General features: G+C 41.3%; 3 protein-coding genes and 1 long non-coding RNA gene across 6 annotated transcripts; 1 reads left to right on the top strand and 3 right to left on the bottom strand.

Annotated features, from left to right (window-relative positions):
- Nucleotides 1-3627: 3627 nt before the first annotated feature.
- On the bottom strand, nucleotides 3628-10837 carry LOC137304128 (stromal cell-derived factor 1-like). 2 transcript variants are annotated; one of them, XM_067972608.1, is made up of 4 exons: nucleotides 10703-10837; nucleotides 8895-9012; nucleotides 7590-7664; nucleotides 3628-5488 (listed from the first exon to the last, which is right to left on the bottom strand). In XM_067972608.1, exons 1-4 carry the CDS (start codon nucleotides 10767-10769, stop codon nucleotides 5473-5475), a joined length of 276 nt encoding a protein of 91 aa, XP_067828709.1. In that variant the 5' UTR covers nucleotides 10770-10837; the 3' UTR covers nucleotides 3628-5472. The 2 variants fall into 2 exon arrangements, with proteins under 2 accessions (XP_067828709.1, XP_067828708.1); XM_067972607.1 differs by having other exon boundaries at nucleotides 7598-7664.
- Nucleotides 10838-36515: 25678 nt separating this feature from the next.
- Nucleotides 36516-58688, bottom strand: LOC137304125 (stromal cell-derived factor 1-like). Its single transcript, XM_067972606.1, has 4 exons — nucleotides 58230-58688; nucleotides 49790-49907; nucleotides 40728-40805; nucleotides 36516-39206 (listed from the first exon to the last, which is right to left on the bottom strand). The coding sequence occupies exons 1-4, from the start codon at nucleotides 58294-58296 to the stop codon at nucleotides 39191-39193; spliced, it is 279 nt and encodes a 92-aa protein (XP_067828707.1). The 5' UTR covers nucleotides 58297-58688; the 3' UTR covers nucleotides 36516-39190.
- A 7445-nt stretch (nucleotides 58689-66133) lies between these two features.
- LOC137304126 (uncharacterized) lies at nucleotides 66134-109275 on the bottom strand. Of its 2 annotated transcripts, XR_010958518.1 has the most exons (5): nucleotides 109031-109275; nucleotides 101941-102006; nucleotides 100950-101041; nucleotides 68434-68591; nucleotides 66134-66709 (listed from the first exon to the last, which is right to left on the bottom strand). It is a non-coding gene; the product is annotated as an uncharacterized lncRNA (long non-coding RNA). The 2 variants fall into 2 exon arrangements; XR_010958517.1 differs by lacking the exons at nucleotides 66134-66709; nucleotides 68434-68591 and having other exon boundaries at nucleotides 100777-101041.
- Nucleotides 109276-112668: 3393 nt separating this feature from the next.
- Nucleotides 112669-134047, top strand: tmem72 (transmembrane protein 72). The gene is made up of 6 exons (XM_067972605.1): nucleotides 112669-112858; nucleotides 112955-113057; nucleotides 125843-125909; nucleotides 126013-126084; nucleotides 127733-127881; nucleotides 132076-134047. The coding sequence occupies exons 2-6, from the start codon at nucleotides 112988-112990 to the stop codon at nucleotides 132507-132509; spliced, it is 792 nt and encodes a 263-aa protein (XP_067828706.1). The 5' UTR covers nucleotides 112669-112858; nucleotides 112955-112987; the 3' UTR covers nucleotides 132510-134047.
- Nucleotides 134048-144179: the final 10132 nt, after the last annotated feature.

Below are 144179 nucleotides of genomic sequence, written 5' to 3'. Positions count from 1 at the left end.
GGGGGGCATAACCTGCTCCTCCTGGTCCACGAGAACTGCTGTAAAATCATCTTGAGCCAGCAGCTCCTGCCTCCCTTTTACAGCCGGGCTTCCCGAGCCCTGGGGAAGCCGGAGGGCAACTATTAAATTTAAATCAGGCACCCAAACGCACTTTGGGAGCCTGATTTAAATATGTTAATGAAGCATCCCGCCTCTCGAGGGCGGGATACTCGAAGGACATGAAATCCGCGCCGTAAAAATGGTAGGAGGCTGGTTGAGGAGGCGGGTCAGGAAGGTGTTCCCCGTTTTAAAATTTTCAACCTCCCCCGACCTTCTCCCACCCATCGTTGGTGGGGGTGGGTGGGGGGGTTAATATTGAGGCCAATATTTCCGCATATTCATCTTTGAATTTACAAGCCCCTCCCCCCCTTACAAGCAGGGCCTTGTCCTCTGATTCTACTGTTCTGGACAAGGTGAAATATTTGTCATGGTCTACGTTATCTAGTCCCTTTAGAATCCTAAATATCATCTCTCAACCTTATCTTTTCCAGTGAGAACGTACCCAATTTACATAATGACAGAGTGAACATGCTTAGCATTGGCCCACTGAAGTCACTGACAGCAATTGTCACCAGTTTCGCTGATCAGTACCAAACTTGTTATTCCGCTCCCATTTTTCCCTCACCAGTCCTCTCCTGAGGGAGCTGCTCAGTTCCACAGATTACAGCAATGCTCCATTATCTCACCCAATGTGGGTTTTCCACGTGTGCGAACGTAGTCAATAAATCCCAGCAAGTTATATAGCACCAGTGGTGGTTATCACTGTTCTTCCCTGGAATCTTCTAATCCTGGACATCCAGTAATAGTCACAGGACAATATTCAAGAATAAAACCTTAAGAATAAAACCATCTTTGCTGCTAATTATGACAGGGTTCCTCAACACTAGCAACTTAAAAAAATAACATGAAAAATCAAGAATCAACACTGTCAAAACTGTGTGCTGCAAGAAAACAACATCAGCTGCAGTGCAAAGTTACCCAGCAAGTAAATAATGGCAGGGTGTGAGAGGAACTGTCAGAGCAGGCAGATCACTAGCCACCCAAAAATCCCCAATGATGATATCCTTTTAAGACAAGCTACTTGAGCATTTCTTGTTGGGAAATGGAGCAGGATTACCAAATTTCAACTATTTATTTACGATTGCTATGGGTGTCGATAGATGTGTTGTTTTCTACATGTATACCTGCCAGCTTTAATCAAGTTATCACTCAGAAATTATAAAGATCCTAATGACAATGTGTTGACTTGAAAGAACAAAGTGAATTCAGTACATTACTGCTCCTGCTTATATTTGACGCCCTGTAAACATACCTTTACCTTGACTTATATTTAAAGGGGCAGTGTCTTTATGAACAAATGTTTAGTAACCTTTTTTTGTCAAACAAATTAGAAAACCCATGAATTATTTTATCACCATGATATCATGCACAAGTGATGCAACATTGCCTTATCATGCACAATCCTTCTGACGAACAAAAACAAGATTGCAAGCACTTTTAAAACCGCAGCGCATCAAAATTAATTTTCTGTTTAATTTTGAAGATCTGCAGTGAGAGAAATTTACCTTAAAATCCAAATTAATCTCTTTTTGCAAATAATTTCTTTTTACAGGAGGATTGAAATCAGGAAACTGACCTGTTCTGTTGACGTTCATTTTTGACTGGGTTCATGGCAAACGTGCAGGAAGAAAGCTGGTCAGAGGCGTAGATATCCAAACATTGAGTAGCAGAACTATTTATAAGACAGGAATAGTTTAGATTTATTGTTTGCAGGTTGGATCTTTGTTAAAACTTAAAAAAACAGAATCAAATTATATATCATTGATATTAATTTTATTTATCAGGCTTTTAACATATCTTTAGCCTTTAATCAACCTGCATCAACGTGCCATATCTCACTAAGGGACCTGCTACCATACCTTTACCAATGGCACTATTGAGCTTCCCACTAGAAATTGTGCGTCTTGGCCAATATTTATCCCTTGACCAACATCACTTAAACAGATTAACTGTTCTTTATCTCATTGCTGTTTGTGGGACCTCGCTCTGAGCAAATTGGCTGCCGCATTTCCTACATTACAACAGTGATCGCACTTCAAAAGTGCTTCATTGGCTGTAAAGCACTTTGGAACATCCTGAGGCTGTGAAAGGCGCTATATAAATGCAAGTTCTTTTTTTTAACATGGTTGATATGGGTTGGCTCATGTCTGATGGGCACTATGCGAGGCCATCAACACCAGCTTTAAATTGGCTTATTTTGCATCTGTAAAACTGCTGTTTGACAGTTGGAAGTTTTTTTCTCTTGTGCTCTTTCCCTGCTCTATAAATACATCCTCATAACTTAGCACCTCTCCAACATCCAAATGTGGGATCACTGTGTAAGCTTTTTTACAAACTGAATCGAACAATTAAACTGGAGTAATTCCCTTCTCCAGCCTACTGTGAAGCAAGGTTTGATTTTCACCCTGGTGTGCTAGCCAGCTAATCGTTCCGTACAAATTTGTCAAAAGTTGGATTACTTTCATCGGGAGTGAGATTCTGAAATTTACATGTGTTTGGTTTCCAGATTCCGGGCTTTAACAATGATCTTTTGAGACGTAAGTTGGTTTTGGGACCTTTTTACCTGTTTGATCCCAACATGGCAATTTCCTCCCACAGCTCAGAGCTTTGATTGTTGATTACGATCAACAGTAAACCTCTAAAGAATTCAAAACGGAAGCAGAATATGAATATGGAATGCAATACAGCCATAGTTTGTTTATTATTACTGGTATTTGGCAGTGTAACGTTTTATTCTTTTTTTAAACTCTGGAGATTGGATCGCAGCCCAAAACAGTGACAAAGAGAGGGACAATCACACTGTTTCACACAGAGATCATAATGTTTTCTTCAGGGCGTCTTTCAAGCAGAACCATTTTAATCACAATAAAATAAATCTTTCATTGCAGTGACTGTTTCCATTGTTTGGTGCAAATTGGTTTATCACATTCCGTGTTTGGAGCAAGCAGGGAATATGTGCAACTGATTGATGTAACAAGACCACCAGATCTATAATATATTAAAAATCTTATGTCTGCACACACTCCCTTGTTCCATTATAAATTCCTATGTCCACATTTGTAATGGGAACAGCCTATGTAAACTTGCCATGCTGTAATTATGCCCTCCCACCAATGATGGGCACTGCAGTTCCTCAGTTTTGCATTTTGCAGCCTGTACTGCAGAAAAACTCCCCTGCTTCAACCAACTCGACCTCTTTGCTTCCCAAATTGTCGCTAGTTTTGCTGTTTAACTAGAAATAATGATTTTATAATAAGGTCAGAATGTAACCCTTTAAAATGAAGATTGAATGATGTCTGTGCATCCTGGTCCAGTTATCCCCGACCTTTAACCCCTCTTCACCTGAAGACCACACTTGATTCCCCATGTGCATGGGATAGCGACTAGTGCATTTTATAAAAGTGTAAAATTAATGACAAGGGTAGAATTGTCTGTACAAAGGTATCAGATTTAAAATAAATGGCAATCAACTGAGGCAATTAAAATTGAAATAGTAGCACAACATGACTACAAGGGATGACACAAAAATGTTTGTAAATTAAAAAAAAGTTTATTCTGCAAAAAAAAAGCCTCTTAAAACATTACAAAGAAACAGTACAAAACAGAGTAGTCAATAGTGTCTTTCAACTTGCAGAATGTGATAATTTCAATTACATTCAACTTTTTTTTTAAAAAAGCAGAGGCAATAACGTCTCATCTACAAATATACAGTGACATGACATATATCAGTCGACACACATCACATGTGCACGATGTTACTGGGACAAATATTTGATGGAATTGCTGCCTTTCCGAGGAAAAATGTTTTGCCGAATGTTTGTTCTTGAAGACAGCTCCTTGTTAAATTTTCACATTTCATGGGAAATTACAACGAAAGACACTTGGCAAAAAAAAAAGAGATCAGTCCTTCCTTACGACACTTCTCGTTTCAGAAAATCAAAGTTTAAAGTTGGATTTCTGTTAGTTTGAAATTGCTTTCAAAAACCATCTTGCTCATGAAAGAAGCAATAGTTAGTAAATTCCAATATGTACAACACAAGCTATTAAAAAGCTCACAATATACTCTGATGGCAGCTTCGAACATTATTAGCAATTCAAACAATAGTTTCCATCCGCCAGCCCTTATGCTTTACAAAGATATCTAATCAGTGGTGGGTCAGTATTCCTGTATAAAGGTCAGGGGGATGACAACATTTTTGTGATGGATAACAGGATCCTCTCAGTCCTTCAGCACCAAATAGCTTCCTCAGCCAAAAGGATGGGCTAGAAATCAAGCCCTGGCCTCCACTGTATAGACAGGCATTAAGAGTGTCAGGTTGACCCAGGGTAATTCTACCATTGATTGCTCTGGAGTAATAGAACTGACCCATGCTCTGGAGTGGGAAGTTCAAAGATCCCTGCATTCCCCACATGGCGAATTCCTAATCTGAGCCATACTGTCATTGAGAGACACCAAGAAAAGACCAGGCACTTCTCCAAAAGAGAGGGAAACTAGGAGGCCAATCACCATGGACCATCCCCATGCACCTGCAAGCAGATGACCTAAAAGTGACATTGGCCAAAAGCCTCCATGCGTCCTCTTGGACAACTGAGGTCTGTGGTACAACAGCGGAGGATAATGCTGAAATTAAATTAAAGGATTGCTCGCTTAACCTGACAGTATCAAAATGTTAAGTCCCGAGTCTAAATGTACTGGTCAGCTTCTGAATATACTGGTGTAGTGCTCACTCCTGCCACTAGATGCTGCCAGTGAGTCACATAATACTTCAAAGAGGTGGAATTGTTCCTTTAAAAAAAAAGAATTCCTGATAATCTTCATAACTTATGACCTGCAAAAGAAACTGCATCCTCAAAAATCAAACATTTGTGTTCCCATGATTTCATTATCAGGTCATTAATTGGAGAGATATAAATTAGGCATTCTCCCATTTTCCTTTAAAGGAGAATTTCACTCTGGTCACCAAAGATTTTCAAAAAGTTGCTGGGTGCTCATCTGTTGAAAAGTAACATTCTCCATGAGCTGCTTTCGTTCCATCACATTTTTTCTTGACAATTTCATCTAACCCCATGAGCTTGTCTTAGAGTCAGTCGGCAGAAAGTATACAGTAAAATATACTTGGAGGTATTCATTTTTTTTAAAAAAAAGATATCAACAGCACTGCTGACAAAAGTGTGTGTGCGCACACTACGGCTAGCTAGATTCAGCATGTAACGGACTGAGAGAATTAGGTGCGGTGGCTAGCAAAGCAATCGAGGCAGGCATGGCGAAGAAATGCTAATATAACACGTGCACAGAGCATCTTTAGTGTGAGCACGCACTCATGCGCAGTATCTGGACTGTGACAGCCAGCTGGCTTTACTCTTCCTTCTCGTTTACATCTTGGCTTTTCTGTAAAATAAACAGTGGCGTAGTCAGTCGAAAATAAAACTTTGGCGTTCCATTCAGAGTTGATGAACACTCTACATCAGTCTTAAATAACCCTTCAATAAAGCTCCCATTTGGGGGCCATATAAAAACAGGTCGCAGTCAAGGGTATGCTACAGCAAGAGTGTTCTGTGTACTTTCCTCATTAACTGGGGAGCCATGATGTGCATGTGTATTTTGTCAGTGTCTGGCATTTATCAAGAGAGTGTTGTAATTAGGGATAATTGTGTGTTAACTCCAGGTCCCATTAACTACACCATGTTGGTCAAGTGCTACAATCTTAGTTATCCCAATGGCTCAGAGGTGCATCTCTAAGCTGTAGACTAGGCAGGTTGCAGGTTCAAATCCTCAGTCTGTGTTCAGTTAGCTGATCTCAGCTGGGGGCCGTACTAGGGTTACTATAATTGGCAGCCATGCCCTTGGCTATGGAAGGGGAAAATAAATCATCCAAGGTTCCCACTCCTGATTGGTGTACAGCAACCCATACTGTAAGTGGGGGTGTGTGGATGCTGGGTGAAACCAAGATTGGGCCAAGAGGTTATGTCTTCTGCTGTCAAATGCAGCCTCAGAACTTAATGTCAAGGCTCGCAGGTGAATTGTGGAGAGATACTGGGGAATGGATGCTGCCTGTGGAACTGGACCCTAAAACGGGAGGGGATTCCTCCAGGATAGGAGGCAGAGGAAAATGGAGGTAATTGAAAAGTAGTTCTCAAATTACTAATTACTAAAGATTTGGCCTTGTTCACGTGAAAATACCAGACCCTGGATTGGATTTCACTATCAGTAACAGATGTTACCATCAGTGCTGTCGTGATTTGTAACCAGCCAATAGTAGCAAAAAAAAATGGCGGTGAAAAACGTCTGGGTTTGTCCCTCACTTTTACTGTTGGTGATAGAGGCTCATTCAGGATGGTCAGCAGAACTATCAATGCATGAATACACCATTTAAGTAGTACTCGCAGTAGCAGTGGAGGTAATGCTACCTAAACACAAGTCTTAACCCTGTCAGGATATGTTATTTATATTTTCTAGACTCACGGTTTATGCAGCCAAACTTCAAAAAGATTTTGTCTGCTTGAAACCAGCTGAAAAGGCCAATGACAGGAATATGATAGACTCCATCAGCAGTGGAATCTACGGTTATGCACCAAGTGGAATATCCCGCCTGAATATTTTTCTAAATGAAAGGAGGTCAAAAGCCAACTGGAGCAAATGTGTAGAGAAGACATTTGATTGCAATATTCGTGGAGGAGAGAAGCCAGCTGCATCTACAGTATTTTATACCGAATCTAGGTATTTTCTACAGAACATTATTACTAATTTAACAAAACATCCAGCAACTAAATTTAAAAGAACACCCCCAGCGTCCAATCACATTTATTTCAATGCATGTTGTCATAGGATCATTGAGCTTTCAGGAGGGAAGGAAAACATTCGGCCCATTGTGCCCGTGCTAGCTTCAGGTCCAAGTTCTCTGCTCATTTCCCTGTCCTTTTTCCATACCCTTTAATATTTTTCTTCAAGTATTTATGTAGTTCCATCTTAAAAGTGTTCAATGAACTCAGCCTCAATAGCCACTTGGGTAATACGCTCATATTCTAATAAGTCAGAAGGTTTTGGGTTCAAGTCCCACTTCAGAGACTTGAGCAGAAAATCTAGGCTGACACTCCAGTGCAGTACTGAGGGAGTGCTGCATGGTCGGAGGTGCTGTCTTTCAGATGAGATGTCACAGGTGCTCATAAACAATCCCATGGCAGCACTACGCAGAGGAGTTCTCCCCATTGTCCTGGCCAATATTTATACCTCAACCAACATCACTCAAACAGATTATTTGATCATTATCTCATTGCTGTTTGTGGGACCTTGCTGTGTGCAAATTGGCTGCCACGTTTCCTACATTACAACAGTGACTACACTTCAAAAGTACTTAGTTGGCTGTAAAATGCTTTGGGACGTCCTGAGGTCGTGAAAGGCACTATATAAATGCAAGTCTTTTTTTTTGCAGCTAATTTTAAACTGTAACTGTTTCTTAAGAACTTGCTTTATTTTATTAAAACATTCTTACCTATTTACCTTTTTATTCCAAAGGTATAAAAATTTGGAATGAAGACATATCTTCCGGCCAGTCTTCAACGTGGCTCTGTAACACAAAAAAACGTGCGGCATTTTAAAAAGAAATCCTACAATCACATGTGGAAGGGGTACAAGCATTTGCTTTCATTCCAGGACTGAACATTCTCTTCACATCTCCCAAAAGCAGCTAGCAATCATTAATAACTATTATTTTAAAGAAATCATCAAAATATTGATTGAAAGAATTTGGAGATACAAATCCGTAATAGAAAAAGGCAACTGGTTTATCATTTCATCTCAACTCTCTTGAAGTTTAAGTGCACAGTTAATTCCTATTCACTGCAAGTTTAATTCACTAAATAAACAACATGCCAACATTGGTAAGTTTATTTAACTTGACATGAACTAATGCTAGACCTGATGGGGAAAAATGACTTGTAAACTGCACCCTTTTCTTTAAATAGAGAAACCTAGAAAGCACAGTAATCAAGCTTCACACAGCCATTCCTTTACCGATAGTCTGACACCCCACTGCAGGTAAACTCTAAGCTTCCTTGCCATCACTGGAACCGAGTAAAAGTTTATAGAATGAATGTTCCTTTCACATATGCTCAAGTGGACTAGCCTGTACTCTACTGTAGTGCACATGTAGCCTTTTAATAAGGGGCCTGTACAAGTGCAAAATATATTTGTGGCAAGCAACATACAGAGACCAGACGTTCTGTGTATTTTAACAGAATTAAAACAATTACTTTAGGCAATAAACTTTAAACAATTAACATAGGCTCAAACAATCTGATCACTCTGAAAGCAAAACACGGAGTAGTAGTCTACAGAAAAATTAAATCTAGTTCATGATTTTCTGGATGATTTGAGCAGATTTTAAATTCTTAAACTAGATACACATTAGGCAGGGAAATCTGTAATGGGCGTTATGATAGTTTGAGACTACACATTTGGTTAGGTTTTTTTTGGTCTTGTGCCTTTTTTCACATATACAGTGTCTCATTTACTGTTTCCCTACTGTCTGTTAACCAACTATCGATTGTGGAAAAGGCCGCTTACGGTTAGCTTAAGGAATCGTTTTTATTAAAGGTTTCGCCATCTCTAAAACATTCTGAGCAAGTCGAGTGAGACAATCTAACAAGGCAAGCACCTCAAGCAACCTAGGAACAGTTACAAATGGTCAACGGTTTTATGGTGTTATATAACCTTCATTTATAAAATTAGTGGCATTTTCTGGCCAGTAGTGTGTAATGCACACCATGTTAATGTATTTGAAGTATAATGCACTCACATGAGTTGCAGAGGGCAGTTTGGGATGGGGATAAGCTGCAGCCCCTTGATGTTGCGAACATTGATTTGTGCAGCTCCCCCTTTGCACATGCACCTGTTGAGAACTGCAGTCGGTTTCCCTAAGGGGGAGAGAATAAAAAGGTGAGCCGTTAATTGAATTGCATAATAATCCCTCATTGCTCTGTGGTGGATGGCGTTAGCCTGGACCAGTACACTGAACTTTTCAACCTCTGGAGGATGTTAGTTTACACTCTATAGGCTAGCGTCTGAGCCTAGCTCTTTGGAAGCATTGAGTAGAGATGAAATTCCCTAAGACTTCCATTTGGATCCCAAGCCCTAGGAAAACACAATAAAGCAATTCAAGCACACTTCTATAAAAGTTATACAATTGTTTAAAGCTATAGACACAGAAGGGCTCAAAGTCAATTGGCATTTTCTGAAAATTATTATTTTGCACCAATAGGAGCTTGTGACTGACTTTTACCAATGACTATCAAAAAAAGATTTGAACTGGATGATTTTTAACTCATCCTCGGACAAGATTCCCAATGAAAGGTGTTTCACTAATAACTCATTTATAGTCAGATTTAATCTCATTCTGATTTGATCTAAATTTGTTTTCTCGTCTCTGTTTTCTTGGCACTTTCTCCCTGAAGCAATGCATGAATGGGATGGAATAGAAATTCCAGTAAAGAATTTTTATTTTGGAGACAAGTGAACATTTTATTTTGTTACAATGTCTTCATTTGCTGAATGTATTTATTCCTCTCTGGTGAAAGTCAAGTTCCCACAGTTTTATGTTATATATTTATTTTTCTAATATTTCACATGCATAAATTTCACTGATTCGCTGCTACTTTGACTCATGCACAGTGAGGCAGAAAGCCAGTTAATGGAATATACACGCACAAGCCAGATTAAAATCAATTTGAGCCAGTGCCAGGTTAGATGGAGCAGCATGAGGTGGACCAGCAACTGGAATGAAGTGAGTAAATTCTCACCACCTACACAATGCATTTTAATCCAGACCAGCTGGTAATTCAGAACTAACTCAGAACTAACTTCAGTCAACTGCAGACATTCAGCAGAACAGTTATGAGCAGTCCAGTTAGAAACTGTACAACACAGAACTGTCTTTGTTACTTGCTTTGTAGTTTGTTGATCCTATCATAAATATATGACAGCTGTCAATCACTTTTCTTTTTAATCAGAAAAAGCAAGCAAATATATTGGACACACCGTACAGATGATTTAAACTTTACTAAAGCAAGTTGTTGCATTTTTTAATAGATTATACTATTGACAGGCACTTCTTAAACCGCTGCAATTGTATAACTGGCAAAGTGTCAGGAATTAAATCAGAATCATTCAATATTTGTACATTTCGCAAGGAGAGCTTTTGACCCATTGTGTTCAGCCTACTGCTGCTCCACAGCAACTAATTTTCAATGATTGTACTGTATTAAAAAGTAGCCTGTTGCAACAGCAGAACTTTAGGAGAATATGGCAAGAGTCGTATTTACGAAGATTCCGTATAAATCTGATGATCAATTGTTCAACAAATGCACAAAGCGCGATCCCAAAGCATATTGTCTTGCCAAGTGTAAAGATAAGATAAATGTTTAGTCTGGAAAGCACTTTAATGTTAAAGGCTGGCCGCTCAGCTTTTCGGCCCGTTATACATTCTTCGCAATTCATTTCAAACCATACTTTATAGAAAGAAAGACACTTGCCACAAACACAATTCTTTTCATCACATGAAAAAGATTTGTTACTTTTATGTCGCTAAACAATGCAGCAGTCACTTACCCTGTGACAAATTGATGCACAGAATCCCGAGGAGCAGGACCAGCACTGCACACGTTTTCACACTCATGGCTAGTTGTTTTTGTGGAGTTCACACAGTACCAGAACCTCAGCCTGAATCTGTCTCAAAAGCAGCATGGCTTTGGCTACATTTATATTAAAAGAGACCACTCCTCTCTGACTCTGATTGGGCCAGGGGAAAATCGACTGGATGTAGTGATTGTTTCCTTTTTAATCCTTTGAGACCTTTCAGTTTCTAAAATATACATACCTTTCGTACAATAGTATCCAGCTGATGCTCTATCACTGTTTAATGTGGGCCATTATGAAGTGCGGAGAAAGAATAATAAAAATATAAATATTAACCATTTCTCAATTCATGGTAATCTTCAAATTAACAAAAGCATTTTCATTTTGGTTCTCTTACTGAGATCCTCTTAAGATTCGCAAAAAAATTAAGTATTTTGAAAAATATTGGAAGCCATAGAGTAAATCCAGTGTTAAAAAAAATATTAGAAACAATGATGGGGATCCCCTGAAAAGGTTCAGTAAATAAATGCACCATGTAGTTTGGCTTCGAACTATACTCATCAGGAAAGTCCCAGATTTGGACCCTAATCTGTGCTGATTCAGCATGTAACATCAGGATGCACATTTGGCTACAGTACAGTTGGGCTGGGGTGGGGATAAAATTGGTTCAGATTCCAGCAGCCTAGTACGAAGCTGGGCTAGGACTTCACTCGGGCTGCCGCAGATATCTGTCAGCCTGCTCAACATCCAGACTTTCATATGAAGAACGATCCCTTGGGTTCGATACTGAGGGTCTCCCACTGTCCATATACCATAACCCATGTGAGTCACTACCTTCAGCATAGAAGTAGTAAGGGGGAAGCTCACCAGATATTCTGATTATTAAAGGAATTTATTAGAATAAATCCTTAAGCTCACTTTCGTTTCATAAAAATCTAACTTAAATCCATTGTAGCACTTTCCTGGGAGAAAGTCTGCAGAAGTTTGAATAATCAGATGTGATATCTCATTCTCATTGTAATATTGTATATTAAATGTCTGTTGATAATAATCTTCCACAATTTCAATTTTTAAAAAAAATTATAGAAATCCTTATTAATTACTTTGACTATCCAAAAACTGCACAAATTATTGTGTCTATTAGGATTTATCATTCTACAGTATGATTAATAGTCTTTAAGTGAAAAAATACACTTTTAAAAGTTAAATTTGCTTATTGTATTCATTCATGCTGAGTAAAATATTTAGATTAAAATCCCATAGTTACACATCACATATAGCAATTGTGATATTCTTTTCTCATTTTACCTTAGGTTAAGGTTTATCAGTAACTGAGAAAAAAGTAAGATTTTATCATCAGAGTAGCGCAATTCATTAATTCTGGAATAATTAAAGGATTGAAGAATGGAATAGTTTTGTTATTTAATGTCTAGGATACAGTATATCATAAGTTATTTATGATTATATAGAATTAATTAGAATTCACATTGGCTGCCTAATGTGATTATAGTATCAGAATGGGTATATTCCACTCTTGAATGGGGGACTTGATTAATGTACATCCCAGAATAATACTTACATACTCAATCGCTATATTTAGTACCGGGTAACTGGAATAGAATACATATGATGCTGGTTTAAATTTGAAATGTGTTCATAAAATGTGGTGGACCTTACCAGCAATAACCATTAATTCAGGTGAAAAAGAAACACCTCTTCATCCTTCTTTTATAATTTTAAACTAAAGGAAAATTCCTTGAAGCATTTCAGGACAAAAATCTAAAATGCAATGAGTTTTTTTTTTGCTTTGAAAAATGTGCTTATTCAAAAAAAAACCTTGAACTAACAAGTCTCTGTGCATTCCTCTAGTCCATTCTATAACACTAATCTTTAGAAATGTATAGTTTTGTAAAGCCCATTTGGAAGTATTCTGTTTTTACAAGTGGAAAGATCTGTGGGTGTTCGCAGGGTTAATCAAAGTGACATCATCAGCCACGAAGGTGCCAGCATGTGGATTTTTTTGAACATTCTGAAGGTCTTAGGTAGACAATTGCCAAGCGCTGCACAGAATAAAATCTCCTGATTTCCCCTCTTATATTCTTATTACCACCTTCCTTTCTATTCTATTTCTGTTAAGCAGGAAAATGAAACAACGGAGACTCAATATATTTCCTTTTGTGTCCCTAGCATTTAAACAATGTTGATTTAAGTAACATATCCACAGTGCAGAAAGCCAAAAAAATACTCCTGTGAGTGTCACTATGCTCTGTGCATTTGACAAATCACAGATTGCCCACTGTATTATGAGCTAAGTTTTTGTAAAATAGTTTTATACCTAATTTCTTGCTATTGTCCCTTCCCTAGTACATTCTCTGCATAAATGCGACCCTCCTTAAAGAAAGAACTTGCATTTATATAGCGCCCTTTGTGTTTGCAGGATATCCAAAGCACTTTATAGCCTATGAGTTACTTTTGAAGTGTAGTCACCGTTGTAATGTAGAAAATGCAGCAGCCAATTTGCACACAGCGAGGTCCAGCAAACAGCAATGAAAAAAATGACCAGATAATCGTTTATTTTTTAGTGACATTGGTTGAGGTATAAATGTTGGCAAGGACATGGGGAGAATTCCCCTACCCTTCTTTAAATAATGACATGAGATCTTTTACACCCAAAAGAGGGCTGACGGGACCTGAGTTTAACATTTCAGCTGAAAGGCAATGCCTCCGACAGTACAGCACTCCCTCAGTACTGCATTGGAGTTTCAGCCTAGACTATGGGCTTGAGTGCATCTTGAGCACACAACCTTCTGACTTACAGGCAAAAACCAAGAACCAAGGTTAACACTTTACTCAGGAAGGCACAGCCTAATTCACAGACATTCAGATGGTCTCAGTCAAAGACACTGCAGGTTAATTAACTTTGGGCTGGTTGGGAAATGGACAACCTCCTCTACGAAAAATGTTCTATCTTTCCTACAAACAGCCACAAGATTGGGGAACATCTAGAAAGCACAGGAGTAATTACTCTCCTAAATATAAGGCAGCAAATAAATTATGTTAATTTCAATTCAATGAAAGCTGAAGTTTCAATGGCCCAATGTAATAGGACATCAGAATGGCTCTTGGAGTTGGGAATCCAATGCTTTTGATTTGTAGCTAAAAATGTGCTCATTTGGGCCAATCTTAATTCAGATTGTCTATAGAGTTGACCTGAATTGATATCCTGTTAGAATAGGCCATTGAAAGTGCAACTTTCATTGAATTCAAATTAGCATAATTTATTTACTTATAATTTAGGGTTGGTCCCAATTGACTGCCTTCTTGTATACATAATTTATATATATTTCTTAGACTTCTGCAGCACTATATATGAATAGATAAATGAGTCATGCTTGAGTTTTACTAAATGGACATTGTTTTCTCTTCTAACTTCACTCCCACATCTCTACTACTGCATGGATTGTTAAGATTGAAGATTTGAACATAAGAGCATAAGAAACAGGAGCAGGAGTAGGCCATACAGCCCCTCGAGCCTGCTCTGCGATTCAATGAGATCATGGCTGATCTTCTACCTCAACTCCACTTTCCCGCCTGATCCCCATCTCCCTTGATTCCCTTAGAGTCCAAAAATCTATCGATCTCAGCCTTGAATATACTCAACGACTGAGCATCCACAGCCCTCTGGGGTAGAGAATTCCAAAGATTCACAACCCTCTGAGTGAAGAAGTTCCTCCTCATCTCAGTCCTAAATGGCCGGCCCCTTTATCCTGAGACTATGCCCCCTAGTTCTAGACTCTCCGGCCAGGGGAAACAGCCTCTCAGCATCTACCCTGTCAAGCCCTCTCAGAATCTTATATCTTTCAATAAGATCACCTCTCATTCTTCTAAAATCCAGAGAGTACAGGCCGATTCCACTCAATCTCTCCTCATGGAACAACCCTCTCATCCCAGGAATCAATCTAGTGAACCTTCGCTGTACCATCTCTAAGGCAAGTATATCCTTCCTTAGGTAAGGAGACCAAAACTGTACACAGTACTCCAGGTGTGGTCTCACCAAAGCCCTGTACAATTGCAGCAAGACTTACTTACTCTTGTACTCCAACCTCCTTGCAATGAAGGCCAACATGCCATTTGCCTTCCTAATTGCTTGCTTTACCTGCACATTAACTTTGTGTTTCATGTACTAGGACACCCAAATCTCTCTGAACACCATTTAATAGTTTCTCACCATTTAAAAAATATTCTCATTTTCTATTCTTCCTACCAAAGTGAATAACCTCACAGTTCCCCACATTATACTCCATCTGCTACCTACTTGCCCACTCACTTAACCTGTCTATATCCCTTTGCAGGCTCTTTGTGTCCTCCTCACAGCTTACTTTCCCACCTAGCTTTGTATCATTAACAAAATTGGATACATTACACTCGGTTCCTTCATCTAAGTCATTAATACAGATTGTAAATAGCTGAGGCCCAAGTACTGATCCTTGCGGCACCTCACTAATTACAGCCTGCCAATCAGAAAATGACCTGTTTATTCCTACTCTCTGTTTACTGTCCATTAATCTATCCTCTATCCATGCTAATATATTACCCTCAACCCAATGAGACCTTATCTTGTGCATTAACCTTTTGTATGGCACTTTATTGAATGCGTTTTGAAAATCCAAATATACTGCATCCACTGGTTCCCCTTTATCTACCCTACCAGTTACATCCTCAAAAACCTCCAGTAGATTTGTCAAACGCGATTTCCTTTCATAAAACCACGTTGACTCTGCCTAATCATATTATGATTTTCTAAGTGCCCCATTACTATGTCCTTAATAATGGATTCCACCATTTTCCCAACTACTGATGTCAGGCTAACCGGCCTGTAGTTCCCTGTTTTCTCTCTCCCTCCTTTCTTGAATAGCGGGGTCACATTTGCTACCTTCCAATCCACTGGGACCATTCTAGAATCTAGGGAATTTTGGAAGATCACAACCAATGCATCCACTATCTCTGCAGCCACCTCTTTTAGAACCCTAGGATGTAGGCCATCAGGTCTAGGGGATTTGTTAGCTTTTATTCCCGTTAATTTCTCCGGTACTTTTTCTTTTTCTTTTGAAGAGTGACTACATCACTCCTAAACCAGTCACTAAAGAAAAGGCTAATGGACACCATTGGGGTTCTCTAAGGTTTGGCTCTTGCCAAGCTGTACTTTTGGACTTAGATAAAAGCCATGTGTCCCCGTGAGACCTGTGTGAATTTTTCTGTCACTCGGTTTGGAGACACTTATGCCTGAGGATGGGTTTTCACATGTGTCAGACGTTAAAAATTTTTAAATTTGAGCACTAGCTCAGACAAATGGCATAAAAATCCACATCCTCGGAAGGCTGCTAACTATTAGTGTCAAGTTGTATGTGGTCTTAAAGGACTTGACACTAACAGGACCTCAAATGAAATTAGTTTTGGCAGTATGGATTCCATTCCCAATAGATGTAATTCTACTGTACAAAATTGCCTATAATTTGCCATTAATTGGCACTATAACAAAGAATGATACAGGATGACTTGTGTGAAAAATGGATATAAAATACTATTGCAGTAGGATATTGTCGGGAATGCACAAAGAACTTTACCTTGCATATGGTCTGCACTAATCTAACCAGTAAATGTTTGCCAGTGACATTAGGTATAAAGTAGAAAATAGTACATTATCCAGCTTGAAAATATTATCCCTCAGCTTAACGAGCATGAAACTCTATTTTAAAACCAAAAAAGTCAGCATGCTTTCCGTCAATCTTTTCACTCTCTCTCTACTGACCGTGTTGACCGCTGGATAGAATTTGGTACCACGGGCGCTTGGCATTCTCTGTTACTGTACCCAAGTGACCGGTCTTCATAGGTGAACCTAGACAGCAAGTGTTGGTTGGTTATTCAGAAGAAGTGGTTGAATGGCAATCCAAACTGACTGATTTTCCCCTATCACTGCCCCAGCGAATTCAGTACAGATGGGGATCAAATGTGAGGCCTTCCTTTTGTTTGTGGCTCAGCTACTCATAGAATCATAGAAAGTTAAGGCACAGGAGGAGGTCATTCGGCCCATCGTGTCCGTGCCAGCCGAAAAAGAGCTATCCAACTTAATCCCACTTTCCAGCACTTGGTCCATAGCCCTGTAGGTTACGGCACTTCAAGTGCACATCCATCTACTTTTTAAACTCAAACCCTCAAACAACTAAGCCATTGTAAGACATATACTTAAGTGTGTCTGCTACATGTGAGATTAATGACTCAGTAGGACCGATTTTAACTACTGGCGGAGAATGGACGGGCGGAGCACGCCTGGCTGTTCTTGCCGGCAGGGGGCCTGAGCCATTTTGAGGCCCATTTACATTCCACTGGCAAGCTCTGGCCATCCATCTCAGAACCTTACACTGAGCAGCAGTGTAAATGGGGCCATAAGAGAGCCAACTACATTTTGGGCCGCAACTACCCTGTTTACACCGGGCGGAAGGAGTTAAAATCAGCCCTGGTAAGCACGAACTATATGTACATAGTTAAGCTTAGCAGCTGGAACTTCACATAGGCTATTATGAAATGGTTTTACATGTATGTACTAAGTGAGGGATCTAATGCTACTTCATGATCTCATGCATTACCAACAGCAAGATATTCTGGATCACTTCCACTCCTGCCTAAGTATTTTTGAACACTCTAATACTTTCTGCACATAATATAAACAAACGTCAGAAATATGGTTTTCTTCTGGTTATATCCATTTTAATGCTACCACAACAATGTCACCACACTTGGCCAGTATTAATTACATCACTTTTGACTGCATGGTTCGAGGGGTAGCACACTGCCCTTTTGTCTATGGGAACTGGCTTTGAATCCAGTGAGACTGCTGGGACGAAAAGGTCTCCAGCATCCTTCACTTTGACAAGCAAAGAATTTACCATAAAGCCTATAATGGTAATAACAACAAAGTTTGATGTAAAGAGAAAGAGGAAAAGGCCAGCTATGAAGATTGAAGTGGAGAAACCCTATCATCCAGCTGTAAGGATTGAGTGGCTTACCTACTTATCTTGCATTCAACTCAAAGGCAGCACTGCTAAAAGAAGTTGGAAGAATTTTAATAGCTTTATGTACCTCTTTGGCCTAGGAAATCTAACAGAGACTGTCAGGATCTATGGGAAGGGAGGAATGAAATTGACAAAAAGAAAAAGCAGAAAACGGAAGCCTGGTGCCATTAGAAGATAGATGTGCTTGGAGATCTTACACAGAACTCTAGCAAAAAGTGCAAGGAAATCCTAAAGGATAATTGAGCAAGGAACTGAATACTGCAAACACTGGGAAAGAAAGAAAGAAAGACTTGTATTTATATAGCGCCTTTCACGACCTCAGGGTGTCCCAAAGCGCTTTACAGCCAATGAAGTACATTTTTGAAGCATAGTCACTGTTGTAATGTAGGAAACACAGCAGTCAATTTGTGCACAGCAAGATCCCACAAACAGCAATGTGATAAATGACCAGATAATCTGTTTTTTTAGTGATGTTGGTTGAGGGATAAATATTGGCCAAGACATTACATAGGAAGCCTGACACAGACAATCAGGATCTATGGGAAGCTAAAGAACTAATTCAGATTAGCAACAATAAATGATTATTTTATATCACCATAAAAATCTCCAAAAGGTGCACAAAATCCTGCTTGTTCTACTTAATCAGATGACAAGCATGTCCAGGGGACTAAAGATAGGATTATGATTTCACAGATTAATTACTTCTAGGAACAGTAGTGTCCCCTCTGCCCTTTATTATTGTATTGGCATATTAAATGAAAAAGAGATGCAAGAGCCTTAACACAGCTTGAATGTGGAAAGCCTTCAGAACAAATCTGAAATATTGGAAAGCAATGAGTGTTATTGATGGATGGTGCCCAGGAACACTGAAGAGTAAAAGTTGTGAATATTCGTGGTCCAATATCAACATTTTTTCTTTTACTATCTAAAATGTGGTGAATTTTGCTGTAATTCAAGAGAAAAAAATCTGGCAAAACTCAGGACCTCCATCTTCAGGTCCAATACAAAAAAGAACGATAATATCCTTTGTTCTGTGGCATCACTTTAATCTTCAAGCACCGCCACATCCTTGAGAAAAAGAATTTGAAAAGAAAATTGCAAAGCTTTTGTGTATTATGAATATCAATGGTACCTTAAATCGAATTTAAGGTAGTACAAGGATTGCATATTAGGGTTCAGCTGATAAGCAAACTACTCAAGCTTCTCCCTCATGAGTTATGACCACGATGCCTGTCCATTGTCTTGCCATCTTCCAATGCATTTGGTGTATTCATTGCCATCTTTGCTTCTGTTACAATACAGAAGAAACTCTGCCCATTACATGCTTTCCTTTACACTTTGGTGCTTTTCTTTTTAGAACAGTTTTGTCAAACTGCTACAGTTCAGTTTACTGGTTTAAAAAAAACCCTCTTATTATTTAATGCAATTTTACTTAATTTCTTCATCTGGTGTTTTGATTTCATTACGTTCAACCTCAACTCTATTGGCCCGACATTGCCACAAGGCAATTGGTGCAATTGGTCCACATCTGTATTAACAAACGCAGTAACATGAACCTTAATGCAAGGCCTTCATTTACAAATAATCAGAAACTTTAGAGTCATTTCTTCAAATTCCAGATTTTTTGGATTTGCACAAAGTTTGTGCTCCAGAAATGTTGGCACAATTTCACTCCTACTTTCAGTGAGACAAAGCAAATCTGATTGTGCTGGCCTTTTTTGGAAAGGAGGTATCATTTCTCTTTATATGAGCCCCTATGGGGCTTTAATTCCAGCAATCAAACTCAACAAACATTACTTTAAACATATCACTGGCAGTAAAAGTCAGGATATTACAGAAGAGTCAAAGTGCAATAGTAATCTGCTTCCATCTTTGTTGGCTTTTAAATAAAGCCAAGTTCCTATAAGTGACTAGCAATTCACAACAATATCTTGATACATTTTTATCAGCACTAATCATCACTCCCTTGATGGTGTAGATGTCCTATTATGTGCAAGTTTAATTAGAACACAAGAGGAACACACAAATTTTGAGGATCTGGAACAGGTCATTAGGCCCAATAAGCTTTGAAAAAAGAAAGAACTTGCATTTATTTAGCACCTTTCATGACCTCATGATGTCCCAAAGCGCTTTACAGCCAATGAAATACTTTTTGGAGTGTAGTCACTGTTGTAATATAGGAGAGGCGGCAGCCAATTTGCACACAGCAAGATCCCACAAACAGCAACATGTTAATGACCAGCGAACCTTTTTTTTAAGTGAAGGATAAATATTGAAAGGTCAGGCCTGCCTACTGAGCAAGTCCCTCAATCTGTCTCCATAAACACAACAAAATACTCCTTGAAGGTATTTCTACCACCCACGTCACTGAATTTCCCTGGTAACATTCCACCTTTTGGGTTAAAAAGTTCCAAATGACTTCTCTTCTTCCTCTTAATTTCCTATAATTTGTATCCACGGGACACTTATGTATAACATTTGCACCCATTGCAGGTGACCCATTCCCATTGTATTTGATTGCATTACATCATGCAATTCAAACTCAGAAAGTAAGGTAGCTGCAAAAGTTTGGATCTTTGGCACTTTTTGGATTCACAATGTACAAAGAACAAGACAAAAAGTGTTATCACATTAAAACTATGATAAGTTCCTCATTTCAGTAAACTGTGCTGTGAACTTATTGCTGTATCTAGTGGTTACAAAACATAAGCAAAGTACTGAATTTTCTGAATCACCCAAGCCAACATTTAGTCTCATAACATATTGCAGAATTTATCTACTAATATCGTTTTCACCAACTTTGTCTAGTAATCTTGAACTTTGATCTCACCTTTCTTGCTGCAGTTTTTATTTGTTCACTCTAGTCCAAGGCTGAGTGATCTGCTGATGTTATTCTCTCTCTTCAACGAAAACCAATTCAGTTCTGTGAGTCCTTCCTTGTAATTTAGAGTTCTAAGTCCCAGAATAATCTGAGTCACTCTTCTCTGAACCCTCTCCAACACATCGATGTCTTTCTGAAGGTAGAGTGCCTGGAATTGAATACAACATTCCAAATGTGGCTCACAAGTGATCAAAATAAGGTCAAAGTAACTTACTTTGACTTATAGCCTAATATCCTCGAGACAGATTTTAATATTGATGAGTTTATTGACTACTGCTTCACAATGCCTTGAAACTTTCACTGATTCTTTCAAGTTAAGATAACATATGTAATAGCTATTGTTGCTATTCTCATTAATCCACATTTTGAAGGTCACACATAAAGACTATTGCTTCTTCTTCCTGCAGCATACTCTGAGCATTGTGTAATCATTTTCCTCCTTAGCAATAGTACATTGTAGCTTTTTACACTATATTAGTTGCTGCACAATAAATATCTGATTACTGATATCATTTCTACCCCAAGGGAACGCCAAGTGGAAGCTCATTATATGGTGCTAAAAGTTGCAATGTTAGAAGCATAATCTTTACAACATAGCAGTATAAAGGAAAGACATTTGGCAGAGGGATTTTTTCTGAGTTAACTATTGAACTTTATGTAAGTTGAGTTCCTGCTTAAAATGTGGTAAATATTTTGGTGCTATGTTTATGTCAAATGACCTTTCGGTAAGAAGATCATTGAATGTTGTTTCGCCATGGAATGAATCATAAAGTCATAGAATCTTACGGCACAAAAGGTGGCCATTCAGCCCATCATGCCTGTGCCGGCTCTTTGAAAGAACTGTCCAATTAGTCCCACTCCCCTGCTCTTTCCCCACAGCCCTGCAAATTTTACCTTTTCAATTATATATCCAATTCCCTTTTGAAAGGCAGTGCATTCCAAATCATTACAACTCGCTGCATAATAACTCGTCTCAGCCTGGTTCTTTTGCCTATTATCTTAAATCTGTGTCCTCTGGTTATCGATCCTCCTGCCAGTTCAAACAGTTTTTCCCTATCTACTCCATCAAAACCCTTCAGAATTTTGAACACCTCTATTAAATCTCCACTTAATCTTCTCTGCTCTAAGGAGAACAATCCCAGCTTCTCCAGTCTCTCCACATAACTGAAGTCCCTCATCTCTGGTACCATTCTAGTAAATCTCTTCTGCACCCACTCAAATTCCTTGAGTGCGGTGCCCAGAATTGAAACAACACTCCAGCTGAGGCTTAACCAGTGATTCCAAAGGTTTAGCATAACTTCCTTGCTTTTGTACTCTATGGGGGTAAAGTTTTTAGGATGAGCCACACGGTTAGTGGCTTTAAGTCTTCAGTACTGGCTGACAAGCTGATGTAAGATGAGTGTCATCAGCTTTCAGTCGGGCTGCTGATCAGAATTTGCTGTGGTCACCGACTGCCCCGTAGTCAGACTTGCAAGCATAAAAACATATGTGGTGATAGCTCAGTATTAACAGTGTTCAGTCAAACCCAAGCTGCTCAATATTTGAAACCATTGCTGTTTTACTCACCTCCAGGGATAAGGTAAGCTAAGCAATAGGAAATTAATGGAAATAATTCAAATTCACCACTCTAAAAAGTGGAAGTAAGCCACTTGCCTTTGTAAATGAGCCTGACTTGTAGCGCTCTTGGGAGTAAAGGGAAGGTGATCTAGGTAAAGGTACGGTGAGACTACTAACTGCAATGAATTATCAAATTAATGAAGCAATGACAGTTTAAGATGACATTGAAAAGCTTGGTGTATGACTTTGCTTCATTTAAAACCATCAAAGTCTTTAAGGTCTAAGCTGACACAAGAGATTGCTAGAAACGTACCAATGCTTTGAAACATCATTAAATTAAAAAAAGTGCATGACAGAGATAGGCCACTGTTGGTCGAAGATACTGGTGCTTCTTAACAAAAGGGCTGACATATGCAGTACCAACATTTTGAAAAGGTGCCATATTGTGGCGAATAAAGACAACACCACTTCTCCCGACACTTCAGATTACCGTAATGGTATGTACAAGTTTTATTTTTAAATTTCATGCGCAGTGTTCATTGTTCGCTGATCATGAAATAAATTAATTATTGACTTTCGACTTCTGACGAAGTCTGAGCTTAAAATGACTGGGAGTTGAAATTTCTCCGTGCACTATTCACCTCAAATTCCTTTGTGCACTATTTTAATAAAGCTGCTAATCTATTTAAGTTAACAGGTGAACAGCTGAAGTAACGCACTCAGGAATTTGATGTGAATGCATTAATCAATGCGCTAAAAGTAGTACACCAAAGAATTTAAATCCCTTGCAGTTCATTGACATCCCGGAGTCAATTAATAAAAATGTTTTCTTCATATCCTCACAGATTATTCTCCCACATTCGTATCTGTAGATTTGCTTCAAGACACTATCATTACGTCAGAAGGGACTAGCAGAGCAGTAAAGGATAACAAGATATCCATGAGGGACATCATCCGCAGCCTCCAAAGACATGGGGGTAAATTTTAACCCCACGAACGGGTGGATTGGGGGCGGGTGGGAAGGTAAAATTCTTAAAAATAAAACCTGGCCCCAAACCGCCTCTATCCCGTCCACTTCTGGTTTTAGAGGAGGCAGGCCGAGGTCTGGGCGACCAACCCGCTCTCAGGAGGCGGGTCGGTCAGTGAAATTTTTTAAGGAGGCTGTGGGCCTCCATTTTGACAGTTTTTTTATTTTTAACTCCTGGGGGCCGGGATTCCCAGGCCTTCTGCTTCATTCCACGTTATAGGAACTGAGAAGGCCCGGATCAGCAGGTAAGTGCCTTTATTGCACTGCTTGTGAGCCAGGAGGAGCAGGAGTGTTTCCTCCAGGCCCAACAAGCCCACCTGCCGCGATCCCACACACACGATTGGCCGACCACCGCTCCCCATGTCCAACCCCCCTCACGATCTCCGACCCCTTCACAATCTCCAATCTCCGACCCACCCCCACAATCTCCAAACCCCCCCCACGATCTCTGAACCCCGACCAACTCCCCCATGACACCCGACCCCCGATGACCAACCCCCCGATAACTAACCCCCCATGACCCCCAAACCTGACTCCGATGACTGACCCCTTCCCCGATGACACCCTACGATGACCGTTCTCCCATGTCTGACCCCCTGTTGACCTCTGATCCCCCCATGACTGACCCCCCTCGCAATGACCCCGACCTTGCAATAACCCCCGACCCCCCAATGAACCTCGATGCTGACCCCCGACGCCAACCCCCCACCCCACCCATGACCGATTCCACCCCTCCCCCCCATCTAAGAGTTACCCGCTGGCATACGCTCCCTGGCTGCTCTCCCAACCGACTGACAGTCAGCCTGTCAATCTGGCCGGCCTGTCGGACGGGAAACCTACAGAAAAAAAAATGAAAGATGCCCTTACGTCAAAATCGTAAGGACGTCCAGGAAACCTGTACTTCCAGATTTTCCGACAGGAATTCCACCCCCCCCACCCCACCTTCTTCCTGGCTCCCCGTTAAAATTCACCCCATGAGATCCGGTGGCTTTAGTCTATAGACGTAGTGCAGAACAGATTACTTAAAAATAACTTGAATAAAAGTAACAAGTTACCAAGAAAGTTCACTAAAGTAAATAATAAGAAAGAGTTCAGGAGGGAACTACATGGGTTGCTACAGAAAAAGGATTGAAGGATATGGTATGAGTTACGTAGGTGGGGTTGGGATCAAACCCAAAGGCGCAGGCTTGCTGGGCTGAAAGGAATTATTAGGAATATTAAAATACCAATGTAGCAGTCACTGGTGGTAACCATGCCCTTCTTTACAATGTTCCTTCCCAGTTTACATTAAGTGTGAATGAAAAAAGTGATTTTTATTTAGAAGTGGTGCTTTGTCCATGGAGAAAAGCCACCAAATAACATGTCTTTAGAGGCTGTGGATTGAGTCCTTCATAGGAATCTTGTTATCCTTTACAGCTTTACTATAATCAGTGATTATATATTGAGAAATCTAGGTGAAAGGCCCATAGTGCAGGATACTACCAAGACTGAGAAGAGTAGGACAGAAGCCAGGGTAAATTAAGAAATTGTGATTAGGTATTGCCAACATTGGTTGTAAAAAAAACTAAGAGGAAGGGAATACTGAGTACCAATAAGTGGTGTCATTGAAAGACTGGCATGGTTTAAGGTGACTGTATCCATCATTTGCGTGCTATTTTTTAGTGCAGACATTGTGCAAATTTCAGTGTTTAAAAATTGTACCCCCTTCTTGAGAAAAATACGGCAACGTTAGTTTCCTCTGATATAAAAACAGAAAATGCTGTAAATGCTCAGCAGGTCAGGCAGCATCTGCAGAGAGAGAAACAGGGTTAACGGTTCAGGTCGATGACCTTTCATCAGAACTGATTCCTTTGCACTTATTGAGAGCAGGGTAGCCAGATCAGTTCAGTAAAGGACCTTCGAGAGGAAAAGTAAGTGAGGTCTAACTTGTTTGATAGCCTTCAAGGGGAGGAATTTCCCAGATGTTTGCCCTAAGGTTTTTCTTCCCTGTTTATTTGCCTCTCCCAGGAGATTGCATGGCTGGTTTAATGGGGGTCATGGTTTGCATTAATTGCACCGCGAGAGTACGGAACCAGCTCAATGGGCCAGCTGGTCTTCTCCTGCCCTTTGATTGCGGAGGCTCACATTCTTACAGGAGACACGCCTCTCACTTTGTTTCACATCTGAAAAACACTCCGAGCAGCGTTCATCACTTCGCCACGAGTGCCAGCTTCTTTTTGGCAGCTATTCTTTCCATAAATTATCAGTTATGAATTAAACATCTGAATATAATCAATTTAACCTGGGAACCGGCTTCTTTAATTATTTCAAACTAAACAGGAAGCAATGTAGAAAATTGTTCATGGCAGCCATTCAATAAAGCATTAATACTGAGTTGGAAAACATAAGGAAGCAAAAATGTGCAAAACAATGAACAGAAATAGAATTTTTTTTTTAAACATAGATTCACTTTGGCCTCTAGTGATCCAGTGAGTTTTTTGTGTATTGTAGAATGAAAGTGTTTTTCGAATGTTTACGGTTTCTTTACAAAGGAACATAAGGATTATTAAATTCAGGCCAATGATATTTGTTTTTAATGGAATCTTAGAATTAAAACCCACTAAAAAATGTGGTCCCCTCAAGCAACTACTACCATTGTTATGCTATTTTTCAGAACTGCATGATTTAGGTGCATTGTGAGCATAGATGGTTTAAAATACTGTAAATGTCGCAAAACAATATCAATCATGGACCTCCCAAAACAAAGAGGCACAATTCCAGAATATCTTTATCCGAACGCACATTGATTTCTTTCCCTTAAGACCTCTAAATGCACAGCTGTTGCTCTAGGTTAGCAAACCTCCTTCTTATATATCACAATGGAATGAAAATCAGGCGGGTTCGTTAACAGGCGAATGATCTGCTGAGAAGATGGAAATCTACCACTACACCTCTACCTCCCCATACTCATCCAAAACTCTGCTGCCAATATCCAAGTCCTGCCCCTTACCCCTGCCCTTACTGACCTACGTTGGCTCCTGGTCCCTCAATGCCTCAAATTTAAAATCCCCATCCTTATATTTAAATCTCTCCATGGCTTTGTCCCTACCCATCTCTGTAATCTTGTCCAGCTCTACTACTGCCCCCTCCATCCCCCACCTCCAAACCCCCAAACTATATTCCTCTGACTCCAGCCTTTTGTGAATCCTCCCTTCTTTCACCCCACGATTGGCAGCCAGGCCTTCAGCTGCTTAAGTACCATGTTCTGGAATTCCCTCCCTAAAACCCCTCTGCTTCTCTACCTCCCTCTCCTCCTTTAAGACCCTCCTTAAAAAACCACCTCTTTGATCCCCCTCCTAATTTGGGTTTAAAGTCCATTTTTTTCCTTCCACTTCTATAAAGCATCTTGGAACATTTTTCTACGTTAAAAGTGCTAAATAAATGTAAGTTGGTGTAGTGGTTCTTTATTCACTCCCATATTCTGCTAGCAACACTTAAAAGGTTACAGGAGTGTATTAGATTGTTCCAATATTGATTGCTGCGATTGTCATATTATCCTTGGTATCCATTAGTTCTTCACTCAATTGTGCGCAACAAGACTCAAACAGTGCTATTAAAAAAAAGACATTCCCCTTACAACATTGTAATTCTGTGGGATAAATATACCTGTCAGCACTCTTCAGTGGGAGCACATATCAGGAATTTGGGTGTGTGCCCTCCCTCCCCACCCTCCCCTAAAATTCTCCATGGTGTCAGCCATGGCACATTGGTAGCACTCTCACCTCTGAGTCAGAAGGTCGTGGGTCCACGTCCCACTCCAGAGACTTGAGCACGTAATCTAGGCCGACAACCCAGTACAGTACTGAGGGAGTGCTGCACTGTCAAAGGAGCCGCCTTTTGGATGAAACGTTAGACCGAGGCCCCATCTGCCCTCTCAGGTGGAGGTAAAAGACCCCATGGCACTATTTCGAAGAAGAGCAGGAGAGTTCTCCTTCGTTATTTATCCCTCAACCAATGTCACGAAAACAGATTATCTGGTCATTATCTCATTGCTGTTTGTGGGGCCATGCTGTGTACAAATCTGCTCCCATGTTTGCTGAAAGTGGCTATATAAATGCAAGTTCTTTCTTCATTCTATTAATTTCAATGGCCAAAAATTATAGGGGAAGGGGGGGTCACAACCCCAAATTGCTGACGCATGCTCCCCTTGTGTGAAGCTCTGCATCAGGAGCACTGAAGAGGGAAACTTACCCCGATATATCGAATATCCCGAGGTAAGAATTTCTCTGGCCCGCTACGGGTAACAACATCTTACATACTTTAATGATGATTTTTGCTGTTTGCTGTTTCTAGCCAAAGCTTAAATACTTTCTAAAGTTTACGATTTCACTGGCAACACTGAAGAGGAGGGAATCTTTATGGAGTTATTTATGATGCCAGATCACATACTGACCAGTGGCATTCATGCATTCCCTTATTCTTTCTCAGCATTTCAGCCAATTCAGCTGAATCTCTCCTAAAATGCATAGGCCTTGCCCTCCTCCGAAGGTTCACAGTCTGTTCACAGTCTGAATTTTTTTTTCTCCCTGTCATTTTTTTTTTCCCTTGTTAAATTAGTTCTCCTGTTTATGGTTATTATTCTTTTACCTCAAGCTTAGCTGCCTCTCTGTAACTGCCACTCTAACGCACATGATCTTGTTGCTGGCCTCCCCATGCATTTGTCTCTTGATGCAAATATCTTTTTACAAGGCTGGCAATGGATTGTTTCAAAAAAACATTTTGGCAAAAGCTGTAAGCTGTACTGAAACTAGGGGCCCCGGGGCCATTGCTCACAACAAGAATATTTTTAGATTTACATTTCCCAGTGTATTACTTCAGGTATTATATTACAGAAATTGGTGCTTCAGCTGGGTAGTTAGTTCTCCTCAACTTCATTAAACTGAAACCATGTCAATGTTTCTATTTAGCTTTCTGACCGTACTTTAATTTCCCTTCAGACTATAAGTTGATGTTGTCAGTGTGATAGTTTTGACATAAGAAGGCTTAAAACAAAATTAATGTTTAACTCATGTCATATTCAGTTAAATTTAGAATTATGTTGTACAAGATGGCTTACAGGCTTTGAAGACTAGATGGCAGTATATTTGCAATAAGACCCATCACTCGTGCTTAGCTTTTGAGAGAGCCCTTTGGTGGGAGCAGGTATCCTGAAGTGCTGTAATGCTGCAAGGGGTCATGTGTCTCATCCAAAACTCTGCTGCCCGTGTCCTAACGCACACCAAGTCCCGTTCACCCATCACCCCTGTGCTCGCTGACCTACAATGGCTCCTGGTCCCCGAACGCCTCCATTTTAAAATTCTCATCCTTGTGTTCAAATCCTTCCATGGCCCCACCCCTCCCCGGCTTTGTAACATTCTCCACCCTACAACCTTCCGAGGACTCTGCGTTCCTCCAACTCTGACCTCTTGTCCATCTCAGATAAGGAGCATGTTTCCTGGTGTAAACGTATTAAATGGCATTATTTGAGCTTACCTGTCACAGAGTTTGTAAATAAAATGGGGAGTGAGGTTGGAGTAATGATGTGCTACTCTTTACTTAAAAAATAATACTTCCCATATTTAGTATTTTACTGCTACCTACTCCCGTGATGTGAACCATTGATCTATTTGTGTGTGCTTTGTAGTGCCCAATACTGTGTAACTTTGAAAGCTGTTTTCAATTTGTTTGCATACCCATGGTGGAGACCTCTCTTGTTACCATTGTAGCAAGGGAGGGAGGAGCTCACAACATCTTTATCAGAGCAGTCAGCATCCATAGGGAGATGTGAGGGATGACAGAAATAATCAATGAGATTATAATACACTTCAGACAGGAGCAGTCAGCCAGGTCCACCCGAGAGCACAAAATTCAACTCCCCCGCCTGTTCTTGCAAACCATGTTTCCGTGCACTTTAGTTACTTTTCAATGTCTGCGGTGTATGTAACGATCTTTATTTCCCTGTCCAAGAAAATAAACATTCCTTGACAGGGTCAAAAGAGCAAAATAGGGTAGAAATTAGACAATTTCCGAATATGTTCACGTTACATCCCTCCCCCGCCATTATTTTAATGGAGGGCATTAAGCTGTTTGTTTTAAATAGATTATGCACATCCCTTTTCCAGGCGAACTCCTTGCCCTAGGTCTTAAGGCCTATTTTCAGGGCTGTTTTGGAGGCAATATCAGCTTTTCCAATGCCATTGGGCAGCTTTGGATAGTTTTCTAGGCCACATAAAACAGTAAGCTGGAAGCCAGAAAACAGGGCAAATTTAGCCACGTATGGTCAGAGGGGCTGGCTTCAACTGATCCTTCACAAAACCATCCATCAAATTTCAGAGCACAAATTGGAGAAAGGGAAGTGGTCAATAAAACAAACAAACTTGGAAAGCTTTACCAGAGAGGAAGAGACTTTAGATAATGTAGAGGGAAAGGTTACTGAGAAAGTGCATGCCCCTAAGTTAGGAGAACCAGAGAATCCAGCTGCATGGCCAATAAATTAAATATGGTTCAAATAACAAGCAGGCCTTAATCATTTAATTTTGTAAAAGATAAAGCAAATGGCATGAACATAAAGATGTTACTGAACTCTGCTTCCAAGATAAGTTTAATGTGAAGAAATCACCAGAGAGAGAGATTAAATATTCAACATTAAAACCAAAGGTTAGGAGCCTTTATAAAATCAATTGTAAACAATTTTACAACACCAAGTTATAGTCCAGCAATTTTATTTTAAATTCACAAGCTTTCGGAGGCTACCTCCTTCCTCAGGTGAACGATGTGGGGTCGTTCACCTGAGGAAGGAGGTAGCCTCCGAAAGCTTGTGAATTTAAAATAAAATTGCTGGACTATAACTTGGTGTTGTAAAATTGTTTACAATTGTCAACCCCAGTCCATCACCGGCATCTCCACATTATAAAATCAAGCAATGGTAGAACGAGCCATGTAGTTGGGTAAGTATTAAATGAGGCCTCTTAGATGTGACAGAAATATCTTCAAACACAATCTTTGGAACTGATTTTTTATCAATAGTCTGCATAGAAATGGGAAAAATAATAATTATGACGTGTGACTACCTCTGACAGCAGGACAGGTTGTGAGGGGAAGGGGGAAGAAGGAGGGGGTTAAGAGGCCCAAAAGGTGACTCTTGGGTCTTGATGTGACCCCTTCATCAGAGGAAAACAATTCACAACTGGGACTCACTGGCTAAGACTGGTTATAGTTCATTGTGCTTTGAGAGGAATGTGGAAATGTGCTATTTTTAAGACTTTCAAGGTGCGTTCACACCATAGCCCCGATTTTAACCTAACTCACCCGGTGGGAATGGGATGGGCTCGGGTCGGACGCCTGTTTTACACCCCGCCCTATGTTACGATGGAACATAAAATCAGGCGAGGTGTAAAACAAGCATCTGACTTGAACCCATCCCATTCCTGCCGGGTGGGTTAGGTTAAAATCGGGACTCATAACTGTTATGTCGCCTGTTAAATGGTTTTGCCATGATGCTGTAGTTATTGTGTAAATGCAGCCTGACTCCAAAACCATGACCTGACTTGACGACAGAGCAAAGAGGATTGAGACTCCCTGGAGGTGATAGTCACACTTGGCTTCATACTTTGAGTTTGACCAGATTTTGACATCCGATTTCCACTGCAAAAAGTTTAGCATCAGTGCAAAGCCAAAACGTTTTTGTAACAGCATTAATCATACAGTGTGAATGTACTTTAAAATACTTGATGTGGTGCTCTTCAGTAAAACATTGCTATCTCCAGGCTGGGGATGAATTATGGGGAAGAACCATTGATAAAATGCTCACATTAAAATATTGTGTAAAAAATAGTACGATCATTTTAATGCAATGTTGAACAAGTAGAAGTGTTTAACAGTACAGGGATGCAAAAAAAGGACAAATGACAAAAACTAGTAGAGTTATGTTTCATAGAGCAACGGAAGGGAAGAAATCTACTGTTGGAAAATGTACATCTGTACCATCTATAATTAATATATATATCCAAAGGCAAAAGGAATTGGAAGGTGCAGTAGATCAGTGCGCACAGTAATTCGAAGGCAATAGACCCCTCTTCTATTCAGTAGAACAAAAATTAAAAGACATGCTTCAGTAAGGATTTTTTGAGCCTTCATCCTCACCCTAGGCTTTGCCACTTGTTACTGTTAAGAAATTGTGGAATTGTGCAGGATAGAATTACATAGAATTTACAGGCCATTCAGCCCAACTAGTCTATGTCGGTGGTTCATACGAGCCTCTTCCCACCCTACTTCATCTAACCCTATCAGCATAACCTTCTATTGCTTTCTCCCTCATGTGTTTATCTAGCTTCCCATTAAATGCACCTTTGCTATTCACCTCAACCACTTCATGTGGTAGCGAGTTCCACATTCTAACCACTCTCTGGGTAAAGAAGTTTCTCCTGAGTTTGTTATTGGATTTATTAGTGACTCTCTTATATTTATGTAAGGAATCTTACAACACCAGGTTATAGTCCAACAGTTTTATTTGAAAATTACAAGCTTTCGGAGGCTTTCTCCTTCGTCAGGGCAAATTTAACCACGTATGGTCAGAGGGGCCGGCTTCAACTGATCCTTCACAGAACCATCCATCAAATTTCAGAGCACAAATTGGAGAAAGGGAAGTGGTCAATAAAACAAACAAACTTGGAAAGCTTTACCAGGAAGAGACTTTAGATAGCATTGTAGATAATGTAGAGGGAAAGGTTACTGAGAAAGTGCATGCCCCTAAGTGACGAAGCAGAAAGCCTCCGAAAGCTTGTGATTTTCAAATAAAACTGTTGGACTATAACCTGGTGTTGTAAGATTCCTTACATTTGTCAACCCCAGTCCATCACCGGCATCTCCACATCATGTCTTATATTTATGACCCCTAGTTACTGACATTTAGTTGGTGAACACTAACTATTAAAGTTGTTTTGACTTAGTGTCTACATGTGACCAGACTAAGATCACGCCAAACACTTCTTGTGCAAACCCTATAGAGTAATTGTGTTATCATTGTATGTCATCTGTGTTAATCAATGCTCTGCTACCTTACAGCGAGCTGTTAATGGTCTTCCACTAATCCTAATTACACCAGACATTGACACTTCTAGTTCCTTTCATTTATTTCCACTATGTTTGTGCCAAACGCCCCAGTATAACCGAATGTATTTTGCAACTGTTCCACAAGGTCTAAGTTCAAGCTCCCTGGAGTTAAATGTCAGTTTGAAAAAAAATGTATAAAGATTTTTAATCCATGAAAAAGACAACTTGAACCTCAGCCCGCAACAACTGGAAACCATCAGAAACTTTATATGCCCCATGCAATAGAGAAACTCTATACATTTTGGGCTTACGTGAGTTTTATAGAAGATTCATTAGGAACATCGTAGCAACACCCTTGAATATTTTATGGAGTAAATGCTTAAGTAGTGAAAATCATCACAGTACCTTTGCACGATTAAAGACAGAAACAGTCAGTGAATCAGGTTGCTTTGAAGACCTCTCACCAAGATAAGCCGTTCATAGAAATCTGTAATAAATGCTGGAGATATACAACTGGTCAGCCAGTGTCTGTAAAGAGAAAATGCAAGTTATCAGCATTTCAGGTGTGTAACACTACATCAGAACATCTGCATTGCATCTAATGTTGTGGATGGCTTCTTGCTTGAACAGCTGGATAAAGCAAGAACTGTGTATCCTTGTTAACTTTCCACCCAGTAATAGACCAGGTGTGCTATTACACCACCACTTAATGGTATAATGGAGCATACAGCAAACCAGTGGCTTCAAATACATCCAATACAGAAGGCCAAGCTCGCAGATGAGTCAACTAGCTCACAGAGCACCTGATCATTACTCAACATTAATCAGGTCTTTAAAGAAATGGTCTTTGGAGACTGTATGGTCGCTCCCTTAATGCTCAACAAGTTTTTCCAGTGAGTAGCTGGGCCACACAGATCTGGTGGGTTCCAGGTACTGCTCTGTGCTGAGTTAGCTGATCTCAGCCAGGGAGAGGATATGGGTGCTACACTTAGACTCAGTGACCCCGATATATTAGGAGGAGGTGGGGAGGATGCAGGGGAGGCGGAAAACGGCCAAAGAACCCAGCAAGGCCAGGGACACGGAGGTCTTGCCGAACTTAATAGCAGGACATAATTAAAAATTTTTAGTTCTATTTCCTGCCCGGCAACCGGTCAAATGGAGTGCCCGGCCAGCGGCTGGGAGGGAACGCCAGTGGCAGGAGGACGCAGCCAGGGACCATTGGGGACGGTCCCCGTCAATCAGGAGGGGGAGGAGAGAGAGAGGCCACAATCGGAGTTGGGGGAGAGAGAGAAGCTGCAATCAGCGCTGGGGGAGGCTGAAGGCTTAATTAAGTGTCTCTTTCACCAGTTTGCATATTAAAAGCGACCTACCACCTAAAACAGGCAGGCGCTTGGGCCGCCCAACAGTAGACCCCTGTGAAAGCTGCAGTGGACCAATCATCGGGGTTAATAGGGCGCGAAGGTTAATGACCCCATTTTGAGGCCATTACCGCCCCATTAACACCGATTTTGGGAGGTTAAAATTGGCCCCATGGGCTTTTCAGCCTTGAAATGAGGCGACTGGGAGGTGACTTTATTGCGATACCCTATGGGTAGTAAACAGTGGAAAAGGTGGAGCTGGAAAATTACCTCAAACTAAACCATGAGAGTAGGACAAGGGGGTACGGGTTTAAAACAGCAACAGGCAAATTTGGAACTGAACTTTTTCATGCTCGAGTGTTCAAAGCATGGATTGGGTTCCAGATAGAGGAGTTAAAGCCCTGAAATTATTTGAAAGCAGTTGGATGATGTGATGAGAGGACTGTCAGACCTTTCCGCATGGCTGAGTTAAGATGGGTCAAATAACCTTCCCCGTCTGTATTTATCTTGCGATCTCGTAAAAACAACTCAAACATGTCAATCTGGTCATACCGAGGGCCCTTCAGTCTTAAAAAAAACAGGGTTTTGAAAAACATCGTCACATTAAAGAACGTTTGTTTGTAGAATCCTTAGATCAGATAATCTTGCCAGAGAACCTGCAGAAAACAGCCTTAAAGTACTTTCTCGATATAGAACAGTGGCGAAAGTGAGTACTCATTCTTTTGTTTATGGACAATAGAGGAGCTAAATGGTTGTAACATCATGCTGTACTGGGCAATAAAATACACCTTCTTATAAAGTACCCCAATTAGAAAAATATTTTAGTAAGACAGACTCGCAAATATATTCAAATAGACTCAAATAGTTTGCCAAACTTTTCACAAGCTTCCAGAGTCTATAAATGGGATTATTGTTGGGTTTATCTTTTACATCAGATACTGAGGGTAATCTTAACCATAACAAAGAATATCAGGAGTATATGCTTAAGAAAAATTTGTAGCAACATGCACTGGAGTATATTAAAAATGAAACTTCGGATAAACAATTTCACTTTGGCTTGCAAGACTAACAAGAACAGATTGTCGGGGTCTTGCAATAGCAATCCGTTAGAGTGCTCAGGAGTCATTTAATGTACTGGCATTGTTCATGGTGGTTATGTTGTTGCAGAGGTGGGGCTTTTGGAGTGGGTGAGGGGTGCAAAAGGGCCAGTGAAATTAATTGAAAAGAGGTTTGTGACAGATATGCTCAGAGATGTAAAATGTTTTTTTGATTCCTTCCTGGGAAATTTGAGCCAAATTCTGTAAAATCTCTGTAATCCAAAATGATTTCTGTTAAGAATCGAGTGAGCATTTATCAGTAATTTTCTTGCTATTAACTGACTCAATTGGTAAATGCGCCTCCAATTATTGAATCATATTTGAACAGCTTAGAAGTGTTGGGGGAATGGTTGAAAAAGTTTGACCGAAAGAATGATTGAGGGGAATTTTTCAGACTGCATAAAACATACTGTTTGGAAAACTGATATAGAATGTCTCACCAGATGGAAGGAACTAGTGCATAGAAGTTATAAACTTCCTTTTTTAACCAAAGCCAATAACCAGGTAAGAAAGAAGGAACTTGCCTTTATATAGCATCTTTTCATGTACCCAGGCCATCCCAACCCACTTTGTAGCCAATGGATTACATTTGAAATGCAGTCACTGTTTATGTAGGCAAATGTTGCAGCCAACTTGTACACAGCAAGATCCCGGCAATGGAAAATGAACAAAGGACTAGGTGATCTGATTTTGGTGGTTTTGGGTAAGGACACAAGGAGAACCCCTTTCTCTTCTTCAAATGGTGCCTTGGGATCTTTTATATTTACTTGAGTTGGCAGACAGGGCTTCAGTTTAATATCTACATCTGAAAGATGCCGCCACATCAATACTGCACTGAATTTAATACATTGCATTTTTGGTGACAATAATTGTGAATATTTTGTATTCTAAGTCGTTGGTTTATGAGCTATATTGGGAATGACACTAAGCAAAACTAAACAATTTCAGACTAATTCCAGAATATACCAAATGTGAACCACTTAAGATTTGGATGTCCCTGTGGTAACAAATATGCTTCAGGCCATTTCAATTTTGCATGTGCATACGATGTTTCACCAAAAGGTTTCTCTACATGTAGATAAATCTGCAGTAATAGCCACTCTGGATTTACTGCATTGCCCACTTTATGGTCTTAGTCGAGATGGAGGCTTATTTTTGAAGGTGCAAAGATGTTGTGCACCAAGATTTGGTGTCAGGATCGATCTTCTGCTTCCTACTTCAGGAATGTCCAGACTTTGGGTCTGTAATCCTTCCCTTCTTCCCGCGCCCCCCCCCCCCAAAATTATTCATCGTTTAAGGGTAGAAATTAGCGTTAGTAATGTTATCATACGAATATGGAACAACCTCATATTTCTCTCCACTGTTTTAATCCAAATGTAAGGAATCTTACAACACCAGGTTATAGTCTAACAAATTTATTTTAAAATCACAAGCTTTCGGAGATTATCCCCTTCGTCAGGTGAATGAGTCAAAGGGGATAATCTCCGAAAGCTTGTGATTTTAAAATAAATTTGTTGGACGATAACCTGGTGTTGTAAGATTCCTTACATTTGTCCACCCCAGTCCATCACCGGCATCTCCACATCATGTTTTAATCCAGGTGTTAACCTATTTATTTTAATTGAACTAAAGCCTCTGCTAAAATGGCAGAGTGAAGTTTGATGTTAATTGTTCCAACAGTAATTTCTACCCTACTGCCATCAACATACTCAATAAATAGGCAAAAATTAAATTCAAAATGCTTTTTATTTTGTATAATGATAACTTGTAATTTATTGCAAGAAAACTGTATAAGAATTCCCCATACAGTTTGAACAGAAAGCTTTTATACACCAATTACATTTCTTTTCACATTTTAAGGAACTTTGCAGCAGAGAATAGTTGAATAAACCTTTCTGTGAGCAATTTTAACTTTCACAAATTCTTAACTTTCCTTTGCAACAATCATAGATTCAGAGCAGGAAATCAAACAGAGGCGGGGAACAATGAAAACAGAACTCCTGGGAGTAGGCACAAAGGCTTTGTAAATTTAGAAAGAATTACAAGGAACCGTATAAAAATGACATTGTATTGTATTACAATGAGCAATCCTGATTCAAGAATGCTGTCAGACAGAAAGGCATCAGAATTCGCAATTACTAGTTATTACCGTACTTGTAAAATATTCGGAAAACAATGCAGAATATTCAAGGACAAAATCAATAGCTAATACAGATCATTAGGTAAGAGAGAGAAATCAGTTACCATTGTGTAGATTTATGTTTATAATGACTGACTTATAGAATACATTTGTTCCCTGGGGCCCTATTGATCAATTTCCTAAAGTAACTCAGCTTTTATTCAGACCACCCTGTTTGAAATTGCTCTAAATAAATCTACCTTTCCCCCTAGACATTGATACTGTTTGATAAAATTGAATTCAGATTAATATTAATTGTAGCATATGTTATTGTCAGTACTTTACCATTATATGATTTTTAGTGTATAATAAAAAATAATGCCTTAAATGCTTTTTCTTGCATATTTTTAAAGCAAACACTTTGCATTTGGTTTTCTTTCCTCAAAAATGTTCCGCCAGGGTTTCCTCAAGACTTGCATTTATATAAGCATCTTATCACAGCTCTGAGAAGCACTAAAAGCACTTTGCATACAATGAACTAATTTGAAATTCAGTCAACGCTATTGCAAACACAGCAGCCATTTTGCGCACAGCAAGATCCGAGAAATGGTGGTGAGATGCTTGGTTGTTTAATCTGTTTGGGCCAGGGTTTACAGGAGAACACCCCGATCCTCTTCGATTAGTACTATGGGATCTTTAACATCTGTGTAATTAGGCGGATGGGGCCCTAGATTAACAGCTCATCTCAGTACGACACTGGAGTGTCAGTCTTAGTTTATGTGCTCATTCCCTGGAGTGGGACTTGAACCCATCATTTTCTGACTCAGAGGTGAGGCTGCTGACAACTGAGCCGAATGAACACTCTGAGAGGCACACAGTCAATTTTCAATTTAAAACTTCCAACCTGAAGGAAATAGAGCTTGAATTTTTTTTTCACATGGTATAAACCATGTGGAAAAAATATTTTTTTCATATTATCAACACATCTTTATGTGTTGTGGGAAGCAGACCAAAATTCCAAGGGATTACCTTTACACCCAGACATTTCTGTCTGTTATTAATGCTTTGTGGCTTTGCCATTGACTGCTATTATGTTTATTTTTCCTGCTAGGTTTCCTTGCCCTGTCCACTGGGATTGATACATCGTTTCCCCCTTGGCGCCAGGAGCTCACCGTGAAATGATGCACTTGGCTTCCCATTTAAGGTAAATGCATCACTGTAGTGGCACTATCCATTAGAGAATTCAGGAGAAACTTCTTTCCCCAAAGAGTGGTAAGAATGTGGAACTCGCTACCACAAGGAATAGTTGAGGCGAATAGCGTAGATGCATTTAAGGGGAATGTAGATTAGTACATGAGGGGGAAAGGAATAGAAGGATATGCTGATAGGGTCAGATGAAGAGGGGTGGGAGGAGACTCAAGTGGAGCATAAACGCCGGCATAGACCAGTCGGGCCGAATGGCCTGTTTCTGTGCTGTAGACTCGATGTAATTTACGTTGCATACCCAGTTCTATCATACCTCTGTACAATTTTGAAAACTCCTGCAAGTTCGTTGATATTAATGTAAAATGCAGGATTCTGCAAATATCAACCAGCCTGCCTGTAATGTACCTCCTGGGTTAATTTTTCTTTTAAAAGTATGGCCGTAGTGATCCTGGTGGGAGACCTGCGGATTCCCAGGGACGCAGCCATTTTCACTGTTACCCTGGGGGTTTCTGCTGGACTCCCACCAGAGTTACAGCCAGGAGATGAGTGGAACCCCCAATAATCTCAGCCTTTCGTGCAACAACTACATGTTCGGGATTATATGCAGACGGCCGCATTAATTTTGGTCAGAAAATTAGGCTGTATTATTGAAGTTGTTGGGCAGCCAGAATCATGTAGGTTAATAGGTGAAGGCAGCAAGTTGAAGGGTCACATTGGCTGTTTACGAATCCCATCAAAACCATCCCATTCAGGACTGAACCATTGCCTTTAACTGCCAGGCACACTCTCATCTTAACATTATTCTGTATTTTTTTTCAAATGTTCAAACCTAAGGTTAACGTGATGTCGATGAAAGACTATGAACAATGGTCGTCACATTGGACCTGAAGGCATATGTCATCATGTGTTGCTATAGACATTCAGCTTCTAAATTATAATATTACTGGGATTTTCTTTCTGCAGCAGGTTATTAGGTAATATACTGTGCACGATGCCAATCTGCATGGGATACAAAAGGGTGTCACTTTTTTTGTGATAGTCGCCTTGGTACGCAGGATCAACACATCTTTGGAGCCTTTACATCATGGATTTCCTGCAAAGTAATGGAGGCTCTTATTAAAAACTGTCTCGCGTATCAAGTTTGTATTTGTTTAATTGTACCAAGCACCTCAAGCTATATTAACTTTAGCTTTCTTGTTTTCATCCTATGCTAACTTGGCTCTCTTCAGCTAACCATAGAGTTTAAAACTGTGGCGCTCTAGACGTTGTAATGCAACGCATTTATGTAGAAACGTGCCACACATACTGAGGCAGTGGACCAGATCTACTATTTTTGAGGAATTGGGGTCTATCCCCTGCATGGTGGGACTTCCAGTTGCTGCAACGATGAACTCCTGACCCTGGCAGCTCCCTGACCTCTGCCAAGGAGTCGCTGTGCCAGGCTGTGGAGGCCTCCAGGCTGCTGGCGAAACTAAATCAGATGCTATTGAGTAAAATTTAAATCCCACCTCCCTCTCCCTCCTCCGCTGCCATAACAGCACTGGGCACCAAGAGACAAACAAGTGTTTGAGGGAAATGACAGAAAATACATATTTCCATCATTTGAATATCATTTCAATATGCCCGTCCATATATGGGTAGATAAGCTGAATGTCACCAGTCACTTGCAGCAGGAAATCCAATGGCCAGTTTCACCCAGATATCAGCGGAGGGGAAGCTTCCCACAGACTAGTGTCTAAAGTGTCTCTATAAAATAAGGTAGTGTAATGCAGAACATAACAAGCGTTACAAAGTTAAAATGAACTTTAGTGTGTGGTTCAGTTATTTTCATCCATACCGTAATGTGTATATTTCTCTTGGAGCTGCCGTGTCCCATCATGTATTAATTTGAACTGCTAATTGGGACATTCATATTCCAAAACACTGCAAATTTGCATGCTTCTAATTCTCCTAGCATTCTAAGTTTCAAAATATTGCTGCCCATTGCTTTAATGTGTTTCTGGCTGAAGATATTGGCCTCAATTCTAAGCAACACAAAGTAGCAGGCCATAAATCGTTAACTTTGTCAGGTTCGCGGTTTACTTTTCTCAGACGGAAATCTGTTCCCAGAATAATTTTCAACCTGTACCCACGATACAAACGAGGGCTGAAGCGAATATTGAAGATCCCAATCTAAAGAGCAAGTGTTGAACTGAATAGGGGAAGATTTCCATCAACCAGTTAAAGCTCATCATTCAATTTATTTCTACATTGCAATGTTTTTAAAAACAAAGGTTGGAATTTTGTCCCAATGATTATGATCAGAGGAAAATTGCAGCCACAAACAGATAAAGTTTAGAGTCTCTTGTTTGTCTTATTTTCCCCATAGAAAACAAAAATGCCTAACAAGTGCAATTGTCTCACCGCTGTGGCAGAAAGAGTGTGACAGGAAAGTGTTACAGGAAGTAAGTGTTACATTTACAGGAAGTACGCCATACACACACACAACTTTAAATATATTATAAATGGATATTTCATTTGAAAAAGTAATGGCATAATATTCAAACATTTTTAAAGTGAGGGACACTGCATTTGTAAATAATTTAAAGAATATCACATGGTTTTGTGTCCTTACAGATGTCTATTTCTGAAACGAAGCCATCTTGTTTTAGGGTGAATGCAGACCTGGTCGCCATTGTTCTTCAAAGTGGCTCTGTCAACAGCAAAGTGTATGAGTGAGCAAGTACGTTTTCTGTGCATTATAAAATTAATACTGAAGAGGGCAAATCACTTGATAAACCCACTATTGAGCCATACAGACCAGAGAATATGGGCTCTCCGCACACACTCAGAACACGTGGAGCGGAAAGTTACACCTGCCTTTCATTCCTAGCAGCTTCGCCAACAATACTAGAGGGAGTCCCAAAGTAGGACAGGTGGAGCCGAGGGAAACTCCCTCAGTTTTGTTTTGCTTCAGCACTCGGAGGTTTCCCAGTTTGATGATACGATAAGGAAATCAGCAGAATTAGCTGCAGAACAGCAATGTTTTGGCAGAGAAAGAAAATGCCACAATTCATTTTGTAACTTTTACTGCATGAAAAGATTGCAGATTGTTCTAATTTCACCGACATAATGGATCATTCCAAATGCCAGCATCAATGCAATGTCCATCTAAGTTCTTACCAAAATCAACCTTTGCCTCACCCTCCCTATAGGATGACATACATGCGAACATACGAGAGAGAACAGGTAAAGACTATTGAGGCTGTCCGACACTGTCATGTACTTCTCTGTACAATCGCCCAGAGTTTCCGTTAGATCGTGTTGGCTTTTTCAGCGCAATCTGGCCGAATCAGCGCAAAACATCGCAGAAATTCCAATTACGCCCAGCGTAATTTGCGTCCGGGATTATTCAAGTTTCCGCGATCTTTTGCACTGGCTATAAAAAAAACACAAACTAGCCCCGCCCACAGAACTGGCCACATTCCATGCCCCCCGCCCCCCTCCCCCGCTTTGAAACAACGACAATGGTGAGTTTCGGCCAATTACTCCAATTTACAACCGTTCGATGAGGGTTTCTTTCTTAGGCATAAAGGCACTAGTAGGCATGGTTTAAATGTTTTTAATTCGTAAAAAATATAAGTTTACTAAGAAACTGACTAGTGTACACCAATGAAAGTAGGAAATGCTTCAGTATAGTTTTCTTGAGTCATGTTCAGTGAGTTTAAATCAAGTTATTCACAGTCGGAGGCCTGGACACTTATTAAAAATGCTTATTGTTTGTGATAAACCCATTTTCAGGTATATTAATAAAACTGCACCAGATTACCATTCTTAAATACATATCTTAAATATATCAATGAATATAAAAAAATAATGAAATGATCACGCTCTGTTAAGCTGCCAAATTGCACTGATTCATAGCAGATTTTATGTTTGTGATCATGTTAATGTATTTTAGCGGAAACTTGGCATAACTCGGCATAAAATGCACCAGAGCAAATTTTGGGAATGAAATGAGAAGCCCAGCACTAGCCTCCTTCAAAGAGCAAAATACCACAGATGCTACTGAGTGTTTCCGGCAGTTTCTGTTTTTACTAACACACCTCACTTTGATGAGCAAACTTAGGTTTTCTACTTTTAAAAAAATATGTGGAAAAGAACAACAAAGTACAGTTTGTTCATAGAAAGAAAGAATTTGCATTTATATAGCACCTTTCATGACCTCGGGGTATCCCATAGTGCTCCCATAGAGAGGTTGAGTAGAATGGGCCTCTATTATCTGGAGTTTAGAAGAATAAGAGGTGATCTCATTGAAACATATAAGATTATGAGGAGGCTTGACAGGGTAGATACTGAGAGGTTGTTTCCCCTGGCTAGAGAGGCTAGAACTAGGGGACATAGCCTCAGGATAAGGGGTCGGCCATTCACGACTGAAATGAGGATGAATTTCTTCACTCAGAGGGTTGTGAATCTTTGGAATTCTCTGCCCCAGAGGGCTATGGATGCTGAGTCATTGAATATATTCAAGGTTGAGATAGATAGATTTTTGGACTCTAGGGGAATCAAGGGATATGGGGATCGGGCAGGAAAGTGGAGTTGAGGTTGAAGATCAGCCATGATCTTATTGAATGACGGAGCAGGCTCGAGGGGCCGTGCGGTCTGCTCCTGCTCCTATTTCTTATGTTCTTATGTTCACAGCCAATGAGATACTTATTTTGAATTGTAGTCATTGTTGTAATGTAGGAAAACACGGAAGCCTATTTGTGGGAAATTAAAAGTATAGGCCTAGAAGTTTGATGGGGCTGCGTCTGTTTTTCAGGTACAAAGCGGACGCCTATGCCTCCAATATAGCAGGCGGGGTTCACACGTTCATTACAGGCCGAAAGTACGCCACCCGCTATATTGACGAATGCAGAAAAAGAGGCGTCCAGGGCCAATGCCTGAACAGGCATTAGACCCTTTTATATGCAAATGAGGTGTAACTCCTGTTAGAGGCCCACTTTGTAAAATTGAACTGCCCTGAGCGGAGGTGGTGCTGGAAAGTATGGTGTACGTACAGTGTAACCAGCGGTCCTTAAAGGGTCTGCTGCGGCCACCACCAAAAAGGTAAGTTTTAAAAAAAATACTTGGCTGAATGTGGAGGCGGGGTGGGGGGGGAGCAGGAGTTCTCCACTGCAGTGCCAAACACTGTTGCCGGCCCCCGCTCGGCCTCCTCCCTCTCGTGATCGGGACGCCCTTCTTCCACCGGTTGCTGCCCCCTTCCCTCTCCCAATCACCCCCCCTTCCCATTCTCGATTGCTTCTTCCACCTCTCCCGGTTGCCCCCCCTCCCTATCACTCACCCCCTCCACCCTCCAGTTCCAGCATCCGGATCGTTCCCTGTGCCCAGTTTCTAGGCTATAGTCTCCTGATAATCCAAAGTGTTTTTTTTAAATATGAAAACAATTTGAATTGTCCAATAATTTGAATTACGTAACATAAATAGTACAGCAAAGTGGGACTTTAGAGCTAAAACAAATCAAATTATCAGATAATTTGAAACATGTGACTTTAAATTAAGAGTAGATTTCAGTATTGCTTCAGATGTGGTTTTATCCATGAACCATTTATACAAACAGAATAGATTTGAATATTTTGCTTCTCTATTAAAATACCAAAGTTCTCTCTTTGAAATCTTATTAAGAATTCTTTGTTATAACACTAAAGTAAAATTTAGTATGTACTTCTAAATCTATATCCGTACTGCTAGTTTTGACTATAAATAGTTGCACCAGAGGAATTTAATGGGTATGAATAAAATAAAAATAACTTATTTGGTAAATTTGTTTTGAGAATCATATTTGGCACTGATTCTAATGCCTATTCTTGACTGTACAGGACCTTGTAGCTGTGCAATGGAATTAAACAAATACCCAGGATTCCCTAATTGACTATAAACAGAAGTGAGGAGATTTTCTAATTTGGCATTCTTCCACAACATTAAATAAGCAGAAAAATCCACACTCCCGTCATCAACCCAAATAAACAATCTGCTCAGACATCTAGCTAAACAAAGGTGTTTCCAGTGCCGACCAGTTGGGAGGTAGAATTGGGTAAGTACTTCCAGATGTCCAGTTCATCGCTGATCTTAATGCTTATCCTGCACTCGAGGGCTTGTAGAATAGCAACAAAGTCCTTACAGAACAAGTTGAACACATGCTGTGTTCAGGCTGTTGCCTGAAATATCCAAGTGGCAAAATATAGTAAATTGGCTTAAGCCTGACCATCCTCACTGCAGCTCTTTGCACCTGAGTTTGTCAGTGTTCCTCTGTCTGCCCTCCAATTATTGGCAGTAGATGTTGGCTGTCATTCTGCCTATGATCTCACCATCCTCCCGAATGGCTTTTCACACAAGAGGGAGCCCTTTCCTGATTCATAAGCTAGCATAATGCACGATTTTGTTTTCATTTTTGAATGTGAAGTAAAAGGAGCTGTTTCACTTTGTTGAGGAGATTCTGACAAAATTCTTGAGTATATTTAAAATAAACCCAAAGAGGAACGATATGGAATTAGTGTAGTTGTGGATCAGGGTATATAGCAACAGTGACTACACTTCAAAAAGTAATTCATTGGAGGTGAAAACTTTGAAACATCCTGGAAGGCATTATATAAATGCAAGTTCTTTTTTTCAAATACACTTTAGGATGAGTGCCACAGACAGAAGATCCATTATTGCTTTCTACCAACCTTGCTCACCTACCTACTTTGTCATCAAAATCAATGCACAGTGGAATGGATATATACTCCAAAATAAACATATGACATGTCATGTCAGCAATATCGATCTGTACATGGGACAATTTTCGAGAAGCGATCCATGATTCATTCGTTCAGAACCAACTATGCAGAAAGCTTGACAGTGGAGGCTCTAACGGCTGGCCAGTTGGCATGTATCTGGCCTGTAGCATGTCTATGTTATGATATCTCGTGTACATATGCCTAATCTCCATGTCTGCATTTTAGGGTTACCAAGGCAATGGTTTGAGGCTCCAGCTCATAGCTCCGTTGCTAAATCTACAAATCTAAACACAAGGGAAATATAATCACCAGGCCATATGTTTAATCATCAGCTGAATGTTTGATATTTAAAAGATGTCTTTTCATTGGGGACAATTCATATTATAGGCTTAAGATTGTCTGCCATTTGTTCCATCCTGTAAATTATGGTAACCTTCTTTACAGCCCTGGTACAAAGGTCAGAGGATATTATTAGTATAAAACAAGTGCCAAGCAGCTAGATCAAGTTCTTGTAGCTGGCAGGGCTGCCAATGGTGTTATAAGCCAGAACCAATTTGGATTGACATAAGGATTAATACTGGGCACATGCACGTAGCTAAGCATTAAGTGTTCATCCACTAATATCCCTAACATAATTTCAAGACCACGGTCATTAACACCCATTAAGATGCTCTTGCATCTTGTTTTCTCACCCCGGTGGCTTCTCCAGAATGTGCAGAGTCTGCAGCTAAGGATGAATGGTGTGATCCCACAAAACCATCAATGTTAATCGTAAACAATCAATAGGCGATGGCAAAAGTGGCTTGATGAAGACTCGTCCTCTTGATTTTCTCAGTAGAATGTAATTTGCTGGTCCTTGAAACATATGTTTGTTTCGTGTCTCTTTCATAACCCACGTTTCCACGCAGAGACCCAGGATAATGCAGTTTAACAGTGGGAGGCATGCTGACATCGCTCCCACCTTACCTGATTGACATGCTGCCGCCTGTTCCAGGCAAAACTGGTCCATCCCTCCCTCCTCTCCTTGGAGGGGCCCCACAAGTGCACAGAAATCGCAATGGGAATGAAGACCCTTTCTCCTCTAAGCACCCGGGGAATAAACGTATCCCAGTCACAAACAAAAGAAAGAGAGTTGGCCCCAATAAGTCAAATTTTGTTTTTATCACTTGGGATTTTGGGATTTTTACTGGTGTTCTGGAAATTCAATTCTGAGTTTTTTCAGTATTCTGAATTTAGAATTTTGACATGAAAAATTATGTATTCTAAATAATTTCGAACTTCTTTTACTTCACAATTGATGGATTTTCAGTCAGGGAAATCAAGTATCATTTGGGTTTATCCATTTTCAACAAAACAATCAAACCACTTATTTCCCAAAATCCACCGGAACACTCACTCTCCCCTTCAGAGACACTCTCCTATTCACTTCAAAAAGGCAGCCATCTCCCTTCATAGAGATATTACCCATCTCAAACCCCACCCCATAAGGTCCCATGTGTTTGCTTTCCATCTAACTGCTCCCCCCCGCCCCCCACCCCGGGTTCGGAGAGTCACTCTTCACACTCTAACCCTCCCACAATTCACAGATGTACTCTATCCCCTCTAATTAACCTCCACCACCTAGGAGGACAGGGGCAGTGGTTGTATGGGAATACCATCACCTCCAAGTTCCCGTTCAAGTCACACACCATCCTGACTTGGCCATATATCATCGTTCCTTAACTGTCGCTGTTCACCACACGGACTGCAACAGTTCAAGAAGGCGGCTCACCACCACCTTCTCAAGAACATCTAGGGATGGGCAATAAGTGTCAGCCTTGCCAGCGATGCCTACGTCCCGAAAATGAATACACAAAAATATCCACCAGTTCACGGAGGCACTCTATCCTCTCTGACACACCCTGACCCCTGTTCATAAATAACCTTCTCACTGCCGGACCCAGGTGTAGCTAATACCTGACTCTGCAGTGTTGCTTCAGGAGTGGACTCTATGCTGCAGTTGAGAATTTCTGATCTTTCGTGAAACCCTACTTCCAACATGCAGCACAGAGTTCATTCCAGGGCCTGATTTTAACACCCCCCGCATGGTGTAAATGGGATGGTAGCCTGAAATTGACATCAGGTCACTTACTGCCCCATTTACGCTGGCACTCTGGCCACCGTTATCTTGGGTTGGGTCCTGAAAAGGTTGGGTCAAAGTGGGGGTCCTATGATGTGCATAAGACCCCAATTGAGCCCCGGGTCTCATCTGGTTAAATCCCAGTGGTAATCCGTACACACATGAGGGTCTTGCCAAGCTGTGCCTCAGCTCTTCGGACTTAGGTAAGAGTTGGTGTGCCCCTACAGGAGAGACTGTGCACTTCATAGTTGGCAAATGGAGACTCTACCATTTTTGAGCAGGGTTTGGAGACTTAAGCATAGTGATAGATTTCCACATGTCAGGATCTGGATAACAAAAAAGACCCAACAATATTTATTATTCTGTCATCACTTATTTTCCTTACATAATACCTGACAAAATATCTGAGTTGCCTCTCAATGACTTGGTCCTCTCAGATCAAGTTTCTTTGTATCTTTTCCAAGCATCTGGACTTGAGAAATGCCAAGAGATTTATGAGCCTGAAACTATAAACTATGGGTTGTTATTTTCCCTTTCATATCATCTGTTAGTAGCTGTGGACTTCATTCCTCTTAGATATATCCAGTTTTGATGGAGGCCCACTTGGAGTAATGCCTAACCATCTGACCTTCCCTGTGGGCCTTCCTGCTTTGCAGCATCTACATCACCAGTGGTTTTGTTCTCCTCAGATATCAGCTTCTCATGAGCCTGCTTTTCCTCTCAGCTTATTTTGACAGGAGAAGACTTGGACTTATCTCTTATTGTTTCTATTTGCCCTATTGTACTGAAGCTATTTTCCATTTAGCTGTCCTTTTGGCATCAATCAACAACAACTTGCATTTATATAGCACCTTTAACATAGTAAAACGTCCCAAGGAGCGTTATCAAACAAAATTTGGCTCCGAGCCACATAAGCAGATATTAGGACTGGTGACCAAAAGCTTGGTCTAAGAGGTAGGTTTTAAGGAGCGTCTTAAAGGAGGAGAGAGGAGTAGAGAGGTAGAAAGGTTTAGGGAGGGAATTCCAGAGCTAAGGATGTAGACGGCTGAAGGCAATGAAAATCGGGGATGCGCAAGAGGCCAGAATTGGAGGAGCACAGAGATCTCGGAGGGTTGTAGGGCTGGAGGTTACAGAGATAAGGAGGGGAGAGACCATGGAGGGATTTGAAAACAAGGATGAGAATTTTAAAATTGAAGTGTTGCTGAACCAGGAGCCAATGTAGGTCAGCCAGTGCAGGGGTAAAGGGTGAACGGGTCATGGTGCGAGTTAGGATATAGGCAGCAGAGTTTTTGATTTGTGGGCATCCTTCCCATTGTGCTTGCCTCTTATCACCTGCCAATCACAGTAGCAGACCCTAGCCTTAGGAGGTTTTGCCACTAAGGTATAAACCATTCTTAAAAAAAAATCCTCACTGTTAAAGCTTTCTTTGCCAATCTACGTTCCCTCTCTTTGTATTGAACTATGGTGGTGCTGGCAGAATTCCATCCATTTGCAGCTCCTTGTGCATTAGTCCCATGCATCTCATACAATTTACGTTTCACATGTATATGGTCAGTGCCCAGCAGTATCGTCATTGTGCCAAACAAAGAGCAAAACGTTGGCACAGCACAAAGTGGAAAGCTCAGAGTGCTGCCACTTCATCAAATCATTAAGAAAAACCTGTCCATAATCCTTTACTCGAGAGCTTTGAGGGTTCAGGCAGACTTACACTTTTTAGCATTTCAACAGTAATTATGAGCGTCAATAAACAAAAGATCGCAATGTACATATTAAAAGTTTGCTAATTTCTAAACAGCTCTTTTACATTGAATGACCACGTCATTGCCAGATTAATCTTATTCCACCTCCGCACCCCCCACAGTTCTAATCCCTGTTTTGTTGATTTATGCTGGGTTTGGTCCCATGGGCCGTTCCATGGCTATTATTCATCTGTTAGCCTGGACAGTGATTGTTAACCAGTTATTTTCCACACATGCGCACTTTCAAAAGTAGGAATCACTGGGTAACCCTCAAAAGTGGGAGCCCTGGCGGGTTTCTCTTCTATCTCTATCCCAGGGTCACTGAGGTGGATTGTAGCTCTGGCTGAGAGAGCCTATTTTTAAAAATTTGTTCATGGGATGTGGGCGTCGCTGGCGAGGCCAGCATTTATTGCCCATCCCTAATTGCCCTTGAGAAGGTGGTGGTGAGCCGCCTTCTTGAACCGCTGCAGTCCGTGTGATGAAGGTTCTCCCACAGTGCTATTAGGTAGGGAGTTCCAGGATTTTGACCCAGCTACGATGAAGGAACGGCGATATATTTCCAAGCCTAGCTCAGCACAGACTAGTGATTCTTTTCTCTAAATAGTTCTAAAACACTGGGTTCAACTGACGCTCCTCCAACAACTCATAAGTTGGGCCAGTGAGAATCTGAGCCAAGCAGACAAGTCCCAGGAGTGATTTCGAGTCTGTCAGCTCATCACAAGTCAAGTTGCAGTGGGAGCATTACCATCAGCCCCAGCACTCCTGGATTAGACAGCCAGATATCCTGGACCTGGTCAGCTGAACCCTATTGGTAGTGCACATGTGTGGATGTCTGGTGATGACAGGATCAGGCTCAGTTGTGATGTCACCTACAGTCGAATAGCCTGGCACCACTCACCATCAAGGCACCCCCATACACCCAACAAGGAGTTAATGCCTTCAGGAGAGAAGGGGGGGTCATGAGAAAATTGGTCAGATAAACTGGTTCACAACATTCCTTTATAAGACAGCTGCAATTAAGATAAATACAAATGAAAAATATTAGACTAATAGAACTTACATGATTTGTAGGGGGCAGTTGGGAATGGGAAGAACCATCAGCTTCTGAATGCTGTTTGGGCTCAGCCGGGTTGTGCCACCTCTACACTTGCATCTGTGAATTATTGCTGATGGCTTTTCTGGGGAAGACAGGAAACAAGAGTAAGAGAGAGAAAGAGGGCAATAGAGGAAGAAAGAAATACAAACATAGTTACAAAAACTGCATTTACAATTCTACTACAAATGGTGCACAGTGGAAATCTTCCCCTTTAATCTAATATAAACTGTGCACTCCTGTCAAATACAGCTCAGGTCCAAAGCATTCCTTTCATTACCAGACTTGTGGACAATAAGAACGTCTTTGCTGGTTCTGATGGATTCTATCAGGAACAAAATGAAACATGTCCTTATGTCCAGAACATCCAGCTGACTGGAGTTTATTTCAATTTATAATATGAAATTAAACACCATGTGATGAAATGTTATTCACCCATTAGAACTACCTTTATTGGCCATGCAGTCAAATCAACAATTTAAACTGGCAATTTTAATCTTCCAAATTAGATGTTTTATTCAATGAATTTAGAGGAACTTTTTTCAGAAAAGCCTATGTAAAAAATAATAGTGTTTTGCCTTACATTGTTTACAATAATCAAGGAATCACCTTATCAATTGTTCTGATAGCTTTCAAGGCAGTTATACATCATTCTTAAAATGAGAAAGAGCTTTCTTTTTGCCTGGCGGGGGGGTACTTTCAAAGTATTCCTTTATTAACTTCCCAGCGTATAATGTATTTTTTAAGAAGAATTATCTACTGACTACAGAAAGGGTTTTGCTTTGACCCAGCTCCCATCCTAGAGACCCAAGATCTTTTCTGTCAATTGAGAAAGAAGAAAGAACTTGCAACTTTCACGTCCTCAAGGCGACCCAAAGCACTTGGCAGCCAATGAATTACTGTTGAAGTGCAGCAAATGTTGTTATACAGGAAAAAGTGGCAGTCAATTCATGCACAGCAAGATCCCACAAACAGCAAGTGAGATAGATGACCAGTTAATATTTTAATGACGGTATTTGAGGGACAAACGTTGGCCAGGACTTGATCGGCTGGCTTCCTCTTACTTTGATGCCTCCTAACATGGGGTACAAATACATGGGAAGAGGTGCCACAATTACTGAAAGACAAAGCTCACCCCAACAATCTGCATTTCAAACACTTGTTAATGTTGTTAAAAGTCTTCATGGCTGTATTTTGTAATATGTACCATAATGCTCTGAACCACTGCTCATTATCAGTCGTGACCCAAGCTTAAATTACCCTGGGGATTACATTTCAGGTCATTTCTTAGTGATTGTGTTAAGGGTTTCGGTTTGTATGTGTTTTGGCAGTCTTTGTTCTTGCCCCTGGAAACGAGCCGAGAGAATAAAATCAAACCCTGATTTATCAATGTCACTTCTCAGAGGCCCAACTTAAAGCAGTAAACATTTCATTTTAATGGGACATGAAAAAGTACAGAATAATGTAAATGTAATGTAGTAACTGTTAACCCTTTATCGGATCTTGAGCTCTTTCTCCAGATCATGGTTCCAAGATCAGTAACACAAGGTGAACTCCTTTTAGATATTCCTGACTTTAACATAGTGCCACTGAGTACTCAGCTGATCTTGGATGATGTTCACGTGAACATTTGTCTCAAGACAGAATATAAACAAGTTAATATCAAACATTTGCATAGCTTATATGACAAAACATTGGCAGAAAAAGTGGTAAAATTGTAGTTCTGTTCTTGTTCCCCTCAAGCCACACACAGCCTTGGCGAGTTTGCAGGACATCTGGGTTGCAAACTTGATTCACGATGTTCCAGAGAATGATTTCACACACTTTTCTAAGGTTGAATATTACAAAGACAGAATTAAATAGATGTTATGGCCCCAGAGAAGATTTTTGAAATCACAATGTTCTTTGAGTGAAAAAATATTTTAGTACATCTCTCATGCTGGAGTGTATGTTTATAATAAAATGTTACAGGAGTTTGAACTATAATATAAATGACAGGACTGATGCTAACAGCAAGTGTTACTGGTGATTGAATTCAGTAAGAGGTGCAACCATTCTTCATGACCCTAGAGAATCACAGTTCAACCCAATCCTGTCATCATCTAATCTTTCTCATACATGCGTTTTCTGGATGGTGATCAAGAGCAGGATCCCTGACTGATTTCTTCCCTCTCGAGACCAGGGCTGCTGAAGATCATTGTAGTAGCCCAACCCACCGTCCTGGCAAAGCTCAAATAGCACGGATTGAAACCGAGTCCCTGAGGGCTTTATTACACACTGAGCAGTGCACGGACCAACTGAGCCAGCTGATGATCTATTCTTCAACAAAATATTTTTTTTCTTCATGTAAACACTCAACTTGACTGTTTCCAGTGAGATTTGACCTCACCCAGCTGGGACGCAGTAAAGAAAAAGTTGTAGAAATGTCAGAGACCAGCATGATTTTCCCTTGGAGCCGGGAACCCAGCAAGCGGGCAGATGTTCACGTGGGGAACCGCAACTCAATTGGTCATTATTTTGGCTTCCGGGTTTCCTGCGTGACAGCCAGCCAGATTGACAGGCTGGCTGCCTGTTGGAAGGGAAAAGAGCCGTGAAGCGGAGAGGAGGGAGAAAGGGAGAGATTGTGGGCCGTGGACGAGATGGGGAGTTGAGGGGAGCGTTGGAGAAGATCAGGGTCGGGGAGGTGATCGGATCAGCGGTCAGATGAAGAGTCAGAGGTGGCGGAGGGGGCGGGGTTTCCATGGTGGGTGGGCGGCCGGCCGATCGCGCCAGGTGAGCTTGTTAGGTCTGGATGAAACACTCCTGCTCCTCCTGGCCCACAAGCAGCGCAATAATGGCACTCACCTCATAGATCCGGCCCTTCTCACCTGCATCACCTGATGAGAATCAGAAGCCATAGGAAATCCATGCAAGTGAGCTTAAATTAGTTTCAGCTTTAGAATCCACAAAAAAAAAGTACCTCAACTATTTTAATGAGGTACGTTACCCCTTTAACAATCTGCCCACTGGCATTAAGTGGGGACAGGACTTCTGGGTTTTGGTTGTGCGCACGCATCCAAACGCGCCTGGGTTAAACCCGGAAGTGGGCGCATTGGAGCCAGGTTGTGGTCCCACTTAACAAATTGTTATTTTTACCTCCCGCCCGCCTGAAACCCATCCATTCTTTGGGGTTAAAATTACCCCTGATGTGCGAAAGGATCAGTGCTCTGAAGACAGGTATACAAAATGTCCGCACACCCCTCTCCGAACTTGGAAAGGATGCTTCCATCAGGAGACTTTACAGTGACTCAAAGCAAGCTCTTGAGAATGGTTTTAGTGTCACATGCAGACTCCAAGTCAATAGGTAGTGCCTGTAACATGCAAATTGCATTCAAACCAATATATCAAAATAGGCGAGCGAACGATTATCACTTTCACTCATTTTCTTCAAGGAATTTTAGGAGTAACATCCATGATAAGCAACACAGATGCCTACAGTAATCACAGTAGTTCCTGAGGGATCTCATCAACAATTGTTCCATGAACAAAATTAGGAGAGATTACAATTCCATTATTATACATATATATTCTGACGTCATGTTCTGACGAAAGGTCTTCGACCTGAAACGTTAACTCTGTTTCTTTCTCCACAGACGATGCCTGACTTGCTGAGCTTCTCCAGCATTTTCTGTTTTTATTTCAGATTTCCAGCATCTGCAGTATTTTGCTTTCCATTATTATACAGATTGGCTCCTGCTCGTCTCAATTCACCAGATTGTGAAACCAATCAATTGTTGTTCAAAGCAAAAATAGGACCACTGATCAGTCACTCATTGTATTTGCCGAGGTTCATCTCAGCATCAATATGCCTAAATTCGAGGAGCATTATTGCCACATTGTTGATATCTCCAGTCACAATATACAAGAACACTTTTCCCCTTTCCTCCGATTATCCTCCCTAATCCCTTCACTTCTGAGGTTGTTGACTTACTCAGTGGTCATACATGAAGAAGAGTAGGACAAATGATATGTGCTGCATCCCATGGGTTTAAAACAGAGCAGTCGTTCCCATATTGTGATAATAATACTATGGTGTTTAAATGCCTCACTTGTTCATAATGCCTTTAAACAAAGTTCTTTTTCAATATTCTAACAAAATTCAGTTGATAAATTAACCATGTAGCATGATATTGAGCCAGAGAAGGGTCCAAGTTTGATTTCTAATCTTGGTTGAGCCTAGTCACTTTAGAGTTTGTTTGACATTATAATTCCCTTAAAGCAATGTGAAAGAGACATTGCAACATGTACAGTGAGCAAATACATGTTAAAAAAAATGAATATCACTATCCCCAGTCCCCACAATACCGCAAATTCCACAAGAATTGCGATCACTAGGAATCCCAGTGGAAAAGTAGAAGGGGAGAATTTTCCTGGGTCTGTGCCCAGTCACCCTGAAACGCCCAAGCTCTGTGAATGTTGGAAAATCCGGCAGATTGGAGCCTATGCCTGTAAACAGAACCCACCCAATTTTCATTCCACTAAATTAAATGGAGGAAAATCCAACAGGTTCCTTTACAGGCTCCGGCTCCAAACCAGCTGATTTTCCGATAATCACTGGGCCCTAGCGATCCAGTGCACCTGGAGCACCACCAGGAAAATCCCCCCAATAAACTCCATCCATAAATAGCACGCATCAAGTATAGTCTAATAAACAGAGAGTTTGTCTACTCAATACTTGGGTTTTACAAGGTGGAGGAGTTAGTCTATTCAATAATAAGGTGGAGGAGTTAGTCTATTCAATAATAAGGTGGAGGAGTTAGTCTATTCAATACTAAGGTGGAGGAGTTAGTCTATTCAATAATAAGGTGGAGGAGTTAGTCTATTCAATACTAAGGTGGAGGAGTTAGTCTATTCAATACTAAGGTGGAGGAGTTAGTCTATTCAATACTTGGGTGTTTTAAGGTGGAGGAGAAAGCAGATAGACTCATATTTTTCCATAAAAATGCAGCTGAAAAGAATAGTTAGATTTAGAATATGCTTATCACCAATCTGGGCAGCAGGCATATTCAACTCAAGGTGGTAGCAAAAAGGCAGGCAGCACATGCAGCTGCAGGCAAACAGAACACACAGTAAACGTTCAGAACACACAGTAAACGTTCAGAACACACAGTAAACGTTCAGAACACACAGCAAACGTTCAGAACACACAGCAAACGTTCAGAACACAGCAAACGTTCAGAACACACAGCAAACGTTCAGAACACAGCAAACGGAACACACAGCAAACGTTCAGAACACACAGCAAACGTTCAGAACGCAGCAAACGTTCAGAACACAGCAAACGTTCAGAACACACAGCAAACGTTCAGAACACACAGCAAACGTTCAGAACACACAGCAAACGTTCAGAACGCAGCAAACGGAACACACAGCAAACGTTCAGAACGCAGCAAACGTTCAGAACACAGCAAACGTTCAGAACGCAGCAAACGGAACACACAGCAAACGTTCAGAACACACAGCAAACAGAACACACAGTAAACATTCAGAACACAGCAAACGTTCAGAACGCAGCAAACGTTCAGAACACACAGCAAACGTCCAGAACGCAGCAAACGGAACACACAGCAAACAGAACACACAGCAAACGTTCAGAACGCAGCAAACGTTCAGAACACACAGCAAACGTTCAGAACACACAGCAAACGTTCAGAACACACAGCAAACGTTCAGAACACAGCAAACGTTCAGAACACACAGCAAACGTTCAGAACACACAGCAAACGTTCAGAACACAGCAAACGTTCAGAACACAGCAAACGTTCAGAACACACAGCAAACGTTCAGAACACACAGCAAACGTTCAGAACACAGCAAACGTTCAGAACACACAGCAAACGTTCAGAACACAGCAAACGGAACACACAGCAAACGTTCAGAACACACAGCAAACGTTCAGAACGCAGCAAACGTTCAGAACACAGCAAACGTTCAGAACGCAGCAAACGGAACACACAGCAAACGTTCAGAACGCAGCAAACGTTCAGAACACAGCAAACGTTCAGAACGCAGCAAACGGAACACACAGCAAACGTTCAGAACACACAGCAAACAGAACACACAGTAAACGTTCAGAACACAGCAAACGTTCAGAACGCAGCAAACGTTCAGAACACACAGCAAACGTTCAGAACGCAGCAAACGGAACACACAGCAAACAGAACACACAGCAAACGTTCAGAACGCAGCAAACGTTCAGAACACACAGCAAACGTTCAGAACGCAGCAAACGTTCAGAACACACAGCAAACGTTCAGAACGCAGCAAACGTTCAGAACACACAGCAAACGTTCAGAACACACAGCAAACGTTCAGAACACACAGCAAACGTTCAGAACACACAGCAAACGTTCAGAACGCAGCAAACTTTCAGAACACACAGCAAACGTTCAGAACGCAGCAAACGGAACACACAGCAAACGTTCAGAACACACAGCAAACGTTCAGAACGCAGCAAACGGAGCGCACAGCAAACGTTCAGAACGCAGCAAACATTCAGAACACGCAGCAAATGTACAGAAACCCACAGCAAACTTTCAGAACACACAGCAAACGTTCAGATCACACAGCAGGCAGACAGCCTCCGGATCCTGCGAGACATCCGGGTAATTTCGGCGCATGTTTGAAAATCCGGGTGACATTTACATTCCATGATTCTGTCTGTTTTTCCAGTGACTATAAACTGTACCAAAACTGTATTCTTCAAGAACGACTAATACACCCAGTGACAGTAACGCATTTCATATGAACAGCTAATCTCTCGGTAGCTGCCTGCAGCTTTCCAGAATCGATTTTAAAGGTTGCTTGTAAAATTTTAGGGACCGTTACCCTACACATAATGAATTATACATAAAACGGGATCTTGAATTGAAATAATGTTGACCTCTTTTGACTCGATTCATTTGCCACTCATGCAATCTTTAAGCTGATGTGGATATTTACTGGAACAATAGCTAGATGTTCACCTATAAGGGAATTTTATGAGTCTGTGCAGCAAGGAGCCTTGCCCACTGCCAACCCTTATTGAAAATTCTGCAACCATTGCTGACTCAGGAAATTACCCCTCTAATGTAATGGGAAGGTATCACATTGGAGATTCTGCATCTTCTTTTTCAAGCCCTGCTCCATTAAATAACCCATTTGCCACAAACTCTATTAAACTCACTGGACATTCACATATTTTTTCTGCTGAGAAAATTCTTGCCCACTTAGAATTTTCTTCTAATAGAAAAATTTGTATAAGGTAAATGGATTCATTCTGTTATTACTCCCGATTTGCCGTTGTTTCGTATATTTTAGAAACTGCATGACATTGGAAAATTGGTTTAACAAATTGTGCCTAAAGATTTAAAAAATTGTTGGATTTTCAATTTACTTTATAGAAATCTTCATGTTAAGTATTAACTAAAGTGAAACAGAAGCAGATTATATTGAAAAAATAAGTGAAACTTCTTTGGTACTTTTAAGAACAGTAATTAAATAAACAGGCAATCTCAAAAACGACAGCGAGTCCCTGGGAGTGTTTCCCACATGCAGATAACACATGTTATTGCCACCCAAAATGTGTCCCTCACACTCATGACAATACTGTCGCTGGTTAGACAGTCCCTGTGACCCTGGCATCATCATTGCACCATGGAAGTGTAATTCAAATGTGCTTTAACAACGCACTGTTCTGTAGGTCATTCACCTGGAAGAATGTCTTCACTTCAGAAATCATACATCAAATCCTTTCATTAGAAATAAGAACTCGATACCACAGGCAATCCCAGTCAAGATATTGAAACTTCTTGAAGTTCCAAAGAGAGGGAATTATTAAAGTGTAGTTTAAAAATGTAGTGCAACAAACTTTTTTTTTAAACTTGGAAATGTAACAAAACTTAAATTATCTTTGTGCCAAAGTAGCACGATGTGTTATTCAAAGACTGAACTGAAAGTTTATTTTAGAACACTAAAGATTTAACAAATGTCAAACATTATCTAAATGTGAATGCTAACTGCATCTGTGCCCCATTCTCTGTGGGTTCCTATTCACTCCAGGCTAAGAGGAACAAGACCTACAGCAGATGTATCAGTATTTTTTTGTAAAACGCCTTCATTCATGTCAGTTGAAACCAAAACTAAATCTGGATGCTCAAGAAAATGCTTTGAGTGAAAACAATTTTACAAAAAATAGCTTTCTTTCTCAACTTTTTTTCTGTGTTATTTCTATGTTATCCAAGGCTGTCCCAGTTTCTTTTTATTAAAAGCACATTTTTCAATTTACACTCTGGGTAATACTGAAAACAGTAAGGTGTTATAAATAGCTGAAAGTGGGGTTTTTATTGTAATGTACATATCAAAAAATAACTAAGTAATAGTCACTTACCACAGGACAAGTTGATGCAGGTTACCCCAACCAGAAGGGCTATCAGCACACAACTTTTCACATTCATGTTGGGTGGTTTGAAGAGGTTTGTTCAGCACAGCCACCACAGATTGAGTGATCCCAAATTCAAATTATTTCCAGCTAAATGTATCACTGCATTTGGAAAGAATCCACCCCCATTCCAACTTTTTATTGGATGAAGAGGGAATACCCAGGATGGTAGTTTATCAAAACTGGCAAGGTGATTACATTTGTATTTCTTTCCCAATAATTGGAATAGATTCAGCTCCACTGAAAGACTGAAGACATAATATAAGACTGGGCAGCGATCTGTGACTATCCGATACCCTGGTCCACTTTTTAACTGATCTAGTCCACAACTAGAACCATTTCAACCTATGCATTCAACGAAGAAGAGCATTAGTCGACTTCTAATCTGCATCTTCAAGCTCTGGATAAGCTCTATTATGTCCTCACAGTACGAAGCATTCAGGTATTGTACTCTGTCAGGTCCACTCCTGACCCAGAGAGGGTACGGTGTGCTGATGTGGACTGAGTACCAGCTAGCAGAATTAGCACAAAGGACAGATCCCAGAATACTGCTGCTATTTGGAGTGTTATCTTTCAGTCTTCAGTGCATGTATCAGCAGGGCATGAAGAGAAAAAATTCTACAAAAAAAAATAAACAGCCCAGTGAATGAAATAAACTTTCTTCTCCAGTGGTCACAAGTTTCTTCAGTTTTACAAACATGTAAAAAGTTAAATTAATGGATTCTCTTTTAATCTATACAACAGAAAAGTAAATAGTTAGTCAAGAATCTGTACACAGCACAGTGACACACACTGATAACAGTGCAAACATTGCACGCTACAACTGTCTGTTCTAATGAAGATTAACTGATTGCCTCCACTTTATTAATATAGCTGCTCATTCCAGTTATTAATCATAATTTTATTATTTTATTAACAGTTTTTTTTTAAATTTTGTCCTTCCACTGGCAGAGGAGGTTTACTCGACTGATTCAACTGGCCCTCTTCCCAGTCCAGGGGTCCGGGTGGTCCAGTAGGTTAACAAATCCAGCCTGGATGCATGGGATAAAATGTCCTCCCTCTGGCTGTGCTGAGAAGGCTGCTTAAAATTAATCTAATTTTGTAACTCCATAGCACAAAACTTAAATTGCAGTCATTAGGGACCAGCAGGTTTGGGAAATGGAAATGTCCGTCTGATGTAGTGGAGAGGGGCATTGACTCTAAGCTTGGCCATTACAAATCACTGCCTGTTCCTGTGAAGCTCCTTGGCACGTTTTCCTACGTTAAAGGAGTTATATAAATATAAGTTATTGTTGCATCACTAATGGAATAAAACACAGCTGAGAGTGGAATACTGACTGTTGGAACACAAGTGCAGACAGCATGCAAGCTATTTGAGAGGCCTGCATAGCAAAAATTTGCCAGGGACTCTGCCTACCTGAACATTCCCCATTAGAACAAGTTGCCTCTTTAATGTAACTCATTAATGTAATTCATTTAAAATTCTCTTATATTTGTGCCTTGTATAAGTGTGACATATAACAGATAGCATTCCTTTGACTTTCCTCATTTTTCTCTCCTTACATGCCCTTTCATAAAGGCACCAATTCTCTTTGTGCGAGTGGTTCCTCTGACCTTCGTATGGCCTTTTAGTGTCAGCTTGGCTCAGTTGGCAGAACTCTCCGTTCTGAAGTTGGAAGATTGTAGGTTCAAGCCCCACTGCAGGACTTGAGCACACATTTTAAACTGAGACCTCAGTGTAATTATAAGGCAGCATTGTCAAAAGGTGTTATCCTTGAGATGTGCTGTTAAATCGAGACCCCATCTGTCTGTTCAGATGGACATAAAGGATCCCATGGCACTATGCAAAGAAGAGCAGTGAGTTCTCGGAGTGTCCTGGCCAATATTCATCCCTCAACCAACTGGTCACATTTGGTGTTTGTGGGACCTTGCTGTGTGCAAATTGACTGTCGTGTTAGCCTACATAACAATTGTGGCTACACTTCAAAAGTAATTAATTGGCGATGAATCAATTTGAAACATCCTGAGGACATAAAGGGTGCTGCATAAATGCAGGTTTTTGTTTCTAGTATCTCGCGCCGGTGGCCCTGACATGTGACCTTGCGCAATAACTGTTAGCGAACTATCCAATAGTTCATGGAGGTAAACCAGATAATGTCAGGCCTATTAGTAAATCAGGAGTTATTAGTTCTATCACTACTTGAAAGCTCATTTCTTGACAAACAGCCATTGCGTATCCTATAGATAGCCCACTGTAATTCCATTCCCTCTTGGGTTAAGTCTACCTCACTTAATGGGTATGTTTTATTTCACTCCAACAACAAGAAACTGCTTCCATTTATATTTACAACAACAACTTGCATTTATATAGTAAATGCCCCAAGGCGCTTCACAAGAGCGTTAACAAACAAAATCTGACACCGAGCCACATAAGGAGATATTAGGACAGGTGACCAAAAGCTTGGTCAAAGAGGTACATAAATATGTCAAACTGGGACAAACCCACCAAGATGAAATTTTTAAAAAGGGAAAGAAGATTCTCAGGAGGTTGGTCTGCTCGTCTCAATTTCTACACCCCTTTTAAATTTGGAATGCTATTTGACACTTTGTTGAGGCATAACTAACGTTAATGTATGAACCCCAGCTCCCAACCCACACTAGCACTGTTCACTTCAATATCCCCAGATAGATTGGAATTCTGAGTGGGCCTTAGCAAGACTTGAACCCTCAACCTTTCACCTACAAGCCTAATGCTTTACCAACAATGCTAGCTTGTATTTGGTGGGAGCCCAGAACACGGGCGAGAGTTGATAGTTGCACTTTCATGCTAAACCCTATTTATCAAGCACCACCTCAATAAACAGTCTCATTTAACACATTTAAACCATTGCCCTTTGCTGCCTTGTGATTTAAAACTGTGCCTGGCTTAGAGTAAACAGAATATTATAGCAGTAGCAGTGAGTTACCGCAGTTATTTCAATTGCGAAACAGCCTTCTTAAAACACAACGCCTGTTTTATTTAACACCCAGACCCATTTATAAAGTCGCATTCTTCACTGTGTCCTGCATGGCAGCTGCAAAAGAAAAACGGGGGGCTGTTTTTGGCTTCCTATCAGAGTTCATCATGATAACGTTACGAGAACCTAATGATGATTTGGTTTTTAAACTTTCACTATGGTGTCAAACATGCAAGGAAATCTGCTATAGAATACAACCAAATCAAAGGGAATCAGTGTCACATAAATATTACTGATCAATAATTTTTATTTAATCACTGGTGGGACAGGAAACTTGGTCCTTCAAATGATTTTTTTAAACAGCTGAACAAACATTGCAATGACCCAAATTATCATTGAGGTAACTACAACAGTTTTAATCAAAGTAGCCCAATAAGGACATTCATAAAAGTATGTCCCGTGGGACTGGTACCCATTGAAAATAATGGGAATTCCTCACATTTCTGGCTGTGAAATGGGTTAATCTTTCTTTTCTCACTGGTTAACCTGGTCCCCAAAGAGAAATTTAAGAAACCAATTTATAGCAAGGAAGATTGTCAGTTTGGAATTTACTTCATGATATTTTTGTGTTTCGAGTTCAATATGTTTGTATGTATTTTGCCTTTTGTCTGCTGACTGTAGTGAATCTGTTGGAAATCCTTTTAGGAAACAATATTGCAAGATCATAGTTTATAAGGTTCATTATCATGTCAAGAACTTGGGGGTCCTATAGCTAGAACCAGTGTGGGAGACTCTAAAGCATATCTACTTATTTTTAAATCTGTTAACAGGCGATTTATAATAATCAGACATTGAGAATAGTTTTTTCTTGGAAAAAAGCTTTGCTCTTTGAGAGAGTGCAATGACCTTTCCAAAAATATAACTTCCCTTCCAATTCTTCAGGGAGCCCCCTGTACAGACTTGTTATGTAAGTTGTAAATTTTTTCTGTAATACTTAACCTGAAATTTTAATAGATGACAACTTTTTCATCAGAGACTTTTATCAAAACTCCTTCAGCCTTCAAAGTGTTAATGATGATGATTCAAACAAATGAGAGAGAATAAGAAATATAAGGGGGACTGATCTAATTGAGGGGCAAGCTGCAGGGCTACAGACCGGGATTAGAATGGGCACCTGGTTGTTCTTCGAGCTGGCGCGGACACGATGGGCCGAATGGCCGCCTTCTGTGCTGTATCTTTTCTATGGTTCTATGGGATCAAATAGCACCATAAATAGCAAAATTGAATCTTATGCCAAATCTCTGAATTCAATCTCTACTATTATTTTTTTTTATTATTTGCTTCCCTCCATCATCTCTCTTTCCTTCAACCTACAGGCTTTTAAAACCAAGCTTAGTGTTAACTGATCGCTACTTCTTCAGTTACCTCGTCTTCTCTCCTATTCCTTTCGGCCTTCTCTTTTGACTTGGCCCTTTAACTAGCTTTCTCAATTTATAAAAATAGACAGCTTTCTTTCTGAACTTTGTTTCTCATTTTGAGTTGTGCTTTTGCAAATAATGACCGGCAGCTCACAATGTGTCCCACTGTGAGGGACGTTCACAAGAGGCTATTGATGTTGTATGACTGTGGGGGAAGAGTATTAATAATCCCTGATATGTTATTTATTTGCCAAGATTTACTGAGATCACCGTCCAAGGTTGTTGCTTTTCAATTTTTAGACTGAAGTCAAACAACTAAAAATTGAACCTTATTTTTCATCCTCAACTATGATTGTATTGTATTATAGGAGTAGGCCATTCAGCCCCTCGAGCCTGCTCCACCATTCAATTAGATCATGGCTGACCTGTACCTCAAACTCCACTTTATCCATCTTTGATCCATATCCCTTGAAATCCTTACTTAAAAAAAAAGTCTATCAATCTCAGTCTTGCAAATTTCAATTGACCCTCACCATCCACAGTCTCTGTGGGAGAGAATTCCAGATTTCCTCTACTCTGTGTGGAAAAGTGCTTCCTAAATGGCCTAGCTCACATTTTAAGAATGGGGCCCCTTATTCTGGATTCGCCCACCAGAGGAAATAGTGTGTCTCCATCTACCTTATCCCTGGCCTCGTAATTTATCCCTTTAAGCCCTGGTGTCATTCTGGTGAATCTGTGCTGCACCCCCTCCAAGGCCAATATATCCTTCCTGAAGTGTGGTGCCCAGAACTGAATGCAGTGCTCCAGATGGGGTCTGATCAAGGTCTGAAGCATAACTTTCTCCCCTTTTGTATTCCAGCCCCCTTGAGATAAAGGCCGATATTCCATTATTCTAAACGAGCATTTTAAAGAGAGGTTGCAGATTTTTCTTTTGATAAAATATTCTTTACATTAAGTTAACGGGCAGCCAATATTCCAGGAAAACTACAATCATCAGAATCGTAAATTATTTTAATTTAAACATGTTCAGTTACAGCAGAAAAACTCTATGAGGCAGATTTTCCTGGACCTGTGCTGGTGCTATTGGATCACCTGGGCACAGCACATACAGGAAAGGCCACCGGGGAGGTCCACAATTAATGGACAGAATATTGGATGGGCTTCCTTGGGGCTGAGTGCTCCTCTCTATTCGATTTCCTGAATTTGTTTTGTCCAGGAGATAGGAACAGGAGGGTATGCCCCTCTGACTTTAAATGTGTGATATTAATACACATCAATCAGCTGAATTAATTCAACAAGACATGCAAACATAGTCTGGAAAGAGTTGTTCCATAGTGAATTAAAGTGATGTTTGTCAAAAGCCCAATGATGGTCTTAACTATGCTCCAATAACAGAGTGAGATTGGAGAATCTATGTTAACAGCAACAGAAGACCAAATTGTCTGCAGTTAATGGCACAGCAAGGCTGGATGGCTTGTGTTAAGTACAGATGATTGAGAATGGAATGGTCCGGTTGACAGACAATTTATAATTAAAATAATTACATACAGATGGCTATTTTATTCATTTACTGGAACCTCTCCATCAAGAAGAATTTGATTTAATTCTGGTAAACCATATATGGGTGAAAAAAAATCAATATTTAATTCATTTTAGCTTTATGTATTCTTATGTACAGCTAAATGCCAGGGACTTGTGGTTAAGATAATTATTGTTTGTATACAAGAAACTTTATCCCACTGCATTTTCTCAAGTCGAATGTCCCTGTGGTAGAGAGTGTAGATTATTTACCTGTGTTAATCCAGTATCAGGCACTGTTTTGCTTGTAGTATCACATACCCATTGTTCTGTAGCAATCACCTCATCGCCTGCGGTATGGATTTCCCCCAAGGTAATCACAATAATCTTATCAAATGGGCACAAGGAGAAAAGCACCTTGTATGTATCATGGGCAATATCGGATAACCAGGCCAACAGTACAGACATGTAAAAGGCCCCTTGTTTGTCTGGGATATTGTTACTTGTATATAAACTAACCGCAAATTAACGTAGAATCTGGGTAAACATATTATATATTTACCCAAAGCTCTTGAGCTAAATTATAGCTTTGCGTCTGTTCTTTTTAAGCTTTCAACTTTTAGCATTTTGAAATACATAGCAATAGCTACAATATCACCATGTAATTCAAAAGGGAATTGAATATTTACTTGAAAAGGGACATTTTCAGGGCTATGGGAAAAGACCTTGGGAATGGGACTAATTGGATAGCTCTTTCAAAGAGACGGCACAGGCACGATGGGCCGATTGGCCTCCTTCTGTGTTGTAAGATTCTATATTTGAGGGAAAGAAACCTAAGCAAAAATACAAATAAAAAGGGAAAAAAAAGACCAACATCACTCCATATACAACAGAGTAACAATATTACAACAATAACAAAATTATGTACAGATTTGGAACAATCAAGTACCTAAGGCAAGATTAAGCCAAATAACAGTAATGTTGAAAGGTTATGTAAACTACTAGAAGAGGTTTTGTAACTGAGAGTCTAGACGATGCTAAGGATACAACTCCAATTTGAGGAAGAGCATCCCACTAATGTTCTATTGCAGCCTGTCCTTATGACCTCTCTGAGCTACTCCTGTGTTACTGCCAATGAAATCCAAATCCAGGGCATTTACTGGGTGTCACATTGCAATTGGGAACTATTAAGCCTTTTCAATTATATTTACTTGCCATTCTCTCCATTACCCAACATCAGTTGAGCCAATAATGTTATTCTAAACTCAACAGTGGGAGAAACTCTGACAGTGTTTTCAGGTTGTCTTTCATTATGCAGTAACACTATCTGGATTATTATTTTACATATGAGAGCATTTAAACTCCAACTAATGTCTGACCTTTTCTGTCTCAAATATGTTTATTTCTGTGATTCATTTTCAAATTTATTTCCCTCCTTTTGGTACACATCTAGGCCAAGATAGAGGGCTAGGGGCCAGGCCTCTGTCAAGGCCACTTTGCCCAATCATCAGGAGGTAAGTGAGAGATGTTGGGAAAGCTTGGCCTCTCAAGTTTGTTTTCTCACCCGCACTAAGGAACTATTTGGACTCTTCTCAATGGAGCCCCAGCAACATGGTTGAGAGTAAGAACTCATCACGAGGGAGAAAATGGATGAAAATCCCATAGTTATGACTCAGCACTGGCAATTGGACACATTTCAAGTGGAAATTCCTTTACACAGCGTCACAGAGAATATCCACTGCAACTGCGGCTACTGGGTTACAAGGAGAGAGTCTCAGGCTCTCTGGAGAAGTCAAGAGATGGAGACATATAAAATGGAGGGTTTGATTACGGTATAGCCTTGAAGTGCTTGTACATGGGTAAGGACTTTATACTTATACAGTTCTAATGGTGCTTGTGTGTGTGAATAAAAAGGTCTCCACCCTCCAAACTGAACAAGTTGCTTCCTTTAATTCACAGGTTTATTAACATTGCTCCAGTAGAGGTAGCGACACCATTGGAAATCTTTTTTTCCAATTCCATCACTTATGCATTACTCACAATCGAATTAAATTATCTTTCCTGATTTTCAGATGGTCCATAGGCAGTAATGAAGTGATGCCATCTACTTCTATCCTGGACCTTTCTTGGCATTTCATCAACCTTGAGATTATGGTTGTTTTTATCTCACAAAATTGTTCTACACCACATATCTCATGGTCTATGAAGGGACCTTCTCTTATGAAGTTGTCAGACCAAGACTTGACATCTAACATCTGAGTACATGTTGTCTCATCTTCTCAATCACAAAAAAATTCTCTACTTGTTGTTCTTGCTTCTTCCTTGGTCCTCTGAGGGTGTGAAAGGCACTATATAAATGCAAGTTCTTTCTTTGTTTCTTTCTTTCTTTGCTACTCAGTCACTCGCTGTTGTCACCGGAGCTTAAAAAATTCTCTTCATTCATTCAAACTATAGAAATTCTTTCAGACCGTTCCAGCACTGTACAGAACCCTGGTCACAATGTTGCTGAAGATCTAATTCACCAATAAGCCAGTTCCTTTGATACAGAAGCCACGGCTGTAATAATGTGTTAACCATTCAACATTATCCCTCCCAATGCAAACTCAGGGCAGCAAAAGGCAACCTTGTGTAGAACTTGGAGAAATATTGCCACATATAAATGAAACCTAACAACGGCACGGGTATTTTCATGCAAACATCTGGCTTTAGAATATCTTTGGTAAACATAAGCCACTAAAAGACTTTTCTTTTAAATGTGCCCTTTTTCCCAGTTATTTCAGTGTTTTGTGAGGTGCAGGTGTTAATTATTGAGTTTTTAATTAGCTTTTATCAGCAGCAAAACCAGCCTCAAAACTTATTGCGACTGAAATATCTGGTCAAAGTCCAAAGACTCAGATAAACCTGATGCTAAATGTGCTTCAGGATTATTCTATGTGTCAGATTAAACCAAATTAGTTTGACAACAGATCATTCAAAAAACGAGTGAGTATTGACACCACTGTGTCAGCCAATGAGCTGGAGGTGGGGTGGGACTTACGGTCTATTTTACAGCAGAGTCCATTTTACAGCAAACAGTGTCTATTTAAACAGAGTCTCTACAAACTACAGCAAACAGAACTCATGATCAAAACTACAGCAAAGTCTCCCGATTAAAGCAGGATTATTTCTTCAGCAAAATGCAATGATTGGAGGATAGTTATATAATACAAATTATCTGCGTAAAATTAATCCCAGTTACTTACAGCAATGTAATCTTTAGATGTGATTGATGGAGGAATTACCCAATCGTCTCCATTCTGGCCGGGACTTGTGGTGTCACTACATGCAGCCTCAAAAAAATGAGGTATACTTGAAAATACAACTGGTGGGAGATATGGTGATAGGAAGACTGATTGTACATTAAGTGGCATAATAAGGTGACTCAGTCATTCTGTTTTCTCAAGCATGGGCTTCAGTACTAAAAACAGCAATTTACTCTTTCTTTTTAAACATTTGTGATTGCCAGAATAGGAGCCACTGGAATTAATTCATGAGTAAATGTTTCAGACAGGCGTTGTCAAGCCCCACTGGTTGTGTTCTTTGAATTGAAATGCTGTTTCCTCTCTGACCACCAGAGGGCATCTCCAACACACAGGCAGTGCAGCAAACACCACAGAGGTTGGTTAGTGTGTTAGTTCTAGGGCTGAGTCCAATTAAACCAATTTACCCAAAAGAGCTGTTTTTAAAGCAGTCAATTCCTTAAATATATATACATATATTTAAATTGGACTGAGACAGACCTGCTACAAACAGGTTGATCGGGCTCTTCATTTCGGCTGACTGTTGCAACACAAAGAGGAGCGGTAAGCAGGGGGGCATTAGGACCATGTAACCCGTGCATTTGTACGGGGCCCTGAGCCAGTCAGGGGGCCCTGGGCAGATCCAGCGAAAGGACCTACACAATGGTAATGGCTGATCCCTGAACATTTTGTCAACTGTTTTTATATTACCTATTGCAAACATGTCTTTTCACGATCGTAGGTGTGTGGATTTGACACTAGATTCAGTAGGTGATATCTAGTAACATTTTCTAGGAAAACATAGGGGCCCCCAAAACTGAACCTCTGCAAGGCAAACAGCGTCCCTGGTGGCAAGTGGATAGGTCAAATCTTGGCAGGAATATCTTACTTAGGAACAGGAGGAGGCCATTCAGCCCCTCAGACTGATCTGTACTTCAACTCCATTTACCCGCCTTTGCTCCGTATCTCTAGATATCCTTACCCAACAAGAAGCTATCGACCTCAATCTTGAAAGCTCCAATTGTCCCAGCATCCACAACCTTTTGGGGAACTTCGATAGGTCGATTTCTTGATTGCAAGCAAGAAATTCCTATAGAAAGCAACCTGTATGTGTCTAATAGCGGAGTTTGCATAGTGGTCCTGTCAATTAAAATACATAAATTATTGGAACAGCGACAAAAGCAGTATCATCCATGTGCTGGTGAGGTATAGGATGATGTATAACTTGGGTGTATTTTGTTTAAAATTAGAATTGGAAAGTCACATTGTATTATCAAAATCCACAGCAATAAGCTTTTGCCCAATAAAAGTAACGTCATCAGATTCATGTTCAGTGATTAGTTTCGACTTTGGAAAGCCTTGGAATGAAAATTGTTTTCAGATTTGTTTTTCCGAACGTCCTGACACCATATTAGGAAATTCACAGGCAGACTTACATCGCAGCTATCCATCAGGGACCAGTATCACAGCCGGGCAGACCCTAGTTATACTGCAGACTGACCTCAGCCTAACCGGCAGTGAAAGCGCAGCTCCACGCATGCCCGTGTCGATGTGTACTCCGCTACCCCCCTAGCGGCTCATGTTTTAACATTACGACAGTGTGCACAGGAGATGCTGCTTTACCCTGACGTTACGTTGCACTTGGGCCTTGTGCGCCCCCTGCTGGGCCTGGAGAGGGATCACGCGGTGTCCACTGATAGGTTCGAGGCCTCCTGCGACCAGTGGGCATTGCAGATAGTTAGTTGTGTCGTAAATGATCAGGACAACATTATAATTTAGTTCATTTTATTTCTGAGCTTCTTTTAGTTGGAATTACACAAATTGGGGTTGTATTCTCTAGAGTTTAGAAGGCTAAGGGGCGATCTGATTGAAGTTTATAAGATATTAAGGGGAACGGATAGGGTGGATAGAGAGAAACTATTTCCGCTGGTTGGGGATTCTAGGAGTGGGGGGCACAGTCTAAAATTTAGAGCCAGACCTTTCAGGAGTGAGATTAGAAAACATTTCTACACACAAAGGGTGGTAGAAGTTTGGAACTCTCTTCCTCAAACGGCAATTGATACTAGCTCAATTGCTAAATTTAAATGTGAGAGAGATAGCTTTTGGCAACCAAAGGTATTAAGGGATATGGGCCAAAGGCGGGTATATGGAGTTAGATCACAGATCAGCCATGGTCTTATCAAATGGCGGAGCAGGCACGAGGGGCTGAATTGCCTACCCCTGTTCCTATGTTCCTATAATGGATCATCTGTGGCAGTGATATATTGGTCTCTTGAGGGGCGAACGTGCAATGATGTTACGGTTTAGAACCCGTGCCATCCTACTGGTCTATTTCAAAACAGTCCATATGTTGCATGGATTCCCACTGACCCACCGGGACACTTTTAAATGTGGTTTTTGCACTGGATTGAAGTTGTACTGACTGGACATGGTAAATTATCCCTCCCCTGGTTGCAAGGCCATTTTGCCCCACTGTTCCCAGTTTCTAGGCCAGTTACCCCTCTCTGTCCCATTTACTGGGCCCTGGTGGCCCTTGCTTCTGGTTGCTAGGTCCTGTTGCTCCTCTCAACGTGGTTGCTAAGGTCCTATAATCCCTCTCTGTGCTATTTTCTGGGCCCTGGTACCGTCTCTACCCAGTTGCTGGGTCCTGCAACCCACCTCCACAGCAGCTAAGTGCCATTGCGCTTCTCCCTCAGTTAAGAACATAAGAAATAGGAGCAGGAGTAGGCCACACGGCCCCTCGAGCCTGCTCCGCCATTCAATCAGAACATGGCTGATCTTCGACCTCAACTCCACTTTCCTGCCTGATCCCCATATACTGACTGGACGTGGTAAATTATCCTTCCCCTGGTTGCTAGGCCACTTTGCCCCACTGTTCCCAGTTTCTAGGCCAGTTGATAGGTCTGATTACCCCACTCCCAGTTGCCGGATCCCTTAGCTACTGCATCCCTTTTCCCATCCCCTGGCTGCCAGGCCTCATTATTTACCCCTCTCTCGTTCCTGTGTCCTATTATCCCTTTCCCCTGGTTACTGGGCCCCATACACTTTTCCTCCAGTTACCAGGCCTATTACTCCAACTCCCCCCCCCCCTACATTGCTAGGTCTGTTGCTATTATTATATTTTAAAATTACCAACAGCAGGTTTCAGACACGAGTTATAAACTTAATTCACAAACATTGCCCAGTTGGCAATACCTGACAAAACTGGAGACCTGCCATGTCGAGGACAAGGTTGCAGCTAATTGCTGGTAGGAAATGAGTTTAAAAAAAGAAAACACTGCAGAACAGAAAGATTTGAGGTGTCTTTAGGGTTGCCAACCCTCCAGGATTGTCCTGGAGTCTCCAGGAATTAAAGACTAATCTCCTGGACACTGCTGCGAGCAAACCTGGGAGAAAAATCCTTGGGGGCATTAAAAATAATTGCATTATGTTTTCATTTTCTTTGAGCACTTTCATTTATTATTTGTAAAAATATCGTAGTTGGGAAAATTGGCTGTTTGACTGACGGTGAAGAATCATCCAGTCAAGTAACAAAGGGAGTGATTTTAAATCCCAAGAACGGGTGGGTTGAGGGTGGGTGGGAGTTGAAAATAGTTGTTTTTTTGGTCGCGACCGCAACCCGGCTTTATTTCCGGCTTTATTTCCGGGTTTAACGTCAGCGCGTTAAAATACAGGCTTCCCACTGGGAATACCGAGTCCAAAAATTTTGCGGCCTTAACCCAAAAAAATAACTATTTTCAACTCCTACCCGCCCCCAACCCACCTGCTCTTGGGGTTTAAAATCACCCCCAAAAGAGACTGTTCACTTTACACTTGATTTGGGAAAGCGGTGCCTCGCAGGGATGGACATGTCAGGCGACCAATGGTAGGAGGGCGGGGGTGGGGCGGTTGGAGAGATCACATGATGAAACCTCCAGGAATATGTCCAACCAGAGTTGGCAACCCCAGGTGTCTTATGTACCATGATCTCAATAGCAGTGAGGCACTAGTGCTTCCATGATTGCATTTCAGGAAAAGGCAAGTGAAGCTTGTATATCCGATACCTGCCAAAAAAACAGATAATCAAAACAGGCACCCAGAAATAGCCTCCATAATCTTTTATCCAGTTGGCAATGGAACGGTTGGGCCAATTTTGAATTGTGGGAACCAGGACGGAAAGTCACAATGTGGAAGAACGTTTGTTAAAATAGAGTTAGTGCTTGGTACATGGGAATTGGAGGGAAGGATTAAAAACAAACACAAATAAACCAATCCCCTGACAATAAATGCCTCTTAAAGGAGCAAATCAAATCCTTAAAGAACACATCCAACCAATCTCAGTGGAGCTCATCCCTGGTTTGATTTTAAGTTAATTTGAGGTCATGACTCTGCTGATTTCTGCCCAACAATATTTTTAATTATGTTTTGCTCAAAAGACCTTTTCTTTGTGTGTTAAATCTTTTTTTTTTTGGTAGAATTTTTGTGGTGGGGTCTATAATCACTGGAGAAGACTGACCCCATCAGCAAGTCAGCCCTTCTGTGGGGAGTTGGAAATTTTTTAAACTTAAGGTTTTTTTTTTACTTGAACGATGGGTTTTATTTTTCAACCAAATTGCTTGAGGGATAAGCCTCCCTTTAAACCCTTGTACTCATAGGAACAAAGGAATGTAGGAACAGGAGGAGGCCATTCAGCCCCTGGAGCCTGTTCGGCCATTCAATGAGATCATGGCTGATCTGTATCCCAACTCCATTTACCCGCCTTGGTTCCATATCCCTTAATATCCTTGACTAGCAAAAATCTATCGATCTCAGATTTAAAATTATTAATTGAGCATCTACTGCTTTTTGTGGGAGAGAGCTCCACACTTCTACCACCCTTTGTGTGAAGAAGTTTCTCCTAACTTCTCTCCTGAATGGCCTGGCTCTGATTTTAAGTGTTATCTAAGTCATTAATAAAGATAGTGAATAGTTGAGGCCCCAACACAGATCCTTGTGGGACACCACTGGTCACATCCTTCCAATTCGAGTACATACCCACTGTCCCTACTCTCCGTCTTCTACCACCCAACCAATCTCCTAACAAGGTCAATAATTTGCCTTCGATTCCATGAGCTTTAATTTTAGCTAACAGTCTCTTATGTGTAACCTTATCGAATGCCTTCTGGAAGTCCCTATGAACTACATCCATAGACATTCCCCTGTCTAATACTTTAGTTACTTCCTCAAAAAAAATCAATTAGGTTCGTCAGACATGACCTACCCTTTACAAATCCATGTTGACTCTCTCCAATCAGTTCAAATACTCACAAATTCATCTAACTTCATTACAGAAAGAAAGAACTTGCATTTATATAGCGCCTTTCACAACCTCAGAACACCCCAAAGAGCTTTGCAGCCAATGAAGTACTTTTTGAGATGCAGTTACTGTTGTAATGTAGGAAACACAATTTGTGCACAGCAAGGTCCCACAGACAGCAATGAAATAATGACCAGATAATCTGTTTTAGAGATGTTGATTGAGGGATAAATATTGGCCAGGACACCAGGGAGAACTCCCCTGCTCTTCTTCAAATAGTGCCATGGGATCTTTTACATCCACCTGAGGGGTGGACAGGGCCTTCAGGCGTTAGTTTAAGGTCTCATCTGAAAGACAGCACCTCCGACAGTCCAGCACTCCCTCACTACTGCACTGGGAATGTCAGCCTGGATTCTGTGCTCAAGTCTCTGAAGTGGGACTTGAACCCACAACCTTCTGGGCCAGAGGGTGTTACTCACTGAACCACAGCTGACACCTTCATGCTGTCTGGACCCAAACTGCATTCCACATCTCGCCTTTGCACCTTAGATTCTTGATGATGGGCAAGTCAAGTCTTCAGGCACATTGGGGAACCCAGTGGAGGTGAGGGCACTAAAACAAAAAGGGAGGGAGGAGGAGGAATGAATATCAGCCGGCAGCCACAAGGGAGGCAGGGCAGGGAAACTTTCAACCTTCCCAATCCTGGAGGACCAGCGAAAGAAGAGGTAAATAGAATCATTTTTCTTCCCCTGACCTCCTCAAAGTGCTGACTGCAGCTGAGTTTTCAAAGAGCCGGCACAGGCACAGGTGGGCCGAATGGCCTCTTTCTGTGGCTGTATGATTCTTTGATTGTCCTGGACAGCAGCCAACACCGTGGAACCAGAGTCCAGAGGAGAGGGGCTGGGTTCGCTGGATTGTAATTCCCAACTCAGCCAAAACACAAATAAAATGCAACACCAGCGTGTAAAAATTTAAATACTGTAAGATATGACAGTACGTAGAGGCCTCGTCCAGATAACTCCTTCTACGGAAAACCTTTTGGGACATAATAGTAATATTGTTTTTGATATACGTTATATCCAATTGGCAGCAGGACAGAATCACGCCAGATGTGGTCGCATATTGTAAATGTATTAACACAGACCCAGTCGCTAACACATGTCAAGTTTAAACAATACCTGACTTTTACAACACACTGTTAATGAGCCATTAAAATAAATTGAATAACACAAATGTGTGAATTATTTTCAGACGAGTTGGTTAATTGTAACACTGCTTTTGGCACAAGTACAACTATTCCTCCCTGGTGTCTCAATTGCTGAATGCAGTGCGCAGTCTGGTACCGATTCACACAGTTTAGGGAGGCTCAGTGTTCATGGTGCGATGTTCTTTCCATTGAGAATAATAATTGCAGATTCGGTGACCACTTTGCCTAACGCCTCCTTTCCATCCACAACCGTGAGCCCGAGCTCCCCGACACTCGCTGTTTGAATTCCTCATTTCATTCCCTCTCCATCTTTGGCCTTCCACATGGTTCCGATGAAACTCAATGCAAGCTCGAGGAAGAACACCTAATCTGCCAGCAGCCCACTGAACATAACACGGACTTTAACCATTTCAGACTTTAATCATGGTTACTGTTCTGATGGGGAAGCTGGTGATGTTTGATAGGTCTGTCGGGGGGGGGCGGTGGGGGAGAGAATTGGGTCGCTGCTTGGAGTGAATTTCTTCATCGCAACACTGTAGAGGCGGAGGAGTCTGTGCTCTGGCTGTTCGTCTCTTCGGGCTGTCAGACTCACCCTGTTTTGTCCCCATGTCCTGCTCCAATTTCCTGATTTATCTCCCACTCTCCCACCTACTTTCTTACATTCTTTAATGTCTTTTCCGCCTGTCCTTAGCGTCTGATATAAAGATCATCTCAGCCAGATCTGGGTTAGATGTCAGGAGGTGGTTCTTTTCCCAGAGAACAGTTGACCTCTGGAACGGGCTGCCAGCTCATACGGTGGTCGCTGATTCACTGAATTCCTCCTTCGAGAGCTGGACCTGTTTCTGGCTGGGGTGGAGATCACTTCATACAAGAGGTGGGTAATGTAATGCATAGAATTATCCCGGCCAGAGTGATCTCCTGGTCTAGTTTCGATCACCGGGGCGGGGGGGAGGGGGTAGCAGAGGGATTTCCTCCTCAAATTGGCCTGGTTTTTCGCCTCTCCCAAGGGATCAAGTTTCGGGTGGGGTGGGGAGTGTTTACATTGTGACGCACAAGGTATCACAATTGTGTGGGACAGGCTGGATGGACCAAAGGGTCTTTTCCCATCTGTCATTGTTCGTATCTCCAATTCACAGATCACACGGCCGATACTGTCTCTGTTGTTTTTCTCCCCCTCTCCCCTTTGTTCTGATTCTAATTCAATGTTTTGTTCGTCCGGTTCAGAGGCGACCGAGGGTTTACGCCCAAAGCATTAACTTTTCCCCTCTCTCGCAGACGCTGACTGAGCTGCTGTGCCTTTCTGGCGTTTTTCTGTTTCAGGTCAGGGAGGCACCAAGTGTTGAATTGCCTGATCCCAGCCAGAGCAGCAGTAGAGACCATTGGTTTGTGGCTGAGGAAGAATCATAAATACGAACCAACATTCCTGCTCCCGAGACAAATCCACTGACTCCTGCTGCAAAGTCCTCAGGCAGGAACACGATCAGGCTCAGTTGCGAGGCCCCCGATTGTGGAATAGCCCACCTACCCTCGCTGCCTGGGGACAGATATGAAGAAAGGCAAGGAGATCTTGGAGAATATGGGGGGGGGGGGCAGTCTAAATATTGTGTCGGAATCACATCAACATTAGCCGTTTGAAAGAATGTTCTCAAATCTTGAAGTCACAATAAAGAGTTAACTAATCAGATCACGTTAAAAAAATCACCAGCTTTGTGACTTTGGAAACTCTAATCTGGTTCGGTTGCCCCCACTTGTTAAGATTCTCAATGGGATCAGGTGAAAAGTCACTGGGCAGCTGGAGTTCTAGACATTAAGGAACAGCGAAGATGGATCAAACCTGAGTCTGATTACAGCCTGCACCTTACGAACAGGAGCCTGGCAGCTGAGCTGGCGAGGATCTCACTCACCAGCCATTGCTCAGTGGGTGGCACTCTCGCCTCTGAGTCAGAAGGTTGTGGGTGCAAGTCCCACTTTTGAGCACATCATCTAGGCTGACCCTCCGGTGCAGTACTGAGGGAGTGCTGCACTGTCGGAGGTGCCGTCTTTCGGACGAGACCATACGCCGAGGCCCCGTCTCCTCTCTCAGGTGGATGGCATGGCACTATTTCGAAGAGGAGCAGGGGAGTTCTCCCCGGTGTCCTGACCAATATCACCAACCAACATCACCAAAACTGATCTCATTGCCGTTTGTGGGACCTTGCTGTGCGCAAATTAGTCGCTGTGTTTCCAACATTACAACAGTGTCTATACTTCATTTTCTGTGAAGCGCTTAGGAACATCCTGAAGTCATGAAAGACACAATATAAAAGCAAGTTCTTTCTATGGAGGACAGGCCACATTCTACCCTTGTGTCCAGCCATTAAGCTTCATCTTCATTAGCCCAAATGAAACAGAAATCATTGGAAAAACATGCGTTTCAGTTCATTCTCGCTGCTTATTTCACGGCCAAGCCTCGGATGAATAGCACAGTTCTGAAAAAACGGAACCGCACAGAATCACCGCAATCTGAAATAGATTTCTCCCAGCTGAATACACAGTGCCCTCAAACTAAGTGTAAGGACAAAACAAAAGGGATACAGTATTCTCGCTGTGTCGCATGAAGACCTGAGCATTTCCAGCCCTCAGAATTGCACGAGCAATAAATTTATTGCAGAAGACGTCAATTGGACCTTCCTTCACACCCAATGAAAGCAGGTCATCCCTACCAGCCACATGGCTGTCAGACTGATTACACACTGCAATGTTAGCACGGAAAGATTCAGGCCCCGCTGATACCCTGGTGAGTTCCCTTAGCAAAGTAACTCGACACTCCCCAGCACCAGGACGAAAGCTGTCAGCGATCATCCGAACGCTCGCCTGGCCCCTTTGGCTTCGGAAGAAACCCGACGGGGTTCAGGCCTTTGCGGTTTCGCATTTGAAACCACTGTGCAAATTCCCCAAGATGCTCTCGTGCAGGGAGACGGGTGCACAGCTCCAAGCGTGAGTCACTTACAGCCTGGAATCAGTCCAAACGCTGGAAAAACCTGCTTCTGTTTGATACATTGCCCAGAATGAAGCCCAGAATTTGCTACCAAAATAACGGCCAGTTTAATTTTAAATATTTTTTTCTTACTTTTCCTTTCTGTCTGTTTTTGTCTCTCTCTTAATCCAATCTTTCTATTTCTCTTTCTGTACCTGATTTGACTCTAATTCACCCTATTTCCTTTTCCGTCGTTCCTTAGTTTCTTTCTCAACCCTTAAATCTCATTGATTAAGGAGAGAGACTGTGTGTCCCTTCGTTCACCAAGGTCCCTGATGCCCTCATTGCACGGTTATCAGCTCACACTTCCAGCAAGTTACAACCCAAAAAAAGCGTTGAGCAGGAGAAAGTCTAACTAACAGCTTACTCTGTAAGATGCCCCACTCCAGCAAGGTTTGGGCTGGCGACAACTCTGGGCTCCTTCAATAGCTCATTGAGTAAATACATGATGTATCATTGGGTTGAGCCATACAAACCAGGAAAGTCCCAGGTCTGATTTCTGGCCTGTGCTGGGCACTAAATCTGGGCTCATTTTCCCTGAGTTCGCTATCCACCACCTCTGCAATACCATTCACAGCACTGGTTTCCTGTCCTCACCTGAACACGATTCCAGTGCAGCTGGTTTGGAGGAGAGACAAATGCACGACACAAAAGAAACAGAAAACACAATTCCAAAAAAAAAGATTCGACACTTTGGGATTTGAGAGGGAGCTGCTTTGCATTTCACCAGAGGCCAAGCAAAAAAAATCAGCTGTTATATCTACATTTGGAAACCTAGCCGTATATTCACCAGCGTCTGTGACACGTGCGTAAAATATACTCTGTAAAGAGCTTAAAATTTGCATGAGATAAATGTCATTTTTGTTTGGAAACACTGAAATTTTGTTGGATTATTTTAAATGTCACCTTTTGCTGAATCGAAAGAGAAAGGGAACGCGCAGATAAACTTGCACTGAGAAGGTTCATTAATTGTTTTGAAGCCACAGCATCAGCTACACTTAAACCCCCATGAAATGAAATTATTTTACAATGTATATGAAACACAGTTGGAGGGGGTTCAGATATTAGTAACTGGCGTTAACACCATCCGTCCACCAGGTGGTGCTTTTGCTTCAGCCTGTCCGATATTAGACGGTCAGGCCCAGAATTTGCTGATTGTTCCATAGAATTTACAGGGCAGAAACAGGCCATTCGGCCCAACTGGTCTATGCTGGTGTTTATGCTCTACACAAGCCTCCACCCACCCCATTTCATCTAACCCCATCAGCTTAACTTTAAATTCCTTTCTCCCTCATGTATTTATCTTGCTCCCCCATAAATGCATCTATGCTATTCGCCTCAACTACTCCTTATGGTAGCGAGTTCCACATTCTAACCACTCTTTGGATTGTTGATAAGAATTTAATGGTTAGAGGTTGGGTACGACACAACTTATAAAAAGAATTGATGCATTCCTTACAAAAATTCAAATTCCCGAAATGGACTTTGGTGCAGTGGAATTTTTAAAAGTGCATATCTAGAAAGCGTCAACCATTCACACTACATAGTGCCTCGACTAAAGAACTATTTCGTGGTGCTTAGGAAATTGGGCACTGAACAGGCATCAGGAGAGGATGGGAAAGGTGATCAAAAACATGGTTGAAGAGCAATGTTTTAGGAAAGCTTGTAAAAGGAGCAAGGTGGGGTTTAGTAGAAGTGGAGGGTGTGAGGTGGAAGAGAGTGAGAGAGCAAAGGGAGGGGGATGAGTTGGTCAGAGTCAAGAGAGGGGAGGAGGTGATCTGAGACATACGACTGGAGAAGGTTAAGAAGGTCTTACGTTTGACACCTGCTGAATTAGCTAATCTCAACCAGAAGGGTGGTGGGGGTATTTTAGTGGGCCTCGGTGCCTCTAGGCTGTGAGGGAGAGAGCAGTGGAAAACCAACCAAGGCTGACAGACCTAATCACGAGATAAAGATCCCTACGGGGAATTGTACACGTGTGAACAAGGGGGGTTGGGGAAGTGTCACTACAGGAGCATCCCACCTGCCTCATGTCATGGGAGGAATAAAAAATTAATTTAAATTTGTGATCATATTTTACATAATAGGCAAATATTAAATGTTCATGACGGTCACTGCTGATCGCACTACGGAGAAGCCAGACTGCTTGGTAGATTTGAACCACCAAAAGTACTGAAACAAAACATTGAGGGAGGGTTGGGGGTCAGTAACCAGGCCCATACGGGGCCGGGAGCTTGTCCAGGCCCCATCCCTGACTCCATCAACCTACCTATCACCCCCAGTGCACCTGAAGATTACACATGGTCTTGATTCCCTGCGTTTATTTTTTAAAACTCATTCTCGGGCTTTGGGAGTCATTGGCATTTATTGCCCATCCCTAGTTGCCCCTGGAGAAGGTGGTGGTGGGCCGCCTTCTTCTTGAACCGCTGCAGTCCGTGTAGTGAAGCTGTTAGGGAGGGAGCTCCAGGGGTTTTGGCCCAGCGACGATGAAGGAACAGGCGATATATGCCCGAAGTCGGGATACAATGCCACAAGAGATTGACTAGCATTCAACAATAGTCAATTTGAGTAGAGAGGGGGTTAGTTAATTGAGCACAAAGATGGAGTCAATTGCTTGTTAAATTGAATGTTGGTTTTTGATTGTAGTGGAGTAATTGTTTTATTAAGAAACGTTGTTTAAATCAATGCAGATCCTGAGCTGCAAGTTGCTGTGAAAATCAGTCACTTCACAAACTGAATTTGAAGACAGCCTGCTGTTAAAGGAGAGCCAAAGCTGCAGGCAACCTCCCTGTTTTAATTCAAATTCAATCAGCATGAAGTGGCTGGGCTCTATTGACACAGTGCACTTAAATTGGTTTCAAACAGTTCCTTTTACATTCAGTCTTAATTAACTGAGTTCCAGAACAGAGCGGTCCCCCTGGCCGCTGCCTTCGGCTGCCGAACTATTCTGATGTGATGGATGAAAATGCAGGAGATTCACCTGATCGCCTGTCAGGAAACATTTTTAGCTGATCGCACCGCGGAGAGGCCAAACTGGTTGGTAAACTTGAATCACCAAAAGTACTGAAACAAAACATTGGTGGGGGGGGGGGGGTGGAGGGTTGGTAACCAGAGGACACAGATCTAAGGTGATTGGCAAAAGAACCAGAGGGGAGAATGAGGAGAGTGTTTTTTTACGCAGCGAGTTGTTATGATCTGGAACGCACTGCCTGAAAAGGTGGTGGAAGCAGATTCAATAGCAACTTTCACAAGGGAATTGGATAAATACTTGAAGGGAAAAAATGTGCAGAGCTATGGGGAAAGGGCAGGGGACTGGGTCTAATTGGATAGCTCTTTCATAGAGCCGGCACAGGCACGATGGGCTGAATGGCCTCCTTCTGTGCTGTAAAATTCTATGATACTATGAAAATGGGACTTTAAAATGGGGGCTGAATTATGTCGGTATGCCCCTGGTCCAATTATCTCCGGCCCTCTAACCCCTCCCCTTAATATGAAGAGTCCACGAGGATCGGGGCGGGGGGGGGGGGCAGTTAATTTTTCAATGTCAGGGCCTGGACAGTAACTTGGCAGAGCAGATCTCCCACCCTTTAAAATCAATGGAATGAAAATCGGGCGGGTTCTATAACAGGTGAGCAATCTGCTCCACCAAATTACCACACTGACAGCAAAGTGAAAATTAACCCCCTCCCTCTCACTCCCCACTGTGTGCAGCACCATGGAAAATTGATTAGTGTATATATATATATTAGGGCTAGCAATAAATCGCAGTTAACACGTTCATTTCTTTTCAGCGATTAATTATTTTAACGCATTTCTGCAAAGGTGCAAGCTCTGCTTTTTGAAATTATTTTAATATTCCTGTCACTGGTGCCAGACACTGATATCATCCAAGAGGACAGTCAGGAGATCCACCATCAGGTTTCAGTCAACATCATTCCGAGCCGGTGACTGTGAGGAACCTGTGGAAGTAATCTATCGGTGACTCTCGTTCACATTTTCTCTCACTCTCTGTGGGGAGAAGCTCGGCCTTGGCTTGACATTTTCATAACTCCATATTCGAGATTGGAATCCCAGTAGTTTGGGAGGGAGGATGAGGGGGATGTGAATCACAGCTCTGAACCCACTCCTCAGCACTCCATGAATTATGTACCATACCATCTGAAGTGGCAGGGACAAGGAAGCCATTTTAAAAAACTCAAGCCATACGAATGCACCACACTATTAGCAGAGGTTGGTTTCAAGGCCTCAGTGAAATTAACTCATCAATGGCGCTACGGACTAACGCCCTTCACTGGTGAGCGGTAGGATGTGGATTATATGCCTCTGATACCGAAATTGGTGAATTCCCACGCTCCATGTCAGAGAGCGGTAACAATTGACGGTTACCGACCATGGTTTCATGCTGACAGTTGCCGTTCTTCACCTGGTGTCTGCTGGTCAGGGTTTGCTGACAAATATCGGCGCAGGATTTAAACGTCCTCCCCTCTGCCTTCCCCTAGCCTCCCCACCTACCGCATCTCCCCTACCCACCCCCCGCCCCCCCAAGAAAGCTGCAGACCAAGAGCTCTCCTGTACATATGCTGATCTTCAGTGTAATCGCAGGCCACGTGCTCAGGTAGCTCTGACCCATGTACGGGGCACTCCAGCGTGTAAAGTGCAATACACTGAGCTGTATCAGAAGTAAAGAAGATTTGTACGAATCCAGAAATAGGAAAACAGGGTTTTTATGCTGGGTTGTTTTTTGGTTGATGACAATAGCGTCCGTAATAAAACCAACTTGAAAGAGATGAATGCAGTTATTGTATCAATTAAATATGTAATTAAAACCAAGATTAACGGAGATTAAAATTTTTAATCGTGAGATTAATCGCAATTAATTTTTTGAATTGCTTGACAGGCCCAATATATATATAATATGTGTGTGTGTATATGGTATATATATATATATTAAAATAGTTTACTAAGTTAGTAATTTTTTTTATTTCCATTTAAAATTTTCAGTTCCCCCTCCCTCATCACTAAAAAAGCTTTGCATTAAATAAGGTCACTTTCTCCACATTACATGGCGAGCAACCTTCCCGAGAAGGAGCTCCCCATGATTAGCATAGTTCTCTGGAAAAGCAAGTCATTCTGTGCTGTGCACCTCCTGCATCTTGTTCAAATATCATCTCTTCAACAACCCCCGCCCCCCACGCCCCAGTCTCGGAAAGCAGTGCTGGGCGATATTCCCGGCCGAACCAGCTTCCGCCCTATTTTCCCGGCCCAGAGATCCGCCAGGATTCTGCCTTAGCCCTGATTGGGATTTCAGTCAAACAATAACTCACAGAGAATACGTGAAAGGGAAAAGATGTGCAAGACTAGAAAGAAAGTGAAAGATTCAGAACAAAAGAAAAAAAATGGGAACTCAATTAGGAAATAATCTGGCTACAATTCATCCATTGCAAAACCTGTCTCAGACTCTGATAACCAAAACTAATCTTCCCTTAACATACTAAAAAAGATGTCTTTATCTCAATCCTTTTATTCCTTCACCACCTTCCCTTTCCCCATGACATTTTGCTCTTTTGTAAAATAATCGTCCTCATTTTCTTTGTCTTGATCGGTTTCTTTCTGAAGTGATAGATTTTTGGACTCTGGGGGAATCAAGGGATATGGGGATTGGGCGGGAAAGTGGAGTTGAGGTTAAAGATCAGCCACGATCTTATTGAATGGTGGAGCAGGCTCGAGGGGCCATATGGCCTACTCTTGCTCCTATTTCTTATGTTCTTATGTTCTACTCTTTCTCCTTCCATTTTTTTCTGGTCTTGCACCAATCCAAGGAAGCACGCAGGAATCTTACTCCCAACACTCCGCCAATACCTTACTATATACTGCCACAAGAGTGACTAGAACCCCTCACCCTCTAAATTTACCTCCTTCCCTGAAACCAAGTGCCTGCCCCCTACTTAGCACCTCCCCTCGACAAAACAGTTGAGATCAGGAACTTGACAAGCAGGGAAATCACAGTCCTGAACCCACATCTCCTCAACTGAGCTTCTTATTTTTTGTTCTACTGTTTCAATTTGTGTTTTCATTATTTCTGTTTCTGACACTGCTTTATTTCTCACTTTCATTGTCGAATTATCCGTCTATTTTTCCTTTATTGTTTTAGTTCATCATTAAATTGTCTGCCATTCCAGTTTATAGATCTGACATAATCTTGGAAGATCTACATTTGTTTCTAAATATTTTTATGCTTTCATATTTTGCTTTATATTTCCTTGGTTGTCTCTTTCTCCTTATCTGCTTGTTTATTTTCTATTTTGTTGGCCATTTTATGTTTCTTCAACTATTTCTTTATTTGCTCCATGTTATTATCTCTACTTCTATTTGATTCTTGCCTTTTCCCTCTATTCAGTTACTCGTTTTCATTGCCTTATCATTCTTACTTTGATTTTTTTTCACTTTTCAATTAAATTAGTCGATGAAGTGGGCAACAAATTCTCGGGAAACAATGAGACGGGAAGATTGCCACTAGCGTTGCAGCAACCAGCAGAGACAAACTTTCTGGGGAATGCTGTGGCCTAATGGGAATAGGAAGGACATAACGAAATGTGAGGAAGTGAGTGGAGGCCAGCGTGCGTGGAACAAATGAGCAACAGATTGTTGTCTCGCAGAAGCAAGAAGGACCTGTGGGAGGGTTTAAGGCCGTTCACGAAATTTTGGCCCACAATCCCCTCTGACTAAAATCAGGAAGGAAATGGTTGGTTAGAATCAAGAAAGGCCATGATTTAGAGACAGATGCCCTTTGTGAGATCAAACTGTCTCTCTTCTGTTTACTCAAGGGGCTTAACTTTCATAAATCTGGAAATTCTTGGATGAAATAATCCCTCACAACTCAGGTTTCTGATATGTGCGATTGATATATCATATTTATGATACAGATTGCAGAAAACTTGCCTTTCTGCCATCTTCTTTGATGATCAAAATCAACTACTTTTTCTGTAAAAAGCAATTTCTCGTTCACACTTAATGCAGCTGCAGTTCACTGAGTGAAAATGAGAGAAAAAGACTTACATTTAAATAGCTCCTTTCATGCCCTCAGGACGTCCCAAATTACTTTACAGCCAATTAAGTACTTCGAACATGTAGTCACCGCTGTAATGTAGGAAATGCAGCAGCCAATTTGCGCACAGCAAGGTCCCACAAACAGAAATGTGATAATGACCTGTTTTAGTGATGTTGATTGAGATATAAGTATTGGCCAGGACAACTCCCCTGCTCTTCTTTGAAATAGTGCCATGGGATCTTTTACGTCCACCCGAGAGGGCAGACGAGGCCTTTGGTTTAACATCGCATCAGAAAAACGGCACTTCTGACAGTGCAGAGCTCCCTCAACACTACACTGGAGTTTCAGTCTAGATTTTGTGCTCAAGTCTCTGGAGAGGGACGTGCACCCACAGCCTTCTGACTCAGAGGCGAGAGTGCTACCACTGAGTCACGGCTAACTTAAAGTAGAGATGAGTTAATATACATCTGCCAGAATAACCAATATACTTTTAAATGTCAGAAATGCTAACACACAAAAAAAAGAAATTGGTCAGGCAGGATCCGAGAGGATGTTAAGAGTCAGAGGTTCATTCGAAGTCTGACTCCCGAGGTGTTGAAAACCAGACAGAAATCGACAAACGGAAATATCAACACCCAAGGCTGAATTTTCAGTGTTGCACCCCATTTGACTCCAGGTTCTGATGTGGACTTCAAGAAAGTTTCTCAGTTCTCCAGAGAAGTTTGAAAAATATCTGGATGAGTTGCCAACTGCTAATGAACAGAGTTAAAGGGTGGAAGATGGAGAATAAATAGATGACAGCCTATATCTGTAAATCAAATTAAAATAAAGAATTATATTGGTAAGACTTACTTTTGTTTTCTAGATATGGAAGAAAGTCTGGATTAAAGAGATATCCTTTTGATCAGTTGTTATCGATTGTCGCGAACTTGTTAATTGTTTGATTGAATTTATTGGTGACTAAAGGTAGCAACTGTTCTTAAAGGGCATCCAGAGGTAGTCCCTTTTCTTTATTTTGAACCTCAACCACAGAAAATGTTGCTCGAAGCTCTTTGAATGTTTTTGATACCCATTATTCCCAAAGAGGGAAAAGACACTACAGAATGTGGGACACTCTAGGGTCCATCACCCCCAAAAGTGGTTTGCAAAATCTTAGAGAATTGTGAGCAACCTTGGACAAACTATAAAGGTTCCCTCCTCACGACCCCATTAAGGAACCCCTGAAATGACACTAGCAACTCCTGGCCCTAGCTGTATATCACACCTATCTGCAGAAGTGAGAATTCCCTTTATAAGGCTGTGATGGTTAACTGTTTTTTTAAATGGACTGGATTCAGACAATTGTTTCAACAGTGAACTTATGTTTAGCTTTTTCATAAAATATTGCGTGCCCTCTATGATTTGCTCTGCAAAGAATCCTAATACAATAGTTTGCAAACTAAAGAGCAAGGACAAGGACTGCTTGTTTTGTGATTCAAGGGTGTTTCCAAAAGATAAACCATTAGGAAGACCGGTACTATTTCCCATTACACTTAATTTTAGTTGAACTCTCACTTGGGTCCAACTGTACAATGCTGCTGATGCCAGAAACATGCAGTCCTTCCTGTTTTCTTTGAACATGAAGACTTTTTCAAGGTTTAATGCCACCAGTTTTAGTGCGTCAGATTATGGATGTTATGCAGAATACATGTTCTACCAACAATGACATGACTTGAGAATATGCACTTACGAGAACTGTATTTAGGGGGTCAACGTGATGAGGCAAGAGAGAATAGGATATTTTTTAATTTTTGCCCGGCAAATGTTGGCACTCTAAATTAATAAGAGCATCAACTTCAGTAATTATAAGTGTGAATATAAAGGATGGCACAATGGTACAATGTGTTGAAGCACCAATTCTTTGCACCAAGAATGAGTAGAATGGTGCTTTGTACCTCTGATCACTCACTTGCTGAGTTCCCGATCTCAACCTCGCTGCTGTGTGCTCGTAGCAATCAGAGGTGAAATGATTCTTCGCTAAGAAGAGAGGGAAAAATCGGAGGGCAGGTCACCTTGTAACACTCTTGCTCATCGCCAATGCAGGTTTGAAATGGGATTGGCAGAGACTTAGGAGTCCCTCTTCATTTCCCAATGCAGAATATTGGAAAACAAAAGCAAAGCGAAAAATAATATAATATTAAAAAATACATTCAATACAAATCTTTCACCATTCCCAAGCAATCAGGGATAACATGCATACATGCAAGGGGATATCAATAATGGTAGAATGGAGAGTTCCGTGCTGTACGTTCAATTAATTTCTCTGCACTGATATTGTAAGAAACTACAGTTATAAATGGCAGTACAAATGTCCCCTTTATCAATTAATTCATGACAATGCATTCATGCAGATTAATATCTAAAGCAGTACGGAGTAAGTCACTGATTACATTAGCTAAAGATTCTTCCTAGCTCCCTCCATTAATGTTTTAATGATAAACATGTTCAGTGTGTATTAAAAGACACATGTCTTAGGTTTCTTTTTCTTATGTAAGTTTATAGATTTTGAAACAACTGAGTGAAGTCTTGAAATTACAAATGTGCAAAAGTATGCAGTTGTCCATTTTAATCCATTATGAGTTATCTTCCTGTAGCTAAAACACAGTACATCGAATACACTTTCCCAATGAAACAAGGGAGAATGCATTTCATAACACATGCAACTCAGGATGTTTATGATTTGGTTCATTACTTCCCTTCTTACTCTAAATGTTTCAATCGACTTTCATAGATGTGGCTTAGTACTGTATGGCTTCAAGAGTATCTTCTGATATCTGGTTAGGTTTTGATTGTGTGCCTAGACTATCAAATAGAAGATCTTTCTTTAGCAATTGGATCTATCCTGTTCTTCAAAGAATATCAAAACACCAGGGGCTCGATATTAGGAGGGAGGCGGGTTGGCAGCAGGGGTTAATGCGCCCAGTGAATTCAGGGTGCTCCACACGCGATCGCAGCCTAATTGAAGGCACTTACCTTAGCTTCCGGGTTTCCCGTTCTAGACCTGCACAGCGGGCGCACTGCTGTCAGCAGGAGGAGCCCTATTTAAAGGGGCAGTCCTCCAAAGCTCCTCCTGCAGCAAACAACCAATTTAGGAGCATGGAACAGGCCAGAGGCAAGGCTGCTCCAAGGTTTCTGACTCCTCACTCCAGGTGCTGCTCGATGGGGTGAGGAGTAGGAGGTAAATTCTTTTCCCATCGGGTGGGAGGAAGTGTCCTCCCTTCATCACCAAGAAGACTTGGCTGGAGGTGGCCGAGGAGGTCACCAGCAGTGGCAATGTGTCCAGAATCTGGGTGCAGTGCAGGAAGAGATTTAATGACCGAACCAGGTCAGCCAAAGTGAGTATACTTACGCATTCTCCCACACTCCGTCTTCCACATCACCTCCACCACCACACAACCCCTTCTGCACTGCCACCACAACGCTCTCGCATCACTCCTCACACCCACTCAACTATCATCCTCACCTTGCCTGCACGTACTCACCGCCCCTGTTCCCATTCGAACGCTACCACGCAACCCAATCCTCATACAATCTCATGGCTATGTCTCACACGCACCCTCCCATGTATCTCCCTCACGCTCACCCCCACCCACACCAATGCATGCAGCGGGTCACCATGCAACCATCACTCAATCACGCCTCTTGTGTTTTGCCTTGATAGGAGAAGAAATGCCATAATGCCCGGGAGAGGGCAAGGACCGGAGGGGGCCCGCCACACCAGGTGGCATTAACAGATGTGGAGCAGCAGGCACTTGAAATAAGCCGGACGCTGGAGTGCCTGTCCATGATGGACGCCAAGACTGGGAGTGCACAAGTGACTCTCCTTTTCATGCTGGCCTCTGAGGGTTCATCGTCACATCTGAGCCAGCCATCCACCAGCGCAGATACACACACGTCGGTGGATCCCCATCCTCAGTTAGTTGGGCTTGCACATGGTGAGTCACCACACACGTGAGCATGAGCAGACCCTGGTGGCAGGGGCAGCCGTGGAGAGTCCGCGTCGGTGGGAGCACTCTTCTACAGGCTCTGCTCAGCTGGACCCAAATGCTGAACCCTGGGGGCCAGCCATGAAAAGGAGAGTCATTGAGGGGCAACAGCACTTTGCCGAGGTACTAGAACAGTTGCCACACACACTCTCCACAATCGCGCAGAGGATGGAGGAGTCCAACTCCTGCATGAGTGGAATACTGTCACAGGGACATGAAGGCATCTCTGAGATAGTGTTGCGGGTAGGTGCGGGAATGTCTGCGATGGAGGAAAGGCAAGCTCAAAGCGCTCCCACATCTCACCCATTGCCCCCCCCCCCTCAACCAGTACCCGCAATGCTGCCTCCTCTCCGGGTGGCTGAGTCTGCCCCTGCACAGGTGCAGGTGGAGCAGTCTTTGGAGGGGCCCTCACGGGAACTGAAATCCAGAGGGCGTCCGCGCAAAGCATCTCATCGGTCAGGGCATGGACAAGAGCAACCTGCCACTACCTCTGCTGAAGCCACAGGGGTAGCACCACGTAGGGGTTCCCGTAAACGTAAGGCAAAGGATTTGTGAGCACAAAGGGGATGCACAAGGGTGAAAGACAAATGTCATGTTTTTGATTTATTTTCCTTTGTTTTGCAAAAAATCATTAAAAAATTGTTATCACCACTACTGCCACGTCTTTGAAAATCTTGTCTGATTTGCGCAATAATGCCCTTTCCTGAGGATCACAATGAAGACCCACAACTGATGCCACCCATTGTGTCACTGCAGAGTGGGTGTAGGTGTATTTGCAGGGCTCTTTTGTGCAGACGACTGAGAGACGCCGGTGATGTCCCCGGTGGCACACTGAAAGGATGCAGAGGAGAAGATGTTGAGGGCAGTGGTGACTTTGACAGCGACAGGTAAGAAGATGGTGCTCGGGCCAGCCGGGAGCAGCTCAGCATGAAGGAGGCTGCAGATGTCCACGACTACATGTTGAGTGACTCTGAGCCTCCGTGTGCACTGCTGCTCAGCAAGGTCCAGGAAGCTGAGCCTCGGTCTGTAGACCCTGTGGCAAGGGTAGTGCCTTCTGCGACGCATCTCTCTCTGCGGTTGCCCTCCCTCCTGCTGTGCAGGTGGATGTGTCACAGCACTGTGTTGTGGAGCTCCATGTGTCAGAGGTGGACGGCGTGGCCGGCGAGGCTGGTGATGCTGTTCGTCCTCCGAGGAGGTCATGACTGTAGCTACGGCGGCCCCCATCCGGAAGATATATGTTTGAGGAGGTCCGTAAGGTAAGTAAGTGTGTCTGCACACCGGGGTTGAGGTTGCAAGTTTATGAATATTATTGTTAGGAGGAGGGTGGTGCAGGCCAAACTTTGTCCAAAGTGACAGAGTGGCCTCCTGCAATGAGTGAGGGTCTCCCCCCCCACCTGTCAAATGGACCTTTGCAGCTGCCACAGGCTGGTGGCTGCAACACGTCCATTTCAAGTGGGAGTGTTTCCCCCAGTACGGGAAACAGTCTCAGTTTAGTTGAAAATCCCACCCCTCCTAAAATATCCCACAAATCAGGTCTGCTAACGACCTGAACTATCTAATTAATTGCCTTAAGTGGGATCCCGACGGCTTTAATTGCCGGCAGGAGTACCACATGCGGGGGCTGCGCACGCATCTAAGCGCGTCACGAGGGAACTGGAAAGTGGGCGGGTTGGAGCCGAGCTCCGGACCCGCCCCGGGAATCCCCGATTTTCGAAGCCCCCCCCGCCACGAACCCACCGGCTCGGATGTCCAAAAATCGAGCCCCAGATCTCTTTAGGCTTTAACCACCAAACTCATTTATTGAGAATAGATGAACAATCTAATAAATAACTGTTGTATAACATACTTACAATAAATGTTAAATTATACTAACTCTTCAAAATAGGGAAAATAATAAATTGTTCATAATCTTTAATAACTTTTATAATTAACTTTTTATACGCATAGCTATTCTTTTCTTCTAATATTCTTACAACTATGAACTTGCTGATCTCTCTAGTCTCTTCAAAAGTGCAAAGTGCAAAATTTGCAAGTGATACCAAACTAGAAGAGGCTACGGAATAGGAGGATCTGGATTTTGAATGAAATTAAAGGAGCCACTATCAAGACAACTATTCTTCATTTTTGTCACAAGGACATCTCAATTGACTTGAGTCATCCACTCCATAATTTGATGATTTAAGATATTAGGAGTTAATCTATACTGGTTAATAAATGAGAATACTACAAAACTGTCCTGTGTCTTGAATGATTTTTTAACTATTTCAGTTTCTATCTTTTTGCGTTGTAATATTTTAAAAGTAATATTGTAAGAACCATGATTCTCTGCAATCAGCACAGAACGGCTAGGGCAGACCATGATGGACTTTGTTTATCGCTCACATTCAGCTATACTGAGATGATGGAACTGTGTTAATTGTATCAACCACAATTGATCTGTATTGTATCAACCACAATTGATCTGCTGTATGCTGCATCGATCTAAGGAGTTTCTAAGATGATCTGTATCTCTAAGGATGTTCCAATAGAAAAGATTTAGCATTAATGGTACCAGGTCATCTACAAACTGCTCACCACCTGCTTGATTTCAAAAGTACCCCAATTATTTTAGAAATAGCTTAATAGGAGACAACTAGGCACTACAGAGTCTCTAGCCTCCTCCCACCAAAATGAAGACTGCCAGCTATGGGTGCATGTGTGATCCAAATCAGAAATACTCAGAAATCAGTGACGTGGACTAGGGACAAGGAGCAAATTTCAGCCAGGGTTTCCGCTGCTGATTGCCAGCCAATGATTCCTGTTGGAAAGGTCATATTTTAAAATTCATTCTCAAATGCATGTACGTCCCTGGCAAGGCCACATTCATTGCTCATCCCTAGTTGCCCTTGAGAAGGTGCTGGTGGGCTGTCTTCTTGAACCACTGCAGTCCATATGGTGAAGGTGTTCCCACGATGCTGTCAGGTAGGCAATTCCAGGATTTTGACCCAGCGACAATGAAGGAACAGCGATTAAAGTCCAAGTCGGGATGGTTTGTGACTTAGAGGGGAATTTGGAGGTGATGGTGTTCCCATGCACCTGCTGCCCTTGTCCTTCTTGGTGGTGGAGTCACGCATTTGGGAGGTGCTGTCGAAGACATGTGTGCAGATGTTGGGTGAAGGCAGATCAGGATCAGGTTCGACTATAATAGACCTCATTGTTGGATAGCCAACTGACACTCTAGGTTCTCACATAAAGAATGGGCGCTTGAATAGGGTGCATGAGGGCTGCTGGCAGCTGTGGAACTCTACCACAGAACGATTGGCATTTTCAGGATGGGGACAGAGAACATTATTTCTTTTTAAAAAAGAATGTCCTTTAGTTTAATATTTTGAGAAATGTGCAAACGTAGCATATAAGTTTTGTCCCATATGCATATTTTTTTAGAAGAACACAGCACATGAAGAATTATTTATAGGCTGAAGGTTGAGAAACAATGGTGATTTCCTGGACCTGAGCCAGGCCAAAAACTCCCTAAAAAGGGGAATCTTCCCCTTTGGAGTGTGACAGGAAAATAATATCTTATCATCAGGTTTCTCGGGTTACCTTGATAAGTTTAACTATAAAAGTAAATACAATATATGACATTGGAAACAGGAAAAAGCCTAGGTTTTGTCAATTTGTGTCAGAGTAATAATAGTCAACCTCAGTAGCAGAGAACACTCCTTTACGCCAAGAAAAATAAGCTGAGCGAACAGGTTTTTTTTTTTAAATGCCAATTTCAGTCGTCCTTTTCGTCCAAGGCTGTTCCTTGTACTTTTTTTTAACTTTCGGATTTTCCATTTAGTTTGTTCTCTTATCTGCCACAATGGCCATGGCCCCTAAGGCAATGAGAGATCCCCTTTTCGCAAGCTCTCTCGGAAAATCACTTCAACATAAACTGTTAAAATAAGACAAGAGGACACAGGTTCAGTCTAGTAAAGGGCTGATTTAGGATTGATAGCAGGAAGTTTTTCACCCAAAGAGTGATCAGTTCATGGCATGGACATCCAGCTAGGAGTAGTGCAGGTGAAAAATCTAGAATCATGTTGAATGCTGCCGTGGGGGGATTATAGGATATCGCTCGTTGGATGAATTAAGATGGGTCGATTAGCCTCCCTCATCAGTGGTTATCTTGTGAAATTACTTACAAACTGCCCTATTTTATGATCATTCTAAGAAGGACAACAAGATCCATCCTTTTGGAGGCTACCAAGGGGAAGATCTAGAGCAAGGGAGGGGAATAACATGGGATAGATATGTTGAGACTATGTTTAAGGCACCAAACAGATCATTTATCTTTAGGCCCATATTGAGAAACAATTTAACTAAGCCTAGAAATTACAATCTTGTGATATTAATGAACAAACACTTAATGTGTTCATGTAGCTTTCCTCTATCTGTTATTCTAGGGGAGGCGTTAACCCATTTAAAATAAATGGGCTAACGCCTACTTTAAAATAGAAAGCAGAGGAATATCATGAAGTCCTACAAAAATATACTGGTCAATCCAAATTAAAGGCAAAAAGATATAAAGGTTGTACAACCTATTAAACACCAATCAATCTACCAAGTTAGGGAAAGACTGGGCAAGCATTACCAGTCATTATGTGGGGTATATTTTCCTCTGAGTTTAAAGTGTAATAAATAGACAGATATTGGTAAACAGGTGATCAAGACCAGTAGTTAGCGAAAGTGGGCCAAAGTTCCCATTTCTACCATTACCTGCAGTATAACTGGCACGGACACGATCGGCTGAATGGCCTCCTTCTGTGTCGTAACTTTCTATGATTCTATTAAAAGGTCTAAAGGGAACTAACAACAACCCTGCAAAAAATACTCATTAAGGTCTTGTTAAAGATCAGTCCTGATTACATTAAGCAGCCTCGAGTAGAGAGGATTAATAATGTTGGTAATAATGTTAAGCTAAGCCACCGACTCCATATCCTCTCCATCACCAAGACCGCCAACTTCTACCTCCATTATATTGCCCGTCTCTGCCCATGCCTCAGCTCATCTGCTGCTGAATCCCACATCCATACCTTTGTTACCTCTAGACTCGACTATTCCAATGCTCTCCTGGCCGGCCTCCCACCTTTCACCCTCCGAGCTCATCCAAAACGCTGCTGCCCGTATTCTAACTCGCACCAAGTCCCATTTGCCCATCACCCCTGTGCTCGCTGACCTACATTGGCTCCTGGTCTCGGTGTCAAATTTTGTTTGATAATGCTCCTGTGAAGCGCCTTGGGACGTTTTACTACGTTAAAGGCGCTATATAAATGCATGTTATTGTTGTTTTTGGCAATGAAAATGCCTAGAAAATATTGTGGAATCCTGTTAACATGCTTTTAAGCATTTCCAATACCAACACTATTAGCTCTTATAAAAAAAGCAACCATTGGTTTCAGCATGATCAACGTGTCCAACAGGTTACAATCCCTCTTAAACATTTGACCAAATGCCAATTCCAAAACCAACGTCATACAAAAAAACAAGTTAACTTTTGTAAATTATAAAAACAGGTTGTGCTAGGAAATTCTAAAAGCCCCAATTTGCTCTGATAAGGCTAATATTGGCAATGTTTTCTATGTATAGCATTTTCAGTGGCAATGATGCCAGAAGCTGTGTTGTCATTGAATTGCATAACATATACACACTTAGTACAGTAATACTCGGAGATACATACATTGAGTTGAGGGCAGCATACGGTTACATTTGTGTAGCGTTACTCATTAACAGAGCCAACATCATTCCTCACTGCGGACTTAGGTCAGATAATGAATAGCGTTTGTGGGGAGGGTGAAAGGGCTTTAAGGACCTGTCGATCATTGTTTGGTTCCAGGCTCCCGCCAACTAAAACATTTAAAAAGTGTTCCATCTTTCATTTTTACTACTATCCGTTTAAAAAATAACACAATGCATGTCTCCAATCAGGCTCATTGAATAAACCAATTAAATATTTGTTCAAAGTTATTGCATAAATTAGCTTTTACAGATTAACCACTAAATTGGTCAGGAAAAATTACAAATTCTATTTGGCTCCTGAAAAGTAATGAAATAATTTGAACTGAATGCTACCATTGTACCAGCCATGTCATTTTCGGTACATTATAGACAAATACACAGCTTCCCACCCATAATATCTCAAAGCATTTCTAGGCAGAGGGATCTCATGACAAAATTTGTGTTTAGGTTTATTGCACATTCAACCAATCTACAGCATCAATTGGGATTTTATAGAAAAATAATTATATCCCTAAGACTGTTCATAATATTGAAATATCCCATGATTATCACATCATGGTTTCTTGCCGTCTCTCTCACTTGTCACTGAATACTTGATCAATAGCATTTGTTAAACATTATTTTTCCCCTCATTACTAATTTCTCCAAATTATTTCCCCTTCTGCTAGCATATCCTCTCTTACCCATAATGCCACTCCTCCAGCTGACATCACAGGTCTTTCCTGGCAAATCATTCGATACCCTCTAAATTTCAGTATTGCTACCAGCTGAATATACCTGTAATCACAATATGTCATCCTTGCATTAGGATAGGATTGGGCTGAGCTCCACTATCTAGCACAACTTCATAGAATCATACAGCACAGAAGGAGGCCATTAGACCCATCATGCCTGTGTTGGCTCTTTGAAAGAGCAATCCAGTTAGACCCACTCCACTGCTCTTTCCCTTTAGTCCTACAATTCTTTGCTTTTCAAGTATACATCAAATTCTCTTTTGAAAGTTACTATTGAATCTGCTTCCATCACCCTTTCAGGCAGTGCATTCCAGATCATAACTCGCAGCGTTTAAAAAAAACTCCTCATCTCCCCCCTGGTGCTTTTGCCAATGATCTTATATCTGTGTCCTTTGATTACCGACCTTTCTGCCAGTGGGAACAGTTTCTCCTTATTTTTCTCTATCAAAACCTTTCATAATTTTGAACACCTCTATTAAATCTTCCTTTAACCATCTCTGCTCTAAGGAGAACAATCCCAGCTTCTCCAGCCTCTCCGCATAACTGAAGTCCCTCATGCCTCATGGAGCTTATGCGAATGCCGATGTTCACAAGGGACAATGGGCTTTTGGCTGAGGCACCAGAGGGCTACTGACACCTTCAGAACTATCGACATAATGCAGGAGAGGATGTGAGAAAACAAGGGGAATAAGTTCTTGGGACTGATTCAACATCCTGCGTGATTTATAATATTGTTAAAAGCACAGTTTATATGAATGGTAGCATTTAAAAATTTAAACGCAACAGTGCTGGTAGTTAATTTTATTTATTGCAAAAATCTGAAAATAACATGGGATGTACTTTTTCACAATGTCTGTGGGTATAGCACAACCTAGTGGTTAAATTAAACCATGTTCAAAACATCAATTACAGCACAGACACTAGAGGTAACCTAAATGGGACAGAGTGAAACAACTAGGTTATTCGTCAAGTAAAGGTTGTGGGTTCAAGTCCCACTCCAGAGACTTGAGCACAAAATCTAGGCTGACACTCCAGCGCATTACTGAGGGAGCACTGCACGGTCGGAGGTGCTGTCTTTAGGATGAGGGATTAAACCGAGGCCTCGTCTGCCCTTTCAGGTGGATGTAAAAGATCCCACGCCACTACTGGAAGAAGAGCAGGGGAGTTCTCCTTGGTGTCCTGGCCAATATTTATCCCTCGACCAGCATATTATCTGGTCATTATCTCATTGCCGTGTGCAAATTGACTGTTGCGTTTCCTACATTACAACAGTGACTACACTTCAAAAGCACTTCATTGGCTGTAAAGCATTTTGCGATGTCCTGAGGTCGTGAAAGGCGCTATATAAATGCATGTCTTTCTTTCTAATATACATAGAGATATTAGCAAAAGCACAGCAGCAAATTCAAGAGGCTGTCTGTAGCTGCATTTACAAAAATTCAAGGAGATTTGATTAAATACCGATAATTTGCCTCCACATTTACTTGGGAATGAAGAAGGAGCAGATAAATTGAAGGACTTAGCCAGACAGTCTCGTCCTTCAATCAGTCCGTCTATCCTCAGTTCCCTGGTACAGTACACACAGGCATCCATTATTGCTTAATTATAACAGTATAAGACATAGAATGTAATAAAAATTATTAAAGTGATAAATGATACCATTAAAATATTCATTATATGCAGTGTACTCCATTCACATCACACTCTATTTAGTTAATAAAAGTGTCCTAACATCGTTTAGTGCAAAGCTGGATTGATCACATTTGTCTTTTTGATGCAGTCCTTAACACTGCCTTGAGGTAAAAGCTTCTCCATAGAACTGCAGTGTTTGAGGTCACCTTATTAAAAAGAACAAAGTTATATTCCTCCGGTAATTGTATTAAGGGCATCCCTGGTAGTTTAATGCTACATTTCCCAGTCCTTTCAAATGTTTTTAATAGCAGTTTTAGATCTTTTTTGAAGACCAGCTCAGTGCCATAATGAAGAGCAATGTAGTCTACCAGAGCACAAAGCAGAATAATAACTCAGTTCTCACGTAGTATAGTCTAGTGTTTTTAATCTAGATAGGAGATTCTGGGCCCTATTTTGTACTCAGCACCACTAAATGAGGCACTGCTAAAAAAACAAAATCAATATCGGGGATAGGGCAGGGGAGTGGGACTAGCTGGATTGCTCTTACACAGAGCCAGCACGGACTCGATGGGCCGAATGGCCTCCTTCCGTGCTGTAACCTTTCTATGATTCTATTATATTTTTGAGTGCTAGGGCTAATTCCGCTGTAGTTCACTGGGGATGAGATCCAACCACAGGCCCCAAAATCTCTGACCTGGTGGTAGTGTTTAATCCAACAAGGAATCCCACTCCTGATTGCCGTACAGCAACATCTGCTGGAAATGCCTTTGTGAGGGCATCGAAGACAAACAGGATGGAATTTAATTGCAAATCCCCTATCCCATGCTCAAATAGCCTGCCAGCACTCAGTGTCCACCTTCACCTGTGGAGAGTGCCCATGTAGATAAGATGATGAGAAGTTGCTGGTACCCAAGGAACCATCAAAGGTTAGTGCTAGAAGCTAAAAAAAGTTATAAAATTGTCACAAAAATGTGTTTTGTGATTAAGACCTAAGTGTTAGGGATATCACACAACCAAACAAACCAAAATTGATAAGACTGCCCCTGACACCACATGTACAACAAACCAACTTGTGACATTTTTCATGCTTTTCCCTCTCCAATTTTCCCTTCACTGAGGAAGCATTCAGCCTGAAATGTCAACTTGTCTGTTCTCTCCACAGATACAGAGTAATCTGCTGTTTTTCCAGCTTTTGTTTCAGTTTTCCAACACTTGGAGTATTTTGCTTTTTATTTGAAGTGAATCATGTTGGGTACAGTTCTACATGGTTCAGCAATCCTCCTGTGCATTATCCAATTAATCTTCAAGTGTAATCCCAGACATTGATTGTCAACTGGATGTCCAACTGTGGGGAGTGGAGGGGCAGGAGTGTCACAACAAAACTTGATCCCATCCTTACTTTCCTTCCACGAATTCGCACTTCAAGAAGGAATTCCTGCGTTAGAATCTGGAGTGGGCGATTTTCCACCTCATAGTCCATGGGGTGTCGAGGCCAACTATAGTCAGTCAATCACTATCCTGGCGGAGATGAACTAACTCAGCACAGACCAGGATTGAACCTGGTACCCTCCTGTTCTGTATGGTGTGTACAACAACAGTGTATGCATTCATCCACAGAACTATGATACATACAGCTGTTGCAATTTTTTTTTAAAAAACATGAAATGTTGGGAAATAACTTTAGGACAGATATCAGACAAGGACTTCTTCAGCATCAAAAACATTTTGAATGGTCTCCTGGATAAAATAGTGGAGGTGAAAACCTTAGATTTATTCAAGATCCAGTTGGATAACATGATGGGGGAACCTCAAGATTTTTCCCTGGATAAATAAGCTAAGATGGGCCAAATGGTCTTCCATATCTGTATTCATCTTAAATTTCAGGAGACAAATGTTCCCTTGTGTTTGTCTATAAATTAGAGTTTTAGTGTCAATAAACCACTGCACATTTCTAGTGGCAGAGGGAGGTACACCCACTAAATCAAAAAAAAAGATTTTTCTATATGCAAAACTGAAAGGTCAAGAAAAGAAATGATTGACTGTACCCACACCAATCAAAGGCAACCTGGGTGACTTCAAGTTGACTAGAACAAATGGGTTGAGTGGTTCATCCCATTGATGACACATTTCTACACTACTGACTCCACATGATTTTGGAAAATTTGTAGCTAAAGGGACAGAGGGTATGGTGCTGGGAGATACAAAGTCTGGAGCTCAGAGACAAACTATAAGCAGAGAGTTGAAAACCATCAGGAGAAATTCAGCAACGGATGTCTAATTGACCCTGGCTCTGAACAACTGGTAACTTCAAGGCACTTAAATTCAAAAAGGTCTGCTATCACTGTACTAATCCCGATCAGCATCCAAAATGTCACAAGAGGCTATGTATAAGCTCTATGTTTGAGTGCTTCTATGATTGTGTTATGGAGCACTAAACCAAGGGAAGGAAGAGCTACAACTGTGCGGTCAAATTAATAAGTTAGCCAATGAAGGGAAAGTAATAGTAACAGGAGGTTTTAATTATCCACTTATAAAGTGGGGGAAAAGGGGCAGGCAAAAGAAAAGGGAGGTCAGCAGTCGGTATTTATTGATACAATCAATGATTGCTTTTTAACTCAACATGTAATGATGAGCCACAGTTTGATAGGTGACTTGGAGGTGGAGGAGTACCTTGTGGATTTGGACCATTTATAAGGTGTAAAATTTGCAGCTGTACCAAGTTTAAGGTTAATAGTTTGCAGGTGCCCTGTTTTAAAAAGGGTTACAGAACCAAAGAGACCTAATACTAAAACAAAAGCAAATGGGTGCTGTCTGATCTGCTGAGTGTTTTCAGCATTTTCTGCTTTTATGTCAAAGAGATCTATTGGTGGTTAAATGAGCTGGGTGCACACAGAAAAAACTTCCGAAAGAAAATGAAGCATTTTATATCCCTATAAGTGGGGGGAAAAAGTATACATTGAGAGAAAGCACAATGGCTATATGGGGGACGAATTTGGTAACAAGTGCTCAAAGAGCTATTTTAAGATTTACAAGGGAGTAATAGTCTCTTAGATTTGGAAAGGTATAAAAAGCAGTTAGCATTCCCAAAAAAAAAGCATTAGACAAGCTAAAGTGAATCTAGAGAGGATGATAATAGAAACTTGTCAAAACAATGGGAAGTGTAATTTGCTCATGTTAGTCAAAGGTCATTTATGAAATAAATAGGGCCATTGAAGGATTCTTTGGGGAGAATTAGAAATAAGGTATGGCAGAAGATTTGAGCAGATATTTTGTGACAGTGTTTAACTGGAAGGAGGTTGAATCTGCCCCTTGAGTAGCAGATAGGACTGAAAGTCAGATGGGTTGCTTACAGATCTCAAAGGAAATGGTGCCAACTAAACAAGGGCTCAAGGTAGAACAGGCAGGACTAGACTGAATTTATTCCACAGTACTGGAAATAATGGCAAAGGTTTTGTTTTGATTCTCTGATGAATATTTTCAATAGCTCAATTGAGAAGGCAAAATTGAGTCGGAGGGAAAATTTTTTAAAGTTTCACAGCAGTCTGACTGGCGATACAATGAGAACAAGAATGTACGCAAGCTCTCAACTTCAGTAGTACATTCAGCCCATCAACTGTGATTTTTCTAACTAAATTGTGCATAATAATATTGGCACAATGTAATCTAGTTTTTCTATTCTTTCAGAGTAGGATTTACTTTCAGTATTATTTTCTGAAGAAATCAGATATATGTTCCCTATTCAAGCTGTTTTTATATAAAAGTATGAATGCATTTGGAAAGTCAGTTCTTTTGCTCTGGTGTTGAATGAATGAATGAATGAATCCCACACAGGGCTGAGCATCTTACAAAGCCCTCATGAAATCCCATGTGCTACCCTGCTTTCTGTCACAGGCTGTAGCACTTTGCCTATGCAAAAATTACAGCTGCACAAAATGTTTGTTTTGAAAGGATGTAGTTGTCGAGAATTTATATACAAAGATTGGACTGCACGAGGGAAATGAAGCATTGTGACAGATGACAACTATAATTTTCTCTCTTTTATGATGCTGTTTTTCAACAGTAACATGTGGTCTTTGTAACAAAAATAATTTAATGGCAACGGAGAACTGTAATCCCAGCCCTATAGCAGAAAATATAGACGTAGACACAAATTTAAGAGCAAAATTGCATCCCTGTGGAAAAATAATTTTTCTCCCATTTCAGCTTGTGGAGGGGAATGTTATATTTATGTTCTGTTAACAGACAAAGGGCACACCCACCTATGAAGTTTGGTGCCATTTTTATTGTTATTCATGAGATACAGGCAGCAGCCCCATTACTCCTCCCCAAAGATACAGTCCCATTTCTCTTTTGTCAAAATATCATTCAGGTGGGGACAGGAATCTGCTTCCGTTGTTCAGTTTGATTCACAAAAACTCTTTAAAAAGCAATATGTGTCGATCCAAGAGCCTATTCATAACCAAGAGGCAGGAAAAGTTGCCCAGCTGATTGCTGATGTGTTTTCTGCACTACTGTGTTTTTTTTGGCTGGCCTGCTGCACCCAATATTCCAGTTGCTAAATTCTGACCATCTTTAATAATGCGGGGGGGGGGGGGTGCAGAATTAAGGTACAAATGCCAAATTGGAGACAAAAGATGATTTTGCATTTATTTCCCACACAAATGGAAGCACATCACAGCTTTTCAAAACCAATGATATTGAAGAATCTTTGACAGACTCCCACATCCACCACCATCTTTAATTCACTGACTCCAACAGGTCAACATTTTTGGACAAGATATTTTGACCTTTGAATTATTACCTTATTGTACTTTCAGAATGGAAACATTCACTTTACTCATCATCACGGTGGGGTATATTATCCATCATCATCATCACCATGGAAGTGCATGTCTAGAACCAAGCATAATTTTTATAGAGAAACCTTAGAGGAAGATCAAGGCCAATGATGCAGGACATTACCAAGTTTGAAAAGAGTAGATCAGAAGACCAGATACATCAGGGAGTAGTGATTACGTGGTTTTGAAAAGCCTGAAGATTATAAGGAGAAGAAAGACTATAGGAGACAAACATTTCCACAGTTATGTAATATAACAGCACTGTGGGAGAACCGTCACCACACGGACTGCAGCGGTTCAAGAAGGCGGCTCACCACCACCTTCTCAAGGGCAATTAGGGATGGGCAATAAATGCCGGCCTCGCCAGCGACGCCCACATCCCATGAATGAATTTTTTAAAAAGTTATGATATACTGGGAAAAGAGTTCAACAGTAGGCTTGATTTCAACAAAACAGCTTAATACACCAACCCATGTCCCATTGTAAAGCTCATGGGCATGATTTTAACTTGGAAAAACGGATGATTTGGGGGCAGGGGGGCAGTAAAAATTTTTAAAATCTAAAACCCGCCTCCAACCTGCCCATTTCTGGTTTTATCGGAGGCGAGACGAGGGGCAGACAACCAACCCACTCTTAGGAGGCGGGTTGGTCACTACAAGCTTTCAAGGAGGCTGCAGGCCTCCGTTTTAACAGATTTTTGGTTTTTAGTCTCGCGGGGGCCAGGGTTCCCGGGCCTTCTACTTCACACCACATGAGGGGAGGCGAGAAGAACCGAAACTGCAGGTAAGTGCCTTTATAACACAGTTTGTGGGCCCGGAAGAGCAGGAGTGCTTCCCCCAGGCCCAACAAGCCTATCTGCAGCAACCACCCCCACAATCTCCAACCCCCGCGATGACCCTTTATCCCGACCCTACTGATGACTGAGCTCCCCCCCCCCCCCCATCTAAGACTTACCTGCTCGCATCCTCTTCCTTCCTCTTCTCCCGTCTTCTCAATCAGGTTGGCCTGTCGGGCGGGAAACTGTCAAAAAAAGTAAAAGACTTCCTTGACGTCAAAATCATAAGGACGTACTTCTGAGTTTCAGGAATTCCACCCCCTCCCCCTTTCCGGCTCCCAGATAAAATCATGTCCCATGTCTCTGAATTATTTCTTGATAGTGATTTACTGCACTGTGTACCACCCTTTAACTGAGAGTTCACTTAGGCAACTTGTCTCCAAGTCTTGATCAGTTCCTGAGGTGTGACAGACTGGGATAGAAAACTCACTGGTGGAAGGGGTAGCCTGTCACACTGAAATAATGCATCAAAGTATATCGGCGTGTCGTACCATATATCTATAACATACTTTTTGTAGTGTTATCTTCTACATTTGCAATTTTTCAGTGAGTGGTCTCTCCAATGGCTCAGCAGGTCGATATGCCGCCAGCTGTTGTACTGACTTATGAACTGTACGGTATCGGAGAGGGGTCAGTATTGAGTTAACTGACCTCTGCTGGCTCATAGAAAAAAAGCAGCTCCACTTCCCACAAGATCACAGTCCAGTGATCCCTGCTGGAAAAGTGTTGGTGAGATTGGGCTTTTGAATGACCTGCCTATATTCGTTGTCTAGGCTGACAAATGAAGAATGGCCACTTTTTCAGAGCACTAGGGGTCCACTGATGCCCATGGAATAATACCCCAGCATAGATTGGTACCTTCTTAGAGTAAGACTGCCAACTTGGTAACAAATTATAGCAATTTCTATGCGGTGTTTCGAACTTTTGACCATTGGATCAAGGCTGAATTCTGCTACCTCAGTTATGAGATATCTGACCTTGTTACAATTACCCTCTATTATTGTATCACATATTATTATGTAAAAAAAACTTAATTTTATTTAAGACTGCTGCAGCCATCAGAGAGAAGAGACTCTGGACTGAATTTGAAATCAGATTCCAAAAGGGAGAAGATAGTTTATTAGTTCCCTACACCACTACTTATTCAACATCATTGTTGATTCAGTGTTTTTTTTAGATCAAATTGTTGAATGAATGATTTAATGGGCCATGCTACAGGGATAAGACACATTCACTATTTTATCTGCAGATTATAATAATCCTACCCTGAGTGCACAATTCCTTGGCAAGTTAGATTGTGTTGATGTGGATTCAACTGTGATAACTTCCTGAATTAAACTTAGCCCTTCTCATCGCAGTCTAATACTTTCTTATGATTTGCCAAATAACCAATTCAGTGTGAAAGCCTCAACAAAGAACAGAAGAATCAGATACAAGGAATTCAAGATATTTCTGAAGGGACTAAATTTAATTTGAATCAGCTCTACAATGATGAATCACACATTTTCATGCTGTGTTAAACCAGCTTTGTTAGCGCAGTTCATGTGATTTTAGTCAATGAATTAATATTCATCCTGGAGTTCAAATGCAGCTTCTGGTGGACTTTTACACTAGGATTAGATTGCAGCACTGTGGACTTGCACATTGCGGAAAGTTTAAAGAGGTCATTGTAACGAAAATGAAGCATTTGTGTCTTTGTTAGGGTTTCTATATTGGTGGCTACAATACACACAAGTCAAGGTTATGCTTTCTGCAAGCTGGATAGGCTCTACATTACCATCTGGTTAATATTCAAGTCTCAAGGCAAGATTGATATTTATGTAGTTCTCAAAATTTTTGGTATGTGTGCTTTGATTATTTACATTCTACCTGGACGTGAAATTCAAAGCATTGGGTACAGATCAATGAATCAAGCCATCTCAATCATTTCCAAACATCCTAGGTGATTGATATCCTGGGGTAGTGGTTTTGATTGAGAGCTGTGCCTAGGGCAAAGACATAGGTCGGGCCAGCATGAAGAGCAGGCCAAGGATATTTATAATATGCTCAGGAGAGAACTCTGTGGCCAGGAGCTTCCAATTGTGGGCAAAAGTTTGAGAGAATGAGCTCAGTCAAAAACCAACAAAAAAACTGGGCTAAATCTGGTTCAATGGCAATGTTTCACACGCAAGAAATAAGTAACCATGTTTCAATAATAATTTTACTTTGAGAGGTAATGCTGGAGAAGCGTCTGTTGTGATATTTTGAGAAGAATTGTGAGGGTTGTATTAGCTGTTAATAAGCAGTTTGTACTGATTACTGTTCATTTACCCATTTAATGCTCAATAAATTCATCTGTTTTTTCAAACTGAGCCTCAATTGGACAGTGTGTTCAATCCTCGTACCAAAGGTGACATCATCATGTGATGTTGTGATATATTTTAGTCAACTGGAATAGATTGGCAAGGGTTTTCTGTTCAATCTCAGAGATTTACCTAAATATTGGGCAGATTAAGAGACACTCCGGTTCATAGGGGATGTGAGGTCCGCTTATGGGAATGATTAGTTACACTGATCCCAAGGAGAATATCTAGCATAAAAATCTCAACGCACATGTTATTTTCTCGCTGGTTGTGGAGTAAAATCACATTGTTTTATTACTAGTCATGATTTCCTTTCTTTTTATCTCAGCGCAGGAACTATTTGATTCCACAGAGCCTAATTCAGATTTGTTCAGCTGCAAGGCCAAGAATTACTGGACTGCTGATGTGTCTAAGACTGGGATCATTTCTGTGACCAGCTAGCAACAGTTTCCCTTGCAGCAGTTTATGCCAGCTATCTCAATAACCCCTTTTTTTATACTCAAAATAAACCAATTCAATTGCAATTGTATGTTGAACATCTTTTCTCTTACTTCTGAAGGATTAGTACAGTCTTCAGGCGGTTAATGCAGAATGTCAGATACCCACTCTGCAAAATATTGAACAGGTTAAAGGCTGGAACTCCTGTCCCACCCATTACCAATGGCCTTGTGCAGTCTTCGACTTCCTTTTCACACATTCCAATGTCTTAAAACACAATGCGAAAATTCAGGAAATGCCATTAAGCAGCATTTTTTTTCTATTTTTAATAATCTACAGAACTTGGGGCTTGTTATTGTTCTTTTCACTGATTCTTGAAGGAAATCGAATCATTCCTCACTATTAGCCCAACAAGTTCTGTGACAATACCCCTTTCATTTTTTTTCCCCTCGGCGTTTACCTATTCCTCCACTCCTGAGAGTGGTGACTGAAGCTGAAGTACAGATCCACTGGCAACACCAGCTCCAGCACTATGCCCTCGTGCGAGTCCAGACTTTGGGGGTGATTTTAAACCCCAGGAATGGGTGGGTTGGGGGCGGGTGGGAGTTGGAAATAGTTGTTTTTTTGGGTCGCAACCGCAAAATCTTCGGACTTTGCATTCCCAGTGGGAAGCCTGTGTTTTTCCGTGCTGACGTTGAATCCGGAAATAAAGCTGGGTTGCGGTCGCGACCCAAAAAACAACTATTTTCAACTCCCACCCGTCCCCAACCCACCTGTTCTTGGGGTTTAAAATCACCGCCCCCACCCATCATTTTTGGTTGACCATTTGACTATGGCGGCAAGTGGATCATTAATTCGTGTACTCAACCGATTATCCATACATGCAGGGAGAGGTCCCTGGAAAGCACTCGGGCGTGGTTATTTTTCCTTCCTCAGCTTGGTGACACTGGAGCTAGTTGTAGCACCCCCTTCACCACCTGGCTGTGATCGACTAATTCAACCCTAACCAACGACTGAACCTGAGACTTTGCTGGTCTATTCAAAATTCTGAGGGGTTTTGATCGAGCAAGTAGGGAGAAACTGTTTCCTCCAGCAAGTGGGTCGGTAACCAGAGGTCATGGATTTTAAAATAATTGGCAAAAGAACTAGGGGGGGAATGGGGAGAAATTTTTCCACACAGAGGGTTGTTAACATCTGGAATGCACTACCCGAAGGGGCAGTGGAATCAAATTCCATAGGAACTTTCAAAAGGCAATTGGACATGTACTTGAAGAGGACTAATTTGCAAGGTTATGAGGATAAAGCTAGGGTGTGGGACTAATTTGGGCAGCTCTTTCAAAGAGCTGGCACAGGCACGACGGGCCAAATGGTCTCCTTCTGTGGTGTAAGATTCCATGATTCCGTAGATGTTTTTAGTCATTTTTTCATGATTTTCCCCCCTAGTGCCACTAATCATTCTCCAACTGCAAAGTACAGGCAGGCAAGCTGTTCTGAGCCATTTGCCAATTCCAGTCTGGAGGCATCGTCTGAGAGTGGCATTGGTCAGCAACATATTACATGAGATTCAGCAGGAACTGGAGTGCTGTGCTTTGCCAATGTACAGTACCACCTTTTTTATAGATTTGAATAATTTGTTCTCATTACTTTTTCCAAAAATCCTGCAACTTGAGACTATCCTGGATCTCACTCGTTGAGGCAATGGAGGAGACCTACAGATCCACTCGAAACGAAAGCAGAAAAATAATTACCAGCAGATCTTCATGTTATTGAACACAACCAAATCAAAGGCAGGATCAAACATGTCTGCCCAAAGGTAGAAAAATAAATAATATATATTTAAAATGAGATGAAATAGCAAATGTGAATGGTGAGCCAAAGGGCTATTTTGGAGTGGACTAGTAGAGTGGATTAACCCAGTGCCACCAGGACAAAACCATTGCTATAAATGACCCCCTAGAAGGTCACCACTAATACCGAAATGGTCCACCCAAACTGATAATGTGAAAAATACAAATAAACTAAATCCTTATCTGGTTTGTCTAATTAATAATACAATTAACATCCTATGGTGCCAACCAGTCATGGAAGGCAGTGAGCTGAAGATAGTTACCTCTGGAGACTATCAGGGAGCAAAAGAAGAAAAACACAGACTCATAGAAAGGTTACAGCATGGAAGGAGGCCATTCGGCCCATCGAGCCCGTGTTGGCTGTAGGCAAGAGCAATCCAGCTAGTCCCACTTCCCCACTCTATCCCGTAACCCTGCAATTTTTTTCCTTTTCAAGTACTTATCCAGTTCCCTTTTGAAGGCCATGATTGAATCTGCCTCCACCACCCTCTCGGGCAGTGCATTCCAGATCCTAACCACTCGCTGTGTAAAAAAGCTTTTCCTCATGTCACCTTTTGGTTCTTTTGCCAATCACGTTAAAACTATGTCCTCTGGTTCTTGACGCTTCTGCCAATGGGAACAGTTTCTCTCTATTCTGTTCAGACCCTTCATGATTTTGAATACCTCTATCAAATCAACAACAACTTGCATTTATATAGCACCCTTAACGTGGTAAAATGTCCCAAGGTGAGTCACAGGAGTGTTATCAGACAAAATTTTACACCGAGGCACATAAGGAGATTTTAGGACAGGTGACCAAGAGGTAGGTATTAAGGAGCATCTTAAATGAGAGAGAGTGGGAGGGGCTTAGGGAGGTGATTCCAGAGCTAAGGGCCTAGACAGCGGAAGGCACGGCTGCCAATGATGGATGGAAAGAAATCGGGGATGCATAAGAGGCCAGAATTGGAGGAACACAGAGCTCTGAGGGTTGTAGGTCTGGAGGGGGTTTCAGAGATAGGGAGGGGCGAGGCCATGGAAGTATTTGAAAACAAGGATGAGAATTTTTAATTCGCGGCGTTGCTGGACCGGGAGCCAATGTAGCCAAGGGAGGCCTCTGGTAGTATTTCTGCACGTACAATGTTTCCAGATTGCAGATTATCAAGGCTGCAATTATGAAGAAGATAAGAATAAATGTAGAGGTTCACCCACATTTCTTGATATTCAAGAAAAAAGAACAATCTCTTCCCTCATTAAAGGGATACAGAGTCTGGAACACAGCCACCCTGAAGTGCAATGCCATGGAACAACCCATGTCTTTCCTATGATGGAGAAAGAGTGCTTTGTAAATAAATAAGAGTGATGGGGGTTGATTTGCTCTGTGATTTTTCCATTTCTTCCTGTAGAAACGAGTCTCAGCTCTCCCCTTGGTTCCTCCCCTAATGTCTGGCTGAGATTGAGGACTCATTGAGTATGCAAACACACATCCTACCTATCTTTGAGCAGCCTAGGATTTAATTAATATAAATATTGCAGGTTTACCTGGTTATAACTCAAAATTTTTAAATTCTCATCCTTGTTTTCAGGGCCCACCACTGCCTCGCTCCTCCCTATCTCTGTAACGTCCTCCAGCTCTACAACCCTCCAAGATCTCTGCGCTCCTCCAATTCTGGCCTTTTATGCATCCCTAATTTTCATCACTCCACCATTGGCGGCCGTGCCTTCAGCTGCCTGGGCCCTAAGCTCTGGAATTCATTCTCTGCCTCTCTACCTCTCTCTCCTCCTTTAAAACGCTCCTTAAAACCTACCTCTTTGACCAAGCTTTTGTTCGCCTGTCCTAATATCTCCTTACGTGGCTCGATGCCAAATTTTGTTTGATAATACTCCTTTAAAGCGCTTTGGGACGTTTTACTATATTAAAGGTGCTAAATAAATGCACGATGTTGTTGTTGTCAGTTGTGTGTAATCTAAGAAAAGGCCAAGACAGTTGAGTGAGTGTGAATAGAGGTGGAACAAGTTTCATGAGAAACTTCTTTACCCAGAGAGTGGTTAATGTGGAACTCGCTACTACAAGGAGTAGTTGAGGTGAATGGCATAGAGGCATTTAAGGGAAAGCTAGATAAGTACATGAGGGAGAAAGGAATAGAAGGATATGCTGATAGGGTTAGATTTAGTAGGGTGGGAGGAAGCTCGTGTGGAGCATAAACACCAGCATAGACCAGTTGGGCCATGTGGTCTGCTTCTGTGCTGTGCGTTCTATGTAATCAGTTCCCTTGGATGGGGACTGTTTACGAGACAAGGCACAAGGCTGGAGGGGAGAGGGCAGATGGAAACTGTGAGAAAAGAACCTCGGAATAAATGATTTTAGTATCCATTCTCAAACTATTCTAATAGAATCACAATAAAACAACCCTTAGCAGACTCTTAAAATATTCTAAAACTCAGTCTGTTTAGAAGGAGAGCAAGTCATTAGTGAAGCAAATATCCTGACACAGAATGCATTTCGCCAATTTGAATTTACCAATTAATAATTCACAAATTTATTGTCACATTATATTCTAAGCACAAAATGTCTTTTGTCTGCAAGTCATTTGGCACGTACTCACTGAATATTCATGTCCAATGAAATAGAAAGAGGAATTTGATGTTGTTGTTCTGCCTTTCACTCGGGTTTGTAATTTTACAATATTTAATTCCCTGTAAGTAACTTAGATTACACACAGGATCCCTTATATTAGCAGACTGAGTGTTCCAGCCTAGCTTTCCCCTCATGCATTACAAATGAGAGGAAAATTCCACCCCAGCCAGGAAAATGGCAAGCTTTCCCTTTCACAGCCTATCCCCTCCATGCTGTTCCTCAGGCAATACACGTCCTTCTATTTTGCACATTGAATCACGCAAATCTAGTTTATCATTACCCCTGTTGTAAAGTACTAACCAAACGTGAAAATATTAAACTTTGAACTGCTGAGCTAAAAAAGGAAAGAAGGATCAATCCATAAGGGCTAATTAGTAAGATACTGAGATACCAAGAATCAGTACAGAGGAGCCAGTAATGTTTCTGAATGAAATTTTTGACTGCAGGGAGCCAGTGACCAACATAGAGCAGGAGCCTCGGCCTTCTCTATTCCTCGCAGTTCACCAGTAATCGATCAACAATGGAAAAGTTACCATTTTCAACTAAAATTCTCCCCCTCCCCCCCGCCATGAAGGCTGTGACCCGTATTTGAGTTTGGATCCATTGGCGCAGGGTTCCTCTACAGTAGTTCACCTAAGTAAGGTAGTCTAGACTTCAACCACAATGGTGAGTATTGGCAAGCTTCTTGGTGGCAGAGGGCACCACAGCTGACCCTATCCTCACCTGACATCTACAGGCACGCACTTTCCAGCAGGTGTCACTGGATAGCAATCAAAAGTGGAAAGGTTGGGTCATTTTTTAAAAGAAATTCTTCCCCTTTCTCTGGCCTAGGGGACCTGAAGCCAGCTATTCTGCCCTACCGCAATCTCAGCTGATCAGCTCATTCAGCAGAGGCCATGGACCTGGTGCCTTCTCTGTCTGTATGACACAGTAACATCCCACATAGAACATTTACCTACCTAGCCATTGAGGAAACACAGTTCATTTTCTAAGTAAATTCCTGATGCAAAGGAGCATTTTATTTTTATGATATCGTGAAACGGTAATATAAGCAGAAGGTGAGGCTCAAGAAGGTGCAAAAAACACTTCAAAATAATTGATATGATTCCTGTTATTTAAAGTGAACAGTTATTGACCGTGATATCGTGCATTTGATTCATTGCACCTGCACTACATCTTGGCAACTGGACCCTTTCACCAAGACAAAGACTTCTCAATTGTTCATTTATAAAATATTTTTTTAATTGTGCCTCCCGGCTTGTTCCGAGCTCTATTTCTCAGCCTGAAGTGTGGGTCTGTTGGCAGGATGTCCCACAGCCCTCTGCCAATGGTGCCCTGTAACCATTTTATCCGCCCTTGGCACGTTCCAATCACGCGTCCTGGGTGCTCACAAATGCCTGTTCTCTCACTGCTCGATGGCTGAATCACTGCCCCAAAGGGGCAAAGAAAATCTTGTTGACAGTTTTATTTTCCTTATCACTCAAATCTAACAAGCAGCTATTATCTTTGGCTTCACTCATTGTCCTTAATCTTGACATTCTTGGCCACGCTCTCTCCCTGATCTTAAATAGAACCTCCACATTTCCTCTATTGTTACAGCTGGGAAATCATGTTTGACAAATTTATTAGTTTTTTGAGGGTGTAAGTAGCAGGGTAGATAAGGGGGAACCAGCGGATGTAGTATATTTGGATTTTCAAAAGGCAATCGATAAGGTGCCACACAAGAGATTGTTACACAAGATTAGGGTTCATGGGATTGGGGGTAATATATTAGCATGGATTGAGGACTAGTTAACGGACAGAAAACAGAGAGTAGGAATAAACGGGCCATTTTCGGGTTGGCAGGTTATAACTAGTGGGGTGCCGCAAGGATCAGTACTTGGGCCTCAGCAGTTCACAAACTATACCAATGACTTAGATGAGAGGACCAGGTGGGAAAGTAAGCTGTGAGGAGGACACAAAGAGGCTGCAAAGGGATATAGGCAGGTTAAGTGAGTGGGCGAGAAGGTGGCAGATGGAGTATAATGTGGGGAAATGTGAAATTATCCACTTTGGTAGGAAGAATAGGAAAGCAGAATATTTTTTTAAAGGTGAGAGAATAAGATATGTTGGTAGTCAGAGGGATTTGGGTGTCCTTGTACATGAATCACAGAAAATTAACATGCAGATACAGCAAGCAATTAGGAAGGCAAATGGTTAGCCTTAGCAATTAGGTTAGCCTTTATTGCAAGGAGGTTGGAGTATAAGAGTAAGGAGATCTTGCTGCAATTATATAGGGCTCTGGTGAGACCACCCCTGGAGATCTGTGTACAGTTTTGGTTTCCTTACCTAAGGAGGTACAACAAAGGTTCACTAGATTGATTCCTGGGATGAGAGGGCTGTCCTATGAGGAGAGATTGAGTAAAATGGGCATATATTCTCTGGAGTTTAGAAGACTGGGAAGTGATCTCATTGAAACGTGTTAAATTCCTGGAGGGCTTGACAGGGTAGATGCTGTGAGGCTGTTGCCCCTGGCTGAAAAGTCTAGAACTAGAGGTCATAGTCTCAAGATAAGGGGTCAACCATTTAGGACTGAAATGAGGAAAAATTTCTTCACTGACAGGGTTGTGAATCTTTGGAATTCTCTATCCCAGAAAGCTGTGGATGCTCAGTCGTTGAGTATATTCAAGGCTGAGATTGATGGATACTTGGACACTAAGGGAATCAAGGGATATGGGAACAGGGCGGGAAAGTGGAGTTGAGGTAGAAGATCAGCCATGATCCTTTTGAATGGCGGAGCAGGCTTGAGGGGCCATATGGCCTACTCCTGCTCCTTGTTCTTACGTTCTTATATCTCCTAGAAGTTTGGTTTTGTCCTCCTTGTCGAACGCTTCAACAAGATTTAACTCTTTTAAAGCTCAACTCCACTCAAGATTTGCAAATCGTTCCCATAGGGAAAGCTTTTGATTCAATAAACAACCCCTCTCTCACCCCTAGCCTCCAACATTTCTTGTTCTTTTCTATGTTATCAATACAACTAGCTGGTTCTCCTCTGAACTTTCTTCTATTGTTCCATCTAAGCTCTGAATATGCCGTCCTACGTACTTTTCTCCTCCTTCCTACAGCTCTACCATTCCAAAAGCAATTATTAGTCAACCATGTGAGGAATCAGGGTGGCGGGGAAAAGAGTCAACATCCCCCAAGGCACAGTGCAGTGACACACTAAGAGGTCGGTGCACCATTTCAAACATCAAATTCAGGAAATTTCACTGAATGACACAGGACTGCAAAAGCAGTGTGAAAATACAGGCCGAGAAAGATTTACAATCACTGCAAGAAGCATTTCTGAGAGATAAATTGCAAAAACTTCCGCTTTTAATGTCACAAACACAAAACATGTAATAACAGAAACAACCGAGGGAATTGTTGTGCATGTAAATCCTCTTGTGATCCTTACTAGAGACTTTAATCTTTGAAACCTGGTCAACAGTTACCGAAAGATTTTATTCACTGCCTGTGGTCTGAGTGTGCGAGGGGAGGAGATTTGCTGCAGATTGCCATTAACCCTACTTGTACATTGTTTTTGGCTAATGATTAAACAAATTGTTTTTTAGAAAACAAACAGTAAAGTACAGTCGCTGTAACCTTGGGGTAGGTTGTAGCTGTAGTAACTGGTAAAATCCACAGTCTGATGGGTAAACCACTGAAGAATCCTTGTTTGCAAAACACAGTGTGTGTGGAGGGGCGGAGGCAGAGGGCCAAGTTACAATCCACAGTGTCAACTTAAAGATCTTGGTGCAGAAATCTGCTTTCAAAGGTAAATGAGATTCTTATAAACTTTCTGTGGAGATGTATGCCTGACATGCGGATATAGCCGTCTGGAGGATAATGTTGTCTGTTTGATTTTTAAGAGATCCTCGGACCAATTGGTGAGATATTGATCCGAATGGCTGCTACAAGATTTTGGGCAGTGTTGGATCGTATTTGCAGGATCCTTGGGATAGTAACTGCTGCAGGTATGTGAAATAGACCAGAACTGTATTGGTGTCAGCCGCCAATAACTTGTGATTTGTGGTGTACCACTCTTCTTCTGAGAATTGAACCTCGTATACAGGCAACCCTTATTAACTGAATAGTGCATTTTTCACTCCTGGAATTTGGATCAAAATATTAGAACTTACTGTTGTACAATGCCTCACAGTGGTTCTTAACTGGGTTAAAAGGTTGTTCTATAAAATGTTTTGCACTGATGATTCTTAACTTACTGCCATCTGGTAGCATTGTTATTTTTAATACCGTTTATTTCTCGTGTTTTTGCATGGACAGTTATTAATAAATTGAAAACAGAAGTGAGTTTTTCACAGCAAAAACTTTACAGGGCAGTCTGATATAACAGCGTTTTTCAAACTTTCCTATGTTTGCACAGGACCCACTACAAATGTTGAAAAGTTCTCGGGTCTAACTTTTGACAGGGAGTGCCAGCTACCCAACAGAAAACTGCACTCTCATTACTGAGAATGATTTTTATTAGTTTCCAGCAACAGAAGTAACACACTAGTAAGTGAAAAATAAAATCAGAATTAGATGGGCAGAAATCTGACGACCTCATGAACCTGCTGGGATCATCTCATGATTCTCCTGCTCCAATTTGAAAACCTCTATGATTGAGGATGCCAGAAAGTAGGTGGTTGGGTGTGGCATTGCAGATCACTGCTTAAGGTTGGGGTAAGGGGCAGGTAGTAGTTGAACATGAGTCTAGGGTATGGTCCTGTGTCATTCAGTATATTAAAACTCATTCAAAAGATGTTCCGTTTGTAAAGAAAATAAAGTATGGAACCTGGGTTAAAAAAAAATTATTTAATAGGACAAACAGACAAAAATGATTCAGTTAGAAGGTCTGAATACAATGGGTGCAGATATAAAATGGTTTATATGTTTATTTAACAGAAATGCTCATTTTTATCATTTACTTAAGTGGAGAGAGGTAAGAGTGTTATTTGCTTTGCTCATTGTGGGCTACCTCTCTGTCCTTCCTTCATCTCACTTGTTTTCACTTTAATGTTTCTACATGTCTTTTACATTGTGTAGATGGTAATTTTGAGATGCTGCACCTCAATGTTCTTTGGAGAAATCTAGGTAAAGGGTCAAAGCCCATAGTTCAGAACAGGTTGAAAGGAACAGGATAGAAGATGAGAAGAATCAAGAAGTGATTGGGTGATGCCAAGCTTATGTTTAAAGAGTTCCACAGCTCTGAGGTCCTGAGAAAGAGTGAATTGAAAGAGGACACAGTGCAATGAGTATTGATTTCAACACTGTGAGGCTGGAGGGACAAGAAACAGTGGGTAATATGGACCTTATGAGGGACAAGATCAGTGCCATAGTAGTGTCAACAAAATGAAGAGAAACAAGAAAGAATGTGGCAGAGAAGTTGGAGGCTAGAGGTGAGGGAAAGGTTGCTTATCAGACAACAAGTTTCTCCTTGGCTCTTGTCCAGAAATACAAAAGAGGTGTTAGGTGAGTCTCCCCAGATATGGAAATAGAATTCAACTTTCGAGCACATCTGATGTTCTCTGGTAAAATATTGCAGAATATTTACTGAATGTGTTGAATCCTGCTAATCTATAGCGAAGTCAAAATTAGTTCATAACTTTTAGTTATCACAGACATACGGGGTGCTTCTGTGATATGGGGTCCCACAGAAAATCATCGAATCACACCTATAGTGCACTGACAGCATAACAGGCCCAAAAGCTGAAAAGCCCCTCACTCACACTCACAACTGGAATAGTGTATATTATTATAAAAAGTAATGATATTTACTTTAAGGATTTATATTTGGACAAAGCACTAATGGGTTAAAACCCCTCAGCTCGCTAACAAAGTCATGAACCCATTTAAAAATGTTGTTGAAACAGTGCACAGAAGAATTTCAATCACTGATTTAACATTGTTATTGGAGCAGCCGCCAGCATTTTAATGCAGATTTTGAAATGATCTTTTGTATCACGAGAGCCAACATCAGCATTCACCTCCTACAAATCATCCCCTTCTGCAATAAAGGATGAGAAGCAGTAGATATTTTCTGTAAAAAGCAAATCCCTGATCAGTTAAACGTTCTAATCTAACCTCAGGGTCCAGATTATGTTTACAAGCCACTTAAACTTTGCCCTCCTGAATTTCTCACTATTAGAGTACAATCCAGTAAACTAGTGATCCATTATTTTTTTTATGCAATAAATGTTTAAATAAGATTTCGCTAGTGCTCCACAGATTAAATACTTTCTTTAACTCGTTCCTGGCCAAAGTAGTTAAACGGGATTGTACATTGAAAATCCTGGAAATTCTTCAAATATCCGGTTGGGAAAAGGTTCAGAATCAACGTGGAAACATTTATGGTGTTAGGGCAGTAAAACAGTGCTGATACCAGATGGGTAAAATACCTTAAACCTTATTCTTGGTACATTTTAAGTTTTGTCTGAATGAGGTTCCATTCTACACTACAGAGGAAACTGGAGGACATGTGTCTGACGCATTGCCAGCCCAAGAGGGGGTCAGATTCCCACTGCTAATGAAACTGGCAGCACTACTTTTATATTATGTCAACTCCGGCCATTATGCTGCAGGTGACGCAATCCGAAAACAAGGTTTGAGCCATGTAATTGAAATAAAATAGTTTGTTAGTTCCAAAGAAATTAAATGCATTTGATTGTCATACTGTCAAATTGTGCCAGATTTATGTCAAAATCATAATTAAATTAATACCACATTGCAAGCATACAGCATTTTACAGACTAGTGTATGCAGCACTGCAATTGGTATTCTACACAGCAATGTACACAGCACTTTACTTGGTATTCTACACTGCATTGTGTACCAACTGTACACAGTATTCTACACAGCAATATATACCAATTGTACACGGTATTCTACACAGCAATGTATACAGCACTATACACGGTATTCTACACAGCAATGCGTACTGACTGTACACGGCATTCTACATAGCAATGTACACAGCACTGTCCACGGTATTCTACACAGCAATGTATACAGCACTGTACACAGTATTCTACATAGCAATGTATACAGCACTCTACACGACATTCTACATAACAATGTATACAGCACTGTACACGACATTCTACATAACAATGTATACAGCACTGTACACGACATTCTACATAACAATGTATACAGCACTGTACACGACATTCTACATAGCAATGTATACAGCACTGTACACGACATTCTACATAACAATGTATACAGCACTGTACACGACATTCTACATAGCAATGTATACAGCACTGTACACGACATTCTACATAACAATGTATACAGCACTGTACACGACATTCTACATAACCATGTATACAGCACTGTACACGACATTCTACATAGCAATGTATACAGCACTGTACACAGTATTCTACATAGCAATGTATACAGCACTGTACACGACATTCTACATAACAATGTATACAGCACTGTACACGACATTCTACATAGCAATGTATACAGCACTGTACACGACATTCTACATAGCAATGTATACAGCACTGTACACGACATTCTACATAACAATGTATACAGCACTGTACACGACATTCTACATAGCAATGTATACAGCACTGTACACGACATTCTACACAGCAATGTATACAGCACTGTACACGACATTCTACATAACAATGTATACAGCACTGTACACGACATTCTACATAACAATGTATACAGCACTGTACACGACATTCTACATAGCAATGTATACAGCACTGTACACGACATTCTACATAACAATGTATACAGCACTGTACACGACATTCTACATAACAATGTATACAGCACTGTACACGACATTCTACATAGCAATGTATACAGCACTGTACACGACATTCTACATAACAATGTATACAGCACTGTACACGACATTCTACATAACAATGTATACAGCACTGTACACGACATTCTACATAGCAATGTATACAGCACTGTACACGACATTCTACATAACAATGTATACAGCACTGTACACGACATTCTACATAGCAATGTATACAGCACTGTACACGACATTCTACATAGCAATGTATACAGCACTGTACACGACATTCTACACAGCAATGTATACAGCACTGTACACGACATTCTACACAGCAATGTATACAGCACTGTCCACGGTATTCTACACAGCAATGTATACAGCACTGTCCACGGTATTCTACAAAGCAATGTATTCAGCAGTGTCCACGGTATTCTACACAGCAATGTATACAGCACTGTACACGGTATTCTACACAGCAATGTATTCAGCACTGTACGCAGATTGAGGCATATTTTAATAATGGGAATGTAGCTGCATGGTTAGAGGAATTACTGTGGGACAAGAATCAGAGAGTGGGTGTAAATGGATGTTTTCGGGTTGGTGGGATGTGGGGAGTGGTGTGCGCAAGGATCCATTCTGGGACCTCTTCTGTTTACCACTTATATAAATTATTGGGACATAAGCACAGGACAAATGAAAAATCACAGAAAACAAACAAAAAAAAATTAAGAAATACAACAAATCAAGCATGTAATTTATTTCACCTTCCACAAACTGGGGATTGGTTCAAGGGCACCTCAGAAGTACACCAACCCACACACTTACCTACTGGGCCATCTGGGCAAAGCTGATTGTCAAATGATTTGCAAATGCAGTCTTCTGTAGTTTGGGTGCAAAAGTGCAGAGTGGAGTGAGGGCATGGCTGGAACTATGGCACTAAGGCAGGCAAAAATGGAAATTTAAGGACAACTAATTACATATCTCTTGGAGATACTGAATGAAATATTTTTCAAACTCTGCACTCTGAGCATCATAATGTTATGATGGATACGTAATGGCACAATAATGTCAACAAGCTTCAGAGTAGTTTGAAAACCAGGAAGTAAGAAGGGTTTTATTCAGAGTCAGTATGAATCGGCTCTCTAAACGTGAAGTGAACTCGGGAATGATTCACTCTTGGTTAGCTTGGTGAGGGACTAGCCAAATGTTGGGATGTGAAATAAGATCCTAAGAAGTGAAATTTTTCCCCCAAAAAATCCAGGAAAATTAAAACAGATACTGAACCAGTCCTGGAAATAGTTAGAGAGAACTCAGAACCTTTTTTAAAAAATGAAAAAAAAACATCCATTTAATAAAAAAAGAAAATTCCAAGAGAATCAGTGACGTCATCTGGAAAAGGGGGCTGGGGGTTTATAAATTCAATGGAAAAGAAAATTGGGTGTGGCATTAAACGGGCTGCTGATTCGCTATTGTCTGCTTTGCACTTTCATCAAAGGCCCATTTCACCCCCAATGGGTGTTGTACCCTTGATATGGAAACCCAAATACAAGTCCCGGTGTTCACTAAAATAGACAATAGACAATAGACAATTGCGTTTCCTAGAGGGTTTGAATTTCTCCAGCTTCACCTGGATAAGGAATAATACCTATGGGGCACTTTCCTCATTGCATACCTTGAAGCATCAACTTCGATCAGTAGGAGCACTCTTGCCTCTGAACCCAGAAGGTTGTGGGTTCAAGTTTCACTTCAGGATGGCAGTATATAATCTAAAATGCCACTTCAGTGCAGTGCTGAGAGAGTGCTGCATTGCTGGCAGTGCCATTTTCGAATGAGACGTTAAACCCACATTTGTCTTTTCAGGCGGATGTAAAAGATCCCATGGCACTTAGAACAGGGAGTTCTCCCTTTGTCCTGGCCAACACTCAACCAACACCACCTAAACAGATTAACTGGGCATCCATCTTGTTGCTGTTTGTGCGCAAATTGGCTGCCACATTTCCCCACAAAAACAATATTGACTACACTGCAAAAAGTAATTGGTTGTGAAGCACTTTCGTATATCCTGAGAATGTGAAAGATGCTATATAAATGCAAGTCTTTCTTCCCCTTGGTAGAAATTGATAGCATCTGTCAAAATGTCTGCAGGCCAGGAGGAATGTCGGGCAAAACACTGGAGGGTTATCTTTGGGTAGCAAAAAAACAGAGGAGCATGATTTGTGTGTTAGCACCAGCAGAGACGCTATCGATTATAGATATTGCAGACACAACGTTAATATTTAATGTTACCATAGTAACAGCAAAGACCGACAAGAGAACCTTTTTTAAAACCCTTCGATCCAGAAATTCTCAGGTCTTTCCCAGTCGTGGACTGCAAGAGCCACAGATTAATGGTCATACGAACCATAACAGATCTCTGCACAAGTCAATAGCTCAGAAGCATGCCAAGCCCCACCACACCAAGTTCTCTGAGTTTCTCCCTTCCTGTGAGTAAACAATAACTCTGGTACAAAATACTGCAAAGCAGCAGGTGCTATTTTTGCAAAAATTAGTAATGTTTTAAAAATGCTCGACGAGTACAAGTAAACAAATTTAAAACAAACTGTGGAAATTGTAGGCAAATGGTCATCTCATTCCTATATGTTCCCCAGGGGTCAGTATTAGGAACACTGCTCTTTTTGATATATATTAATGACCTGGACTTGGGTATAGAGGGTAGAATTTCAAAGTTTGCAAATGACACGAAACTCAGAAATGCAGTAAACCATGTGGAGGATAGTAACAGACATCAGGAGTATGCAGACAAACTGGTGAAATGGGTAGACACGTAGCAGACGAAATTTAACACAGAGAAGTGTGAAGTGACGCATTTTGGTAGGAAGAATGAGGAGAGGCAATATAAACTAAATGGTACAATTCTAAAGTGGTTGCAGGAACAGACAGACCTGTGGGTGCACATACACAAATTTTTGAAGGTGGCAGGACAAGTTGAGAAGGCTGTTTAAAAAAAACCATATGGGATCCTGGGCTTTATTAATAGAGGCATAGAGTACAAAAGCAAGGAAGTTATGCTGAACCTTTACAAAATGCTGGTTAGGCCTCAGCTGGAGTATTGTGTTGAATTCTGGGCACCACACTTTAGGAAGGACGTCAAGCCCTTAGAGAGGGTGCAGAAGAGATTTACTAGAATGGTCCCAGGGATGAGGGACTTCAGTTATGTGGAGAGACTGGAGAAGCTGAGGCTGCTCTTCTTAGAACAGAGAAGGTTAAGGGGAGATTTGATAGAGGTGTTCAAAGTCATGGCAGAGCAAATAAGAAGAAACTGTTTTCAGGGATAGAGGGTTGGTAACCAGAGGACACAGATTTAAAGGGATCAGCAAAAGAGCCAGAGGCGACATGAGGAAACATTTTTTTACGCAGCGAGTTGTAATGATCTGGAATCCACTACCTGAAAGTGTGCTGGAAGCAGATTCAATAGAAACTTTCAAAAGGGAATTGGATGAATGCTTGAAGGGAAAAAATTTAGAGGGCTATGGGGAACGAGCAGGGGAATGGGACTAATTGGATTGCTCTTTCAAAGAGATGACACAGGCACGATGGGCCAAATGGCCTCTTCCTGTGCTGTACTTACTATGATACTATCACATGATATCAGTTCACTGAAAGTTGTATCTTTTTATTTCCCCTCCTCTATTAAAGATGCTAAACCATGCTAAAAGTACAATTCCACAGTTACCAACAGACCTCTTGTATTTCACTTGTGACCATTCTTCATGTGTGAGCCTACACTGTTGTTAGTTGACTATTTAACCATGGGAACATCACAGCTAGCCCAGATTCTGTCCTCACCCAAGGTCCAAGCAGACACACCTTCATGAGGAGCAGGAGCCCTGGCTGATTGTTATTTATCCCTCCCGATCTCAGCGTGTTGTTGCCAGTGGCAGTGCCTGCCTGCCATTCACACTGAGATTCACAGTCCATCAAGCCACCAAACTTAGCAGTGGAAGCACAAAGTGGAGAAAAGGAGGGACTGCTGATGATCCATACGGGTGAAAAAAGGTCATCCCACTCCAAGGAAGAGGAGGTTAGAACCACTCAGCCCTAAGTCAACCCTTTCCAATGCCAGTGATACCAAAACAGGCTTGTGACTGATCCATTCTGATCCTTGGGGAATAGCACCTAGGTGCCAATGGTAATATTTAATGAAGGCAGCACATTAGGTGATTTTCCTCCTATCTGAGTCAGTGGGAAACACTATTTTCTCTGACTGACCAATGGTCCAATTTGATTTAAGACGGTTTGGCTTGTGATGACAGATCCACTTAGGGCTGTGCGACTGGAATACTCCCATTGTGCAATGTATAGTAGGTCGTCAATTAATCAGTCCATTTTAGTTTACAATGTGGTCTCTATAAGAAGCTGTTGTAAATAGTGCAAAGAGTTTAGCTTGATCAAGATGTCAGTGATGGACCTGAACCTCTTGATCATAGAGGCTTAGCAGGACAGACCTGCAAACATACCAAGAAAAGGATTAACAATCAATGTTCCTTTTGCACACGTAATTTTAATTCCACTCATTTGTTCCAAATTTTAACTTTTATCCAGAATATACTGGTTTAAATCCACTGTTTGGACCCCGGAGCAGGGCTGCTTTATATTTGTGTATATCTGGTCGATTTACACTAAACATATTCTTTAATTTGGAAACTAGGTCGAATCATCACCCCTGTGTAATGTAACAGTTCTACAGCTTAGAGGCTTGGTAGCTACAGTATTAGAATGATGAACTCAAAAGTTCAAAGCCAAACTCAAATCTGTTGGGCTGAGAGTCATGGAGCACATGCAGAGAAAAAACTGGCCAAGGAGGGACTCCCTTCTTGCACCACTCAACAGTGTCCTCTGGTGGGTTGAACAAGCAACAGCACTGATGGAGCCTAAAAAAATCTCTGCAAACTAGGACATGCACAGAGAACTAACTGCAACCCGATTGATTATCATGTTAGACCTCAACGCTCCGAGGCACTGATTCCTGGTAAAGTCACATGCTCTGGCAAAGAAACCTCAATTGTTCCTCCGATATCTCAGTTGGTAAATACACTCTCTAATGTGGAACTGAGTCACATGGATGGGGGAGAGTCACAGTTCACATTCCTCAGATGTGCTGAGTTAGATGGGTGGAGCTGGAGCAGCAGTGGGCAGACTCCAATTGGTCTCAGTATCCCATGTTTAAAGAAATAAGAATCAGCCAGCGTTCCTGCTTCTGCTGGCAATTACATAGAATTTACTGCACGGACACAGGCCATTCGGCCTAACTGGTCTATGCCGGTGTTTATGTTCCACATGAGCCTCCTCTCACCCTATCAGAATATCCTTCTATTCCTTGCTCCGTATTATGTGTTTATCTGGCTTCCCCTTAAATGAATCTATGCTATTCGCCTCAACTATTCCTTGTGGTAACAAGTTCCACATTCTAACCACTCTCTGGGTAAAGAAGTTTCTCCTGAATTCTCCATTGGATATATTAGTGACTATCTTATATTTATGACCCCAATAAAGTGACTCCTTCAATGTTGACAGTTCACCTCATGCTTAGATCGTCCTTTTGTCCTTTACCCAATACAGAGCCCACAACTTGGAGGAAATGGGCCTCTGAGGTTCCATTAGTTTCAAGTTCAAACTCTGTATTTTCTGTTTATTTCTCACTGATCCTTTCCATGGGCCCATTATATGCATCTTAGTGTTGTTACAGCATCAAATCTGATTGTCTTTAGAACTGCATCTTTTGTTATGAACGATTTACACAGTTTATTAAAATAGATTATTCTGGCTCATCGCCAGTTCTGTTACTGAACCAGCAGACTGTCTAGATAATTACTGCCTTCATTATTCTGCTAGCTCACTGATTCATGGGTGAAGCAGAATAAAGGATTTAACCCTTGATGGGCTGCATCATCTTCTCTGAAATTAAGCACCAGCTGTTAATATGAAATACAACATTCTATCATGTTGGGCACCTAGTATCCATGGCAAGCATTTACAGGTCAAGTATAGAATGAGTGACATCTCTCTTTGCTGTACCCCAGCAATGTCCTTCACACAATAGCATCCCCTACTGTGATAATGCAACTTTTCTGTATCTACATCAGCTGTATTATGGCCTCTATTGAGTGAGCTTACCAATTAGTGAGACATTTGTGCTGTGAGCTCATGCCAATTAGGAATTAGATTGATACTGCCCATATTAATTCCACATAGGGCCCTTACAGCTAACAGACAGAAGAAACATGCACACCATCAGTCTGAACTTGATTCAAAACCAGATCCTGCTGGTGAAACAGTAATGCATTAACTTACTGCCCTATCCAGTTCCCCTAAGACACAAGGGTTTTTAATTGATTCTGCACTTATTGCAAATTGAACTTTCTCTGGTAGTCTTGCAATGCATTATACCACGCAATAGTCGGGCATGCAATGGACCCTGCAATTCCCTGTACAGTGATTTCCTTAACTGAGGCATACTTTAGGTGGGTGATTTGGCAACTCTCCTACAAATGGAGAAAATGACATGCGAGTGAACCCAGAATGCAATGACTCGCCCATGGTCAGATCAAGGGTAACATTTGCATAGGCCTGGGAACAGTTACCAGCTCAAGTACCTTTTTATATCTACATCATCTCAAAATTTTAAAGACTGGATCATGTTTTCCATTCAAGTCGAGTCCAATTCTTCAAGTTTCTTCTCTTAATTAAAGCCATAGCGACCGTTCAGCATAGAATCATCAGGATAAAGCCAAGTGTGGGAAACAGTAGTCATGAAGAGGGTCTTGATAGCTTTGCCTAACAAAAATCTATCAATCTCAGTTTTGAAATTTTCAATTGACTAGAAACTTTTATTGAATGATCAATGATCTCAATGAGATGACCAGTCTCAACTAGATGAAACTATTACTATTATCAGCAAGCTGTGTGCTTACCAGCCCCTTAAACTGCTGAACTGCATTCTGCTCAGAATGCTGAGTTTGGGGCTTAGAGTTGAAAGCTATGAGCAGAGTTCATTCTATATGGGAAGCCTATTACAAAGTGAAACAACACAAACAATGGAAAATGTAGAGAGTTCATGTAAATGGGTGCTGGCAAACACGTTTGAAGCATTATATCCATGCATGATCACAACAAGCAGGTATCACTGTATACGTCTTCATTGAACAGTAAAATATCAGAACTATGCTACGTGTGGCATAAAGCAGCATTCTTTTCTGTGTGAGCATTCACTCCTGTTGGTACAAAGGGAAAAATACAAAGAAATGTAGGAAAACTTGCACTGGTCTTCAGGAATAGTCTGCTTATAGTCTGTGAACGTTGTGTTCACATTTTCCAAATCTACGAAAGGCTCAAAAGGTTAATAAGAGATGCTGGCTCCCCAAATGACTCAGTGTGTTTACCCAGTGAATAGCCAAGCTACATATACCAGCAAAGTCCCTGCTTTGATCCTTGCCCTTTGCTAAGTTAACTGATCTCAGTTAGGTCATTACAATTGGAGTCATCTCCCTTGGATTAGGGAGCAGAAAATCAGACTAGCACTTATTGCCCGATCCTTGTTGCCCTGAGAAGGTAGTGGTGGGCCTTTTTCTTGAACTGCTGTTGGAGGTTCGATACAACTGAGAGTCTTGCTAGGCCACTTCAGAGGGCAGTTAGGAGTCAACCACATTGGTCTGGGACTTGGGCCAGACCAGCTAAGGACTGCAGCCTAAAGGACATTAGCGAACCAGTTGTGTTTTTATGACAATCTGACACCACTCTTACTGTTAACAGCCTTTTATTTCCAGATTTTTCCAACTGAATTCAGATTCTCAAACTACCACAGTGAGATTTGAACTCATATTCTCTGGATTACTAGTCCAAGACTCTGGATTACGCGTCCAGTAATATAACAACTACACTACCGTACCTGAATGATCCCATTGAACATGTACGTCTGTGAACATTGGTTCAGCAGTGATGCCCCCTGTAGTCAGATAACCTGTAGATGCTCAAAATCACATATCTATATTGGCCACTTGGCAACGTACTGTCACTGGTGGAACTCTACCACAGCACAGAATCAACGTCACCAGGATAGAAGGGGTGGAGAGAAATTGTTGGGGGGAACATTACAAATAGAAGTTTTTTTTAAGAAACCATAAGGCTAATGAAAAGCCCATATGACCAAGAGATATTTAGCAGGATTCAATCATCACTAATACAGGCCTCAGTTACATTTGTATGGCTTATACTCAAATAGTTCTTTCTGTGCACTCCTCATGAAAGGAGTTCGGAACCTTTTTCCCTGATCAGACTCTGCCACCTACCTGTTAGAGGGAGCAGTGCTATTCTGTGGTGGTGTGAGGACATTGAAGGCAGCTAACGTTATCAGGAGCAATCCCCAGCAGTAGTTTCTCTGCATGCGTGAGCTAGGATTGCTGCCACAGATTTCAAATGCGTGTTTTTTTTTAATTTGTTCATGGGGGTTGTGAACGTCGCTGGCAAGGCCGGCATTTATTATCCATCCCTAGTTGCCTTGAAAAGGTGGTGAAGGTTACCTTCTTGAATCAAAGCCATGATTGTGTTAGGTAGGGATTCTAGGATTTTCACCCAAAAACAATGAATGAACGGCATTATATATCCAAGTCATTTTATGTGATTCCTGCTGTCTTTTTTGAAGTCTGCCGTGAAAAGAGAGCATCAGATAGCAACCAAATTCTAGTTTTCACTCAAAGTGCTAACTCTGGTGCCAATTTTAATTTTGAAAGTCTGGTTCTAACCCTGATATGAAAATGCTACCTTTCGAAAGTTGAATCATTGATTGTAGGTTGATTTGGTTGAATCATATTGTTTTCAAATGAAGCTTCATTCAAATTTAATTGGTAAGAGACTGAAAGAACTGTTTAACCAGCATTAAATTATTATTAATATATTACTTTCTGTCCATTTAACATGTAGTGCTTCTGGGAGTGGGGATAGACACTGCTGTTCAAGGGCAGTTCAGAAAACTGTCTGTGTACTTGCTGTAAGTATGGAAAGGTGTGATTTCCTTATATTTGTTAATGGTTTATAGCTGTATAAATTATACAGGAGAGATTGAGCTGTTAATGTTTCCTTTTTGTTTTAAGATTTGCAGCAGCAGTGCTTACTATTTTGGAAGGCCCGTATTTTATTGATGTTGTGATTGTCCAGCATTGCCCGTAAGTAGGAATATGATTTTCAAGACCCCATTGCTACAATAATCCTATGTGTCTTGATACCAGATACTGACAACAGCACTGATGATATCCCTTTCTAACAGCACTGTGGGAGAACCTTCACCACACGGACTGCAGTGGTTCAAGAAGGCGGCTCACCACCACCTTCTCAAGGGCAATTAGGGATGGGCAATAAATGCCGGCCTCGCCAGCGACGCCCACATCCCATGAACGAATTTTTTAAAAATCTCCATCATGGAGCATAAATACTTTTAATCTGATGCTACTGGGAGCATGCAATTTACTCTACTTTCTGCTCCTAAGTCACTTTTTACATGAAAAACAATTTGAATAATACAGCAATTCGAATTAACTAACCTTGAATTAAGAATAGACTATATAAAGTTTTCAATGAAAATGGCAAGTGAGGAAAAATACACCCATGGCTTAAAAAAAAATCATACTGGATTCCCTTGGGCGTTCTCCTGAATGGCTGCCCTAACTTTGGTGGAAGATTGATAGAAACCCTGTTTACACCCGTAGCAGCCCGCTTGATTGGCACCCCATCCACCACCCTAAACATTCACTCCCTTCACCACCGGCGCACTGTGGCTACAGTGTGTACCATCCACAGGATGCACTGCAGCAACTCGCCAAGGCTTCTTCGACAGCACCTCCCAAACCCGCGACCTCTACCACCTAGAAGGACAAGAGCAGCAGGAACAGAGGAACAACACCACCTGCACGTTCCCCTCCAAGTCACACACCATCCCGACTTGGAAATATATCGGCGTTCCTTCATCGTCGCTGGGTCAAAATCCTGGAACTCCCTTCCTAACAGCACTGTGGGAGAACCGTCACCACACGGACTGCAGCGGTTCAAGAAGGCGGCTCACCACCACCTTCTCAAGGGCAATTAGGGGTGGGCAATAAATGCCGGCCTCGCCAGCGACGCCCACATCCCATGAACGAATAAAAAAAAACACCCATAACTGGGGTTTCCGTCGAAGTTACACCAGCCAATTGGGCGAACCCTCGAGGAAATTCATCAGCTCAGTCTTTATTTGTTTGAAAATTTCTCATGTCCATTGATTTCCCAACCCCATTCCAGTCTCTCTCTCTCTCTCTCTCACTCACACACACACAGAGACACAGACACACACCTTCTAAGTTTAGGTTCTAGCACGTAAAAAATATATTTTGCCCATTGAATCATATCATTAATATCAATCATTTACAGTGAGAAATAGCATACATTTCCACTATAAAATCGCTCGTCTTCTTTTTGTTTTAATTCCATTTTGTCCAATCAACAAATGCTGACTTCTCACATGCTAAATATTTAGTGGAAAGAGCTATGAATCAGCAGCTTGCCCACATATTGTGACCAGTAAAAAAGCCTCAATTCTGAGAAAACAGATCAAGTTGTGGTTGTAGTAAGCAAACAAGATTGCATCTTGTTCCAGGAGAGGGTCCAAAATCACATCTCAAAATGAAAAATTGCTTTAAATCCATTTTGGTTAAAAATGAAAAAGTGTATTTAAATCCACCAGTTAAAATGAATTCTTCTGTCTTGGTTTCTTATCCTCTCTCCTGTATTGTGATATTACTGTAGGCAGTAGAATTCTAAAAATCGCTGTTGTCCTTTTAGCACTTTATTTGAAAAAACTGACAGCAAGGTTTGGAACCTGTGGAAGAAGACTGTGAGGCCCAATGGGTTACAGAAATTTCTTACATTCATCTTTCTGTCCGTGACTTGCTTCTTGCACCCGGTCCTTATTTGGCATGCGACTATTCCAGGTGAGTGAAATACTTATTAATTTGCAAGTTGATTTTCTGGTCCCTCCCGTGTGCCGTGTGCCATTTTACAAACAAGTGAGAGGACAGGTGGGCAGCAACAAGTTTGCAGGCCTTTGATGTGAGATATGTGAGAGTAGTAAAGGGTGATTCATCCTTGTGTTCTCCTTTTGGTCCCTGTGCACTTAGAACTTCTCCTTGATGTATCCTCAGAACATAGGAATTGCTAGACAATAAAAGACCAAGGTCCATCTACCACCCTGGTAGTCGCATAATACAACAATAATAGAGTTGTTGACTAATCAGAGCAAACAATCTCTATCAATTAGTCTACAACAGACCCAGACATGAGGTAAGGAAAACTCCAGTGGTGGAGAACTTTGGGAACCATAGATCCAAAGTTATCTGTTCCTCCCACGCATGCTACACTTACCATATGCCTCAAATTACTCATATACTGCATCCGAAAATGTTACTTTCTGAGAATCGGCCCAAGACAGAACTAATCAAATGTACAATCATGAGTGGGAATTCCAAAGCACATCTGGCCTATCTCTGGTCAAAGACAATAGTACATCAGTGCACTGCGCCATCAGGCTATCTTGTCAGTAAGACAATTTAAATCACCACAATGCATTATGACAATATATGAACGTACGAACAATGACGGACAGGGAAAGACCCTCTGGTCCATCCAGCCTGTCCCACACAATTGTGATACCTTGTACATCACAATATACACACTCCCCACCCCACCCAAAACCACGTGATCTTCTGGGAGAGGCAAAATAATCAGATAAAAACCCAGGTCAATTTGGGGGGGGGGAAATCCAGGAAATTCCTCTCCAACCCCCACCCCACAGGCGATCGAAACTACTCCAGGTGATCGCTCTGGCCCTGATAATTCTGTGCAGTGCCTAACTTTGCATGAGGTGATCTCCGCCCCAGTCAGAAACAGGTCCAGCTCTTGCTTGAAGGAATAAAGCAAATCGGCATCGACCGCACAAGCCGGCAGCCTGTTCCAGAGGTCCACTATTCTTTGAGAGAAGAACGACCTCCTGACATCTAACTTAATTCTGGCCTTATACAACTTAAAATTGTGACCCCTGGTCCTTCCTAACGTATTTAATTGGAACAAACTGTCAACTCGAACACAATCTATTCCCGTCTTCATCTTATAAAACTTGATCAAATTACCCCTGAGTCTATGCTTCTCTAAAGTGTAGAGTCCCATCTCTTTAAGCTCATCTTGATAACTAAGATGCTTCAAGTGGGGAATTAATCCAGTGGCCCTCCTCTGCACCCTTTTCAAAGCCTCAATATCACCCAACATGTGAAGGAGTCCAAAACTGAACACAGTATTCTAACTGGGGCCTGACCACGGTCTTGTACAAGGATAAAATAGTGTACTTTGTCTTAGACAATTGTCCTATAAATGCACCCCAACACCCTATTTGCTCTAGCTATCGCTTCGCGGCATTGCTCATGAACCTTTAGAGATCTATGTACTAGAACGCCCAGATCTTTCTTTCACTACCTGCTTTAATGCTTTTCCTTGAAAGGTGTATGTATGTTCAGCATTCACTCTGCCCACATGCATAGCACTGCACTTTTCCAAGTTACACATCATTTGCCAGTCACGAGCCAAATCCCCCAACACATCAAGATCCGCCTGAAGCAGTTGAGCATTGACTACAGTCCTGACACTCGCACAAACCTTAGTATCATCTGCAAACTTGCACATCATACCCCCAACACCTAAATCTAGATCATTAATAAAAATAGTAAAGAGCAGCGGTCCCCACACAGATCCCTGTGGGACACCACTGATGACCGGTCTCCAAACGGACCCAAATCCATCTATAATTACTTTCTGCCTACGGCTTCTCAATCCAGGAGAATATATTACCACTAATACCAAAGGCTTCGATCTTGTAGAGAAGCCTCTTATGCGGTACCTTGTCAAAAGCTTTTTGGAAGTCCAAGTAAACAATGTTTACTGGACTTCCCTCATCCACCATCTCGGTGACTTGTTCAAAAAATACAATCAAATTTGTAAGATATGACCTTTTTTTGAAGTCATGCTGGGTGTCCCTAATATGTCCTTTTCTATCTAAGTAATGACATATTGCGTCCCTAATGATTCCCTCAAGCATCTTTCCTACTACTGATGTCAAACTAATGGGCCTATAGTTACATGGATCCATCTTGTCTGCTTTTTTAAAGATGGGGACTATATTAGCCTCCTTCCAGCCTAAGGGTACCATCCCAGAGTGCAGTGAACTATTAAAAATACAGGTAAGGGGCTCGCACAACACGTGTCCCATCTCCCCAAGGACTCTTGGGTGGATATCATCCAGCCCAGCTGCCCTATCTATTCGCAGGTTCCTAATTTTATTTGAAACAATATGTGCATCTATGCTTTATTAACAGTTTTAATATTAACAACATCATTGAATTCTAACAGTAGAGCATCGTCTTCAAGAGTGAAGACCAATGCAAAGTACTCATTTAATATCTCCGCCATATTCCGTGAGTCCTTCGTAATTTGCCCTTGAGCATCCTTCAATGGTCCAATGCAGTTTTTGACAGTTCTCTGACTTCATATAACTGAAAAAGCATTTCCCATTACTTCCACAATTGTCTACGTTCCTCTTTTCCATTATCCTTTTAGCCGATCTAATAGCGGCCTTAATTTCCTTTAGCTGTTCCTGGCACCTAACTCTGTTTAGTTGAATATTCGATGCCTTTAGTTTATAAAAACATTTTTGTTTGCACCTTATTTGTCTTTGTACATGACCAGTCAGTCACCTTGGCTTTTTCTTACCACACTCCCTTCTTTTGAATTTGGGTACATATTTGTCTTCCACATTTTTTACCTTTGTTCTTAAAAACTTTCCACTTATATTCTACATTAGTTTCATCACCCACCCAGTAGGGTTAGCCGATTAAACTGTTCCAAATCTTCTGCCATTTTAGCAAAGTTTGCCCTTCTGAAATGTGTAATTTTTCAGTACCTTTGCTTCTATCAGCCAATTGAAACCGTATAATATTGTGGTTACTGTTACCCAGGAGGCCTGATACAAAGTCAGGCTCAGTACTAAACACTAGATCTAATATGTAATTACCCCTGGTTACCTCATTGACTTGTTGAGTCAGGAAACAGTCCTGTATATTTTCAACAAATTTTTCAGCTACACTTCCCGCCAAAGCGCACTGAACCATCATGCCACTGAATTCCAGGAAAACTAAAGTCACCCATGAAACAAATATGAATAAGTATAACAGTGATCATTTATTTTAAATGGGTTAACGCCTCCACTAAAATAGCAGACAAAGGAATGTCATACAAATACATTAAGCATTAAAGCACTAACATCACCAACAGTAATTTTGGACTCGTATAAAAAAACATTTTATTAGCATTTCAAATCAAAACTACACCGACTTAGATGTCCGAATCCAGATTTATGGTTTTCACCAGTGCAATCTTGAAGTTTAAGGGTAAATTTTCTACTCATGGGCTGCTCCTATTTGATTTTCCGCTATCTGCTCCCAGCAGTTGAGGCTCTATGTCAAGATGAAAACAAAAAATTTAGACCTAAAGAAAGAGCTTGCATTTATATAGTGCCTTTCACAGCCTCAGGACAAACAGCAATCAGATAATGGCCAGATAATCTGTTTTTAGTTATGATGGCCAGGACACCGGGAGAACCCCCTGCTCTTTTCGAATAGGCCCAGGGGATCTTTTATGTCCACCTGAGAGGACAGACAGGGCCTCGGTTTTACACCTCATCCATCTGACAGTGCAGCACTCCTTCAGTACTGCACTAAAGTGTCAGATTAGATTGTGTGCTCTTAAGTCTCAAGTGGGACTTGAACCCACAACCTTCTGACCCAGAAAGAAAGACTTGCATTTATATAGTTTTTTATGACCTCAGGATGCCCCAAAGTGCTTTACAACCAATGAAGTATTTTGGAAATGTAGTCAGTATTGTAATGTAAGAGGCGAGAGTGCTACCACTGAGCCAAGGCTGACAGCTAAGTTTACTTCATTGAAAAATTAATGTAATTATCTGTCTTCAATTAAAAGAGAACAACATTAACAGCAACCACAAAGTAAGAGGTTTAATTTTGAATGTCATTAGGAATATAGGAACATTACAACATTAATGTTGCCATAACGATCTGTTTCAGGCGCCATGTTAATAGTAAGCGGTCTCGCATACTTTGTGCTCAATTTGAGAAAGCGGTTTCAAAAGAAAATGCCAGATGCGAAAGACTCACAGAGATGTTCCCAGGAGTATGTCAATGCTGTGATCCTGACGGATGCTGGTGAGACGGAGCAGACGTATAGCTTCCATCATGACATCAAAAAGAAAAAGCTAGCTTTGGTAAACTATGCGCGTAACATTTTCAAACTCAACAAAGTCAGACCTTTAGCCAATGAAGAAAAAAGGGCCCTTCAAGATAGCACCATCGGTAATACAAACATGACTGTGAAGAACAAACACACACCATTTGAGGAAAGTGTAATTAAAATTATACCATCTGAGCCTGACGGCCTAGAAGAGCAAGAAATGGAGCCGGAAGAAACCACATCTGACAAAGTACCAATTATACCGAAGTGAGGGTTTATTTTGCACTACAGTATAATCAAAGCACAAAATACTGCCATTATGACTGAATATTCGCATCAGTGTATTGGTGACTTCAAGGTATATGCAGAAAGAAAGATTTGATTTTGTATAGAGCCTTTCACATCTCCAGGATACCTGCAAGCACTTCACAGTCAATGAATTGCTTTTGAAATGTAGCCACGGTTGTTTTGTAGGCAAATACAGCAGCCAATTTGCACACAGCAAGGTCCCACAATCAGCAGTAAGATGAGTGGGCAGTTAACCTTTTATCGTAATGTTGGTTGAAGGATCAGTGTTGGCCAGGACACCGTGAGAAAAAGTACCATTGGATCTTTTACGTTTAACTGAATAACCAGATGGTGCCTCAGATTAATGTCTCATTTGCTAGACCTCTGACTATACAGCGCTCCCTCAGTACAGCACTCAAGTTCTAGAGTGCAGCTTAAACCCACAACTTTCTGACTCCGAGTGCTACAAATGAGCCAAGTTGACCCCCATAACCAATACCACTAAAAACTTGATTGTAGCAGCATGATTGTGTGACTCACTAGGGCACTGACCAGCATGCTGAGCCCTGGCAGTGGGGTTAGGGGGAGGATGGGAGTTAATGAAACACGGGTTCAATTCCGCAGGCTACTGACTTGTTTCTCTGAGCTGTGTGACTTTAGAAAAGTGCCGAGTGGAATCAAGGTGCCTCCCTATAGGCTGAAGTGAAAGAGCAGAGGGGGGTTCTAACTATGCAGTTGTCATTCAACTTCCAGTGGCCAGTTTGAAACAGCAATAGTGGACCACCCACTGCATTCACCCAGGGCGGCTGGGGAGAGAATAAAGGGATTTCATACCACCAATATATAGAATATAAGGAGAAGAATTGCTCTGGTTACTATTCGTAACAAAATCATAAGCACATTGTTTTTGAATGCATTTATAACCTTGCCAGATATAGTGACCTGAGCAAGTCTTATCTCTCATTTGTGTTTTTGACCTAAACGAGAATAATTCTGCATGGAGGACAATTAATTGGATAAAGACTGTCAATGACTGTGTAGCTGAGTTTGAAATGTGTACATTGCTACTAAAGGTCAACATTGTGATCACTTTTGTTGGTTCACTTTTTCTTTCCTGGTCCAATCTTATCCTTTTTAGGTTCTTTGTTCTTCCTCATCAACCCCTCCTCTCATCCTCCCCTTTTTACACCAGGCTCTTTCACATGGTAAAAAACTATTAGTTCTGCTTATATTACCAATGAAAACATGGTTCACCTAGTTCTGTAAGGAATAGTAACAAAGCTGGTATTAACATGTGGTGATAAAAACAAGCACTAAAAATTTACAAGACTTCAAGGATTTGGAAACTCAAGCATGGGTGATCCACAATGAATGTATAGTAGACAAAAATGGAGGTTTTTCCCTTTAACACATTATTAAAGGTGTAGGGTGCACTTGGTTTATATATTATTGGAGTATGTTGTAACATTTTATTGTGACAAAAAAAACTTGCTTTGCCTAATGAATGTGTTATTTTAAAAATTGTGTTTTTTTTAATATATATGTACAGTGAAAGAATATAAAAGTTTTAAACAAACACTATTAACAGTGCACTGTCATCAGAGGGGAGAATTCCAATTTGTTCAATTGAGTAACAAAACAGTTTGCATTTCTATTGCACTTCTCACACAAGGGAACCATCTCCACAAGGCAGACATCGAGCAGGAGAAAGGATATGGAAGTTTAGGACGGGACCAAAAGATCAGTTGAACAGAAGGGTTCGTAGGGGGCTTTTGAAAGCAGGAATGGAGGTAACAAAGCAGAGGAATACGAAGGGTCCCAGGAGAGGGGCATTGCGGCTGAAGGAAAGGCTATTAATGAGAGAGCGGGCAATGAGTAAACTAAATGTGGTCTAGCCAAGGTTCTATATAAGTTTAATATAACTTCTCTGCTTTTCAATTCTATTCCTTTAGAAATGAACCATCATGGTGTTGGTATTGTAAAAAAAAAGGCCTGTAGCTTGCATTGCAGTTGAAAAGACCAGCTGCTCCATCAAGCCTGCCCACGCCATGATGGCCGGGACCATCATGCCTAAAAACCTCCGCCCACCCCAACGACCCCCCGCAGCAATGTAATTTCCTGGGCGAGACAAAAAAAGAGAAAAGACCCAAGGCCAATAAGGGAAAAAGTATTCTGGAAAATTCCTCTCTGGCCCCCCCCCCCTCAGGCGATCGAAACCAGTCCAGGAGATCACGTGAAACAAGTGTTATCTATAAAGACACTTACCATCTACATGATGTGATCTCTGCCCCAAAGAGATTATGCATCAGCAATGGCAGAGACCTGGGATCGGCGGTGCAGCCTGACCCCTGGGCTAGGGAAGGTGTGCGGTGTGGGGAGATTAAAAGAGGAAAACAGAGGGGGAAAGGAAAATAATCTACCAAATTAAAAACAAATAGTAAAGGTAGATTTGTTTCAAATGTCTTTTCATAAACAATGAAAAGGGATTGTAAAATAGTCTTTCATTGAATTTAAATCAAACTCATCACAAACAGATCAAAATCACCATTGTCTCATGAACAAAATGAAAATGTGTTTCAAACCCAAATATCCATTTCACAGTTTGCAGGGAAAAGAACAAGAAATTTAATTGAGACCAAACATGAAAAGGTTGACGTTAGCTGAGTTTTGCCAAAATGCACAACTTTAAACAAGCTCAGATTTCATGGTGAGACTTGTACTTGTTCATGGCTGTGGGAACTGAACCTTTCCAAACAAAAGCACATGCTCTAACATCTGTTGTTTCCCCACGCCCCTCACCGTAAGCCATTTGCAGAACAAAATCTGCTGGCTTTAAAATGGAATTTTTTCCCAATTAAATATTATTAATTGTATGTCAAAGAGAATAATACTTGGGGTTCTATAATTCATTACTTGCATAATTAACATCGCCTTTAACATCAGAACAGAAAATCTAAGTAACCTGCAAGTGACTTGCATTGTTACCTACAACTGGCATCCGTCCAATACTCTTAACATCTTATATAACACTGTGTTAGCATGTCTTAGCAAATCTCAGGCAGTGCCACTGTTACCCATTCTGTGCGAATATGACTGTTGAAACAAAAGTCCTTAGGATAGGCAGAGATCGTTGAATTATCACTGGACTTCCAAGTGGTAATTACCGCTTAGCACTTCTTTTGTTAGCAGCAGTCTGCCTCACTCATTAACCCTTCTGAGTGCTCAGACTTCCTTGCTTTCAAACTACATACCTCTTAAGTATTTGCAAAGTCGGCCGTTTCTTTCTCTTGTAATTTTCTTCTCTTCTCCCCGAGACTATTGATTCCTGGCTGAGGTGTGATTCCGCAGATGCCAGTTTCCTTCCAGTGGTTATTGTTCAGGTGTGAACATGGGCAAGGGGGCACCACAGTCATGCCCGATCCTGTCCTCATCTCCACACTCCAAGCAGAGGTCATTGGACAGCTATCAGAAGCAGCAACCCTAGTGGATTTTCCCCTCTCGAACTTGGGCACTGAAGCTAATTGCAGGGCACCTATTTCCACCTTGGTTAAGATCAGTCAACTCAACACAAACTGAGGGTGGATCTTTCCATTTTTAATATTGTATATTGTAAAAATGATATACATTTATTAATTTCTAATATTTTTGGCAGAGTTTACAGTTTTGCAATTGGATCACAGTTCGGATTTTGGTGCAGTGATACTAAGCAATGAATTCACTATGGAATAGCAAATTCCAACTGCTGATTTTTGGTGAAATTATTACATTTCTGGTCACAATTTTGATTTTGCATCATCTACATCCCCTTCCCATGAGTTCTGCTTGTGCCACTAAAGGATAATTACAAATTGAACAATTTTTTTTCGAAAGTCATTTAATTTTCCAATCTCTTGAAGGTAAATATTCTACAAATAATCACTGATTAATAAAGTGAAACTCCAACCCCCCCCCCTCTTCATGACACAACCTTGACCAGCTGTCTTCCATAAACTACAACGCCATGCCCCAACAGCACAGGAACTATTATATCCCATGGAGTGTGTCTCTAATGAGCCTCGACCCAAGAAACTGGTTCAAGGCTGGGGCGGACACAGGGGTAGGGGCAGAAGTATCCCCCTGCTGAAACTGCGTCCCAAAGAGAAGAATTCAGGCCTGTATATCTCATATTTAATTAGGCTAATAGGCCATTCATATAGAATGTTTGTTCACACAATTACATCCACTTACAGTAATTTGCATCGATACCGATCAGCCTATGTGGCTGTACCCAGTGAAAGTCTCACACTGACCAGATTGAATAGAATGACCTCTAAGCAGAAAGGTGTCAAGAATGGTTCTAAGGGATGATGCATTTGAGGTGATCCTTTGCATTCCAGGCTGTAAAGCATATTCTATCCAACATAAAAACCCCATCATAGTATCTAACTACACCGTGCGGCCAAGAAAGATTCAATAAATAATTCTTCATAGACAACAGTGCTTATTTTTTAGCACAGTTTGCTTATTATGACCTCAAACCACCTGGGTTGTCGTCCTCTCGTTGCTCTTCCTCCAAAGTATCTAAAGCAAAAGAAAGAGCTTTTATTTATACAGTCCCTTATCAAGACACTCGGGAAGTCCCAAAGCATTTCACAACCAATGAATTACTCTGAAGTGCAGGCACTGTTGCTATGTTAGTGAGCACAGCAGCCATTTTAAATATGGCAGGTGAACAAATGAACAGCTAATTTATTTTTGGTGGTGTTTGTTGAGGGAAGTATGTTGGCTAGGAAGAACCTGTGGTGCTTCCTTGACCCTTCCATGGGCAGGCAGATGGGGCCTTGATTTCACATCTGATCTGATGGATGGCACCTCTGACAATGCAGCACTCCCTCAGTACTGCACTGAAGTGTCAGGATAGATTACATGACTAAATCCAGCCATGTGACATCAATGTTTAAGTTCACTAAAAGACTTGTCCTTTAGCCAATATCTCCTGCTCTGCTCACCACTCTACCAGCTGTCTCTTGTGGTTTAATACCAGCTTTAAATAGGAGGAATGAATGAAACAGGAGAATGAAGTAAATCCTGACTAAATCTGCACATTTCACCTTAACGTTTGCTTGACAAGCAAGTAACAAGGAAACAAAAAATGTTTAGAACATTGGATAAAATGTACCAATGCTCTGTTAATGTTAACACACACTTAGCAGAGGTACTAGCTCAAATGAAACATAACAAATTAAGCACCTTACTAGAGTAGATTGCTTAATTCTGAAAATTTGTCCTTTTGTCTTGATTTGATTCATGAAAGAAAGACATAGACTTGCTTTACAGCCAATGAAGTACTTTTGAAGTGTAGTCACTGTTGTAATGTAGGACATGCAGCAGCCAATCTTGTGCACAGCAAGGCCCCACAAACAGCAATGTGATAATGACCAGAAAATCTGTTTTAGTCATGTTGGTTGAAGGGTAAATATTGGCCAGGATACCAGGGAGAAGTTCCCTGCTCTGCTAAAAATAGTGCCATGGGATCTTTTATGTCCACCTGAGAGGGCAGATGGCACCTCGGTTTAATAATGTCTCATCCAAAAGACGACACTTCCGACATTACAGCACTCCCTCAGTACTGCATTGGAGTGTGCTCAAGATCCTGGAGTGGGACTTGACCCCACAACCTTCTAATTCAGAGGTGAGAGTGCGACCACTGAGCCACAGCTTACACCAATGTGAATAGGTTCATAGAATCATAGACTTTTACAGACAGAAGGAAGCCATTTGGCATTTGCCCGAGCTGGTTCTTTGAAAGAGCTGCCCAATTTAGTCCCACACCCCAACTTTTTCCCCATAACCCTCCAAACTAGTCCTCTTCAAGTACATGTCCAATTGCCTTTTGAAAGTTCCTGTGGAATCTGCTTCCACCATTCTTTCAGGGAGTGTGTTCCAGATCGTAACAACCCTCTGTGTGAAAACATTTCTCCTCATTTTCCCTCTGGTTCCTTTAAATTATTAATTTAAATCTATGACCTCTGGTTATTGACCCACTTGCCAGAGAAAACAGTTTTTCCCTATCTGCTCTATCAAAACCTCTCATAATTTTGAATACCTCTATTAGGTTCCCCTTAACCTTCTCTGCTCCAAGGAGAATAATCTTCTCCAATCTCTCAACATAACTGAAGTCCCTCATTCCCGGTATTTTCCTGGTTAACCTCCTCTGTACTCTCTCTGAGGCCTTGACATCTCCTAAAGTGTGGTGCCCAGAATTATACACAATACTTCAGCTGAGGCCTAATCAGTGATTTGTAAAGGTTTAGCATGACTTCCTTGTATTTGTATTCAATGCCCCTATTTACAAAGCCAAGTATCCTGTACGTTTGTTAACCCCCTTATCAACCAATAGGTTACTACTTCTAGTTTATCTCCTTCATTCAGTATTTTAAGAGTTGACTAATCTACCCTCTTGCTCTTCATTTTGCAACATATAACTTCCCTTAACTTATCTTCATATGGTGATTAAAGTCCTGGAATAATTCTTATTGCTCCCTCCTCCATTCAAATTAATTTATCAATGAATGTAATTGCTGAAGCTGTGGTGACCAAAATTGAATGCAATACTTAAGTGGAGTCTCACTAATGTATTTCACAGAGTTAATATAATATCCTTAGACCTGTACTGCAAACTGCTGGCAATCAATCCCTAACTTTGTTTCCCATATTAATCACCATCTCGCACTACAGATACATTTTTAAAGAGTGACCTATAACCACTCATCAGTCCTTTTCCTTCTCCACTTTCAATCTCATACTACAATTTATCTTCTAATCAAAGTTATCATATTTTGCTTCTACATGTCTTATTTTGTATTCAACCACATTAAACTTCATTTGTTAGTCATCAGCCTAAATATAAGGCCTGTGCAGATCCCATTAGATTGACTGCTAATGTTTTTGCATCACACATAATTTTATGTCTGCATTACATTTAGGCATTCTAATTTTAATCCACTAATTTTAATTGTTATGCAGTTTATGCAAAGTATCAGTCCAAGGACAGCTCAAGTATTGTCTATTAATAACTACCCTCCATTTTCTATTATCAAGATAGATTTTAATTCAGATCCCACAACTAATCATGTTGCTGGCCAGGCGCGCTATTAAAGGGGAGGGAAGGAGAGGAGAGGGGAAGCGAGGGGAGAGGGGAATTCTTGTTGAGGTTGGAGTTCCGCTTCCAGGAGAACAGTGACCAGCTCTGGCCAGAAACATGGCCAAAACTGCGTGCGTCCAAAAAATACCTGGAAGAAGCAAGTAGGGAAAAGTTTGTCTTTTACTGAGGATGTGTCAGAGGTCCTGCAACTGGAGTGGCCTTCTTTGGACCAGAAAGCCACCCTCCTGTCAAAACAGGAGTTAAAGGTTCTTGGATGGAAGCAGCAGGGGTCCATAGGACCTGGGAACGAATGATGAAGTTTTATGATGATGTGAGGAGTGCTCAGGTAAGTGTGCCCACCTTTGCATACATTATTTTACTTTTGGGGCACAATTTGCATGGGCCAAATCAAATTTGTAAGCTGTAAGACCCTCACAGAGGTAGCATACAAAGTATATTGACCCTTTACCCTTTCTACACACTCTTTTATTGCAGATACGCTGTAGGGCTCACTTTTGGTGGGGATCACAAATAGCTTTCACTGTAACACATAAATGTTGAAAGGTCTGCTGCGAAGCAACACTGACACCACAACCAATATGCGGCCTGCATTGGAATACATTCACACAAGGAGGGATGTGGACTCGCCCCTTGTGTGGTTGTGCTTTGACAATTTCTAACATCTGGATGTCTTGTGTGTACTTCCAAGAGAAGTCAGCTCACAACCACCATGAGTGGACATGCACTGCCAGGGAACCTCCCATTATGATAGAGCTGTTCACATTTAAGCAGATGGCCCTTGGCATCCTGAGGGAAAGTTTGGAGGCATACAGCCCAGCAAGTATCCCATTCCTTTGTGCTCATTGTTACCCTTACTTACTCTCCCACTCAATAACACAAGTTCATATGTTGCACAGCAGTAGAATGTCACATGGTATATTGGCATCTCTTAGAAGGCTCATTCCATTCTCAATCCTTCCTTTACTCTTTCTATAGGGTCTTCCCATGATGAAGTGATGGCAGCTTGCGGTAGATATGAATGGAGCACTTAACAGCAGGCTGCGTCACGCACACCACCGGGCACACGCGCCATCACAGATCAAAAACTTCAGGGTATTTAGATAGGAGGAGGCACTGGGTGAAACATCCCTCACAAGTGAAGAGGAGCAAGTGATGGTGAGCAACCAAGAAACAGCAACCTCCTCCCTAGGGGAAAGCCCTTCCATGGTCTACGTTATCTGTGGGTCAGCCTGGGTGACATAGCACAGTGGCAGTAAAGAGGAGTTGATGAAGGCATTCTTCTTTGACACGCCTATAAATATGGATCCTGGGATACTGATGGGTGTAGACAAAGCAGCTCAGGTGTTGCCACACCTGCACTGATATCTTCTCAGGAACTTGTCTCCATTATCTAAATGATGGAACGCCATGGGAACCCCGACAGGAATTGCCATCCTCGGCGCTTTGTTTGTTGCAACTCTAATTGCAGCAGCAAGTAACAATACTGGGGGAAAGTCCTGTGGGGGACAAAATGTTCTTAAGCCGAAATGACAGCCTCCACAACAGAAACTACTGCTGGGAGGAAAATGGTATGAACTTATGTGACAGAAACCTAACTGTAAGAATCCAACCTTAGCAGGCCAAATCAATGGACTATTCATGCTTCTATTTTATACAGGCAAGGTGAATGCTGGGGTAGAGTTTGACTGAAGAATGTGAAATTTGGCATGAGATTTAATTAATATTACTGACATTTTGCAATGAAGTTGAAGCTGGGCACCGGCACAAACTCTCATTACCTGCCATTTTTCTTTGATGCAAGATGCAATGTACCGAAAATTGGACATATAGGTCTGCACGCACAATTTCATGATGCAGGCTCGCCACCGGTGGCAGCACCAAACCTGCAAAGTCCAGGGCTTTTAAATCTAGACTATTCTGCAGCCTATGATCACATCCTCAAACTGGTGCAAAAATAGCTGTAGTCGATACAATGTCTGGACATGAACACAGCTGGATATAACTAAGAATAACCAGCTTCCTGTTCACAGTCTTTCTTTAGCACTTAACGCATGGGAAGATTATCGCACTGGACATAACTGGGAATTTTCTCTCCAGCAGAAGCGCAGGTCGGAAATGTAGTGGGGTGCGATTTCTAGCTGGCCTCGAAATTGCCACTTAACCGGCAAATTTCACCTAACTTCAATATCTTTGCCAGGCTCCCGCTGTGGTTTCCATCTGTGCCGGGGGGCCCCACTAAAGGGGATAGCTGCCAGCAGAGCTGGAAAAAGCATCCTGCTTCTCTGAATGCCAGTGCAATGTGCCAGCAGGGGAGAATGAATTGATTGCCAACGTTCGATTGCATTCCCTGTGCTGAGCCATTTAATTGTTAAATGACCTCTGTTGGCTCCAGCACTTCTGGCCTCTCCTTGTATACAGGTGTTGAAAGCACCAAATTTGCTATGGTGGTGAGGACAGAAAATGTGATCTATAACTTTACTTCTTCATTACTATATCACTTGGCTATGCCCGTATAGGTGGGCATTTCTGGCGCCTGCACTAATTTCCTGTGGAAAATGCAATATCGGCAAATTGGCATGTCTTGAGAGGACAATTGTCCGAGCATGCTTTCCTTTCTCAAACCACAGGACTAGGGAGAAGAGGATCAAGCCTAAACATCTAATGAAGTAACAGAACAAAGGGGTAATGTCACCAGGCTCCGCACCAGCAAGCCACAAAATTGCCTCCGTTGTTGCATTCTTACAGTGGTGGAGGAGAGTAAAAGATGCAAACCCACCTATCACCAATCTATGGACCAAATGTTGGTGCTCCAATGAGCCACACTATTGGAAGGTGCATATTTAAGGGTCTGTTAATTAACTGATAATTCCATCCACATTTTACTACGAAACTGAACCGTGTAACAGAAACTCTTTAAATCGTGGTTTTATTTGAGTGTTTCATTAACCTGGCTTAATCTTGCAAAGGGACCCATTCAATTGATAATAGTGTGAGATATTTCCGTACAAATCATATAATCAGTAAGATCCACACAGAAACATTCCCTAATAATCTCAGAATTACATTTTGTGAAATACCCAAAGCCCTACAAAAAATGGAATGCATCTGCTAACATGAATCGCCGTGGAATCACATTCCCCATCCTTTTCATAAATTAATATAGTCCCTATTTCATGATTCAGTTTGGCTGTTGCAGTAGAGCACTACACTCTTACCTATGGGACTCGGGCTCAATTCCTTATGTCTGGCATTTGTCTCATGTTTCCGTCAGGGAGGGAGACTTGTCTCCCAATGTCTGGCGAGGCTGGGGGAGGGAGGGAAAACTGCACAAGGGATTGCTTCTCACATTACTCAAGCAGACTTTCATTGTCACCACCCATGGAGATTTCTGTAGCCTACACCATACTTCCCCTCTAATGTTGGCTAATAGTGCGAATTGTAAAGGGAGGGACGTTTGGAAAGAAAATAGGTGAAAAAAAATTAATACTCGGTTACAGTTCTTATAAAATAAACTCTTAGGAAGAGGATTCACAGCGCAGTTTCACAACAAAAATGAACATTGGTAATCTCGATTTTATAAAAAAAATATTTTATTCTGTCATTTCATTGGTGTGTTCAAATATGTTGCATCATTTAAGGTGTGCTATTTTTGGAGAGAAAGTGCTTTTCATGTAAATTAATTCTTTTTATATTCAAGCTGTCTTTTTAGCTAACAATAATGAACAGAGGGAAATATAGCTATTGGTTTTAATTCACTTATTTAAGAACGGAAAATGTGTATATAATATATATGTATCATATATCTAGTAAATGCTGTGTGCTTTTGTGTTTTATAATCTTTTCCATCTCTGGTTATCAGTGTGAGTTTTTGACTGCAATATAACCTATGTCACACTACCATGTGAGTTCTTTGATGTGGAAAAAATGCAAATAATTCAATTGCACCTAATTTGTGACTAAATTTGATGCTGGAAAATCAAGACTGAAAATAAATGGAATACGGCACATTTAAATACAAAATTCAGTCCACAATCTTTATTTTAGTGTTTCAGTTATTACAATATGACATCTTGTAAGTCTTTAACAATAAAAACATCGGTTTGGAAATTCTCTCTCGTCCTGCACATTCTTACTAAAAACTGCGGCTGTTCAATGTTGCCAGTATTGTGGTTTTAATTCAGCTATGTTTTTTACGGTAAGGAAAAATATTCTTTTTTGTGATGGACTTTGATCGTTTCTGTAAAACAAAGGTTTTTTTATTTCATTTTTTTTCTAAACTTTTGTGTTTTTGTCAATTTAGTACAGTTGTTTCTGAAGGGCGGCACACACAGCACGCAGTGCACAACAATAATATCAAGAGACCTTTGTGATATATTAGATATATATATATATAATTACCTGATGGGCTGGTTTTTATTCTGGCAGCAGCTGTCACTGCACACGTTGACCATGTTATTGATGTGTGAGGATGCTCATATGGAAATACTAATGACTGTGAAAGCTTAGTCA

This window comes from Heptranchias perlo, chromosome 36 (genome assembly GCF_035084215.1).
Source record: "Heptranchias perlo isolate sHepPer1 chromosome 36, sHepPer1.hap1, whole genome shotgun sequence".
Taxonomy (NCBI): domain Eukaryota; kingdom Metazoa; phylum Chordata; class Chondrichthyes; order Hexanchiformes; family Hexanchidae; genus Heptranchias; species Heptranchias perlo.
The sequence above is the reverse complement of the archived record's forward strand: the minus strand, read 5'-3'. Positions and strand labels throughout refer to the sequence as shown.

Coding starts and splice junctions, on each gene's coding strand:
- LOC137304128 (XM_067972607.1), bottom strand. CDS start 10,769: ATGAGTGTGAAAACGTGTGCAGTGCTGGTCCTGCTCCTCGGGATTCTG. Junction 9,013..10,702: donor GTGCATCAATTTGTCACAGG/GTAAGTGACTGC, acceptor TCTCCCCCTTAG/GGAAACCGACTGCAGTTCTC. Junction 7,665..8,894: donor AACTGCCCTCTGCAACTCAT/GTGAGTGCATTA, acceptor TTTGTGTTACAG/AGCCACGTTGAAGACTGGCC.
- LOC137304125 (XM_067972606.1), bottom strand. CDS start 58,296: ATGAATGTGAAAAGTTGTGTGCTGATAGCCCTTCTGGTTGGGGTAACC. Junction 49,908..58,229: donor CTGCATCAACTTGTCCTGTG/GTAAGTGACTAT, acceptor TGTCTTCCCCAG/AAAAGCCATCAGCAATAATT. Junction 40,806..49,789: donor AACTGCCCCCTACAAATCAT/GTAAGTTCTATT, acceptor TGCTGTTGACAG/AGCCACTTTGAAGAACAATG.
- tmem72 (XM_067972605.1), top strand. CDS start 112,988: ATGGCTGCTACAAGATTTTGGGCAGTGTTGGATCGTATTTGCAGGATC. Junction 113,058..125,842: donor TGGGATAGTAACTGCTGCAG/GTATGTGAAATA, acceptor TTTAACATGTAG/TGCTTCTGGGAGTGGGGATA. Junction 127,882..132,075: donor TTGGCATGCGACTATTCCAG/GTGAGTGAAATA, acceptor GATCTGTTTCAG/GCGCCATGTTAATAGTAAGC.